This window comes from Miniopterus schreibersii (assembly GCF_964146895.1).
Source record: "Miniopterus schreibersii genome assembly, chromosome: 1".
NCBI lineage: Eukaryota > Metazoa > Chordata > Mammalia > Chiroptera > Miniopteridae > Miniopterus > Miniopterus schreibersii.
In genome coordinates this window covers 133,025,063-133,128,446 of record NC_138101.1, presented here as the reverse complement: position 1 = coordinate 133,128,446, position 103,384 = coordinate 133,025,063, and the positions used below count along the sequence as shown (strand labels likewise).

General features: G+C 43.6%; 5 protein-coding genes and 2 pseudogenes across 7 annotated transcripts; 2 read left to right on the top strand and 5 right to left on the bottom strand.

Annotated features, from left to right (window-relative positions):
• Nucleotides 1-4,108: 4,108 nt before the first annotated feature.
• LOC308559016 (small ribosomal subunit protein eS25 pseudogene) lies at nt 4,109-4,484 on the bottom strand (annotated as a pseudogene). The gene has a single exon. The product of its transcript is annotated as a small ribosomal subunit protein eS25 pseudogene (transcript).
• Nucleotides 4,485-9,643: 5,159 nt separating this feature from the next.
• LOC308548198 (chymase-like) lies at nt 9,644-12,436 on the bottom strand (the record flags this gene model as incomplete). The annotated part of the gene is given in 6 exon segments (XM_081119341.1): nt 9,644-9,781; nt 10,167-10,372; nt 10,375-10,443; nt 10,646-10,773; nt 11,520-11,670; nt 12,358-12,436. Coding segments are annotated over 6 exon segments (771 nt in total).
• Nucleotides 12,437-19,322: 6,886 nt separating this feature from the next.
• Nucleotides 19,323-21,927, top strand: LOC308548177 (mast cell protease 4-like). The gene is made up of 5 exons (XM_081119297.1): nt 19,323-19,409; nt 19,991-20,141; nt 20,585-20,720; nt 20,945-21,199; nt 21,627-21,927. Exons 1-5 carry the CDS (start codon nt 19,334-19,336, stop codon nt 21,768-21,770), a joined length of 762 nt encoding a protein of 253 aa, XP_080975423.1. The 5' UTR covers nt 19,323-19,333; the 3' UTR covers nt 21,771-21,927.
• A 6,327-nt stretch (nt 21,928-28,254) lies between these two features.
• On the top strand, nt 28,255-30,857 carry LOC308548171 (mast cell protease 4-like). The gene is made up of 5 exons (XM_081119285.1): nt 28,255-28,338; nt 28,920-29,070; nt 29,514-29,649; nt 29,874-30,128; nt 30,556-30,857. Exons 1-5 carry the CDS (start codon nt 28,263-28,265, stop codon nt 30,697-30,699), a joined length of 762 nt encoding a protein of 253 aa, XP_080975411.1. The 5' UTR covers nt 28,255-28,262; the 3' UTR covers nt 30,700-30,857.
• Nucleotides 30,858-36,247: 5,390 nt separating this feature from the next.
• On the bottom strand, nt 36,248-72,382 carry LOC308548603 (uncharacterized protein). Its single transcript, XM_081120320.1, has 10 exons — nt 72,299-72,382; nt 71,381-71,528; nt 70,814-70,949; nt 70,406-70,660; nt 69,851-69,988; nt 38,747-38,834; nt 38,015-38,165; nt 37,436-37,571; nt 36,957-37,211; nt 36,248-36,529 (listed from the first exon to the last, which is right to left on the bottom strand). Exons 1-10 carry the CDS (start codon nt 72,351-72,353, stop codon nt 36,386-36,388), a joined length of 1,506 nt encoding a protein of 501 aa, XP_080976446.1. The 5' UTR covers nt 72,354-72,382; the 3' UTR covers nt 36,248-36,385.
• Nucleotides 62,522-63,029, bottom strand: LOC308548226 (large ribosomal subunit protein eL21 pseudogene; annotated as a pseudogene). Its single transcript has one exon. The product of its transcript is annotated as a large ribosomal subunit protein eL21 pseudogene (transcript).
• Nucleotides 72,383-89,511: 17,129 nt separating the features above from the next.
• Nucleotides 89,512-92,441, bottom strand: LOC308548161 (cathepsin G-like). Its single transcript, XM_081119261.1, has 5 exons — nt 92,240-92,441; nt 91,342-91,489; nt 90,555-90,690; nt 90,133-90,387; nt 89,512-89,730 (listed from the first exon to the last, which is right to left on the bottom strand). Exons 1-5 carry the CDS (start codon nt 92,292-92,294, stop codon nt 89,551-89,553), a joined length of 774 nt encoding a protein of 257 aa, XP_080975387.1. The 5' UTR covers nt 92,295-92,441; the 3' UTR covers nt 89,512-89,550.
• Nucleotides 92,442-103,384: the final 10,943 nt, after the last annotated feature.

Genomic DNA, 103,384 nt, shown 5'->3' with positions numbered 1-103,384 from the left:
TGTGTGTGTGTGTGAGAGAGAGAGAGAGAGAGAGAAAGAGAGAGAGAGAGAGAGAGAGAGAGAGAGAGAGAGAGAGACTGATAGGTAGAGGGGTAGAAAGAGAAAGAAGAGGGGGAGAAAGATAAGAGAGATATATTAGTTTTTGGTCAGGCTGAAAGGAAATGTTCAGTATGAGCAGCTCTTATACCACCAGAGGCCTCACTAGCCCAGAAATTCTATTTCCTACCCACTCAAAGGGAAGGCTGCAGGCTACAGACTGTTGCCAATGTTCAGGCTCTGGGCTGTAAAAATGTCCATCAGGAGGCTTTTCCTGGGTTTGTTTTTCCCCTGACCAACCAGTGTAGCAAGTAGAGGCAGGCAGGAAAAGTCAAGCCAATCCAGGTTGTAGAAATGGTTCTCCTATTTCATAGCTGGGTCATGAATTATTAAACAGGGGATCTGAAACCCTTAGTAGCATATGAGCAGCTTATGAGGGCTTATCTGATCAGCAGGGACTTAATGGGAAAATGGTCAATGGGACATAATTCCACAGTAAAAGAAGGATATGGTTAGGCAGATGAAAGTGAAGAGGCCCTCTATGTGGGGAAGACAAATAATCTTAAAGTAAAAAATTATATAATGTTTATGGGAGGAGATCACATTCTCATGTGATTTTCAGAATCACTTTCACATACAATAAGACGTTTGCTGATTTTATGATACCATGTACTCTCGGAAGTTGCTTTAGAAGACAGATCATTGCCCGATACATAAAACCTATTTATTCATTGGCCTTCTAGAACTATTTGACATTTTGGTGGGGGGTGGAATTCTGGAGTGAGAGAAGTGGTGAAAAGCAAAGTAGACTTTTATTACTCAAGGTTGAATGGAAGAAAGAATGAACCATGAATATAAAAAAGTGGAGCACTCTCTCTGGTGGATCACCTGGCCAGTCTGAAGAGTAAAAGGTGAGGTTAGAGAAGTTGTTAATTAATTAATTAATATTTATTTATTTATTTATTTTAAAAATATATCTTTATTGATTTCAGAGAGAGGAAAGGAGGGAGAGAGAGAGAGATAGGAACATCAATGATGAGAGAGTCATTGATCGAGCCCGCAACCCGGGCATGTGTCCTGACCGGGAATCGCACCCCAATCACCTGGATACTAGGTGGACGCTCAACCGCTGAGCCACGCCTGCCCAGGCCAGAAGCTGTTAATTTAATATAAACTGTATTACTTGAGGAAACAAAGGGTGGAAAAGGTCTTATTAGGGTGGAAATTAGAGGTGATGTTTTTACTTAAAATTTGGGATGTGCAAATAGATTGCAACATAAACCAGGCCAGGTGTTAGCTGTAATTCCTTTAGTAATAGTGTTTACACCCAATTAAATCCAACATCCTTGTGGAAGAGTGAGATAACTGAGATAAAATAGGAAAATTAGTTAATGAAAATGGAAAGATAGAGTATTAAAAGGCAACAACCTGTAAGAACTCTGTAAATTAAAAAATAAAATTCCTGGATTAATGTTTACAGGTACTTAAAATAATTCTCCTTAGTGATTAACCAGCATAGTCCAAGAGGCTGGCTGCTGCAGGTAAAAACACACCTTTTAAAAAATATAGTAGTCCGGGAGGTGTGGCTCAGTGGTTGAGCATAGACCTATGAACCAGGAGATTGTTGTTCGATTCTTGGTCAGGGCACATGCCCAGGTTGCAGGCTCGATCTCCAGTTGGGGGCATGCAGGAGGCAGCAGATCAATGACTCTCTCTCTCATCAATGATGTTTTTCTCTCTCTCTCTCTTTCTCCTGTCCTCTCTCTGAAATCAATAAAAATGTATTTTAAAAATATAGTAGAATAGGCTGGATGAGAGAAAAAGAGAAGTCAGTGAATAACAAGATTTAGATGTTAACTAGAAATGAGATAACCAAAAAACTCAAGGGGACTAAAAACTAACTTAACAAAACCCCCAAACTTTGAAGTGCAGTGTAACATTAATGTAACTGAGTTATCAGAGTGACATACTCATGTAAGCAGGATCCCCGTCAGGGACAGAACAGTACCAGCCCTTCAGAAGCCTGCCTCCTATATATATATATATTTAAAATATATCTTTATTGATTTCAGAGAGAGGAAGGGAGAGGGAGAGAGAGATAGAAACATCAATGATGAGAGAGTCATTGATTGGCTGCAGCCCACAACCTGGGCATGTGCCCTGACCAGGAATCGAACCCCAATCTCCTGGATCCTAGGTCAATGCTCAACTGCTGAGCCACACCTGGCTGGGCCTGCCTCCTCTTAATTCCTGCTTTTTCCATCCTCAGCAAAGGTAACTGCTATCTTGACTTTTAACACCACAGATTAGTTTTTTCTGCTTCTGAACGCTATATAAATGGACAGACACAATAGGTCTTCTTTTCAGTCTGGCTTTATTTTCTTCTCTCAACATTGTGCTTGTGAGATTCATCCATGTCGTTATATTTTTATTGAGGTTAATGAGGGTAGTATCCCATGTGGTGTTACTGTACCGAAAACGTCTCTTTTCATTCTGTTCTTGATGGACTTTCTGGTTGTTTCCCAATTTCAGGTTGCTATGAGCATTCTTGTTTGTGCTTTATGATGCAGATACGTCTTTTGGGTGTATTCCCAGGAGCGGAATTGGTATATCATAGGATATGTGTATTTTCAGTTTCTCAAAGTAGTTGAGTTGATTTAGTCTCCCTCTTGCCATGTATGAGAGTTTCTGTCACTTTCTTGCCAATATTTGATATTATTAATCTTTTAAAAACTTTTTAAAAATTGATTTTTAGAGAGAGAGGAAGGGAGAGGGATAGATAGAAACACCCATGAGAGAGAAATGTCATCAATTGGCTGCCTTCTGCACTCCCCCTTTTGGGGATCCAGCCAGCAAACCTGTCATATGCCCTGACAGGGAATCAAATGTGACCTCCTGGTTCCTAGGTTGATGCTCAACCACTGAGCCACAATGCCTGGGCTATCAACCTTTTTAATTAGCCATTCTGGTGAAGGTATAGTGGTATTGTATTGTGGTTTTAATTTGTACTATCCTTATTACTAATGATGTTGGGTAGCTTTCATATGTTTGCTGGACATATGGATATCTTATTTTGTTAATTTCCTTTTCAAATCTCTTTAAGCTTTTATTGGGTTGTCTGATTTTTTCTTATTGATTGATAGGCATTATTTGTAAATCCTGCATATGAACCCTTTGTTGGTATATGTGGTACAAGGATCTTCCCCCACTCTGTGGCTTACCTTTTCACTCTCTTAAAGATGTGTTTTGATGACTAAAAGTCCTTCTTATAGTTCAGTTTAGCAAGTCATTTTTCCTTTAAGACAATTCTCAACTGGGGTGATTTTGCTCCCCAGGTAGGGTTATAAGATAAAACACATGACAACGAGTTAAGATAAACAATGAAAAAAATTTTAATGTAAGTATTTCCCAGGTAATATTTGGGACATACTTAGACTATTTTTTGTTGTTATTTATCTTAGATTTGAAGTCTGTTTTGTCACATTTGGAAATGTCTTGGAGACATTTTTGGTTGTCATACCTAGGGTAGTGGTGGCGATTGGCATCTAGTGGATAGGCCAGGGATGTTGTTAAATATCCTACAATGCCCAGGACAGTCCTCCACAACAGAAGTTTATCTGGTTCAAAATGTCAATAGTGCAAGGTTGAGAAAATTGCTTTACGGTTAGTGATTTTTGTGTGCCTTGAAGAAATCTTTCTAAACCCCAAGCTAATAAAGATAGTCCTCTGTCACATCATCTAGAAGTCTTATTGTTTTACCTTTCACTTGTGGATCACCTGGAATTGATTTTTGTGGGTTTGTGAGATAGGGATCAAATTTCATCTTTCCCCATGGATATTCATTTGGTCCCTGTACTGAAATGATTTCTTTCTCACTGCTCTGTAGTTCCTCTATAAACTGAGTGTCCAGGGATGAATATGTCTGTTTCTAGACTCTATTCTGTTTTATTGCTCTAATTGCTTGCCTTTGCATCAACATCATATTGTACTAATTACAGTAGTTTAATTTTTAATTTTTTTTGATTTAATAAAGTTTTATTTTTCAAAATGTACAGCTGGTGGGACCTGTTGTTTATGCATCTTCTCCAGCAGCTGGAGCATCCTCACCTTTGGTTTTGCTGGTGTAAATTATTTGAGCTCTGTGCTTTGAAACTAGTTTAATAGGTCTTTTACTAAGGAGGTCCTGAGGGGCTGCCCTGGCCAAGGAATGGCGGATTTTCAGCTGCTCAGAGACAACAGCTGGGGTTGTAAACTTATAGATGGAAACTTCCTTAGAGACTTTGTCATATGTTGCTTTGTCAAATAAGACTAGGTTATTGAGCTTGTCCCGAACTTTGCCTTTGGACCATGTCTTTTTTTTTGGTTTTGCCCCCAGATTTGTTTACTGGGTCTTTGTCTTTCTTGGCCAACTTTCTGGCACCTTTCTTTTTTTCGTCCTTGGGCAGCATAGCAAAACTTCAGGAGCAGCTGCTACCACTGCAGCCTTGATAAGTTGTCGAACAAAAAGGCCAGTAGTTTTAAATAAATCCTGATGTTTAGGAGTATCTTAGATTAGGTTCCCCCAGAAACAGATCCTGTTACAATGATTTGAGTGCAAGTAGCTTAATTGTGATGTGACTCCTGTAAGCATCAACAGAGGAGTGAAGTGAAACAGAAGGAAAGAAGGAAAGAAAATACAGGGGTGTTAATGAGCAGATTGCCACTGTGAGCAACTGGAGCTCCATCTTGCTTGGGACTATTGGGGGATGGTGATAGACGAGTCTCAGAGTTGTCGTCCCACCAGAACAGTATTATCAACCAGTTCCCATCCATCATGAATTGAGGCTGCTTTAGGGGCCATTTCTGGTTTGCTGTGGGCACTGGCTGAGCTGCTCCTGCAACCAAAGAAAGCTCTTAGGGAGAGGGTTTTGGATTATTGAAGTAAGAAGCCTTCTGGAGAGGCTCACTTCAGTGAGCGGTGATGGAATGTAGGGCACTAACAGTATCATCCACCCCCCTCCTTCTGAAATGATTTGATCCACTCCAGCCTTACAGTCAGTTTATTTCATCTGGACCTTGAAGAAGGTAGCGATCATTTCAATTATAACAACAGCAACAAAATATGTATATATTAGTAGATACGGCAGGCTGGAAATTCAGGTACGAGTGATGTTGCAGTCTTAAATACGAGTTTCATAGGGCTGCAGGCTGGAAGCTCAGGCAGGGTTTCTATGTTGCAGTCTTGAAGAATTTCTTCTACTTCAGGAAACCTCAGTCTTTGCTCTTAAGGCCTTCAACTGATTGGATGAGTCCCCCCCCCCCCCCCCCCCCCCCGTTATGGAGGTTTACTCAAAGTCTACCAATTTAAATATTAATTACATAAAAAAAAATGCCTTTATAGGGGCAGCTATAGTCCCTATTCTTGCTGTTGGTCCTGGGGTCATTATTAATAGTTATCTTTCTCCTTTAGTACTTTCCTACACCCATCTCCCCACCCTCCACTCCACCCCTTGGCCAGCATGTCTGTTGGTTTAGGTTGCTGCCCTATTAGGTTGCAAAGATATGACATGCAGAACAGTAGTAGCAATTGGGGCTGTAGTTGATGAAGCTTACAGTAGCCCATTGTCATTTGCCATGGAAAATCTAGCTTTCCAGGGCACCATCCCCTGCATGCTTTACATCTTTGAGGGTGCCACTAAACTAAGCCATTTCACCTAGGATGTTGCATTGCCTTCTGAGTTACCATTTTGGCCAGAGGTGGGGAGGCAGCTTCACAGGCTTTTCTACCCAAATGGACATTATTTCATGAATCAGAGAATCATTATGAGAGTCTTTCAGCTTCTAAGTACTGTGTGTACATTCTAAATATGTACTCAGGGGTCAGGGAACTGACCACAGGCTGTGGGTCAAAGACTCAAATGACGCACTCTTAGATGGTTGTAGGTGAGGACTCCATTTGTTACTTGGCATCTACTAAGTCCCAACTCTAGGAAATGGGCCATGATTGCATTTCAGATCCCCAAGTATTAGTATCAGCTCAGGTCATGTATGGAAGAGCCCCCAAAAGTGCTAGATATTTTGTAGGTCCCTTTGGCAAAGGATTGGAAAAATATTTCCTGAAGTTCAGGTCAAGTGTAGTGGGAGGCCCTGAGGTGAGCAAGCCTCTCAGATGCAGACAGGGCAGTGAGGGACTAGAGAAACTGCTTATAAAATGCTGAACAAAGAGGGCAAGACACAAGTCAGAAGAGATGTCAAACACTTTATTCTCTTGAAGCTGTTAGCTGAGTATGATTAGTGTTACCTCACATTCCCCGGCATGGGAGTGGGTTCCCTCTCTGTGATGGAATGGTGGGGGAGTTAGGAGTGAGTTGTTACTGAGTGATCAAAAAAATATTGCTCTGGCTCCTGCAATAGCTCTGACCCCCGTGGTGGCCTCTGTCACCTAGGGCCAAATGTCTCCTTCTTGAGGGGTTTGCCTTAAAAAAATAGCCTTTCTTGCTGCCCATGTAGAAGTGAATCACAACAGTAGCTTTCCTGGGTCAGTTACCACTCCTGCACCAAAAACTACTTTAGTATAGGCTTGAGAATCTAAGCTCAGTGATGTGACATTTCCTTTGTCTCCTGTCCTTGAAGAAGAACAGTTGAGGAGCCTGATGTATAGAGTTGCATGTGGCTTTAGGACTTTCAACCAAGTACATGGGAGGCAGAACAGGCCAAAAGACTCTATGGAAGGTTCCCTGAGGGGTTAGGCATAGGCTGGAAAAGGCCCTACCTCTCCAGATCCACTCTTCATCCTGCTCTGGGGCTCACCTTCTGGGCAGCTTCAACTTTCCCCTTGTCTTCTGGCTTTCAGTGGGGATTGGCCAAAGGAGCACTGGCAGGAGTTGGGGGCCAGGAAAAGAGTGAGACAGTGGAATTTTTTCACACAATCTCTCTGTGCCAGATCACTGGTTGCCTGTGAGTCCTTCTTCTACCATGGCCCTCAGCTCCTGTCCTGCAGCCACATCTAGAGCTAGTAGAGGCAGAGCTTCAACGTTTTTTCTGGGTTCCAGTAACCACTTCTTCCCCAGGTTCCTTCATGCCCAAGAGACAGTGGTGTTTCTCGTTCTTGTGTCACTCTTCCCTATTGGTTTCCTGTTACTCTGCCCCCTTTGCAAACAAATCCACCATTTGTTTGCATTTTCCTAAATTCTCCTGTGTGATTGTGCCATCTGTCATTGCTTGGACCTGACAGACAGACTCTGAAGATAAAGGCCCAAAGGACAGGTTGACCTGATTGTTTCACAGTCCAGAGCTGGGGTTGGCAATGGAAAACTTGCAGTTGGTTATGATACACTTTTCAGAACCAGCAGGCCCAGCAAAGACAAGCTCATGTGCAACGTGAAAATCAGAGAAGATTTTCATCAGGAAAAGTGTCATGAAAACTAGCAAAGATCTTAGCTTCCTGGCTACCCCTGCCCAATGATGCAACTACTAATGAGGAAACCAACCAAAGTAATGCAACCAACTCCTGTTCTGGGAGCCATGGTGTCTGATAACCCCAAAGCCATATTACAAAACCAAAATGAAAAAACTTCAAACACTTCAACTATCCAAATAAGTTCAAAGTACTGAAAGGTTGAGTAAGGACAGAAGCCTTTCATCATTTAACAAAAAACATAGACCCAGTAAATAATGGTCTTAACCACAAATCACATAATCTGGGCAGAGATCTGTCAGCTTTGGCCTAATCCCTCTCTGGCTTGGGGGACTGAGATGGGACCTGCAGTCATGGGATATTTTACAGTGAGAAGAGGAAATGTCCAGGGTCTTCCCAGGAAAAACAATCCTGCCTTAGAGCCTTCATACTGACATAGATCCCTCCCTTTTTGTTACACGCACAGCGCTGTGTCTTGGCATGTAGTCAGTACTCAGACAATGTGTTTTGACTTGAGCAGTTTAGCTGCTTTCTCTTTCCCTTATTTTAGGCTGAATTAAGGCATTGGGCCTTGGGTGGCAGGGCTCAGCAGTGTCCAGTTTGAGGTTCCCTTACAGTTGTTACTGTGAGTGGTTCCCCCAGCCGTGGATCTAGAGGGTCATGGGTCTCTTCTGTATTTTCTGTCTTGAGTCCTCTGTGCTCTGGTTCCACAGCCTTCTGGGAAGGTCTTTCTGGTTTATGAGCTCTCCATTTTCCCCCCATGCATACACAAAATACACATTTACAAAGTTGAGATTCTACTATCAGGAGATTTTTATATAGCTTTTACAAAGCATTACATTATATGGAATTTCCCCACATCATTAAATGTTTTTGAAAATAAATTTTGAATGAATTAAAAATATTCAATTCCATGAATTTACCATCTAAACTTTGTTCCACTCTTCAGATTTCTTTTTCATTTAAAAAAAATTTCTTAAATATGGTTTAATACTCTTCTCCATTTCTGTACATCACAACATCAAGATTTTGTTGCTTAGGATCCCTCTGTAGAGGCTTTAGAGAATGCAAAAACTATGGTTTTTACCCTTTCATAATGATGTGTTTTCAGGATTTCATTTTTTTATTATTAAAAATGCTGAGGTTAAACTCTTTATTTATGACTCTTTGTGTATATCTCTGATTATTTATTAAAGACAAATTCCTAGAAAGAGTTCATGTGATGGAAGGGGTTCACCATACCTTCAGAGAGGAGTGCTATCAGCTGCAGGCTCCTGTGTGTCTGTCCCTTTCCTGCCCTGTTTTCTCTCCTCCAGCCAGTCCCTCAGCTGGCAAGAGTTTGTGCTGTTCGGACTCTAGGATTTTGACTTCCTGCTGGTTTGGGTGTAGCCTTTTGTGGCAGGGTGTTGCTTATGCAGAATTTGTAATGCTGTCTCTCCTCTTATCTGCTCCAGGTATCTGTTTTGCAGCAATGAGTGAGAAGTAATCTACATCTCAGATTAAAGCCCTGCAGATGGTAGATCTTTTCTTACCGAGGTGGATCCTATATGGTACTAACTGCTTTTTCTATATCACATATCTAAACCATGTCCCATCCATCCCCCATCCCCCTGGGGGACATCTAACAATGCCTGGAGGTATTTTTTGTTGTCACTACTTGGTGGTGGAGGGGGTTGTTACGGGCATCAAGTGGGGAGAAGTCAGGGATGCTGTAAACATCGTACAACTTGCTTGCAATTCAAAATGTTGTTAGTGATTCTGAATACTCTTAAACTAAATCTTGGTATAGGGTTGATAATTAAGGCAAAGAAGAATCTGGTGTAATTTCTTGTTTAAGTTGGAAATATGGATCCTCTCAGGGAACCCCTTTCTCTTCTTTCTCTAGTTTTTTCTTCATTATTTTCTCTGACTCTCTTTCACACACCTATACACCCACCTCTTAAAGCTTATACGCTGCCTGGGCTGGGTATCAGGTTGCTCTGTGCAGGGAGAAGAGAGCAGTAGAGGGAGAAGACACACACACATGTCTGGAACTTGAGTCTTTATTGAGGGTGATTGAGAGTTTTGTGACCTAGAGGAACCTTCTTGAGGATTAGGGGTGTGGCAAAACTTTAGCAGGAACCAGAAGCAACACTGTTCGGAGTATGTGGTACAGAAAAACCTGCTCAGGTCTGGTTCAGATTTCCTCTTGGGCTGGCCCAGACTCCAGGGTCAATTCTCCTTCAGGACCTTATTGATCCAGGGCTGGTAATGGGAGATCCAGGTTAAGACAAAAGGGAGCTTCTCTTGTCCATAGGAGACAATGCCCTCGGCCACCCCAGAACACAGAAGAGGGCCACCTGAGTCTCCCTGTAGTGTGGGGTGGAGGGATGGGGAAGAGAGAGAGCAGAAGGTGAGTCAGGGCAGTAATTTGCTGCTGCTGGTGGGTTCCAACTGAGTCACAGTCAGACTTAGGGTTAGACCCAGGAGCCCTGGCTCCTCACGGAGTTATATGTCTTGGTCTGCCGCCCCTTCTTCTTTTCCTTATTGTTATCCTATTTAGCAGACCAAAGGGTGGTTAGAGACTGCACAGGGCCATGGGAGAATGGATCCACGGAGGGACAATTCCAGTTGCCTCAGCACTTTGATCTCAAACCCTATAATTTGTTGACAATCTTTTGACCCCATCTCACTCCAGGGGATACCTGGACCCTGAACAGTGATTTGTGGAAAAGAACCCTAGTCTAGAGATTACCTTAAATGCAGATTTTGTCTTTTTGGGATTGCCCATGCACAGCTGGAGACTGTGGTCAAAAGTTCTGAAGTGTCTGCAGGCCTGGGGATCCATGAGTCTCAGCTTCACCTCTTGCAGAGTGTTGGAGCCTGATTTCTCCACTTCTATTATTCCCCAACCAGCCACTCGGCACATTCTCCCAGGTGGGTCGAAATTGAACTGGACAGAAGGGGGAATGTCCCCACCGCCAGGGTCAGGTTGGCTTTCTCATTCAACTGTGAAGGGAATGAGGGGCTGTCTGTGCTAGAGATGGGTTAGGATGCAGTTGGAAGCAATCAGGGAGGGAGAGAGCAGTTTGCTTCACAACAGAGCCACATCTAGTGTTGAGTTGGAGGGATGTGCAGTCCAGAGGCAGGTTGGGAAAATTTCAGGGCAATAGGGACCTGAAGGAGAAGCCTAAGAGAACAGAAAGTGAAGAAGGGGAAGAAAGATGTTGTCACCTTTAGTAACATGATGAGCAAGACTGTAATCAGATTTTGGATGAGGGAATTGTTTTGTGACCTCAAGCTTCTGCCATGTGTCTTCTTTCTTTGTTATGTTATGGGCTCCAAGGGTAACCATTATACGCCTGTTGTGAGGGAGAAGGAAAGTCAAGGAGAAGAGTGACAGTTTCGGGTTTCTCCTGAGATGTACCCTTTCTAAGATAAGGGGACTGGAGTCTCTCAGTAGGTCACAAGACTCTACCCACTCCCTCTTTCCTGGGCCACTGTGGCATTTAGGGGCTCAGGTTTTACTCAAGGAAGGCTTTTCCCAGGGAACAGAGACAATTTCTAAGACTCTTAGGAATTGCCGGGGACAGAGCAGGCCATGGAGGACCCAGGGGGCAGGGTTAGCACTTCCTAATTCAGGGAGTGCTATATGAGGGCCAGCCCTCTGGAGCAAGAGATATCAGAGAAAAGAAGTGGTGGGGTCTCAGGTGGACTCTGTTTCCTGCTTCCCATGGAAAGGATGGGTTCAGGTCCCTGAGAACTAAGGGCTAGTGTTCTTGGAAAGAACAGAGAGGAAGTGGCCCAGAGAACTGGGTAGGGCCCCAAGAAGTGAGTCGGGCATCTTATGTGCTGGGATTTGGGAAGGGAGAGCTACTTTTAGAGGAGAGATGCTTGGATGAGGTCTCCTATTCCTTAGTAGGTGAACTGAGTGCACAGTGATTGAGGATCAGGGCATCCATGCAATTATGAGAACAATTTCCTTAGTCCAATTCTTGCCTCTCCTTAAAGTGACCCAGACCCAGGAGCCCCTCCTCAGGCATGTCCCTAGTTGCTACCCTGGATGTTTATCTCCCATTTGGAGATAAACAGGACCCTGTTGTCTCACCTTCCTGCACAGTGAGCAGCCGTCAACACAAAGTTCCGTCTTATCAGGAAACCACCACAGTACACCACTTTATTCTGGGGAGTGACAATTTCCAGGTGGGCCATGTAGGAGCAGGAGTGAGGCTTGCATTCTGTGTTCCTGATAATCTCCCCTGGAACAGAGAATCACAGGCCTGAACACAGACATTGGTACTCTCTCCAGAGAATGCACAAGCTGGGTTAAAGCTCAGAGAGGCCTCCCTTGAATCTCATCCTTACCCTGTATTCTGCCCATCTTTCCTCTCAGGTGTCTCTAGTATCCACTTTCCCCAGGCACAACCTCCTACATGAATTCTCATCCCTTCCTTCAGGCACAGTAGCCAACCAGCCTTAGATGCCACTCAGGCATTTTCCACCTCAGATTTCCCCCACTCCCATTCTGCCCCTGTCTCAACCCTCCTCTGTCACCTTGCAGGACAAGCTCTATAGGTTTCTGTCTTGACCTCCTCCACAGCCCATGAGCTGTGTCACAAGAGGGCCAAATTATAAGGTAATGTGTAGCCCCATAGCTCAGAAGGTGAAGAGAACATAGGACTTTATACACATGATCACACATGTTAGAGAAGATACCGCTTTTCCTCCCAACTGCTCTGGAGTATTCCTCAGTCAATAGAGGGTTCCTTGTTCCTGGAACTACCATAGGCTGCAGAGAATGGGTGGGTGCATCCCAAGAGGAAACATCACTCTGGACCCTTGAGAGATCCTGCCCCTCTCCTGTTTAAGAGTCAGCTATATTCAGACAAAACTTTGTTTTAGGAGCTGATCCTGAAACTTCCAGAGGGGAAGACCCTCAGACTCATCAGCTTCAGATCTGGAGCATAGAAGGAAGAACAGCAAGGGGAGAGGAAGATGACCCATTTTCTCAGAGAGGCTGCCCATGGCAGGTGCTGCTTCTCTTTTCCAGTTATGAGCTTTAGAACTTCGAGCAAGAGTAGAAGGGGCAGGGCTGGAAACCACAGGAACTGGTGGTCATGTTTTATTCTCTCATTCTAAGCTGGCTTGCTTTTTGATCAGAAGTTCCCCCAGAGTTGCCCTTTGTTTTGCTAAAGGTGAAGTTGAAGCCAGAACTCTGAAGTCCTGGCTTCCAGGATGAACTCTCCACCATGGTGCCTTATCTGGAGTGGGTTGGGTGGGATCATGTCTTTCCCAGTTAGGGCAGTTTGTTAGAGGCCTTTCAGAAGCATCGGTAAGGGAGATTTATTACACTGAGCATTCAGAAGCATATTTACTTTTATGGCTCTAGCCTGTAGTAGGAAATGCATTTTGCAAAAAGACTCAATGCCATGCATGTTTTGTGTGAGTACATGAGCACAAACATACACACGGGCTCTAGCTGGTTTGGCTCAGTGGTTAGAGTGTCAGTCCACAGACTGAAGAGTCCAAGGTTCGATTCTGGCCAAGGGCGTGTACCTGGGTTGCAGGCTCAATCCCCGACCCCAGTGGGGGCAGGTCAGGGGGCAACCAGTAGATCTGTCTCTCTTACATTGATGTCTCTCTCTTCTCTCTCCCCCTTCCACTCTCTCTGAAAAGCAATGGAGAAAATATCCTTGGGTGAGAATTAAAAAACAAACAACAGACAAACAAACAAAAACATACACATGAGTCAAAAGTTTCAGGAAACAATATTTATTTTTATCATGTACAGTGCTCTCTGTTAGTTTCCATTCCATTCCATTCCATTCCATTCCATTCCATTCCATTCCATTCCATTCCATTCCATTCCATTCCATTCCATCCATCCCATTCCCATTCTATTCCATTCCATGTTAAAATGTGAGCTGTACCCACTTACAGGATTTTTGCCTGTAATTTGAGAAATGATCTGAAGCTCTTGCTTCCTCTGAATCAAATGTTCATTGGCAGAAGAAGAGAGAGGTCCAAGGAGAGTAGATGGGGGAAGGGAACATACCCTGTTTTAGGACTTTACACACATTATCTCAAGAGCAAATGGGATTGGAATTAGCATTTTTTGAGAGCCTATGCATATCATTTATTGTCATTACTCTTTGATATATTTTCATCACAATCCAGTGAAGTAGGTATTACTATTTTAATTTTATGTATCTACTACCCAGGCTTATGGTTCAGAATTAGACTTTCCTGATTCCAAGTTAAGGCCCCTTTCTGCTCTACCATCAAAGGGAAATAGAGAAGTTGAGTCCTGCCAGTGGGGATGTAGATGTAGAAGGATGTTTGCTTTTGGGGGGCTGGGGTTTTCTACTCTTCCATTAGGAATCTAGTTAATTTTTTTGAAAAAGAATACAGATGTCAGTATCTGAGTTTTTTTCTGTAACAACCTTGGGAAATACCATTACTGTCACTTTATAGATGTAGAATTGAGACTCGGACACATACACATGACCAAGATGACACAAGTCATAACTATCATAACTGGGTTTCAATGGGAGGGAATGACCTTCAGGTTGTTTGGTTGTGAGAACTGGCTGTGACTACAGTGAAGGAGCTGTTGTGCCCGGGCCGACCCTACAGAGCAGAACTCACTTTAGCAGGGCCCTGGTGCCTGCAAAATCTGTCCTTTGAATGTGTCATTTGTGGAGATGGTTGGGTAGTGCGCTAGTGTGGTTTGAAGCTGGCCACCAGGTGGCGTTGGTTCTGGGGTTTCTTGGGAGGTGCAGGCCAACGTCAGCTGCTGCCTGCGCCCTGCCTGGGGCCACTTGGTATGAGCTACAAAGTGATTTACATATGGTTGCCACTTGTGCTGGGATTTGATGGAGGTCTCCGGAAGAGGCTAAGCTGTGAACTGAGGCTGGGTCCCTCTAGTGTAGGTCTTGGGGCTGCTTAACAAGAGGTGTGGGTCATGCTGAGGCCAGGTGATGCTTGTTTGGGTTCATGAAACTTTGAGAGATTTTAAGGAAGTCCACAGCATGAGCCAAGACAGGTTGTTTGTATAGAAAAGTCACTGGAAGTGGCTTGGGTGGATCTACAAGTTGAATGGGGCAGGGTCTCAGGGAATCACCAAGGTTGGGAGAACAATGTGGGCTTGGTTGAAGGAGACTCAGGTATGGCGTCTGCCTATGCCTGCCGTGGAAGGAGTCAGCAAAGGAACAATGACCTCTGCCAGCACTTCCGCCAGCACAAAACTGCTCCTCCAGCCCTCACCCTGAAGCCAGACAATTCAGTTCCTTTCTGAGTGTCGCTGGTGCCTTTTGAGCTGCCACCCAGCGCTGGAGCTCAGAGTGAGTGAGTGCATCAGCAAGGAAGTTTGTGCACTGGCTGTTTAAGAGGGACTGTCTGGGCCCTGCTGGGTGTGGCTCAGCGCTTGAGCATCGACCTAGGATCCAGGTGATCAGGGTTCGATTCCTGGTCAGGGCACATGCTCAGGTTGTGGGCTCGATCAATGACTCTCTCATCATTGATGTTTCTATCTCCCTCTCTTCCTCTCCTTTCCTCTCTCTGAAATCAATAAAGATATATTTAAAAAAAAGAAAAGAAAAGAGGGACTGTCTGGGATCTAGCAGCCCTCCCTCTCACTCAGACACCATCTAGCTAAATTTCACAGCCAGGGTTATGGGGACTTTTCTTTCAGGCACTGGAACCCAGGGGCATGGAGCTTGGTGTGGGGCTGGGACTCCTGGCTCCTCAGGGGAGACCTCCACAGTCCAGCTATCCCTCCTGATCTTTAACCACTACACGTGGGTGTGGGGCCAGCTCGTCTGCGTCTCTGCCCCTCCTACCACTCTCAAGGTGGTTTCTTCTTAGTTATGCGTTCTGTTCAGCTAGCCTGCAGGCAGTTCTCAATGACAGTTGTTCTGTAGTTTAGTTGTAATTTTGACGTGGTCATGGGGGGAGGTGAGTACAGTGTTTTCCTACTCTGCCACCTTGACCCGAAGCCCCTGATATTTCTAGTTTCCACTTACTATCCCTGCACTAGGCAGGAAAGTCCTAGAGTGCCCCTTCTCATTAGTTTGGCAAAGCACAGTTTCTCCTGTAGACTCTGCAATGCTACCCGCCCCTCATCACCCTCAGCATCAGTCAGTTGGGCCCACTCCTTGGTTCATCATCTTGTGCACCTCAGAACTAACATTGTAGCCATGAGGGTCTTATCTTTGCAGGGTGGGCTGCAGGAGAGACAACTGTTATTTCCATCTTATATTCTTAGCTGCAAGAAGATTCCTTTGTTTACTGAATGGAAAATGCTGCCCAGCTGCAGATATGATTTTGGTAAGGCTGTTGGGGGAGAGTGAAGAGGCTAATTATGTGAAACTAATGAGATAGGAGGTGTAAAGATTCAAAAGTACAGGGTAGGGCCAACCCTCCAGGTGTAACTTGGGGAGTGTTGTTAATGCTTCTATCTAACCGTATTTGGGGGGAGAAAATAAGCACTACAAGCTAGGTGGCTTAAAACAATAGAAATTTTTCCTCTCTCAGTCTAGAGACTGGAAGTCTCAGATCAAGGTGTCTGCAGAGTTGGTTCTTTCTGCAAGCTATGAAAAAGAATCTGTCCCATACCTCTCCCCTAGCTTCTGGTGGCAGTCCTTGGTGGTCCTTGGCCTGCAGATGCATCATTCAATCTCTGCCTTTGTCATCACATGGCCTTCTCCCTGTGTGCGTCTCTCTCCTTTTCTTATAAGGACACTACCCATACTGGATTAAGGACCCACTGGACTCCAGTTTGACCTCATCTTAATTCTGCAATGACCCCATTTCCAAATAAGGTCACATTCTGGGGCACTGGGACTTAAGACTTCAATATGATTTTTGGAGGGTCACAATACAACCCGCAACAACTCCTTCAGTATATACATGTGCCAAACCACTGCATAGTGCATGACTATATGGGGGTAATAGTTGCCAGGGAAACTGTGGGTGCAGGAGGACAGCCGGCAGGGTAGGATGGGAGGAGGAAATGCTTTCCTGTTGGGCTTTTGGACCTGGGCCCCAACCACCTTGGCCCCAGGAGCTAGTTGTTTAGCATTTATTTCCTGTTTGCCACCCTCAGCTGTCCCGAGGCCCTCTTCCCACGAGTTTGGGCAAAGCCCTCTTATCTGAACCGTTTCTCCTGATGACCCTGTGATGGTGAGACTTTATCACTCTTGCTGTGGGTCAGGCGGGCACACTCTGTGGGCCTACCCTCTGCATGGCAGAACTAACACTGCAGTGACGATGATGTGCTTATCTTTTCTGGGTAACTGCTACCAACTGCTTTTGCCACACCAGGGGACCATGTGATGCTTGTTTGGTCTTCTGTGGTGGCTGTGCTGGAGTCATTAATTTCTTGGGGTCCAATTCAGCCTGTGGGTTCAGGCAAGCTCCCCACAGTCTCCACTGTCCCTGCTACTTCTTGGGGGCCAGGCTGACATGACAGGCTTTTCTATACAAACAACCTGTCTTGGCTCATGCTGTGGACTTCCCTAAAATCTCTCAAAGTTGCATGAACCCAAAAAAGCAGCACCTGGCCTCAGCATGACCCACACCTCTTGCTAAGCAGCCCCAAGACCGACACTAGAGCTGTTCTCCCTTCCCCCTCAGGACTGTGCCCTTTGGGGTATCTGGGGCTTCAGTGAGCTGAACCAGCCCCTTTCCTGTTGGGGGTGGTGCTCTTAGCCTGCAGGAGAGGTAGGCATGCTCTGCCCCTCCTCTCCCAGTTGAGGTTGGCTGATCTGAGAGGATGCTCATTTCAAACTCTCCACAATGCAGACTCAATGCTTTCACTGGCCTGTCTGCCCAATGCAAGCCAGGAAGGTGGACACCTGATCAGCAATCAAAAACAAAAACCCACAAAGCAACACACAGGCAGAGAATCCTCTCTGTGAGGTCCCAGCACCCCCACACCTTGGACCAAGCAGAGGGGGATCACAAAGTCAACCCCACACAGCCCCCTGCACAGCTGATCTCAGTAAAGCTGGAGCAGCTTCTCGCATGCTATCCCGGCTCCCCTCAGAGCAGGTCAAAAATCTCTAATTCACGCCACCAGCAGCTCCAGCAGCTGGAGCCCCTATCCTCCCCACTGGAAGCTCTGGTCCCTCTCCAGGGGCAGAAAACCTGCTCTGCCCCACTGGTGGCTCTGGTCCTCTGCCAGCGGGAGGGCTCTCTTTACCTTCCACACACCACACAGTTCAAATGCTTTCTGGCGGTCTACACAATGCCTTACAGGAAGGCAGAGGGTCCCTGTAGGTGGCTGCTCAGTGCAGCCCTCTGGTCCTTTTCTATTCAGAAGCCACACACTGTGGGACAGCCTTTACTGTGGTCAGCACCGGAGGTGAAAGACTCCTGTCTCAGCTGCCACCAGTAGGTGCATTGTTTCACTGGGAGGCATGGTCCCCTCCTCTCAGAGACACTGTGCCCCTGGGTCCCTCTGCCCTCCACGCACGGGCTCTCCTCCCCTTCTCTTCCTCTCCGGCTTTGGGATCCCAGCTTTTGGATGCTAGTCCACACTCCCAAGGGGAGAAAGCTTTGCAGCCTCTAACCCTCAGGCCTCAGAGCCGAGTGCTGGTTTCAGGGAGAACTCCCACTTTCTATGACCCCCGTACCACTCTGTGATGCTTCTTCAGTGCTCCTTACTCAAAATGTGTCCACTCAAGTGTATTTCTCTGTTTTTTCCAAGCTAGTTACGCAGCATTTTAGCAGTATCCAGTCCATGGCTGGAAGCAAGGGTGCTCTGCTTCATGTCAGAGTGCTGCCATCTTTCCTCCCACCCTGTATTATGCTATTGATTGTCATATTCAGTGATTCCAAGGTGCACAATATTTCACATTTTAACCTCTCTACAACAAGAATGAATCCTGTAATCAACGGCATGTTACTGTCTAGTTGAGGACACTTTGTTCCTTTCTTGGTGTACATAAAATAATAACCCAGAGTAGCATCTCAAATAATGACAAGTGAAGATATCATTGCATTATCAAACCAGGTGTGACTCTCAGTGCACAAGTGGAAAGCCTCAACACCCCTAGAGAACACAAGTGTTCTCCTTTTACATTCCAATCCTTTCTCCATTCAGTGTACAAACGCTGCATTCTGTACCCCTTATTATTCAGATTAGTGGAATGGAAAAATATGAGTTTTAGAATCTGGCATATTACATTTGCAGTCTTAACCCTTATATGACATTCTGAGCATCAGTTGAGTGCTCTATAATTGTATGTAACAATACCCAAAAGGATGTTGAAAAGATTAAATGAGCGGATGCACGTAAAGCCCTATCAGTGCCAAACATATTGTGCATATTCAATATCTGATCTTCTGCTGATTATTTGCCTTGAAGGAAGGGCTGCTCTTCTAGATGGGGAAGTGGGGCAAATTCTGGCCCTCAGGTCAAATCTGCCCACCACCGGTTTTTGTAAATAAAGTTTTATTGGAACACAGTCACACCCACTTGTTTACATCTTGTCTATGTCGTTTTTTGTGCTATGACAGCAGAGCTGAACAGCCGGGACAGAGGCAGTATGCCTCGCAAAGCTGAAAATATTTACCATCTTGCTATTTACAGAAAAAGTTTGCTGATCCCTGTTCTAGATTCCTGTAGCATCTAAAAATACTCCTCTCTCCAATTTATGATTCTATGATGCCTCTAGAGACTGCATTTAGATGAGAAAGGTGCATTCCTTATCCTGGAAACTGGGGCTCTGACCACAGTTTCAACACCAGCAGAACAGAGAGGAGAGCTGTGAGAATTTCTGATGAGGAAGATAACCCAGGCCAGAGTGAAAGTCAAAAATGTGGTTTCTGTGGTTTCCAGCCTCTCCCCCCTCCCCACTTCTACTACTGGATTATAAAAGCAGGGGCAAGAGGGAAGAGTGACAGAAGCAGCTTACCATGGGCAGCATTGCTGGGAAAATGCAGGCTCTACTCCTTTGGCTGGTCTTTCTCTTGCCTCCTGAAGCTGGAGCTGGTGAGTATAGGGCATAAGTCCCTATCCTCTGGGTCCTCAACTGCTATTGCAAACCTACTGACCTGAGTCAAAGAAGACCCTAAAATGAGAATGCAAGATCCCATTGCAAGTGTTCCAGGAGAAATCTCTACCTGGAAGAGTCACATTCTTTGCCAGCAGTCAATAACAGTTTCCTAGGGAAAAGAAGTCTTGGGTGGAGATATAATCATAAAACTGGCTTTTGAAGTAGCTCTTAAGATGCTTTCCTCAAAATATCCACAACTCTGATTCATAGTCCTTTGCTCCTCTGTTCTTGCTCTCATGTGAAGGAGGTCGGGATCAGGACATGAAGTAATGTTTAAATAACAACTCACCATCAAGACCTGCCAATGTGTTCTGAAAAGGGAGATAGAGTTTCACAGGGTGGGCTAGGATAAGGAAAGCCAGTAACAAGAATACATGGCAGGGCTGAGCTACATTAGAGGTAAGGGTAAGGCTGGGGATGAGGGGTTGCCTCAGCTTTCAACACATTTTCCTCACCCAGTGCTCTATCTGAAGTCTCAGCTAGCTTATGTCTGGGAACCTGGGGTTTTCTGTTTCAGGGGAGATTATCGAAGGCACTGAGTCCAAGCCACACTCCCGCCCCTACATGGCCTACCTGGAAATTGTCACTGACAATAATTATGTTTTTGGCTGTGGTGGGTTTCTCATAAGTCAAGAATTTGTGGTGACAGCTGCTCATTGTAAAGGAAGGTAAGAAAACATGGACTTACTCTCTTTCTGTGTGAGGAGTTGTAGGAACCACAGTTAACACAACTTTAAAGTGGCCTAAGGAGAGGCTTTTGTGCCCCACTCATCTTGAGATGGTCAGTAATGTATATTGGGAGGAACTGGGCCACTGTGATTAGTAATCTCCACCCTGAGAAGCCAGGCCTTTAGTATGGGCAGCCCAGATCAAGACAGGCCAGTACTGCCCCTCTCAACCTGGGGCCAGGAGAACTCCCTGTCTCATGTCTGCCAGGGCCTGGCCCTTCCTGAAACAGCTGTGATCCCCAGGAAGAACATCTGTCCTCAGTAAGATCTGAGTTCCTCAGTTGGCTCCACACTGATGAAGAAGGCCTGGTGTCACTTTGCTCAGAATAGGCCCTTCTCAGGAGACCAGAACCTTTTCCAGACTCTCTCTTCCCTCTCAACAGAAAAATTACTGTCACTCTCGGAGCTCATGACATAAAACAAGAAGAACCCACGTGGCAGAAGCTAGAAGTCAAAGAACAATTTGTTCATCCAAACTACAACTTTTTCACCCAACTCAATGACATCATGTTACTGAAGGTGCCATTCTCTTTCTTGGACTTCTCAGTTCCCCCTTCTTAACCCTCCTCCTGCTTTGTACCTTTCCCATTTTCTTCCAGCTCACTTCCTCTGGGACAACTCCCACTCCATGTCATCACCACCTTATTGGGGAAAAACTCAAGGTCCTGCCCAGGGAGCTTCTACCACACCATACCCCCCACTTTCCCTGAGACTGGCAACCATCTACTCTTTCTCCCTCACAGCTACAAACGAGAGCCAAGCTGAATCACGCCGTGGGGACAGTCCCCCTGCCCACCCAGTCTACCTTTATTAAACCTGGAATCGAATGCTGGGCAACTGGGTGGGGGAGAACAGGAGTGGATAAGCCATCGTCAGATACTCTGAGAGAGGTGAAATTGAGACTCATGGAGGCCATGGCCTGCAGCAACTTTCCCTTTTACAATCCTAACTTGCAAATCTGTGTGGGCAACCCCAGGAAGAAAGGATCAACATACAAGGTACCATATACTTCCACTTCCTCTTCACAATCAGTCCCTGGAAGTCAGGGTCCTTCTGAGAATGGGTTGGTCAGGAGGTCCCCTAGCACAGTGACTGGTGTCTTCCCTCGCGGGTTTCTAGGGCTATCCTCCCACCCTAGTGTCCTGCCTCTAATCCTCCCATCTGGTCTTTGTCCGGGGCTCCAGGAGAGAAAAAGTAAGATGTTGGGGGTGGAAGGGTCAGGATCTAGAGTTGTGGTTCTACTCCAGAGAGAGAATGAAGACATTGAATTTATGACTTCTGACTTATAACTCCAAGAGGAGTCAGGATTCCTGGCCTCGCTCTGGGTATCTTGGGGCTAGCCGGGGTGCTGATAGAACCATGATGAGGTAACAGTAAGGAGAGAAGAATGACCCCTGCTCATGATCTGCTTTCTCTAACCCACAGGGAGACTCAGGGGGCCCCCTTCTGTGTGCTGGGGTGGCCCAGGGTATTGTGTCATACGGACATCTAAATGCAAAGCCTCCTATTGTCTTTACTCGACTCTCCTCATATGTGCCTTGGATTAATGAAATCTTAAAGAACAAGTAGCCACAGAAGCCTGGCCAGCCACAGGGAAAATCTCCCTGGGTAACTCCCAGGTTCCACAGGAGCCTGGACCCAGCCCAAGACCAGTAAGGCTCCCAGAGACACCCAGAATCCCCACTGACTGTATCCCCAGCAAAATTCAATAAACGTACAGCCTCTGACACATGTGTGTGAGACTCTTTCTTCCCAAGAGCTCCCCCAGAGCTGGTCTGCTCTGCAGGGAAGAGTGCAGATCCTCCCTAGTTTGAATGAAGAATTGCACTGGGATCCTTTCTTGACAGATTAATAATCAAGCCTATCAATTTCCATGTACATAGTGTGGTGCTATGGATTATTAAAGAAAATATTTTAATCTGCATAATAGGATTTAACATCCAGAGTAATACTGGCACTGAGTGACCTTCTTTCCCCTCTGCGCCCTCTTCCTCTCCCTCTTCCTACTCCCCACCCCATCCCTTCTCTTCTCACTTCTCTTCTTCTTCTTCTTCTTCTCTCAAACCCCGAGCCTCAGCGACTGAATTCAGGGCACAGATACAACATAGCAAATTCTCCATGACTCTTTCCAAAGATGGTCCCAGGCCTGGGCTGTTAATATCTTATGTCCTTATACCAGCCTCTGCCTCAATATTGTGTCTACGGCCACAGAAGCATCTGCCAAGTGGGAAAGAAGAAAATTTCCCAAGCACAAGAGCTCAGGATACTGAGGTGAGGAAGAGATGACCCTTGGAAGTCCTCAGGATGTTCCTGTCTGGTGCAGCAGTAACAATGGGGCTGTATACCAGTCAGGGCCATTCTAACCCAGGACAGGGATCCCCAAGAGCATCAGAGTGAGCCTCATCCCTAAACTACCTCAGAGCCACCCGAATTCAACTGTCATCTTCCTTCAGCTATGAGACAGTGCCTCCAGGTCTTCCAGAAAAATAATACCTGAGTTAGGCAAAGTCTTAAAAATTTCCTCCTTCAAATGACTTGCCTTGCTCTGAATCCTGTACTCACCAGCATCTGAGCTGGATGAGTACACTCACAGCTATACAAACCAAATACAAGGGAGACAGGGCATAACCTCCAGCTACCTCTTGGGAGCCTGCAGTTAAAGGGCCTCTTACAGGTCCCCCAACGGTCCCTAAGAGGCCTAAGAAGATAGGCCTGGCCCCATGCAAGAAAGAGCTCTTACTGTTGGTACCAGGTCAGGAACCCACAACCTCCACTTTCCCCACGCCAGCATATAGGTCTGAGCTTCCAGCTTTACCAATGACCAATATATGTAAAGCAAAAAAAAAAAAAAAATATGTACAGGACTGATGATAAACTCTGACTCAAAAACAAGCATATGTGGGGAAAAAAACAAACTAGGAAGCTGTCAAAAATAATAGAACATATTCTGGAATGTTAATATAAGAATTTTTTTCATTTTTTTTTCATTTTATCCTAACTCATGTTTTATATTTGTATAATTAAACAAAAAGTTTAAATGTGAGATACAAGAGGCAGAGGCATTATGTGTAATGTTTGCTTAGGAGAGCAGAGAACACACTGAGTTGCAGCTAAAGCCCCATCCACTCTTGACCCTCAGACCCTAAGGCAGCACAGCTACAAGACAGCCCTTGTTCCCTGGAAGCTGGGCAATGGAGATGTGGGGAGAGTAGTCTACAAGGTGGATCTACAAGTTGAATGGGGCAGGGTCTCAGGGAATCACCAAGGTTGGGAGAACAATGTGGGCTTGGTTGAAGGAGACTCAGGTATGGCGTCTGCCTATGCCTGCCGTGGAAGGAGTCAGCAAAGGAACAATGACCTCTGCCAGCACTTCCGCCAGCACAAAACTGCTCCTCCAGCCCTCACCCTGAAGCCAGACAATTCAGTTCCTTTCTGAGTGTCGCTGGTGCCTTTTGAGCTGCCACCCAGCGCTGGAGCTCAGAGTGAGTGAGTGCATCAGCAAGGAAGTTTGTGCACTGGCTGTTTAAGAGGGACTGTCTGGGCCCTGCTGGGTGTGGCTCAGCGCTTGAGCATCGACCTAGGATCCAGGTGATCGGGGTTCGATTCCTGGTCAGGGCACATGCTCAGGTTGTGGGCTCGATCAATGACTCTCTCATCATTGATGTTTCTATCTCCCTCTCTTCCTCTCCTTTCCTCTCTCTGAAATCAATAAAGATATATTTAAAAAAAAGAAAAGAAAAGAGGGACTGTCTGGGATCTAGCAGCCCTCCCTCTCACTCAGACACCATCTAGCTAAATTTCACAGCCAGGGTTATGGGGACTTTTCTTTCAGGCACTGGAACCCAGGGGCATGGAGCTTGGTGTGGGGCTGGGACTCCTGGCTCCTCAGGGGAGACCTCCACAGTCCAGCTATCCCTCCTGATCTTTAACCACTACACGTGGGTGTGGGGCCAGCTCGTCTGCGTCTCTGCCCCTCCTACCACTCTCAAGGTGGTTTCTTCTTAGTTATGCGTTCTGTTCAGCTAGCCTGCAGGCAGTTCTCAATGACAGTTGTTCTGTAGTTTAGTTGTAATTTTGACGTGGTCATGGGGGGAGGTGAGTACAGTGTTTTCCTACTCTGCCACCTTGACCCGAAGCCCCTGATATTTCTAGTTTCCACTTACTATCCCTGCACTAGGCAGGAAAGTCCTAGAGTGCCCCTTCTCATTAGTTTGGCAAAGCACAGTTTCTCCTGTAGACTCTGCAATGCTACCCGCCCCTCATCACCCTCAGCATCAGTCAGTTGGGCCCACTCCTTGGTTCATCATCTTGTGCACCTCAGAACTAACATTGTAGCCATGAGGGTCTTATCTTTGCAGGGTGGGCTGCAGGAGAGACAACTGTTATTTCCATCTTATATTCTTAGCTGCAAGAAGATTCCTTTGTTTACTGAATGGAAAATGCTGCCCAGCTGCAGATATGATTTTGGTAAGGCTGTTGGGGGAGAGTGAAGAGGCTAATTATGTGAAACTAATGAGATAGGAGGTGTAAAGATTCAAAAGTACAGGGTAGGGCCAACCCTCCAGGTGTAACTTGGGGAGTGTTGTTAATGCTTCTATCTAACCGTATTTGGGGGGAGAAAATAAGCACTACAAGCTAGGTGGCTTAAAACAATAGAAATTTTTCCTCTCTCAGTCTAGAGACTGGAAGTCTCAGATCAAGGTGTCTGCAGAGTTGGTTCTTTCTGCAAGCTATGAAAAAGAATCTGTCCCATACCTCTCCCCTAGCTTCTGGTGGCAGTCCTTGGTGGTCCTTGGCCTGCAGATGCATCATTCAATCTCTGCCTTTGTCATCACATGGCCTTCTCCCTGTGTGCGTCTCTCTCCTTTTCTTATAAGGACACTACCCATACTGGATTAAGGACCCACTGGACTCCAGTTTGACCTCATCTTAATTCTGCAATGACCCCATTTCCAAATAAGGTCACATTCTGGGGCACTGGGACTTAAGACTTCAATATGATTTTTGGAGGGTCACAATACAACCCGCAACAACTCCTTCAGTATATACATGTGCCAAACCACTGCATAGTGCATGACTATATGGGGGTAATAGTTGCCAGGGAAACTGTGGGTGCAGGAGGACAGCCGGCAGGGTAGGATGGGAGGAGGAAATGCTTTCCTGTTGGGCTTTTGGACCTGGGCCCCAACCACCTTGGCCCCAGGAGCTAGTTGTTTAGCATTTATTTCCTGTTTGCCACCCTCAGCTGTCCCGAGGCCCTCTTCCCACGAGTTTGGGCAAAGCCCTCTTATCTGAACCGTTTCTCCTGATGACCCTGTGATGGTGAGACTTTATCACTCTTGCTGTGGGTCAGGCGGGCACACTCTGTGGGCCTACCCTCTGCATGGCAGAACTAACACTGCAGTGACGATGATGTGCTTATCTTTTCTGGGTAACTGCTACCAACTGCTTTTGCCACACCAGGGGACCATGTGATGCTTGTTTGGTCTTCTGTGGTGGCTGTGCTGGAGTCATTAATTTCTTGGGGTCCAATTCAGCCTGTGGGTTCAGGCAAGCTCCCCACAGTCTCCACTGTCCCTGCTACTTCTTGGGGGCCAGGCTGACATGACAGGCTTTTCTATACAAACAACCTGTCTTGGCTCATGCTGTGGACTTCCCTAAAATCTCTCAAAGTTGCATGAACCCAAAAAAGCAGCACCTGGCCTCAGCATGACCCACACCTCTTGCTAAGCAGCCCCAAGACCGACACTAGAGCTGTTCTCCCTTCCCCCTCAGGACTGTGCCCTTTGGGGTATCTGGGGCTTCAGTGAGCTGAACCAGCCCCTTTCCTGTTGGGGGTGGTGCTCTTAGCCTGCAGGAGAGGTAGGCATGCTCTGCCCCTCCTCTCCCAGTTGAGGTTGGCTGATCTGAGAGGATGCTCATTTCAAACTCTCCACAATGCAGACTCAATGCTTTCACTGGCCTGTCTGCCCAATGCAAGCCAGGAAGGTGGACACCTGATCAGCAATCAAAAACAAAAACCCACAAAGCAACACACAGGCAGAGAATCCTCTCTGTGAGGTCCCAGCACCCCCACACCTTGGACCAAGCAGAGGGGGATCACAAAGTCAACCCCACACAGCCCCCTGCACAGCTGATCTCAGTAAAGCTGGAGCAGCTTCTCGCATGCTATCCCGGCTCCCCTCAGAGCAGGTCAAAAATCTCTAATTCACGCCACCAGCAGCTCCAGCAGCTGGAGCCCCTATCCTCCCCACTGGAAGCTCTGGTCCCTCTCCAGGGGCAGAAAACCTGCTCTGCCCCACTGGTGGCTCTGGTCCTCTGCCAGCGGGAGGGCTCTCTTTACCTTCCACACACCACACAGTTCAAATGCTTTCTGGCGGTCTACACAATGCCTTACAGGAAGGCAGAGGGTCCCTGTAGGTGGCTGCTCAGTGCAGCCCTCTGGTCCTTTTCTATTCAGAAGCCACACACTGTGGGACAGCCTTTACTGTGGTCAGCACCGGAGGTGAAAGACTCCTGTCTCAGCTGCCACCAGTAGGTGCATTGTTTCACTGGGAGGCATGGTCCCCTCCTCTCAGAGACACTGTGCCCCTGGGTCCCTCTGCCCTCCACGCACGGGCTCTCCTCCCCTTCTCTTCCTCTCCGGCTTTGGGATCCCAGCTTTTGGATGCTAGTCCACACTCCCAAGGGGAGAAAGCTTTGCAGCCTCTAACCCTCAGGCCTCAGAGCCGAGTGCTGGTTTCAGGGAGAACTCCCACTTTCTATGACCCCCGTACCACTCTGTGATGCTTCTTCAGTGCTCCTTACTCAAAATGTGTCCACTCAAGTGTATTTCTCTGTTTTTTCCAAGCTAGTTACGCAGCATTTTAGCAGTATCCAGTCCATGGCTGGAAGCAAGGGTGCTCTGCTTCATGTCAGAGTGCTGCCATCTTTCCTCCCACCCTGTATTATGCTATTGATTGTCATATTCAGTGATTCCAAGGTGCACAATATTTCACATTTTAACCTCTCTACAACAAGAATGAATCCTGTAATCAACGGCATGTTACTGTCTAGTTGAGGACACTTTGTTCCTTTCTTGGTGTACATAAAATAATAACCCAGAGTAGCATCTCAAATAATGACAAGTGAAGATATCATTGCATTATCAAACCAGGTGTGACTCTCAGTGCACAAGTGGAAAGCCTCAACACCCCTAGAGAACACAAGTGTTCTCCTTTTACATTCCAATCCTTTCTCCATTCAGTGTACAAACGCTGCATTCTGTACCCCTTATTATTCAGATTAGTGGAATGGAAAAATATGAGTTTTAGAATCTGGCATATTACATTTGCAGTCTTAACCCTTATATGACATTCTGAGCATCAGTTGAGTGCTCTATAATTGTATGTAACAATACCCAAAAGGATGTTGAAAAGATTAAATGAGCGGATGCACGTAAAGCCCTATCAGTGCCAAACATATTGTGCATATTCAATATCTGATCTTCTGCTGATTATTTGCCTTGAAGGAAGGGCTGCTCTTCTAGATGGGGAAGTGGGGCAAATTCTGGCCCTCAGGTCAAATCTGCCCACCACCGGTTTTTGTAAATAAAGTTTTATTGGAACACAGTCACACCCACTTGTTTACATCTTGTCTATGTCGTTTTTTGTGCTATGACAGCAGAGCTGAACAGCCGGGACAGAGGCAGTATGCCTCGCAAAGCTGAAAATATTTACCATCTTGCTATTTACAGAAAAAGTTTGCTGATCCCTGTTCTAGATTCCTGTAGCATCTAAAAATACTCCTCTCTCCAATTTATGATTCTATGATGCCTCTAGAGACTGCATTTAGATGAGAAAGGTGCATTCCTTATCCTGGAAACTGGGGCTCTGACCACAGTTTCAACACCAGCAGAACAGAGAGGAGAGCTGTGAGAATTTCTGATGAGGAAGATAACCCAGGCCAGAGTGAAAGACAAAAATGTGGTTTCTGTGGTTTCCAGCCTCTCCCCCCTCCCCACTTCTACTACTGGATTATAAAAGCAGGGGCAAGAGGGAAGAGTGACAGAAGCAGCTTACCATGGGCAGCATTGCTGGGAAAATGCAGGCTCTACTCCTTTGGCTGGTCTTTCTCTTGCCTCCTGAAGCTGGAGCTGGTGAGTATAGGGCATAAGTCCCTATCCTCTGGGTCCTCAACTGCTATTGCAAACCTACTGACCTGAGTCAAAGAAGACCCTAAAATGAGAATGCAAGATCCCATTGCAAGTGTTCCAGGAGAAATCTCTACCTGGAAGAGTCACATTCTTTGCCAGCAGTCAATAACAGTTTCCTAGGGAAAAGAAGTCTTGGGTGGAGATATAATCATAAAACTGGCTTTTGAAGTAGCTCTTAAGATGCTTTCCTCAAAATATCCACAACTCTGATTCATAGTCCTTTGCTCCTCTGTTCTTGCTCTCATGTGAAGGAGGTCGGGATCAGGACATGAAGTAATGTTTAAATAACAACTCACCATCAAGACCTGCCAATGTGTTCTGAAAAGGGAGATAGAGTTTCACAGGGTGGGCTAGGATAAGGAAAGCCAGTAACAAGAATACATGGCAGGGCTGAGCTACATTAGAGGTAAGGGTAAGGCTGGGGATGAGGGGTTGCCTCAGCTTTCAACACATTTTCCTCACCCAGTGCTCTATCTGAAGTCTCAGCTAGCTTATGTCTGGGAACCTGGGGTTTTCTGTTTCAGGGGAGATTATCGAAGGCACTGAGTCCAAGCCACACTCCCGCCCCTACATGGCCTACCTGGAAATTGTCACTGACAATAATTATGTTTTTGGCTGTGGTGGGTTTCTCATAAGTCAAGAATTTGTGGTGACAGCTGCTCATTGTAAAGGAAGGTAAGAAAACATGGACTTACTCTCTTTCTGTGTGAGGAGTTGTAGGAACCACAGTTAACACAACTTTAAAGTGGCCTAAGGAGAGGCTTTTGTGCCCCACTCATCTTGAGATGGTCAGTAATGTATATTGGGAGGAACTGGGCCACTGTGATTAGTAATCTCCACCCTGAGAAGCCAGGCCTTTAGTATGGGCAGCCCAGATCAAGACAGGCCAGTACTGCCCCTCTCAACCTGGGGCCAGGAGAACTCCCTGTCTCATGTCTGCCAGGGCCTGGCCCTTCCTGAAACAGCTGTGATCCCCAGGAAGAACATCTGTCCTCAGTAAGATCTGAGTTCCTCAGTTGGCTCCACACTGATGAAGAAGGCCTGGTGTCACTTTGCTCAGAATAGGCCCTTCTCAGGAGACCAGAACCTTTTCCAGACTCTCTCTTCCCTCTCAACAGAAAAATTACTGTCACTCTCGGAGCTCATGACATAAAACAAGAAGAACCCACGTGGCAGAAGCTAGAAGTCAAAGAACAATTTGTTCATCCAAACTACAACTTTTTCACCCAACTCAATGACATCATGTTACTGAAGGTGCCATTCTCTTTCTTGGACTTCTCAGTTCCCCCTTCTTAACCCTCCTCCTGCTTTGTACCTTTCCCATTTTCTTCCAGCTCACTTCCTCTGGGACAACTCCCACTCCATGTCATCACCACCTTATTGGGGAAAAACTCAAGGTCCTGCCCAGGGAGCTTCTACCACACCATACCCCCCACTTTCCCTGAGACTGGCAACCATCTACTCTTTCTCCCTCACAGCTACAAACGAGAGCCAAGCTGAATCACGCCGTGGGGACAGTCCCCCTGCCCACCCAGTCTACCTTTATTAAACCTGGAATCGAATGCTGGGCAACTGGGTGGGGGAGAACAGGAGTGGATAAGCCATCGTCAGATACTCTGAGAGAGGTGAAATTGAGACTCATGGAGGCCATGGCCTGCAGCAACTTTCCCTTTTACAATCCTAACTTGCAAATCTGTGTGGGCAACCCCAGGAAGAAAGGATCAACATACAAGGTACCATATACTTCCACTTCCTCTTCACAATCAGTCCCTGGAAGTCAGGGTCCTTCTGAGAATGGGTTGGTCAGGAGGTCCCCTAGCACAGTGACTGGTGTCTTCCCTCGCGGGTTTCTAGGGCTATCCTCCCACCCTAGTGTCCTGCCTCTAATCCTCCCATCTGGTCTTTGTCCGGGGCTCCAGGAGAGAAAAAGTAAGATGTTGGGGGTGGAAGGGTCAGGATCTAGAGTTGTGGTTCTACTCCAGAGAGAGAATGAAGACATTGAATTTATGACTTCTGACTTATAACTCCAAGAGGAGTCAGGATTCCTGGCCTCGCTCTGGGTATCTTGGGGCTAGCCGGGGTGCTGATAGAACCATGATGAGGTAACAGTAAGGAGAGAAGAATGACCCCTGCTCATGATCTGCTTTCTCTAACCCACAGGGAGACTCAGGGGGCCCCCTTCTGTGTGCTGGGGTGGCCCAGGGTATTGTGTCATACGGACATCTAAATGCAAAGCCTCCTATTGTCTTTACTCGACTCTCCTCATATGTGCCTTGGATTAATGAAATCTTAAAGAACAAGTAGCCACAGAAGCCTGGCCAGCCACAGGGAAAATCTCCCTGGGTAACTCCCAGGTTCCACAGGAGCCTGGACCCAGCCCAAGACCAGTAAGGCTCCCAGAGACACCCAGAACCCCCACTGATTGTATCCCCAGCAAAATTCAATAAACGTACAGCCTCTGACACATGTGTGTGAGACTCTTTCTTCCCAAGAGCTCCCCCAGAGCTGGTCTGCTCTGCAGGGAAGAGTGCAGATCCTCCCTAGTTTGAATGAAGAATTGCACTGGGATCCTTTCTTGACAGATTAATAATCAAGCCTATCAATTTCCATGTACATAGTGTGGTGCTATGGATTATTAAAGAAAATATTTTAATCTGCATAATAGGATTTAACATCCAGAGTAATACTGGCACTGAGTGACCTTCTTTCCCCTCTGCGCCCTCTTCCTCTCCCTCTTCCTACTCCCCACCCCATCCCTTCTCTTCTCACTTCTCTTCTTCTTCTTCTTCTTCTCTCAAACCCCGAGCCTCAGCGACTGAATTCAGGGCACAGATACAACATAGCAAATTCTCCATGACTCTTTCCAAAGATGGTCCCAGGCCTGGGCTGTTAATATCTTATGTCCTTATACCAGCCTCTGCCTCAATATTGTGTCTACGGCCACAGAAGCATCTGCCAAGTGGGAAAGAAGAAAATTTCCCAAGCACAAGAGCTCAGGATACTGAGGTGAGGAAGAGATGACCCTTGGAAGTCCTCAGGATGTTCCTGTCTGGTGCAGCAGTAACAATGGGGCTGTATACCAGTCAGGGCCATTCTAACCCAGGACAGGGATCCCCAAGAGCATCAGAGTGAGCCTCATCCCTAAACTACCTCAGAGCCACCCGAATTCAACTGTCATCTTCCTTCAGCTATGAGACAGTGCCTCCAGGTCTTCCAGAAAAATAATACCTGAGTTAGGCAAAGTCTTAAAAATTTCCTCCTTCAAATGACTTGCCTTGCTCTGAATCCTGTACTCACCAGCATCTGAGCTGGATGAGTACACTCACAGCTATACAAACCAAATACAAGGGAGACAGGGCATAACCTCCAGCTACCTCTTGGGAGCCTGCAGTTAAAGGGCCTCTTACAGGTCCCCCAACGGTCCCTAAGAGGCCTAAGAAGATAGGCCTGGCCCCATGCAAGAAAGAGCTCTTACTGTTGGTACCAGGTCAGGAACCCACAACCTCCACTTTCCCCACGCCAGCATATAGGTCTGAGCTTCCAGCTTTGCCAATGACCAATATATGTAAAGCAAAAAAAAAAAAAAAATATGTACAGGACTGATGATAAACTCTGACTCAAAAACAAGCATATGTGGGGAAAAAAACAAACTAGGAAGCTGTCAAAAATAATAGAACATATTCTGGAATGTTAATATAAGAATTTTTTTCATTTTTTTTTCATTTTATCCTAACTCATGTTTTATATTTGTATAATTAAAAAGTTTAAATGTGAGATACAAGAGGCAGAGGCATTATGTGTAATGTTTGCTTAGGAGAGCAGAGAACACACTGAGTTGCAGCTAAAGCCCCATCCACTCTTGATCCTCAGACCCTAAGGCAGCACAGCTACAAGACAGCCCTTGTTCCCTGGAAGCTGGGCAATGGAGATGTGGGGAGAGTAGTCAGCCTGTCCTGTCAGTCTGGCCCCCAAGAGGTAGCAGGGACAGTGGAGACTGTGGGGAGCTTGCCTGAACCCACAGGCTGAGTTGGACCCCAAGAAATTAATGACTCCAGCACAGCCACCACAGAAGACCAAACAAGCATCACATGGTCCCCTGGTGTGGCAAAAGCAGTTGGTAGCAGTTACCCAGAAAAGATAAGCACATCATCGTCACTGCAGTGTTAGTTCTGCCATGCAGAGGGTAGGCCCACAGAGTGTGCCCGCCTGACCCACAGCAAGAGTGATAAAGTCTCACCATCACAGGGTCATCAGGAGAAACGGTTCAGATAAGAGGGCTTTGCCCAAACTCGTGGGAAGAGGGCCTCGGGACAGCTGAGGGTGGCAAACAGGAAATAAATGCTAAACAACTAGCTCCTGGGGCCAAGGTGGTTGGGGCCCAGGTCCAAAAGCCCAACAGGAAAGCATTTCCTCCTCCCATCCTACCCTGCCGGCTGTCCTCCTGCACCCACAGTTTCCCTGGCAACTATTACCCCCATATAGTCATGCACTATGCAGTGGTTTGGCACATGTATATACTGAAGGAGTTGTTGCGGGTTGTATTGTGACCCTCCAAAAATCATATTGAAGTCTTAAGTCCCAGTGCCCCAGAATGTGACCTTATTTGGAAATGGGGTCATTGCAGAATTAAGATGAGGTCAAACTGGAGTCCAGTGGGTCCTTAATCCAGTATGGGTAGTGTCCTTATAAGAAAAGGAGAGAGACGCACACAGGGAGAAGGCCATGTGATGACAAAGGCAGAGATTGAATGATGCATCTGCAGGCCAAGGACCACCAAGGACTGCCACCAGAAGCTAGGGGAGAGGTATGGGACAGATTCTTTTTCATAGCTTGCAGAAAGAACCAACTCTGCAGACACCTTGATCTGAGACTTCCAGTCTCTAGACTGAGAGAGGAAAAATTTCTATTGTTTTAAGCCACCTAGCTTGTAGTGCTTATTTTCTCCCCCCAAATACGGTTAGATAGAAGCATTAACAACACTCCCCAAGTTACACCTGGAGGGTTGGCCCTACCCTGTACTTTTGAATCTTTACACCTCCTATCTCATTAGTTTCACATAATTAGCCTCTTCACTCTCCCCCAACAGCCTTACCAAAATCATATCTGCAGCTGGGCAGCATTTTCCATTCAGTAAACAAAGGAATCTTCTTGCAGCTAAGAATATAAGATGGAAATAACAGTTGTCTCTCCTGCAGCCCACCCTGCAAAGATAAGACCCTCATGGCTACAATGTTAGTTCTGAGGTGCACAAGATGATGAACCAAGGAGTGGGCCCAACTGACTGATGCTGAGGGTGATGAGGGGCGGGTAGCATTGCAGAGTCTACAGGAGAAACTGTGCTTTGCCAAACTAATGAGAAGGGGCACTCTAGGACTTTCCTGCCTAGTGCAGGGATAGTAAGTGGAAACTAGAAATATCAGGGGCTTCGGGTCAAGGTGGCAGAGTAGGAAAACACTGTACTCACCTCCCCCCATGACCACGTCAAAATTACAACTAAACTACAGAACAACTGTCATTGAGAACTGCCTGCAGGCTAGCTGAACAGAACGCATAACTAAGAAGAAACCACCTTGAGAGTGGTAGGAGGGGCAGAGACGCAGACGAGCTGGCCCCACACCCACGTGTAGTGGTTAAAGATCAGGAGGGATAGCTGGACTGTGGAGGTCTCCCCTGAGGAGCCAGGAGTCCCAGCCCCACACCAAGCTCCATGCCCCTGGGTTCCAGTGCCTGAAAGAAAAGTCCCCATAACCCTGGCTGTGAAATTTAGCTAGATGGTGTCTGAGTGAGAGGGAGGGCTGCTAGATCCCAGACAGTCCCTCTTTTCTTTTCTTTTTTTTAAATATATCTTTATTGATTTCAGAGAGAGGAAAGGAGAGGAAGAGAGGGAGATAGAAACATCAATGATGAGAGAGTCATTGATCGAGCCCACAACCTGAGCATGTGCCCTGACCAGGAATCGAACCCCGATCACCTGGATCCTAGGTCGATGCTCAAGCGCTGAGCCACACCCAGCAGGGCCCAGACAGTCCCTCTTAAACAGCCAGTGCACAAACTTCCTTGCTGATGCACTCACTCACTCTGAGCTCCAGCGCTGGGTGGCAGCTCAAAAGGCACCAGCGACACTCAGAAAGGAACTGAATTGTCTGGCTTCAGGGTGAGGGCTGGAGGAGCAGTTTTGTGCTGGCGGAAGTGCTGGCAGAGGTCATTGTTCCTTTGCTGACTCCTTCCACGGCAGGCATAGGCAGACGCCATACCTGAGTCTCCTTCAACCAAGCCCACATTGTTCTCCCAACCTTGGTGATTCCCTGAGACCCTGCCCCATTCAACTTGTAGATCCACCTTGTAGACTACTCTCCCCACATCTCCATTGCCCAGCTTCCAGGGAACAAGGGCTGTCTTGTAGCTGTGCTGCCTTAGGGTCTGAGGGTCAAGAGTGGATGGGGCTTTAGCTGCAACTCAGTGTGTTCTCTGCTCTCCTAAGCAAACATTACACATAATGCCTCTGCCTCTTGTATCTCACATTTAAACTTTTTGTTTAATTATACAAATATAAAACATGAGTTAGGATAAAATGAAAAAAAAATGAAAAAAATTCTTATATTAACATTCCAGAATATGTTCTATTATTTTTGACAGCTTCCTAGTTTGTTTTTTTCCCCACATATGCTTGTTTTTGAGTCAGAGTTTATCATCAGTCCTGTACATATTTTTTTTTTTTTTTTGCTTTACATATATTGGTCATTGGTAAAGCTGGAAGCTCAGACCTATATGCTGGCGTGGGGAAAGTGGAGGTTGTGGGTTCCTGACCTGGTACCAACAGTAAGAGCTCTTTCTTGCATGGGGCCAGGCCTATCTTCTTAGGCCTCTTAGGGACCGTTGGGGGACCTGTAAGAGGCCCTTTAACTGCAGGCTCCCAAGAGGTAGCTGGAGGTTATGCCCTGTCTCCCTTGTATTTGGTTTGTATAGCTGTGAGTGTACTCATCCAGCTCAGATGCTGGTGAGTACAGGATTCAGAGCAAGGCAAGTCATTTGAAGGAGGAAATTTTTAAGACTTTGCCTAACTCAGGTATTATTTTTCTGGAAGACCTGGAGGCACTGTCTCATAGCTGAAGGAAGATGACAGTTGAATTCGGGTGGCTCTGAGGTAGTTTAGGGATGAGGCTCACTCTGATGCTCTTGGGGATCCCTGTCCTGGGTTAGAATGGCCCTGACCGGTATACAGCCCCATTGTTACTGCTGCACCAGACAGGAACATCCTGAGGACTTCCAAGGGTCATCTCTTCCTCACCTCAGTATCCTGAGCTCTTGTGCTTGGGAAATTTTCTTCTTTCCCACTTGGCAGATGCTTCTGTGGCCGTAGACACAATATTGAGGCAGAGGCTGGTATAAGGACATAAGATATTAACAGCCCAGGCCTGGGACCATCTTTGGAAAGAGTCATGGAGAATTTGCTATGTTGTATCTGTGCCCTGAATTCAGTCGCTGAGGCTCGGGGTTTGAGAGAAGAAGAAGAAGAAGAAGAGAAGTGAGAAGAGAAGGGATGGGGTGGGGAGTAGGAAGAGGGAGAGGAAGAGGGCGCAGAGGGGAAAGAAGGTCACTCAGTGCCAGTATTACTCTGGATGTTAAATCCTATTATGCAGATTAAAATATTTTCTTTAATAATCCATAGCACCACACTATGTACATGGAAATTGATAGGCTTGATTATTAATCTGTCAAGAAAGGATCCCAGTGCAATTCTTCATTCAAACTAGGGAGGATCTGCACTCTTCCCTGCAGAGCAGACCAGCTCTGGGGGAGCTCTTGGGAAGAAAGAGTCTCACACACATGTGTCAGAGGCTGTACGTTTATTGAATTTTGCTGGGGATACAATCAGTGGGGGTTCTGGGTGTCTCTGGGAGCCTTACTGGTCTTGGGCTGGGTCCAGGCTCCTGTGGAACCTGGGAGTTACCCAGGGAGATTTTCCCTGTGGCTGGCCAGGCTTCTGTGGCTACTTGCTCTTTAAGATTTTCTTAATCCAAGGCACATATGAGGAGATTCGAGTAAAGACAGTAGGAGGCTTTGCATATGGATGTCCGTATGACACAATACCCTGGGCCACCCTAGCACACAGAAGGGGGCCCCCTGAGTCTCCCTGTGGGTTAGAGAAAGCAGATCATGAGCAGGGGTCATTCTTCTCTCCTTACTGTTACCTCATCATGGTTCTATCAGCACCCCGGCTAGCCCCAAGATACCCAGAGCGAGGCCAGGAATCCTGACTCCTCTTGGAGTTACAAGTCAGAAGTCATGAATTCAATGTCTTCATTCTCTCTCTGGAGTAGAACCACAACTCTAGATCCTGACCCTTCCACCCCCAACATCTTACTTTTTCTCTCCTGGAGCCCCGGACAGAGACCAGATGGGAGGATTAGAGGCAGAACGCGTGGGTGGGAGGATAGCCCTAGAAACCCGCGAGGGAAGACACCAGTCACTGCGCTAGGGGACCTCCTGACCAACCCATTCTCAGAAGGACCCTGACTTCCAGGGACTGATTGTGAAGAGGAAGTGGAAGTATATGGTACCTTGTATGCTGATCCTTTCTTCCTGGGGTTGCCTACACAGATTTGCAAGTTAGGATTGTAAAAGGGAAAGTTGCTGCAGGCCGTGGCCTCCATGAGTCTCAATTTCACCTCTCTCAGAGTATCTGACGATGGCTTATCCACTCCTGTGCTCCCCCACCCAGTTGCCCAGCATTTTCTTCCAGGTTTAATAAAGGTAGACCGGGTGGGCAGGGATACTGTCCCCACGGCGTGATTCAGCTTGGCTCTCGTTTGTAGCTGTGAGGGAGAAAGAGTAGATGGTTGCCAGTCTCAGGGAAAGTGGGGGGTATGGTGTGGTAGAAGCTCCCTGGGCAGGACCTTGAGTTTTTCCCCAATAAGGTGGTGATGACATGGAGTGGGAGTTGTCCCAGAGGAAGTGAGCTGGAAGAAAATGGGAAAGGTACAAAGCAGGAGGAGGGTTAAGAAGGGGGAACTGAGAAGTCCAAGAAAGAGAATGGCACCTTCAGTAACATGATGTCATTGAGTTGGGTGAAAAAGTTGTAGTTTGGATGAACAAATTGTTCTTTGACTTCTAGCTTCTGCCACGTGGGTTCTTCTTGTTTTATGTCATGAGCTCCGAGAGTGACAGTAATTTTTCTGTTGAGAGGGAAGACAGAGTCCGGAAAAGGTTCTGGTCTCCTGAGAAGGGCCTATTCTGAGCAAAGTGACACCAGGCCCTCTTCATCAGTGTGGAGCCAACTGTGGAACTCAGATCTTACTGAGGACAGATGTTCTTCCTGGGGATCACAGCTGTTTCAGGAAGGGCCAGGCCCTGGCAGACATGAGACAGGGAGTTCTCCTGGCCCCAGGTTGAGAGGGGCAGTACTGGCCTGTCTTGATCTGGGCTGCCCATACTAAAGGCCTGGCTTCTCAGGGTGGAGATTACTAATCACAGTGGCCCAGTTCCTCCCAATATACATTACTGACCATCTCAAGATGAGTGGGGCACAAAAGCCTCTCCTTAGGCCACTTTAAAGTTGTGTTAACTGTGGTTCCTACAACTCCTCACACAGAAAGAGAGTAAGTCCATGCTTTCTTACCTTCCTTTACAATGAGCAGCTGTCACCACAAATTCTTTACTTATGAGAAACCCACCACAGCCAAAAACATAATTATTGTCAGTGACAATTTCCAGGTAGGCCATGTAGGGGCGGGAGTGTGGCTTGGACTCAGTGCCTCCGATAATCTCCCCTGAAACAGAAAACCCCAGGTTCCCAGACATAAGCTAGCTGAGACTTCAGATAGAGCACTGGGTGAGGAAAATGTGTTGAAAGCTGAGGCAACCCCTCATCCCCAGCCTTACCCTTACCTCTAATGTAGCTCAGCCCTGCCATGTATTCTTGTTACTGGCTTTCCTTATCCTAGCCCACCCTGTGAAACTCTATCTCCCTTTTCAGAACACATTGGCAGGTCTTGATGGTGAGTTGTTATTTAAACATTACTTCATGTCCTGATCCCGACCTCCTTCACATGAGAGCAAGAACAGAGGAGCAAAGGACTATGAATCAGAGTTGTGGATATTTTGAGGAAAGCATCTTAAGAGCTACTTCAAAAGCCAGTTTTATGATTATATCTCCACCCAAGGCTTCTTTTCCCTAGGAAACTGTTATTGACTGCTGGCAAAGAATGTGACTCTTCCAGGTAGAGATTTCTCCTGGAACACTTGCAATGGGATTTTGCATTCTCATTTTAAGGTCATCTTTGACTCAGGTCAGTAAGTTTGCAATAGCAACTGAGGACCTAGAGGATAGGGACTTATGCCCTATACTCACCAGCTCCAGCTTCAGGAGGCAAGAGAAAGACCAGCCAAAGGAGTAGAGCCTGCATTTTCCCAGCAATGCTGCCCATGGTAAGCTGCTTCTGTCACTCTTCCCTCTTGCCCCTGCTTTTATAATCCAGTAGTAGAAGTGGGGAGGGGGGAGAGGCTGGAAACCACAGAAACCACATTTTTGTCTTTCACTCTGGCCTGGGTTATCTTCCTCATCAGAAATTCTCACAGCTCTCCTCTCTGTTCTGCTGGTGTTGAAACTGTGGTCAGAACCCCAGTTTCCAGGATAAGGAATGCACCTTTCTCATCTAAATGCAGTCTCTAGAGGCATCATAGAATCATAAATTGGAGAGAGGAGTATTTTTAGATGCTACAGGAATCTAGAACAGGGATCAGCAAACTTTTTCTGTAAATAGCAAGATGGTAAATATTTTCAGCTTTGCGAGGCATACTGCCTCTGTCCCGGCTGTTCAGCTCTGCTGTCATAGCACAAAAAACGACATAGACAAGATGTAAACAAGTGGGTGTGACTGTGTTCCAATAAAACTTTATTTACAAAAACCGGTGGTGGGCAGATTTGACCTGAGGGCCAGAATTTGCCCCACTTCCCCATCTAGAAGAGCAGCCCTTCCTTCAAGGCAAATAATCAGCAGAAGATCAGATATTGAATATGCACAATATGTTTGGCACTGATAGGGCTTTACGTGCATCCGCTCATTTAATCTTTTCAACATCCTTTTGGGTATTGTTACATACAATTATAGAGCACTCAACTGATGCTCAGAATGTCATATAAGGGTTAAGACTGCAAATGTAATATGCCAGATTCTAAAACTCATATTTTTCCATTCCACTAATCTGAATAATAAGGGGTACAGAATGCAGCGTTTGTACACTGAATGGAGAAAGGATTGGAATGTAAAAGGAGAACACTTGTGTTCTCTAGGGGTGTTGAGGCTTTCCACTTGTGCACTGAGAGTCACACCTGGTTTGATAATGCAATGATATCTTCACTTGTCATTATTTGAGATGCTACTCTGGGTTATTATTTTATGTACACCAAGAAAGGAACAAAGTGTCCTCAACTAGACAGTAACATGCCGTTGATTACAGGATTCATTCTTGTTGTAGAGAGGTTAAAATGTGAAATATTGTGCACCTTGGAATCACTGAATATGACAATCAATAGCATAATACAGGGTGGGAGGAAAGATGGCAGCACTCTGACATGAAGCAGAGCACCCTTGCTTCCAGCCATGGACTGGATGCTGCTAAAATGCTGCGTAACTAGCTTGGAAAAAACAGAGAAATACACTTGAGTGGACACATTTTGAGTAAGGAGCACTGAAGAAGCATCACAGAGTGGTACGGGGGTCATAGAAAGTGGGAGTTCTCCCTGAAACCAGCACTCGGCTCTGAGGCCTGAGGGTTAAAGGCTGCAAAGCTTTCTCCCCTTGGGAGTGTGGACTAGCATCCAAAAGCTGGGATCCCAAAGCCGGAGAGGAAGAGAAGGGGAGGAGAGCCCGTGCGTGGAGGGCAGAGGGACCCAGGGGCACAGTGTCTCTGAGAGGAGGGGACCATGCCTCCCAGTGAAACAATGCACCTACTGGTGACAGCTGAGACAGGAGTCTTTCACTTCTGGTGTTGACCACAGTAAAGGCTGTCCCACAGTGTGTGGCTTCTGAATAGAAAAGGACCAGAGGGCTGCACTGAGCAGCCACCTACAGGGACCCTCTGCCTTCCTGTAAGGCATTGTGTAGACCGCCAGAAAGCATTTGAGCTGTGTGGTGTGTGGAAGGTAAAGAAAGCCCTCCCGCTGGCAGAGGACCAGAGCCACCAGTGGGGCAGAGCAGGTTTTCTGCCACTGGAGAGGGACCAGAGCTGCCAGTGGGGAGGGGAGGGGCTCCAGCTGCTGGAGCTGCTGGTGGCGTGAATTAGAGATTTTTGACCTGCTCTGAGGGGAGCCGGGATAGCATGCGAGAAGCTGCTCCAGCTTTACTGAGATCAGCTGTGCAGGGGGCTGTGTGGGGTTGACTTTGTGATCCCCCTCTGCTTGGTCCAAGGTGTGGGGGTGCTGGGACCTCACAGGGAGGATTCTCTGCCTGTGTGTTGCTTTGTGGGTTTTTGTTTTTGATTGCTGATCAGGTGTCCACCTTCCTGGCTTGCATTGGGCAGACAGGCCAGTGAAAGCATTGAGTCTGCATTGTGGAGAGTTTGAAATGAGCATCCTCTCAGATCAGCCAACCTCATCTGGGATTGGAGGGGCAGAGCATGCCTACCTCTCCTGCAGGCTAAGAGCACCACCCCCAACAGGAAAGGGGCTGGTTCAGCTCACTGAAGCCCCAGATACCCCAAAGGGCACAGTCCTGAGGGGAAACGGAGAACAGCTCATAGGATGACAATACAAGAATGAGACTCTCAGGGACTATTGTTTGGGAACTGGAAGAAAAGCTTAAAACCCCTTCTGGGGGCTGGGCGGACAGTGTGCTCACCAGAATCTTTTCTTAATCGAACCCACTGAGCCCAGGCTGCTGAAACTGCCCATACAGAAAAGACAATAGACTAAAGCCAATCTGAAACTGCAGCAGGTCATTGTATGGGGAACTGGAATCGGAGGATATGATAGACACTGAAGAGTTGGCTTTGAAGCAGACACTAACTTCCTCACACTGAGTGCCTGACAGTGAAACCTCTAAGTAAGGTGAGCAATATCCCAAGCTACACTAGCCGGCCGGCACCCTAAAGACTCTTTGGAAGGCTCTGGAGTAAGACCAGGCAACCACAAGGGGGAGACTAAATAACTGACATGTGGAGGTGGTCCACAGAGAGTCTCAGAGCAGCCAGCTACCTAAGGACACCAGAGCCAAACCTAGACAGTTCCTGACATTGGCTGATACACAAGTACCTCTTGGGAGAACCAAAATCAGCATGCAAAACAGTGAGCTTCAGACAACATCTGCTGCCCAGATGAAACTCACCTGACTGCCTTTTTTTTTTTTTTTTTGTAGAGAAAAGGAAAAAAAATTCTTAAAAAAATTTTAAATTGTTTTTAATTTTTAAATTAATTTTTTAAAAATTTCTTTTGCTTTGCGTGTTTTCTTTTTTTTGCTTTGTTTTGTGTTCTATTATCAAGATTATCTTGATAGTCTCTGCTTTATTGCTGGGATATTATCATTATAACCAATAAGTTTACTGCCTTTCTCTATTGTTTCCCTTATATCTCTTATTGGACTCCTTCCCTGCCCTTGCTTTACATCTCTCTCTCTTTTGTTCCATTGGCATAAATTTCTTTTCTTTTTCTCCCCTTTTATTCTCTGTCTTCCTGTCTTTTTGTTTGTTTGTGTTTGTCTCTTTATTTTATTTTTATTTCTTCTTTGTCAACCATTTTCCTATTCCTACATTCTACCCTTAATTTTTTGCTCACCATTCTTTCCTTTTAGAATCTTTTCTCTGCCCCCTTTATCTCCCAACAGCTTCTCTATTTTTTACTTTTTATTTTATTTTGTTATTATTATTTCTAAGTTTTCTTTACTGTTAACAATAATAGCCTTCTCTCTCTCTCTCTCTCTTTTTTTTCTTTAACATCTGTCTTTTCACTTTGCTCTCCCAATTTTACTTTCTCTTGGGATGTTTTCATTGTGATTGTCAGGATATTTGGTAAGTTACTGTTTGTTTCCTGGCAGTTTGGCTGTGTTTTGTTTTGCCTTGCCAGCACCTGTACAACAGCACACACGACATGGTTGGGACTGAGCCACACCTGATAGGACTGTCCTCCCAAGAATGGGTCAACAACAATCTAGACCCAATCACAACAGGAAAGCCCAAAGAACCCACAAAAAGGACACCCACAAAAGGGAAATGCCTAGAGCAAATAGCTCAGAAATATAAGGAAAACACACCTGTGGGTTCCACTGGACATACACTACAAAATCCCACCCCACAAGACTGGGAGACAGAAAATATATCTAATATACAGATATAAACACTCAGAGTCACTAAAATGGGGAGACAAAGAAACAACTCCCAAACTAAGAAAAGGAAAAATCACCAGGAAAAGACCTTGATGACATGGAGTTAAGAAAGTTATCAGCAATAGAGTTCAGAGTAATGGTTATAAAGATGCTCAAGGAAATTTATGGGAACAACAAGACACTTAATGGGAAGGTCCAAGAATGTAGCAAAACCATGAAAAAAGAACTAGATATGATAAACAATAACCAGGCAGAAATGAATAATACTATATCTGATATCAAGAATACACTGGAAGGAATTAAAAGCAGGCTCAATGAAGCAGAGGGAAGAATAAATGAATTAGAAGATAACGTAGAAAAACCCCCCTCAATTAAAGCAGCAAAATGAAAAAACACTTAAAAAGCATGAGGACAGTTTAAGGGAGCTTTGGGGTATCATGAGGCAAAACAACATTCGCATCATAGGGATACCAGAGGGGGAGGACAGTGAGCAAAGGGTAGAGAACTTGGTGGAGGAAATAATGACAGAAAACTTCCCTAAGCTGGTGAAGGAGAAAGTCACACAAGTTTAGGAAGCAGAGAGAGTTTCAAACAAGAGGGACCCAAAGAGACCCACTCCAAGACACATTATAATTAAAATGGCAAATGCCAAGGACAAAGAGAGAATATTAAAGGCTGCAAGAGAGAGACAAGCAGCGACCTACAAGGGAGCCCCCATAAGGCTGACAGCAGATCTCTCAACAGAAACACTTCAGGCCAGAAGAGATTGGCATGAAGTTCTGAAAGTAATGAAAAGGAAGAACATGCCACCAAGATTGCTTTGTCCAGCAAGGCTATCATTTAAAATTGAAGGTGAAATAAAGAGCTTCTTAGACAAAAAAAGGCTAAAGGACTTCAGTACCACCAAACCAGCATTGCAAGAAATGCTAAAAGGACTGCTTTTAGAAGAAGAAATATTGAGAGAAAAGTACATTAGCATAAAGGGGAAAAATGACATTAAATAAATATATATCAATAGAAACCTTAAATGTAAGTGGAATAAATGTTCCCATCAAAAGACATAGGGTAGCTGAAAGGATAAGAAAACATGACCCATATATATGCTGTCTACAAGAGACCCACCTGAGAGCAAAAGATTCACACAGGCTGAATGTGAAGGAATGGAAAAAAAATTCCGTGCAAGTGGAAATGAAAAAAAAAAAAAAAGCTGGAGTAGCAATACTTATTTTTGACAAAATAGACTTCAAAATAAAGACCGTAAGAAGAGACCAAGATGGTCACTACATAATACTAAAGGGATCAATCCAACAAGAGGAAATAACCCTTATAACCATATATGCACCCAATCTAGGAGCACCTAAATATATAAAAAATTTCTTGGTGGACTTTAACGGGGAGATCAACAGCAATACAATCATAGTGGGGGACTTGAACACCCCACTGTCATCATTGGACAGACCATCAAGACAAAAAGTTAGCAGGGAAACAGAGACCTTAAATGACACACTATAGCTAATGGATTTAATAGACATTTACAGAGCATTTTATCCCAAAGCAGCAGAATACGCATTCTTCTCAAGTGCACATGGAACATTCTCAAAAATAGACCACATGTTAAGGCACAAAGTAAGTCTCTATAAGTTCAAAAAGATTGAAATCATATCAAGCACCTTCTCGGATCACAATGGCATGAAACTAGAAATCAAGCAGTATAAAAAGAACTCAAAAATATTCAAACACATGGAAACTAAATAGCATGCTATGAAACAATGAATGGGTTACCAATGAGATCAAGGAAGAAATCAAACACTTGCTGGAAAAAAATGAAAATGAACAGACAACAACCCCAAATCTATGGGACACAATGAAAGCAGTCCTGAGAGAAAAGTTCATAGTAGTACAGACGTATCTCAAGAAACAAGAAAAAGCTCTACTAAAACATCAAACACAACAACTAAAAGAATTAGAAAAAGAACAGCAAGAAAGGCCCCGAAGAAGGAGAAGGAAAGTAATAAAGATCAGAGCAGAAATGAATGACATAGAGACTAAAAAAAAAAAAAAACAAACACAAAAAAAATCAATGAAATCAAGAGCTGGTTCTTTGAAAAGATAAATAAGATTGATGAACCTTTAGCTAAACTCACCAAGAAACCAAGGGAGAGGACTCAAATAAATGAAATCAGAAATGAAAGAGGCAATATAACTGACCCAACAGAAATACAAAGGATCATAAGAAGATACTATGCCAACTATATGTCAACAAACTGGACAACATAGCTGAAATGGACAAATTCCAAGAAGCATACAATCTTCCAAATCTGAATCAGGAAGATCAGAAAACCAGAATAGGCCGATAACAACTAATGAAACTGAAGCTCAATCAAAATACTCCCAGCAGACAAGAGCCCGGGACCAGATGGATTTACAGACGAATTTTACCAAACGTTCAAAGAATTAACACCTATTCTCCTCAAACTATTGCAGAAAATTCAAAATTCAAGAGGAGGGAAAACTCCCAAGCTCTTTATATGAGCCAGCATTATCCTAATCCCAAAACCAGATAAAGACACTACAAAGAAATAAAATTACAAGCCAATATCCCTGATGAACATAGATGTTAAAATCCTCACTAAAATACTAGCAAAGCAGATCCAGCAATACATTAAGAAGATCATACATCACAACCAAGTCGGATTTATTCAGGGGTGCAAAGCTGGTATAATATTTGCAAATCAATAAATGTGATACATCACATAAACCAAATGAAGGACAAAAATCATATGATCATATCAATAGATGCAGAAATAGCATTCGACAAAATCCAGCACCCATTTCTGATAAAAACTCTCAGCAAAGTGGGAATAGAGGGATCATACCTCAACATAATAAAGGCCATATGTGACAAACCTACAGCCAACATCATACTCAATGGGCAAAAACTAAAACCATTTCCCTTAAAAACAGGAACAAGACAAGGTTGTCCACTTTCACCACTCTTATTCAACATAGTACCAGAAGTCCTTGCCATAGCCATCAGACAGGAAAAAAAACATAAAAGGTATTCAAATTTGAAAGGAGGAAGTAAAACTGTCATTATTTGAAGATGACATGATATTGTACATGGAAAACCTGAAATACTCCACCAAAGTACTATTAGATTTGTTAAATGAATTCAGCAAAGTAGCTGGATACAAAATTAACATCCGAAAATCAATGGCATTTTTATACAACAGCAATGAGCTCTCAGAAAGAGAAACTGAAAAAACAATCCCATTTATCATTGCAACAACAACAAAAAAAGATACCTAGGAATAAACTTAACCAAGGATGTAAAAGACCTGTACTTGGAAAACTATAGGACACTGAAAAAAGAAATAGAGGAAGATATAAACAAGTGGAAGAATATACCATGCTCATGGATTAGAAGAATTAATATCATTAAAATGTCCATACTATCCAAAGCAATTTATATATTCAATGCAATGCCTATTAAAATACCAACAGCATACTTCACAGAGGTAGAACAAATATTTCAAAAATTTATATGAAACCAAAAAAGACCCTGAAGAGCCGCATCTTGAGAAAGAATCTCTTTACTGGATATCAAACTGTCCTACAAAGCCATTGTAATTGAAACAGCTTGGTATTGGTAAAACAACAAACATATCGATCAGTGGAACAGAACAGAGACCCCAGAAGTAGACCTATGCCATTATAGTCAGTTAATATTTGAGAAAGGAGGCAAGAGCATACAATGGAATAAAGACAGTCTCTTCAATAAATGGCACTGGGAAAATTGGACAGTTACATGCAAAAAAAGGAAACTAGATCACCAACTTACTCAATACATAAGAACAAATTCAAAATGGATAAAAGACTTAAATGTAAGTAGCGCAACCATAAAAATCCTGGAAGAAAACATAGGCAGTAAAGTCACAGGCACCTGATGTAGTGGAATTTTCACTGGTACATCTCCTAGGGCAAGAGAAACTAAAGAAAAAATAAACAAATGGGACTGCATCAAACTAAAAAGTTTCTGCACAGCAAAAAAAAACCAGCCCTAAAATACAAAGGAACCCCATGGTTGGGAGAACGTATTTGCCAAGGATGTATCTGATAAGGGGCTAATTTCCAAAGTGTACAAAGAACTCATACAACTCAACAAGAGGAAGACAAATAGTTCAATTAAAAAATGGGCAAAGACCTGAATAGACACTTTTCCAAAGAGGACACACAGATGGCCAAGAGACATATGAAAAAATGCTCAACATTGCTAATCATCAAGAGATACTAATTAAAAACAATGAGGTATCACTTCACACTTGTCAGAATGGCTGCCATCAACAAATCACCAAATGACACATGCTGGCAAGGATGTGGAGAAAGGGGAACCTTGGTACACTGGTGGTGGGAATGCAGACTGGTGCAGCCACTATGGAAAACTGTATGGAGGTTCCTCACAAAATTAAAAATGGTACTGCCTTTTGACCCATTGGTCCCACTTCTAGGAATATATCCTAAGAATCCTGAAACACCAGTCAGAAACAATTTGTGCACCTCTGTGTTCATAGCAGCACAGTTTACAATAGCTAAGATCTGGAAACAGCCCAAGTGCCCATCAGTAGATGAGTGGATAAAAAAGCTGTGGGACATTTACACCATGGAATACTATGCATCTGTAAAGAAGATCTCCTACCCTCTTGGATAGCATGGAGGGACCTGGAGAATATTGTGCTAAGCTAAATAAACCTGGCAGAGAAAGACAAACATCACATGATCTCACTTATATGTGGAATCTAAAGAACTTAATAAACTGATGAACAAGATACATTCAGTGACATGGAAGCATGCATCAGACTGACGAATCTCAGAGGGAAGGTGGGGGTGGGTGGGTAGGGAGAAATTAACCAAAGAATTTATATGCATATATGCATAACCCATAGACACAGACAATAGTGTGGGGAGGGGAGTGGGTAATGGGTGGAAGGGGTCAATGGGGAGAAAAGGGGACTTCTGTAATATTTTGAACAATAAAACAAAATAAGTAAAAAGAAACAACAGCAACAAAAGCATAATACAGGTACATGCTTTATCTTACTCACCCTCACCTCAACTCTGAGAGATGCTGTTGTTTCCATTTTACAGATGAGGAAACTGAGACTCAGAGAATTTGAGTCACTTGACAAGATTTCATAGCTAATGCATATCAGAACTAGGTGTCAAATACATATCTCTTTGACTGTAACCATATGATCTTTCCATATGTCACCCTGCTTTCTTGGAAGGTAAAAACAAAACAAAATAAAAACAAAAAAAGAAAACAAGAAGAAGGATGTAGAGAGGATTTCTTCACCAGTTCCCACAATTTTATAAGATACAACCCTCATAATAATTCCCTTACTTAACATCACTCAGAGTGGCTCTGCTTTCCCATTTGAACTCTAAATAATAGAGATATTGGCATTGGAAATCCAGGAGAACATAAACTTTGATTCTATAAATTGGCCTGTGTTATCCCCTATTGGTTCTCTAATCTGAATATATTTAAAGGTATTACTTATCCTATTGTAAGTCATAAAGGATAATAGTTGTAAGTTGTACGTGATTATTTATGGCACATAGTAGTATACCTGTTACATAAATTATTACCTGTAGATATCTGTAATCTCCGGCAAGACTTTAGGTGACCAAGTATTTGCTGGCATAGAACATATTAGTGGAAATAAGGAGTTCAATGGGGTTGATTGCTTCTAATTACACGAAAGAACTTAGGAAAAGAAAACGATGAGCTTTGGGCTTTAAATTATGGTCTAGGTAAGGGCCCAGAAATCTATGATTGCCATAAAAGAAACTTATCTCATGTAACCTCATGTCTGAGATTTCTAAATTTAAACCTATGTATAATCCTGTGGGTGGCTTGCAACACATTTTGAATTCCCAGCCTGGCAGGGTCTTTTATATAAAATTAAGTATTAACTGGGTATCTGAAAATTGAGATGGGTACATATTTAGGGGAGATTCTGATAAAACTGGGACCTTGAACCCCTAAATTTCTCCAACCCTCCTTTGCCATAGTAGCAGTCCATCTTCTCCAGTCTGAGGAGGTGGTCTTCCCTGGCCTGAACAATCTATAATAGGAACCCCTGAGGTAGTTACTTTGCAGGGGACTGCTGACACCCTCTCCCCCCCCTTCTTTTATTGTTTCTAGATCTAGAACCAGATTCAAGTCCCAGTAGGTCTTAGAGGTGACCCATGAGGAACTGCAGTATATACCAAAATAATTGAAAGAGTTTTGCTAATTTATATAAACAGAAACATGAATGGGAATGAATTTAAGGGTGTTGGTATAGGGTGGAAAGAGGGTAGTAACATTGGGCCAGAGTGACTTTGTTGATGGGATGAACTAAGTAGAGATTCTAATGTCTGCATATTAGATCAAGCATATTGAATGAAGTGGCTCTAACTATTTGCCTAGTTGGTTGAATTGAATTATAGACCCACAGGTGGCCTTAACTAAGTGAAGTGGGATCCTAGACCCTCTTTGGTATACTGTGAAAGAAGGTATCTAAAGTTTAGGGAAATCAGAAGGTAGACTGGTTTACTCACCCCCTAAGTGTGTCTTAGGAGAGTGCAGAGAACCCTCCTTTCACCAAAGCTGTGAAAAATACATTAGGGAGGGGATCACTGGCATCTTTGTAGAGGCTATAGTGGCTTTTGCTGCACACCTGGAATGACTGTGGGAATTGTTGCTATTGAACTGGGATTCCTGAGTTCCCAGGTGCTGCTGGGATCCTAGGGTGGACGAAGCTACCAGAGATAGGGTGGGGTTGGTTATTATAATGGGTACCAAAGTTGAAGCAGAAGTCAAGATAGTTTGACAAATAGAGGTATTTGACTTTGGCTAATTGATCATGGTGTCCCTAGCACCGAAATAGATAGGCCACCTACTACAGTCATAGTTGATTTGTATAAGTGGAAGCATTCTAGGTCTGGTGAACAGAGGTCTTGGGTATCATGAGGCATTGCAACTAATTCTTAGACTTAAGCTCACTGACCCAGAGCTCCTTGAATGTAGCGGATTAAGTGCCCTTGTGGAAGGTACTTGCTGCATTGTCAAAAATTTGTACTGTCCATCTTCCTTCATGCCTTCACCAAAGCTACTTGTGGCCATCTCTAAGCATGACTACGAATTAGAGAAAAAAAAAATCTGAGAAATAACCACGCCTTTTTGTTTCGTTACTGTACATTGGCTCTGAATTGATACTAATTTCTAAAGACTCAAATGGCCTTTGTAAACCACCAGTTAGAGGACGGCTATGGAAGTGATCAGCAAGGTTTTGGCATGGATCCATCTCAGAGTGTATATGCTTGCGTGTGTGTGTTCATGTGTGGTATTTAGTTCTATGTAATTTTATCACATGTGTGGGTTCATGCACCCACCACAATAGTCAAGGTGTATAACAGTTCCATTATCACAAGGATTCCCTTTTATAGCCACACTCACCTGTTCCCCACTGTGGTCCTTCACCCCATCCCTAACCCCTTGCAGCCATTACTCTAGTCTATAATGTTGTCATTTCAAGAATGTTATATAAATGGATACATATTTCATATGTAACCTTTTGTAAACATAACATAAATGTTTTAAAATTTAATGCCTGATTTAATTTGTATATAAAATACAACAGAATTTTATATGTTGATCTAATGTGCAAACCTGCTAAACTCACATTACTTTTAGTAGCTTTTTTGTAGATTCCTTAGGGTTTTCTATAGATGAGCACATCACCAGCAAACTAAGACAGTTTTCTTTTTTACTTTTTAAATTGTATACTGTTCATTTCTTCTACCTGTTTATTGCTCTTACTAGGTCCTGCAGTGCAATGCTGAATAAGAGTGGTGAGAATAACATTGTTGCTTCATTTAAGAAAAAAGTATTCAGTTTTTCACCATTATGTATGAAGTTAGATAGATGCTCTTTATCAGGTTGAAGAAGTTCCTTCTATTCCTTATTGCTGAATTTAAAAAAAATCATAAATGGATGTTGGATTTAAAAAATATATATATCTTTATTGATTTCAGAGAGAGGAAGGGAGAAGGAGAGAGAGAGATAGAAACATCAATGGTGAGAGAGTCATTGATCGGCTGCAGTCCCCAACCTGGGCATGTGCCCTGACAGGGAATCGAACCCTGATCGCCTGGATCCTAGGTGGACGCTCAACCACTAAGCCACGCCCGGCCAGGCTGGATGTTGGATTTTATTAAAGATTTTTTCTGCATGGATTGAGATGATCATAGAATTTTCCATTTGTAGTTTGTTAATATGGTGAATTACAGGAATTAATTTTTGAATGTTCAATTTGAGAATCCTAGAATAAACCCCAAGAGACCATGATGTATTATTCTTCTCTATGTTGTTATATTTGATTTCCTAAAATCTTTAAAAGAATATTTGCATCATTTATTGCAGCAAAGAGCCTCTAAGACCGTCCTCTGTGATCCCTGCCTCCTGGTACTTACGCTGTTGTGTAATCTCCTTCCCTTGAGCGTGGACTAGACTGACGGAGTCACTTCTACTTAACAGAATATTGTAGAAGTGATAGAAAGCCACTTTCATGATTAGGTTGCTAAAACAATGTAGCTTCTATTTGGGCCTCTTTCCCTCCCTCTCTCCCTCCCTCCCTCCCCCCCTCCCTCCCTCCTTCCCTTCCTCCCTTCCTCCCTTCCTTCCTTCTTCTTTCTTTTTTAAAAAAATGTTTTTATTGATTTCTAGAGAGAAAGGAAGAGAGAGAGAGAGAGAGAGAGACAGAGAGACAGACAGAGAGAGAGAGAGAGAGAGAGATAGAGCAAAACACTGATCGGCTGCCTCCTGCATGCTCCCCACTGAGGATAGGGACCACAACCCGGGCATGTGCCCTGACTGGAACTCAAACCAGCAACCCTTTGGTGCATGGGACGATGCCCAACCAGCTGAGCCACAGTGGCCAGGGCTCTTTCTTTTTTTCTTTCAAAGTGCTTGTCTTTTGCATTGGGAGAAGCAAGCTGGCATATTGGAAATAACTCTATGGTGTGACCCACATGGTGTGTGATGAACTGAGGCCCTTGAGGAACTGAGGCCCCAGTCTGTGTGGAACTGAAGCCTGCACACAACCACATGAGTGAGCTTCAAGGTGAATCCTGTAGCCCCAGTTAAGTCTTCAGATGAGACCACAGCCTCAGTCAACAACTTGACTAAGCCTCATGGGAGAAATTGAACCAGGAACACTTAGCTAAGTGACACTTGGATTCCTGACTCACAGAAATTGTGGGTGTTAAGCCAGGTTTTTAGGTAATTTGTTTTGCAGCAATAATTAATATAATGTTCATGAAGGACATTTGTCTGTTTCCCTTTGTTGCAATATGTTTGTCTGCTTTTGGTATCAGAGTAATACTGACCTTAATTAACGTGTTGGGAAATGAGCCCTCCTCTTCTATTTTTAAAGATTTGGTAGAATTGATATTACTCTTTTCCTTCAATGTTTGGTAGAATTCACCAGTGAAGCTTTCTGGGTCTGAAGCTTTGTTCGAAGGAAGATGTGTAACTACATGAGTGGTACTCTAAAGACCACATTTATTATTGAGTTTGATGGTTTGTGTCTTTTTAAAAAAATATGTCTTTATTGATTTCAGAAAGAGGAAAGGAGAGGGAGAGATACAGATAGAAATATCAATGATGAGAGAGTCATTGATTGGCCACCTCCTGCATGCCCTTCTACCGGGGACCAAGCCCAAAACCGGCCATGTGCTCTGACCGGGAATTGAACCATGATCTCTTAGACATTTGTCTGTTTCCCTTTGTTGTAATATGTTTATCTGCTGAGCCATGCTGGTTGGGTGATAGTTTGTGTCTTTTAAGGAATTTGTCCATTTCACCCAATTTGTCAAATTTACAGCATAAAGTTATTCATAATATTACCATATTATCCCTTTTAATAGCTATAGAATCTTTAGTGATGTTGCTTCTCTCATTGCTGATACTGGTGATTTGGGTTGTTTCTTTCTTTTTTCCTGATCAGGTTGCCTAGAAGTTTATCAGTTGTATTGATCTTGTCAAATAAGAGGCTTTGGCTTCATTGATTTTTCTCTATTGTTTTTCCTAATTTTTTATTCTTGGTTTTTGTTCTTATTATTTTCTTTCTTCTGCTTACTTTAGGTTTAATTTTTCTCTTGATAGTTTCTTAAGGTGGGTTCTTAGATCATTGGTTTGAGACTTCTTTTCTAATTTTTGATATATATGTCATATAAAAATATATATATATATTGAATTACTGATTTTTATAAAGGCATATTTAGAATTGTGTTTTCCTAGTGATTTCTGACTTTTATCTTTATATGTGGAAAATATCCCATATATTATTTTTTAAAAAAACAAATACTCTGGTTTTAATATAACCTCAACAGCTTTATTTTGGTGTCTACCAGGTATATCCTTTTTTTATCCCTTTATTTCCAATCTTTTAACATTCTTTTAAAAAAAATCCTTACCCAAGGATATTTTTTCCATCGCTTTCAGAGAGAGTGGAAGGGAGAGTGGGGAGAGAGAGAGAGAAACCTCGATGTGAGAGAGACACTTCGATTGGCTGCCTCCCAAACATGCCACGACCAGGGCCAACGATTGAGTCTGCAACCAAGGTACGTGCCCCTGACTGGAAATGTACCTGTGATCCTTAGGTCTGAGGGCCAATGTTTAAGCCCTGAGCCAAGCTGGCCAGGTAATGTTCTTAAGAGTAAGTAAACATTTAACTGAATGTGTTCTCCAAATCTGATGATATTTATCTTTTAAGTTAAGTGTTGAATTAATTTACAATTTCTTTAATTGCTGTTATATTTTGAATTATTTATACTAACTTATTTTATAGTATGCATTTTTCTTCTTTTCCTGTCTGCTTTTGTAAGTGATTGAGTTTTTAAATATTTTCCTTCTTTTTCTTTTTTTAGAGAGAGTGGAAGGGAGGGGGAAAGAGAGAGAGAGAAAGAGAAACCTCAGTGTAAGAGGGACTCATCGATTGGTTGCCTCCTGCTTATGCCCCAACTGGGGCCAGGGATCAAGCCTGCAATTGAGGTATGTGCCCTTGACCAGAATCAAACCCACAACACCTCAGTTCACTGGCTGACACTCTAACCACTGAGCCAAATCGGCTAGGGCTCCCTTTCTTTTTTAACTAGAGTAGAAACAATACATTGTGTGTGTGTGTGTGTGTGTGTGTGTGTGTGTGTGTGTGTGTGTGTAGTGGTTTTAACCCCACCCCCTGAATTTTATTTTGGCGCTTAGCTGAATACCAGACACCTTGTATCATGTATAGAGAGGGCTTCCCAAGGAGACTGTATAGGATAGGGACTGGGTAATTTGTTTCTTCTGTTCTTTAGCTAGAGTCCATTTGTAGTTCTCTGATAGCTTTATTCGAAAGTTTTGCCTACTTGATGTTCATTGTACTTTAGTCTTTAGTTATAGGATTTCTGAGCTCTCTTCCATATGCCTAAGGACATCTTGGTCTTTTATTTGTTTGTTTGCTTGAATTGTGCTCATGCTTGAAGGTGGTAGTGAATAAAGTAGCCAGGAAAGTAAAACGTGGAAGAGAGGTGGATTCCAATTTCTCAGGGTGAGAGGTGGCAGGGGACAGCTTCTTGTTTTGTTTTCTGGCTTCTGTTTTAGGCTCATTGCAGATCTGACAACAGTTAGCCTTGTGTTGTTCCCCGTTAGGCAGTCCTCAAGCCATTCTTTTCCCATGGGTTTGGGTAAAGTCCCTTAAATCTGTGCTGCTTCTCTCATATACTTTGTGATGCAGCCAGTCTCTCTGCCAGCAGAAAGCATGGGCAAGCTGCAACAGATAGTTCTATGCATCTTAGAATAAAATCTGTCGATGGCAATCCTCTCATATCTGGTAAGCTATTGGAGGAGGCCTGTGTGGCATCAACTGCCCTTTTCATGTGCTTACATGAAACTTATTTGATTTGTGGTTGCTGCCAGGAATGGAGTCCAGCAGCTGCTCTGAGTTAGCATGGCAAGAGTCAGAGTGGCCAGCTCCAAGATATCTTTTATGCTCTTCCATCTGTGGTTTTAATTAATTTTAGGTGGAGGGTTGTTACTCAAGACTTTTCATTTAGACTCCAGGTTTTGAAATTAATGTTTTCTTAGGCAATGATTTTCCCTTTTAGTTGCTCCTTATTTCTGCATTTCCTTACATCTTTTTTTTTTTTAATATATCTTTATTGATTTCAGAGAGAGGAAGGGAGAGGAAGAGACAGAGATAGAAACATCAATGGTGAGAGAGTCATTGATTGGCTGCAACCTGCAACCCGGGCATGTGCCCTGACCGGGAATCGAACCCCGATCTCCTGGATCCTAGGTCCATGCTCAATCGCTGAGCCACGGTTGGCTGGGCAATGTATTTCCTTACATCTTAACACAATCATCGAGGAACAACTTTTGTCTTCTAGATGCTATCTATATAAGATTGATACAATCTGGGGGAATTCCAAGATGGCACTGGATTGAGTGGAAGCTACACTGACACTCTCCCAGGACCAAACTGCAATTACAACTAAAATATAGAAAAAGCATCCTGAATAATCAACTGCAAGTGAAGATGAGCTGGAGACTACCCTCATAACCAAGAAGGAAAAGTGGAGACTGCATAGAGACTGGTAGGAAGTGCAGAGGCACAAAAGAGCTGGCTGGGCTCCCAAAGGAAGCAGCTGAAGGCCTGGAGGGATATTTCAGCTGTGGGTGGTTCCTACTGAGGACTCTGGGGTCTAAACCCCAAGTTGGGCTTCCCAGCCAAGAGCACCAGAACTGAAAAAGGTGCCCACATAACATCTGGCTGTGAAAAGCAGCCAGGTTTCTGTCTACTAGGGAGAGACAGCTGGAAATGCAGGCACCCTCTTAAAGGGCCAACCACAAAGTTTCTTGTGCAGCCACTCACCTTGGGCTCCAGCAGAGGGAGGGCAGAGTGGACTAGAGCTGTGTGAGGAGAGTCTGGGAATTACTGGCTTGGAGGAGTAGAGCTCAGAGGGCAGCCATCTGGATTCCTGTGCTGAGTCATTCCCCTATACTGCAGAAGACATCTTTCTCAAGCAAACATTTACCTTCCCAGCAGCTTTTGCCTGGGGGTGGGCAGCAATTACCCCACCCTGCTGGAAAATCTCTCTCCATACCTTATAGAGTTTCTACAGCTCGAGGCTCCTTAAGAACAGAATAACAGCCTCTGAATGCTTTGAGTCTTTGTCTGATTTGCTTCTGGACCCAGGGCTTGGAAAAGCAGACCTTGGTGTGCATCTTGGTCCTGTCCAAACACACCCACCCTCAGGAGAGGGAACCAGAAGCTTGGAGTGCAGAAAACTTCAAACAGGATACTCAAGGCCAGTCACAAACAGGGTCTAACAGTGGCCTGCACCAGAGACCATCCAAAAGACTGGGAGTCCTAGCAGATCTACCTAACTCATAGAAACAAATCCAAACAGGCAGCCAAAATGGGGAGATAAAAAAGCAAGCTCCAAATGAAAGAAAAAAATAATTCTCCGGAAGAAAAGCTAAGTGAAATGGAGATAAGCAATCTATCAGATATAGAGTTTAGAAAACTGATCATAAGGATACTCAACAGCATAAGAAAAGAAATGGAAACTATGAAGGAAATTAAGAATGACATAGTAGGCCCGGCCAGCTGTGGCTCAGTGGTTGAGCATTGGCATAGGACCCAGGAGATCTCAGTTTGATTCCTGGTCAGGGCACATGCCAAGGTTTCAGGCTCGATCCCCAGTTGGGGGCATGCAAGAGGTGGCTGATCAATGATGACCCTCTCATCATTGATGTCTCTCCTCTCTCTCTTCCTCTCTCTGAAATCAATAAAGATATATTTTTTAAAAAAGAATGACATAGTAGAAATAAAAATAAATTGGAAGAAATGAGGAGCAGATTAGGGGAAGCAGAGGATCGGATCAGCTAATTAGAAGACAGGATAGAAAAAAAATCAGTCAGAAAACTAAAAAGAATAAACAATTAAAAAACAGGAGGACAGCCTAAGGGAACTGTGGGACAATATGAAAAGTAACAATATTCGCATCATAGGGGTGCCAGAGGAGGTGAAAAGTAAGCAAGGCTTTGAGAACATGTTTGAAGAAATAATGGTAGAAAACTTCCTGCACCAGGTAGTTGAGAGTTCTGGATCAGATTGTTGGGATTCTGGTGCCATTCCTTATTAGCTTTGTAATTTTGGGCACGGTTCTTCATCTCTCTTAGCCCTCTCCCCATTCATCTGTAAAATGGGCATAAGAATGGTGAGGATTAAATAAGGAATTGTTTTTGTAGAGTACCAGACATAGTAAGTATTTAAAGTCAATTAGTATTAGCATTATTAGCCACCAAGTTTGCTTACTTCTTCCAAGAGTTTGTGAACCAGAATTGTCTTCCTTTAGGACAATTCTAAATAGCCAAAGGAAATAAAGAGCACCTTCCAGAATTTTGAACAGTCTCCTATCTGCCCCAATAATGTTACAGTATCTGAGGGATTCTGGAGCCCTCCATTCTGCTTCCAGAGGAGGGGTGAATCTGAGCCCTGGGGTTTCTGAGCCTTATTGAATGTTATCCTGCCCTTTGTGTTATGCTCAGGAATCTGAGGGTTGGGGTGGTTAATTGCATCTTCATTTTGTGTCCTGGGACCTCATGGGCTATTATTTCTGTGTGTTCTTCCAGTTGCTCAACTCCTCCCTGATTTCATGACCTCCCCCCCCCGTCCCCCCTTTTCATGTAGTCTGAATTCTTGATAGTGACATGAAACATGAATGGCACCCTCTCTCCCAGTCTCAAGCTTCCATTCATTTTCTCCTACCATCATATGGGTTCTTTCAATGACAATGCTTGTGTCAGCCTGGTTATCAAAATTCTTCATTCCTTTCAGCCTCTGGGTTTCTGGATAAAATGCCACTCACTCACTCACTCACTCACTCACTCATCAGTCAAAAAATAGTTTGATGGGCACTTACTTGATGCCAGACCCTTGTGATAAAAAGGCAATCACGGCCTGCAAGCTCATAATTATAGCACAAATAGAAAAGTGCCACGATGGAGAGATGTAAGTGCTGTGGGATGGCAGGAGGAGCTCTCAGATTTGTCCTGGGAAGGCAGTGACAGTGTCAACTGAGCAGAGATCTCAAGGAGAGTTTACCTCCCGTCAATGGACAAACTGAGACGGGGCTTTCTGGGTAGCGGTAGTAACATATACAAAAAGGGCAAGAGAAAGGATGGTTGTTCAGAAAACTGCAAGTCATTCAGTATTATTGAAGCATAGAGTGAAGGGAAAAAGGCAGGAATGCTGGAAGATGAGGCTAGACAGAAGTCAGTTTAGAAAGGGATTGTTTGCCATAAAAGTGTGGATTTTGTCCTATGGGTCAGTGAGGGTTTTTTTCTATTTTAACTTTTGGTAAAAAACACACAACATAAAACCTACCATCTTAAGCATCTTTAAATGTACAGCACAGCAGTGTTATCTATGTGCACTTTATTGTGCAACAGTCTCTAGAACTTTTTCATCTTGTAAAACTGAAATTATATCCATTGAACAACTTCCTGTTTTCCCCTTCCTTCAGCCCCTGGTGACCACCATTCTACTTTCTGTTTCTAAGAGTGTGACTACTTTAGATTCTTCACATAAGTTGAATCATACAGTATTTGTCTTTTTGTAACTGGCTTATTTCACTTAGCCTAATGTCTTCAAGATTCATTCATGTAGTATTTGATAGGATTTACATTTTAGGGCTAAATAATATTCCATTGTATGTATATATCATACTTTCTTCATTTATCTCTCAGTTAACATTTTGGTTGCTTTCATCTCTTGGCTTTTAAAAAAACCGTGAAGCCTGAGGCGACTTGGCTCAGTGGTCGAGGACCAGCCCACAGACTGAAGGGCCCGGGGTTCAATTCTGGCCAAGAGCACGTACCTCGGCTGCAGGCTCCATCCCTGGCCCTGGTTGGAGTGTGTGTGGGAGGCAACCAATTGATGTGTCTCTCTCACATCGATGTTTCTCTCTCTTTCTCCCTTCCACTCTCTCTGAAAAGCAATGGAAAAAATATCCTGGGATGAAGATTAAAAAAAAAATTGTGAAGTAGAACACTTATATAGGGATGGCTTATAACTTATATGTACAGCTTAATGAACAATTATAGATGAGATGCTCATGTAACTATCTCCCAGGTTAAGAAGTAGAACGTAGCCAGGAGGACCCAGAAGATCCATGTGCTTCCTGATCACAACCTCTACCCCCACTAGAGGTAACCACTGTCTGAATTATAACCTGACTTATGTGACAACCATTCCCTTATTTTTCTGCCTGTATTTTATTTCTGAGTTTGAATAAGAGTAAATATATTTTTATTACCTATCAATTTATCTTAGGACAATATAATTTAGTTTGGCCTATTTTTGAATTTTATATAAATGGGATATGTATATATTCTTTTGTAAGTTGTTCTCTTATTGAAAATTATGTTTGTGGGATTTACTCCTGTCATTGTGTATCAATGAAGGTCACTGTTTCTATTGCATGAATGTACCACAACTTACTGTGCATTTGTGTTTGTTTTTTTCCTAGCTCTTTTTTTTTAGTTCTCACCCGAGGATGTTTTTTTCATTGTTTTTCAGAGAGACAGAGAGAGTGGAAGAGAGAGAGAGAGAGAGAGAGGGAGAGGAGGAGAGAGAAACATTGATGTGAGAGAGACACATTGATTAGTTGCCTCCCACTCGTGCCCTGACCAAGGCCAGGGATTGAGCCTGCAACCGAGGGATGCGCCCTTGGCCAGAATCAAACCCTGTACCCTTCAGTCCTTAGGCTGATGCTCTAACCACTGAGCAAGCCCAGCTAGGACCCTAGTTCTTGATTATTACAGATAATGCCAGTAAAAGCATTCTCTAACAGCATCCTGGTGGACATTTGCATGAATTTCTTTATTTCCTGTAACCAAGAATGCAATCATTGGGTCAAAGCATGTGCATAGTTTCAACTTTAATGGGATGTGCCAAACTGTTTTCAGAATCTTTGGACCAGTTTATACTCTCACCAGCAGCTTTCAAGAGTTCTTTTTGCTCCACATTTACACTAACAGGTAGTATTTTCAGACATTTTTAAAGTAAAGTTTTATTTATTTATTTATTATTATTTATTTATTTATTTTCTTTTTACAGATGTCCCCCCTTTTCCCCCCATTGGTCCCCTCCACCCCGCATTCACCCCACCCCCATGCCTTCCCCATACCAATATCTGTGTATAAGTTATTTGATTAATCTCTCCTCATCCACTCCCCCATCCCCACCTTCCCTCTGAGATCCCTCAGTCTGTTCCATGCTTCTATGTCTCTGGATCTATTTTGTTAATCAGTTTATTTTGTTTATTACATTCCACATATGAGTGAGATCATGTGACATTTGTCTTTCTCTGACTGGCTTATTTTGCTTAGCATAATACTCTCTAGTTCCCTCCATGCTGTCCCAAAGGATGAGATCCTTCTTTTTTATAGCTGCATAGTATTTCATGGTGTAAATGTCTCACGGCCCTTTTTATCCACTCATCTACTGATGGGCACTTGGGCTGTTTCCAGATCTTAGCTATTGTAAATTGCACTGCTATGAACATAGAGCTGCACAAGTTCTTTCTGATTGGTGTTTCAGGTTTCTTTGGATATATTCCTAAAAGTGGGATCACTGGGTCAAAAGGCAGTTCTGTTTTTAGTGTTGTGAGGAACCTCCATACTGTTTTCCATAGTGGTTGCACCAGTCTGCACTCCCACCAGCAATGTACTAGGGTTCCCTTTTCTCCATACCCTCGCCAGCACTTGTTCAGTTAGTTGATTTCTTGATGGTAGCCATTCTGACAGGTGTGAAGTGATACTTCATTGTGACTTTAATTTGCATCTCTCTGATAATTAGTGGTAAAGTAAAGTTTTTATTGAAGAATGACACAAATGTACCAAAATATACAAATCTTGTACTGGAAGTCTTAGCTAGAGCAATTAGGCAAAACAAAGAAATAAAAAGACATCCAAATCAGAGGAAGAAATAAAATTGATGTTATTTGCAGATGATATGCACTTGTATAGAGAAAGCCATAGAGATTCATCCAAATATTGTTGGAACCAATCAACAAATTCAGTAAATTTGTAGAACATAAAATCGATGTGCAGAAATTTCTATACACTAATAATGAAATATCTGAAAAAGAAATAAAGAAAACTACCTCTTCTCAATAGCATGAAAAAAATAAGATACATAGGAATAAATTTAACCAGGGTAGTGAAATATTCTTACAATGAAAACAAGACTTCAATGAAAGAAACTGAAGAAGACAAACAAATGGAATGTTATCCCATGTTTATAGATTTGAAGGTTTAATAATGTTAAAATGACCATACTACCCAAAGCCTTCTATAGATTCAATGCAATTCCTTCAAAATTCCAATTATATTTTTCACAGAAATAGAATAAACAATCCTAAAATTTGTATGGAACCACAAAACATCCAAAATAGCCAAAGAAATTATGAGAAAGAACAAAGTTGGAGGCATCACAATTCTTGATCTTAAACTATATTACAAAGCTATAGTGATCAAAACAATATGGTACTGGCATAAAAATTGACTTTTGCCAGCACCTCAGAAACTCCTTTGTGACCTTCCCAGGGACTACCTTTCTTTTCCCTAAATGTAACCTCTGTCTTGACTTCCATTATCTTAGATTAATTTTGCCCATTTATTTAACACTTTATATTAAAAAGATCAATAAATATGTACCATTTAGTGTCTGACTTCTTTTATTCAAGGTATGTTTTTAAAGACTCATCCATGTGGTTGTGTGGAATGGTGTTCCTTCATTCTTATTGATGATTAGTGTTCCATTGTGATTATTCTACAATTTATATGTGCATTCTGCTGGATATTAGAATTTGTGTTATTTCCAGTTTTTGCTATTGGGAATAGATCTGCTATGAACTTTCGTATTCATACCTTTGGTACACATATGTATGCATTTCTATTGAATGTATATTTAAAATGGCATTGCTGTGCTCAATAAACATGCTGAGCAAAACATTTTCCCCCCAAAATGATTGTATCACAGCCATCAGTAGTGTATGAAAGTTTTGGTATTGATGATATATCTTGTTAACACTTGGTAATGCCAGAATTTTTCATTTTAGCCACTCTGGTGGCTGTGTAGTGGTATCTTATAGCACTTTTAATTTGTATTTCCCTGAAATAATACTGTTGAAAAATGTATTACTTGCTTATTGGCTATTTAATATCCTGGTTTGCAAAGAGTGTGTTTAAGATTTTGCTCATTTAAAAAATTAGATTCCTTGTATTTATCTTATTAGTTTGTAGAAATTCTTTATATATTCTGGATATGAGTCCTTTGTCAAATATATGCATTGCAAGTATTTTATCCTACTTTGTGGTCTGTCTTTTCACTCTCTTGCCTTTTGATAACAAACATTCTTAATTTTAAGATATTTTTTCTTTATAATTCAAGTTTTTTTGGTGTGTCTTATTTAAGAAAATTCTTGCACACTGAGGTCATGAAGATAGTGTTCTATATTAGCTTCTGGAGTTATATTTCTAGAAGATTTTAAATGGCAGGTTTTATCTCTTAACAAATATCAGGCTACTCATATTTTCAAATTTTGGTGAACTATGCTTTTTTTTTTTGACATAAAGTTTTCATTATTTTTTGGGGGAGAAGGGATACCACACTTCTACCCAATTAAGAGAAACATTTTTATCAGTACAGAGGTCTTTTTTTTTTTTAAACATTTATGCCATGAATTTATAGGGAATGGGTTCCAGCAGCTCAGGCTCCTTTCCATTGGTTCTCACAAAGTGTGCCTCCCTGGGTGGAGCAGGCTGACACTTCAGTTGAACCCAGGTACCTTTCTCTTTGGCTTCCTTCTTTTCCTGATCATTTTCTTTCACACGTTTCAGGAAGCTATCTCAGCTGTTAGAGTGCTTAATATGCTCAATATGTACGTTAATTCTCTTGGCAAGAATCTTGCCCTTAACTTGTTTTTCACAACAATGTCCACCACATGCTGGGTGACATTGTAGACTCTTCCAGTTTTGCCATGGTAACATTTGTGGGGCATTCCTTTTAGAACAGTGTCCATTCCCTTGATGTCTACAATATCACCTTTTTTGTAGATGCTCATGTATGTGGCCAAAGGAACAACTCTATGTTTTCTAAAAGATCTGGAGAACATATAGCGGGTGCCTCTCCTCTTTCCCTTTGTGTTGGTCATTTTGGCGAATTACTGGAAGATGGCGATTCCAGCCAAAAGCTTGAGTTATGCTTTTGAAAGAATTAATCAATTCTCTAATTTAGGATTTAAAATTAATTACCAAAAAGGTGTTTAAAATAGCATAAAGACTTTTTTGATGTTTGTAAAACGTGTAGTGATGTTCCTTTTTCCATTTTTGATTTTGGTAATGTTTTTCTTTTCTCTTTTTCTTAATCATTTTAAGGATTGTCAAAATATAAGATTTCTAGTTAAATTTGAATTTCAGATAAACAATGAATAATTTTAAAGCATAAATAGGTCCAGCTATTTCATGGTGCACACTTATACTAAACTTTATTTTATTTTATTTGTACTTCAAATTTGACTGGGAGTTCTATATTTTTATTTATTAAACTTGGCATCTCTATCAGTCTTGCTACAGGTTTATAAGTTTTATTAGTCATTTAAAATAACTAAATTTTAGGTTTGTTGATGCATTTTTTTTCTATTTTAATAAACTTTGCTCTTGCCTTTACTATTTCAGTCTTTCTGCTTTGGTTTACATTCTGTACTATTTCTAACATCTTGGATTAGAGGTCATGAGATCATACTGACTTTTCAGCTTTTCTTCTTTTATAATAAATGAAATTTAAGAATGTAAATTCCCTCTGCAGCTCTGTTTTATTTTCAGATCATATATATATATCTCATATATAGAATTAAAAATATATATTAAAAAAATTGATTTTAGAGAGAGGGGGAGGGAGAGAGAGAAATGTAGATGTGAGAGAGAAACATTGATTGGTTGCCTCTTGTACATGCCCCAGCTGGGGATCAATGGAGCAACCTAGGCATGTCCCTTGACTGGAAATCGAATCTGCAACCTTTTGATGTAGGGGATGATGCTCCAACCAACCGAGCCACCCAGCCAAGACTGATATATTTATTATTATAATTAATTTAAAATTTTTTTCTCAACTTGTATTGATTTGTTTTCTTTGATCCAAGGATTATTCAGAGTTTGTTTTCAAAATATTGGTTAAGTTTTAGTTATACTTTTATTTTTATTCTTAACATCCATTGTGGGCAGAGCAATACTGTATGAATTCAATACTTTAAAATGTATTGCAACTTATTTTTTGGCTTAACAGCTATTCAATACTGATCAATGTTCCACATACACTTGAAAGGAATGTAGATTCTGCAGTGTTTGGCTATGATGTTTTGTATAGTATTAGCTAATTCTTCCATTCTTGACCTAGATGATAGCTCCTAAGATATATAACCACTTAGTTTTAGAGAACAGAAAGTATCTCCATTTTCAGCATTCCCCATCACCCAGAGTCATGTGTCATCCTAATAAGTCATACTGGTAACAGGTGACTGGACTCACTATTGTCCTTTGGGAGAAGTTTTAATTTCTGTCCTTTCAATGAATTGTTTTCAACAATAGAGCTGGGGTTTAGCAATTTCCTGGATAGGACTGAGGCAAGGATGGATCATAGAGATAGCCTGGGTAGGCTTCTCTGGAAGTGCTGAGGGTGTTCCAAGCACTGTATTCTTAGGCAGTTGCTTAGTCAGCAGGAGGAAACCCTGGGCTCTAAGAAGGAATGAATGGGGCTTTGGGGACTTTGACTTGAGCCAGAAGTGGTGTTCTCTAACTTGGTTGAATTTTGGGTAGTCAAAGAACTTGAATATCATGCCACATTGCCTTGTATTTGTGATTAGCACCCACCTACTTCCTAAAAATATCAACACCTGACCAAATCCTTTCCCTTTTAGTCTTTCACTGTTTGACAACCCAAGCACTTTTTTGTATTCATGCAAAAGTGTCAAGCACTGGTTTCACCCGAAACAGGCTAGCTAAGAGCCCAGTCATCCAACTTCTTGGTAGTTTCAGCCACCTGCAGAATCCTGGGGATGCAGGTGCAACATGGAGATTGGGGAAGAAGTGGACATGAGATGTTAAAGAGAGTAACAGGAAGATAAGGAGAAGCCAGAAGAATAGTTCTCAGAGGAGGAGTCACAGACAAATGTGCTGGAGTTCACTGTGTGGTCTCAAGACTCCCTGATAAAGCCAGTTTTATTATCAATATCATGATGTTTGGAAGGAAGTCACAGTTTCCAGTGCCAGTGTATTTGGAACAAGTAAGTAGAACTATAAAGAGGTGAAAACAGACTTTGTCACTAATCCTCCCTGTCTCTGATCTCTCCTATCTCATGGACCCAGGTCATGGGGCCCCATTGAAGACTGTTATGTGGACAGAATTTCTGCAGCTCATCACTCCCCATTCTTGGTTGAGAGTGTCTAATTTAATTTCCATGGAAAGAAGAAACAGACCCAGTTATGGGAGAATGGTCTAGCCTGGGTATTGTTTTCTGCCTTTCTTCCCACTCAATGTCCTGACCAACACTCAATGTCCGGAGAGGAATGGTGGGTGTAGTGGAAATACTGGCCACATTCTCTCCTGAAAACACATTCTTAGGCCTTAGCCTCAATGGAGCAGCTCCCTAGGGTGGAGGATGGGGTCTTCTTTAAATTGGCCAGTTTCCTTCATCACTTGAGAGGTTAGTTGAGAGATAATCTGGCCATTAGAGATCCCACATTTATCCTCTGAGGAGAATTTCCACAAGAGAGGATCCTGGGAGTTGAATGGGTTTTCACTTCCTTAGGAGGAGGATGGATAAGGAACTGGAGGTGTTTAGCTTGGAAGAGGGTATAAGCATAGTTGGGCTAAGAGAATGGTATGCACGATCCCTGTCCTAAATTAAGAACTGTCAGGTGGGCCTGGGTGAGATTTTCTCCTTGAGGTTCCAGAACTAGGTGGTTAAATAACCTGGTGAATCACACTAATAGAGGGAGTTGAGAAGATACTCAGGTAACTTGGATTCTACCTCTTAATTGAGACATTAAGTCCTGAGGGGTTGATTTGAGCTTATACACAGGAGATGGGATGTATCTCATGGCCCCACAGGGGGCATCCTCTCCGGTAGGTGTCAGAACATCTTGTATGGCCGTGTGGCCACAGTTTTGGAGAGAAGAGAGTGTGAGGAGTAAAATTTCCTGACTTGTTCCTGTGCACCTCTTGCCGAATGGCTATGCTGGTCTCTCTGACCCTGGGTCATTAGGCATTTGTCATTCTCACCATTGTATCTCCAGGGCCCTGCACCATGCCTAATGGTTGACTGATCCTCACTCACCATTTATGTATTGATGGATAGCAGGAGCAGAGCCAGACTGCCAGCTGTACCAGAAGTGCCAGGCTAAAATGTGTTGTGGCTGCTGAGTGATCAATCCTGATGTTGGGGCAAGTGCTGCCACCTTGTCCTCCAGCACCCTGACCAGAGCTGCCAAGAGTTTTGGCATCACAAAAAGGAATCCAATTGTTACCCACAGGGTATGCAACAGTCAGCTGTAGGAACGTGGGCCAAGGATATGTGAATAATTTTCTATGGAAAGGGATCAGAGTGGGATGAGTTGTCTCCTGGGCCCTCAGGTGTCTCTTAGCCCAGCTCCCTGCCCCTGTTCAGGTGTCTTCCTCACTCTGCTCTCCTGGCTTTTCAGGTGCATTCCCCTCGGAGGAAGATTTTCTTTGCATCTGAGACTTACTCATGTAGTAATAGTCTTCCCAGGTGCTGCTAGGGCTCTTTTGACCTCTGGGTCACTGCTGGCAGACATGTGTCACCTATCCTTTGCAGCAGCCTTCTTCTTTGGCTTTCCCACATGCAAAGTTCCACATACAACTGGTTGGAGCCATAGTAGTAATGATGCTCTGTGCTCCTGCTGCACCTCCATTTCCACTTCCTGGGGTGTGTCTGGATAGTTGCCACAATCCACATATCCCCAGCCCACCTCCCTGCACTTCCTCCCCTGTATCACTTAGTTCCAACTCTGGTGCAAGAATAAGGACCTCAAAGCAGAAGTTTTTTGGCCTTGCGCTCAGATGGCTGGAAGAGGCAAGAGATTATCTGTTGCTTTTTGTTGGGACCGAAAGCCAAGAAGGAGCTGTTTATTGAGCCCTCCTGCAGAGTCTGTACCAGCCCCTGAGTGACCTGGGACCCAGCAGATAAGTCAGGCTGGAAGAGAGGGTAGAGCTGGGGCCTGATCAGCTGCTGAGCCAGAAACTTAGGCATGGGGCACTTAAGTTGTATTCAGTCCCTGTTTCTTGTCTCCATCAAGATTGGGATGGCTCCACCCACAGAGATTTGTGGCTGGGTGATGTTGTGAGCACCATGGGTAACATCTGTTTGTGGTAGAAAATGTAAAGCGGGTGCAGTTTATCCTGATGTTCCAGTCTTGCTGGTCTCCTTTGAGCTGGGAATTTGGGCTCTCAGTGACAACTGTCTACCACCAAAACCTTCACTCGCCAGTGTGAATACCAGGAAGCAGGGGTCATTCAAGCCATATTAGAGGCTGGCTACCTCTGAAACCTGTTCCAATTATCAAAGACGTAACAGCTCCTAAAGCAAACACTTTAAAATTTGTGGATGGTCGAAATGGTTTAATTATGTGCTATGTAGTGGATCACAATGTAGCTCTGGAAAACTGTACTTCTGAAAATCCAGTGGAAAGGTGAAAAAGCAATCTTGGTAGGGTATTAGGCTAATAGAGTTCTTGATTGTTCTGGGTTATGCTGTCTAAAATCTTGAAATAATCTATAATTTATTTAACAGTTTTCATGCACTTCTGATAGTTTTTTCACATTTCTGTCATAGAGATGTTTTCTATGAGCTATGGGGACTGGCCTGTGCTGCCCCCTGTTGTCCTACTCAAGGTTCAGATGGTTTCCTCCTGGGGCACCCACTTTTTTTTACCCCAAACTCAGACACCCTTATCAAGGTCACCACCAATTACCTCTGTGATTCTGCTACAGTTGTGATGAATAGCCAGTGTCTAGTTTCTCCTAACCTTGATGCTCTGTTCAGGGGCAGAAGCAGTAGCCTCTGTAGACCAGAAGTTTGCCTTGGCTATTGGGTTTGGAGAGAGGTTCCTTGTGAGATTGCTGCACATGAGCTTGTTATGGTTTTATGACTTTCCAGTCTAGTCAGTAAGGCCTCTAATGCACAAAGCCTGCACCTGGAGAAAGAAAGTGGGAGGAATTGTGTCCTTTTGCATTAGTTTGAATGTGCCTTAAAAACACTTTTTTGCCAAAGCTCTGTTGCTGAGTTTTATTTAGTGGAGAGGAGTGCAGAGCTGTGGGAAGTGATGTGGCTGGCTCTGGGATGGTCATGAAAGGAATTGTCTTCTGGAGGTGAGCACCGTGAGGTCCATAGGAACCTTTCCATCAGAGCAGCTGGAGGCAGAGAGCTGCTGTGGAAGTGCTGAGTGTCAGGGAAAGCCGTGGAAGTGAGATGGCTCTGCCCTGGGTGTTTCCTGGGGACTGATTCCTGAGACCAAGTCGTGTTCTGGGACTCTCAGTAGATGTCACAGAGAGTAAGGACCTGATGGGGGCTCTTCCACCCTTTCTTATCCCAGCCCCATCATCAAGTATTCTTTCCATTTGCCAATGCAAACATTTAATAATGAGACTGTTATTCCCCAGGACATGCAAGTGATGGAATTCGTGTGGTAGTAAATATAGAGGGAATGACTATATTGTCAAAGATGCAATGTTGATTAAAATTTTGTTGATAAATAGCTTATACTGAATATTAAGCAAATGACTTTCTGATAAGAAATTCCTATAAAATAATGGTCAAATTTATGAAAGCATTTCTGTATATAGCCAGTTGGATTTTACAGATGGTCAGTGATAATTCCATTTAATTAAACTGCAAGGTTCAGATGGTAAACGCCACACTACAGGAATAACTGACGTTTTGATGGACGTAGAAGAACCTCCCAGCTGATTCTGTACAGTCACCTTAAGAATGTGTTTAAAGCGAGATTTTGTTATGTAACTTCAATCATCTTTTATTTGAATATAATATTGATATAGACAGTCTTGGGCTAATCTTTAGAACAGAAATAATGTTATTTTAGTCAACATTGGGTTGAGTTTGGTATAACTTTAGAGTATGAAAACAGGAAGCAGACCCCTGTCATATTGAAAATGAAGACATTGGTCTACAGTGCAGTGGGGGTTGGTTGGCATGGGGGTTTGGGAGAAGGACTCTGGCTCTCAGTGGACACTTGGGTTGCTTCCATCTATTGGCCATGGGAATAGTATTGCTGTGAACATGGGTGTTCACTGGCTATTTCTAAGCAAGCAGATCTTTTCCTTTCTCTAGGGCTTTTATGGTTAACTTTTTTACACTTAGATCTCTGATCCATTTGAGAGTTATTTTGGATTATGGTGTGAGGAGTGGATCCTATTTTATTACTCCCCCCCGACTCCCTGCCCCCAACTATCTAGTTGTTTTAACGCCATGTATTGAAAGTTCATTCTTTCCTTTGGTTGGCCTATGCTACACACACCAGTGACACAGAGTTCTAGAGTATACTTTAATATCTGGTGGGGAAGTCTCTGGTAGGGTGGGGTAGAGTGCCTTGCCCTGGGAGACTATGGCCTTCCATAAATCCCCAAATTATGTGAGGAGAGGAGATGGGGAATGGATGGCTTGGAGTAGGGAAGTAGCTCATCATATCTTCCAGGATGGGCTGTGGGAGGTTCATTTGTCTTGGAGAAAAGACCCCATTTTCCTGGAAGAGCTCAGACTCAGTCATGGGTACATTTGTTTTGTACAGAATGAAGTTTAATAACATGAGAAATTGGTTATTTCCATTCTAGACATAGACATTTATTAAGGGTTTGACAACCCCACTGAAGCTGGGTTACATCCCAGAGAACAGTCAATCATAGTGAGGAGGAGAGGTCTCAGGGTATCCTCTTTCTGTTAAATTGGTTCATTGTTCTATTTATCCAGGGCAGGAAGCGAGCAATCCTGGTGAAGACTGTTGGTGGAGCAGCGAATCTTCTTCCATAGGAGACAATGCCCTGTGCCACATTGTTGCACACAAGGGGCCCTCCGGTGTCCCCCTGTGGGTGATGAGAGGAAGGGACACTAAGCCAGTCCTCCACACTTCACACCTCCCTATTCTTTGTTCCCTAAGGTAAGGGCAGAGGAGGAAAAGTGGTGGGGTTGCAGAAGTCAACCTCCTTGATCTTTCATTGGTTGAGCTTCAACCCTGGCTGTGGTTGTTGTCTCTGGCTCAACCCAAGTCAAGATACCTTTTCCTTTCCCATGAAAACACTGAATATGTGTGTGTTGTGTGTTGGTCTCCTCCCCTTACCTCAGAGACTGGATTGAGTGGAAAAGCCCCTACTTTACCTTGACCTGGTCCCCAGACTGAGGTCATGGGGATGTAGTCTGTTCACACTGCCTAATTATACCCAGACCCTTCTGTCTTGCCCTGGGAGACATATGGTCATTTAGGCAGATGCCTGTGGGCTTACCAGGAAGGTGGCCTTCCCCTCGATTGGGTCTCCTGCACAAATCTGTCTTTGGCCATTGTAGGTATCAAAGCAATTGCTGCATTCCTGATCCCTCTGCACGCTCAGCTGCACATCCTGAAGTGTGTCTGTTCTCCTGGTCTGGCTGATCAGGCCCCAGCCAGCCACAGTGCACAAGGACCCAGGATGCAGCCGGGCCTGGGACTGAGGCAGAGCCACAGCCCTCACAAATCGATTCCACTGGGCTCTATTTTCCAGCTGGCAGGAAGAAAGCAGGCACTCAGGGAATGTCTGTGCAGCACTCACCCCACTACCCCTGCCTCCTCCAACAAGGTCCCAGGACAAGGTGAAGCCCCCATGCTGGGACAGAGCCAGCTCAAATGGAGAACCAGAGGGTCAGGCAGGTGGTACCTGCAGTAACATGATGTCATTCAGGCGGTTCTGTTCATTGTATCTCGGGTGGCGGATTGCTCTGAGCACCAGTATACTCTGCTGTGTTCTTTCATGCCTCCTGATGTTGTGAGCTCCCAAGATGACGCAAATATGACTGCAAAGGAATGGCGGGCTAGAGGTAGGCCCTATGAACTCAAGTGCACCAGCTTTGCAGGACAGATGAGAGCCCAGGGCAGCAAAACTGCAACTGGGGGAAGTGAGGGGACAGGAAGGCTCTGGGGCTGAGATCTCTGTGTCCTCTGCTTCTCCAAAGCCCTGTGCTGGGGATGGTAGGGACACAGCAAACTTAAGTTTTGCTTCCCCTAGAATAAATTGAGAAAGAGCTTGAATTTATATTTCGAGCCCTAATGAATGCCTTCCACCTCTTCCTTTTGTTTTCATTTACACTAGCCTGTTCCGTGCCCCCCAGGGCTTATCCAGTCTCTCTTCACCCCTTCATTGCTAGTACTTGGCTTTCAGCCTCATGCACTTATGAACCCTTCTGAACCTGCTCTACTGGCCACTAGAAGACCCTTAATTTCTTACCTTCCCCAGCAGTGAGCTGCTGTCATCACAAAGTCTTCTCGCACCAGGAAGCCCCCACAAGTGCTCAGACCCCTTGATGTTCGGGTGAGAAGATATGCCATGTAGGGGTGGGAATGGGGCCTGGCCTCTTGGCCTCCGATGATCTCCCCTGGAAGAAAGTATTCAGCATTTATCTCTGCACTCACTGAACCTGGAGTGAGGGCACTAGCTTGGTGGCTCCAGAAAAGCTAGAAGATGGGGAAGCTACAGAGATGGGAAAGGAGGGTTTGGTGGTGAGAATTGGGGTCTGCAGGGTACTGCATCATGGGAGAGGGCTCCAGCGTTCTGCAGCTTCTGGCTCTCCACCCCAGATCTTAGCTTCTTCCCACATCTCCCAAAGGAGAACAATCCTTGCTCCAGGCAAGGCCAGCGTAGGCCTCTCACAATGTGGAGAGATCTCTGCTGTTGAGATCCAGAGCCCTGTGGAGTAGCTTCTGCCTAAAGTTCCCTGGTACTTTCTTTTTCAAAGAGCTTCCCTGATCCCTCTGAGTCCAGCTCATGGACTCAGCAGGGACTTTCTCAGCAGCAAGGACTGTTTTCTAGGAATCTAGATGTGAGCTGATGGGGCTGTTATTGCTGTATCCTTGTCTCCTACGATTTGACAGATGGGCTGCAGAAAAATGAATAGAGCACAGTTACAGAGCATGTTTACATGCCAGGGGCCATGCTAAGAGGTTCATGGACACTCAGTAATGTAACTGTCATAGCAGCTCTATGAGGTAGGTATTGCTATTATTCCTACTTATAGATGAAGGACCTGGGAATGTGAACTCAAATAGTGTGCTATCCAATGACACAGAGCTAGGACGTGCCTAGGCAGTCTGGGTCCAGAGGCTATGGGATGGGATTGAGCCTCTGAGGGTTTGGATGGTCACTTACCTGCCCCAGCCTTGGGGGGTAAGAGAAAGGCCACCAGGAGCAGGAGTAGCTTCATCTTTTCAGGAATGTTGCTCAGCCAGTTGCTGTTGGTGCTTCCTCCTGCCACAGTTTTAGCCCCTGAGAGAGGAAGGAAGGGCAGGGTGGGGACTGGAGGGTTCCCATTCCCATTCTTCTACTGGGGTGATAGGTTTCATCACCGCTGGCTGGCCAGGAAGTTTGTCCACCAAAACTGCCAGCGACCTGGGGGAAGAGAGAGTAAAATCAACCAACAAAGGATCTCCCACAGCTGCTGAGTCATGTTTTCAGCAGAAATGTGAAGCAGGACCAAGGAGGCAGGCTTTGGGCATGGTGTCCCAGAAGCCTAAGCCCACCCAATTCAATACAATCCCAGCAAGGCACAAAAGCTGCTACCTGCCTACTACCTCCATTTTCTACCCCTCTGGGATTGAAGCCTATCTGTTCTTACCCTTTGGTCCCTGGCCACCTGCTGAAACCCTGGCTGCTCCCACCTCTCTCTAGAAGCTATCAAGGAAAATTGAGTAGCTCTCTCTCCTGAGTGGGCAGAGGCCGCTGGCAGAGAAGGAAAATGAAATAACAAGGCTGTGCCACTGATGGCAACTTTCTTAGGTCTCTTGGACCTGGAGAAACTCTCAGAAAAACTTATGACACAGTTGAAGTCTTCTATTTGCCTCCTTCCTACTCAAGGTGAAAACCTTTGTGCCTCAGAAGGTTCTCTGTCTGCAGGAAAGGCTTAGTGAGTTGATTTTGTTGACAGCTGTCAGAGCCTGGCTTGAGAACATATAAGATCATATTTCATCCAGGATCCAAATCCCCATTCTCTGCCCAGGACTGGAGCTATTAAGAAGGAAGTATATCTTTGCTGTGCTACCTATGATACATAAATCCAAAGAACTGAAACTATTCCTTCAACATTGAGAATGAGACCAGATGGAATATTGCAGAGTAACTCAGTGGGTGTGAGGCCCTTAAAACGATGTAAAAGATTCTGAGCATGCTCAGAAAAACATTACAACCCTGTAGAGTTAGGTAGCAATTTTTCTGTGGGCATTTGCCGAACCCACAAGATTTGAGCTTCTTGTTTGATGACCATATAGATTTAGAGGGGAAGAAAGCAAAGACCAAATTCACCCAACTAGGTCCAATCAAAAGTCCTCCTCACAGGAAGCCAGGAGCTGAAAAGTCTGTACCCTCAAAGTAACAAAGAAGAGTAAGGGGATAGTCCTTGCAAGCACTTCATGAAAGATTGGAATTACTTGAACTTTTCATGGAATCTAAGACCTTAAAGGTGCATTTTCATAGTTATAGATGTGTGCCAAATTAACTGGCAGAATCAGATGCAAATCTAGAGGAAGTTCACTTAATTCCAGATTTGAATCACACCTAAAAATTATTTTTCAATTATAATGACAAGCATATTGTCAAATGTAAATAAGATCAAGAAACAAACAGAGAAAGAAGAGACTACGACTAAAAAACCATGGGATAATATTATAGGAATAATCTGATACAGATAACAAAACAAGTATGTTGATGTAAAAGAAGCCTTAAATGAGCTGTGGGGACATGGAATTTGAGAAGAGACATACCATTTGAGAAAGAACTAAATACAGCTTCTAAAAGAGAAAAATGTAGTAAGCAAAATTAAAGTCATAGTGGATCAAGTAATAAGAGGTTAGACAAAGATGAAAAGAGAACTTGTGATGTGTAGTAGCTCAGAAAAAGGTGTCAAGAATAAAGCATAGAGAGGCACAATGAGAGAAATATAGAAAATAGTCTAATTAGAAGGTTGAACATATGTGTAATTGGAGTTCTGGAAGGAAAATGAAAGAATAGGGAAAGGGGTAATGAGGTGGTCGTTGAGGTTTTTTTCAAGAGTGATGAAAAACATCCAATTAGATATTCAAAAAGGTAAATAAAACTCAAGTGGAATAATAACAAGAAATGCATGCTTAGAAATTAATGTCATAAAGAAATGGCAGAAATCTTAAGAAAGAAAGATTGCTAGAGAAAGAAAGGGGACTTTCAACTGCATGGTGAGTAAAGGCAGAATTGTCAATAGTAACAATGAGTAAAGGCTACACAGGCAGAAACAACTTCATTGTTTTTTGGGAAGTTTTTTTAGACACATTTAAAAAATTGATTATTGATGATATTGAAGTTATGTATAGCTGATGAAAAAGTGATATGAAACCTTTCCCAACAAATGAAGATTATATATTTTACAAGCACATATAGAATATTTACAAAATATTAACCATTATTTGATCATAGATTAGGGTTTTTTTTTAACTTTTTTTTTTTTTTAATATATCTTTATTGATTTCAGAGAGAGGAAAGGAGAGGGGGAGAGAGAGAAACATCAATGATGAGAGAGCCATTGATCAAGCCTGCAACCAGGCATGTGCCCTGACTGGGAATCGAACCCCGATCACCTGGATTCTAGGTCGACTCTCAACCGCTGAGCCACGCCTGGCGGGGCTAGATTAGGTTTTAAAAAGTGTTCAAAGAATAAAATTATACATCATTTGTTGTAGGGTACAATGAATTTAAACTAGAAATGCAGAACAAAATATAAGCAATTCTGGTGAGTAGAGGTGGTGCTGGTAGAGCTAGTGGTGGTGGGGACGGTCCTCCACTTGCCTGTGGATGCGGTGGAGGAGGCCTTGGATTTATGAGCAACCAACAAGTCTATGCTCATTGGTTTGATGTCACTGGAATTCTGTTCCAAGGTCTTTGCCATTTTTTTCTTCCTGTTTTTGCAGCTGATCTGAGCTTATGGTCTGTTTCTGAATTCTTCATTTTTCTGTAATGATCATCACTAACAGAAGATTAGTATTTAATCTTCATCTATGTTTAGACTCTGAGTCCACCACACTGCAGCACTACATGAGCTTTGGATCATGCTGTTTGATTTTCTTGCAAAACTGCGTCCTGGTTGAGTCCCAGCTGGAGGGAAAGACCCAGTTTGCTCCCTTCTATTTGTAAAACTAAAGAAATAGACTATTAAATATATCATGAGTCAAAGCAAAAATAATAATGGAAATAAAAAGTGAGGTCAAAGTGATTAATAATGATAAAAATAATTTATAGTAAAATGTGTTGGTCATGTATAAAGATGAAACCCTATTATTTAACATTATTCCTCCATTTAATTAATTTAAAGGGAAAAATTTAAAAGATAAGTTAGGAGAATTTCTTTGTAAAGGTAAGGTAGGAAAAAAAATTTTAAAACGAGACATACAAAAACACCATTTATAATTATAAAGGAAAAATGGGTAAACTGATCTACGTAAAAATTCAGAAATTCTTATTATCAAAGACTCTATTAACATAGTGAAAAGAGCCCGGCCAGGAGTGTCTCAGTGGTTGAGAATAGACCAATGATCAAGGAGTTCATGGTTCGATTCCCGGCCAGGGCACATGCCCGGGTTGGGGGCTCGATCTCCAGTTGGGGGGTGCAGGAGGCAGCCGATCAATGACTCTCTCATCATTGATGTCTCTCTCTCTCTTTCTTCCTCTCTCTGAAATTAATAAAGATATATTAAAAAAAAAAAAAAGATAGTGAAAAGTAAAGCCACAGAGGGGCCGAAGGTATTTGCAACAACTGAAAAAGGGTTTGTACCTGGGAAATATATGGATATATGTTTTATATATAAACTTTATCTATGCTGTCTTATAAGTATTAGAAAGCCAATAATTTTGAAAGGTGACATGAAATGGATAAATTGCTAGAACATATAACTGATGAAACATATTCCAGAACTTTGAATTTTCTCATAAAGATGAAATCAATTAATTCAGTTATCAAAAATATTTCACCAAGGACAGCCAGAAGCTCATATGGCTTCACTGGAAGTCTCTACAAAATATTCAAAGAATGCTATAGAATTTTTTCTGGACAGTAGATGTTACCCATCTCCTTTATGAGACTAGCAAAACCTCTATGCTGAGCCCAATGAAGACAATATGGGAAGGAAACATTACAGGCCACTATTATTTGAATATTGGTGCAAACCAAATCAGTTAATTAGCAAGAAGATATTATGTCATGACAAATGTGGGTTCACTCTAGGTTTAGGTGACCTTTCATTTCACACTCAGTTGCTATAACACATCACATTGACTGAGGAAAGAAGAAACACCATGTGATTATTTAATTGAAGCAAAACAAAAAAGCAGTTGCTAAAATTCACCTTTATTCTTTTAAAAATAATCTAGAAAGAATGTCTTTAATATGGTAAAGATTATCCACAAAAGTGCCACAGCAATGATTATTCTTAATGGTGAAATGTTTAATACTTTTTGTTTGAGAGTGAAATGACACAATGACACCTGGGTAGCCATAATCATCATTTCTCCTCAGTATTATGCTATAGATTTTAGTGAGTGCATTTAGGCAGGAAGTGGAAGCGAGAGGTACAAGGACAGGAATTGATACATGATATGTACGTAGAGAATGACGAGGAATCCACAGATAAATTATTATAATTAAAAGATCGTTTAGCAAATTTGCTAGAGACAAAATGAATTTAAAAGTTAATCACATTTCTACAAATACATCAATACTGCTAGAAAATGAAATTTTGATAAAGTTAATATAAATGGCATGAAAATGATCAAAAAATAAATTTAAGGAGACAGATGTGCAGGACTTCTTTGATGAAAATTATAAACTTGTATTAGGAGACACTTAAAAAGATCTAAATATAAAGATATTCCATATGTGTGGATTGCAAGTCAAATTTTGTTGTTAATCCTCAACTGAGGATACTTTTTCCACTACTTTTCAGAGAGAGTGGAAGGGAGGGAGAGAGGGGAAAAGAGAGAGAGAAGGAGAGAGAGACACTGATGTGACTGGTTGCCTTCTGCACCCACTCGGACTAGGGGTAGAGAGCGAGCCCACAGCCCAGGCATGTGCCCTTGAGCAGGAATTGACCAACTCTCTAACCATGGAGTCACCCCTGTCAGGGCAAGACAAAATATTTTTAAAATGTGAATTCTCCAAACAGTGATGTATAGATTTATTGCACCAAAGATGGATTTTATAGAACTTAATTGATTCCTAATATATGTGGAGAAAGAAATGGCCAACAATAGCCAAGATACTCTTGAGGAATGAGAATAAGATAGGAGGACTTGGTTTAGCAAATAAAGCCATAGTAGTGAGATAGAGTGGTACTGATGGGGACATAGGGACAGAGACTAATGGGCCAGCAATAGAGATTCCACACCCATTTGGACAGATACAAACATATATGGTCCCTTGAATTATGGTGGAGGTTTCATGACAGAGGGGAAAGACTTTTTCTCCCCCCAATTAATGGTGCCAGGACAATAGGTATCTTTATGGTGTCCTCTAGGGACACATTTTCTATGTGGAAAAGAAAAACTTGACCTTTGTCTCACACCATATCCAATAATCCAATTTTGGTGTGAATAAAGGTTTGAAATATAATAGTGTCTTCCTGATAGGTAAAAGCCTTAAATACTATATAAAGCATAGTTTACAGTTGTATATCTAAATCAATAATACAATAATAAATAATAATACAAGAATAAACGCTGTGTTTCATGTACTGAACAACTGTAAAACTACTTTTGCTCACGCCTGTACATAAAGGTACTAATCATACAAACAGGATTGATGAATTTGATCTACTAAAATTAAGAGAAATAAAAGATAATTTGTAGAGGGGAGAAGATGCTTGTGACACACAGATGAAAAAGATAATCAAGTCAATGGGCAAAAGACTTGAACAGCCTCAGTGCCAAAGAGAAAATCCAAGTGGTCAATTACATGTGAAAGGTGTTACTCTCAGTACTTAGAACCACCCCTTAAATCACAGTCAGATACCAGTTATAGTCACCAGATTGGTCCTTTCCCCATTCGGAGGTATATACCCTAGAGAGACACGTTCAAATTTCCATCAGACACATGTCCAAGAAGGTCATAGCAGCATTATTCATGATAGCCCCAAACTGGGGGCACTTGGAAGGCCCATCACCAGCAGCACAGATCATCAAACTGTGGCATTTCATATAATGGGATATTGCACAGCTATGAAAATGAATGGCTATTGCACATACAGCTACACAAATGAAACTCACAAACATGATGTTGAGATAAAGAACCCAAGAAGACTGCCTTCAGTGTGATTCTCTTTATATAAAGTTGAACACTAGCAAAAATGAAACTTCATTGGATAGAAATGCATACATAGGTGGACAATTAGGATGAAAAGTAAGGAAGTAGTTATCACAAAAGTCATGATGGTAGTTAACTCTGTGGTTGGAGAGCAGAGAGGGCATTTTGATCAGGTGGAGACATACAGGGGGTTTCTGGAATGTTGCCCACGGTCTATTTGATATAAATTGCAGGGCTTGCCTTATAATTATTCTATAAACTGTACATTTATGTTTTGTGCACTTTTCATGTCTGTATATTTTGCAATAAAACATTTTTAAAGTCTATTTGCCAGAGGGTGGGGAGCAGAGAGAACATTAAGAGAAAGAGGGGGAATATAAGAGTAGATGGGACAAGCAAGTTTTTATTTTCTATTTTAATAAAAATTAATATTTGTACTAGTAATACAGCTCTATGTTTCACAATATCCATAACTATTTACATCTGCTTTGGGCTGCTTCATTACATTTCCGTCAGTTACAATTTTTTTTCTCCTCTGGGATGTTGGGACATTAACCTAGGCCGTTTCCCACCTCCTCCCTGGGGCCAAATGCCACCAACAATGCAGCTCTTCTGGGAAAGCAGTTGCCAGCTGATGCTGGGTCACTTCCCCTTTGCTGCTGCTCTCTCTAGTCAGTCACCAATGTAGCTGCTCTTGGCTCCGTGGCAGGCCATGGACTACTGAGGGAGCCCTGACATCCTCAGGGCTGCCTAATATCACTCTTTGAGGGATGTTTTGGAAGCTCCATGAGAAGTCTCTACCGATAAACTTGTGATTACTTCATGGAGTGTCAGTACCGGGGGAAGGTTGTGCCAGCGCCACTGAGACACCTTCTTACCAAGACCTGGCCTGTGCTGCTGTCCCTGTGGGGAAGAGCAGGTGACAAAGGAAGTTTAGTGGGACCTGCATAAAATCTTCCTATCAGAGCAGTTGGCAGGAAAGAGGAAACTGCAAACCCAGGATGTGTTGGAGAAAGGTTTGACCAAAGGTTCAAGGTCCTCAGTGTTCCTGGCAAAAAAGTTCACTTCTGAGCCTGAGCAGCTGACCCTGGGGCCCTGGGTGAATGCGAGAAAGAGGTGGAGGTGGACTTATTCTCCGAGACCCTCTTCCAAAAAGGCTCAAACTATCCAAGCGTTCAACAATAGGAGATGGTAATATAAATCATTATATGTTCATGGGAAGAAATGCTATCCAGCTATTAAAAAGCTCAAGGTTTTGGAGACTGCTCCATGGCATGGAGCAGTTTGTGTCATCTAATATTAAGTGGAAAAAGCTGAATGTAAAACAATGTGTACAAGTTGATACTAATTCTGTTAAAGAGGGGCAACAACAGAACATCTATTTTATGTGAATCTTTCCCCCCACCTTTATATTACAGAATTTTTTCTATAATGGAAGTGTTAGTTTTACGAGCAGAAAAATATTTACGGTTCTTGATCCTTATAGACAGCAAACACTATTAAGCACTGTGGTAAAGCAGAGGTAACAGTTTGTGAAAACAATTTCCTTTTCTTCTAGGGGACATAGGTGAACTGTGTTATCCAGCGTCCCTTAAAGCCAAGTGTGGCTGTGGGACTGTCGTAGCAACGGGATATGAGAGGATAGGATGTGGACACCTCCTAGTCCTGCCCATAACATACTCTCGTGCCTGACCATCTAGGTTTTTCCCCTTGGTTTTTGATGTAGGTGAACCTGGGGAACTTGGAAGCTATTTTAGGGGAATGAGCCTGGGTCCCTTTGCATGGACTGACCATGTAATTTATTGTCCAAACTGGGACACTTGAAGTAAGCAGGGACACTGCTCACCAGGAAGACTCATTTTAGACTTGGTTAAGAAATAGACCTTTGCTGTGTAAGTCATGGAAATGCTAAAGTTTATGTGTTAGAATCATTAGGATTATCTTAACTATTCCATGTACCAACTTATTTAAAGTCTACCTTTTTCTGACATGGAATATATTTATAAATAAAATTATTTTAATAATTATAAAATTTAGAGTATTGAATAAATTAAAATGTAGATGAAAATGTCATCCTTAATTCCACTACCCAACTGACCACTGTTAACAGATGTATTCCATGTTGATTTTTTTCTGTGTATGTTTTTATATAGATGTGTTTACCATACATTTAGCTTTGAATCCTATATTTTAAATCATTCAACATAAACCTTTGCCTCAATTTATTAAAATCTATTTGTGAATATCATTTTAGAATCTCATTCATATTTAAAAAACAGGCTTTTAAATTCTGTAAATAATGCATGAATGTTGTAGAAAAACTAGGAAAATGGATATGTAGGAAAAATAAAAAAGCCTAAAAGGAAAATATGGGTGTAACAAAAATTTGATTGCTGTTTATAATCATGAGACCCCATTTTGCTCAACAATAGACAGCGTATACGATGGCGGTCCCATAAGATTATAATGGAGTTGAAAAATTCCTGCTGCCTAGTGACATCATAACTATCCTTGCTCAAGGCATTACTCACATGTTTGTGGCGATGTTGGTGTAAACCTCGTGCACTGCCAGTTGTATAAAAGTACAGCACATACAGTTCACAGCACATAATACCTGGTAATGATAATAAACAACCACGTTACTGGTTTATGTATTTACTATCCTATACCTTCATTTTTACTTGCGTGTGTACTACTTATACTGTAAAACAAGACGCGTGTTATGCAGGCAGCGGCCTCAGACATCTCGTGTTTACTCAGTCCCTTGATTGCATCGCTTTCCCTTGGGCTCGATTTAACTTGTGTTGTTTTGTACAGTAACCTGCTATGCAGGTTTGGAGTCTGTGAGTAACAGGCTACACCCTATAGTCCAGGGGTGCAGTAGGCTATGCCACCTCGGGTTGTGTAAGTGCGTTCTCTGATGTTCGCACAACTCATACTAATACTCATCACCTACCAACACATTTCTCAGAATGTATCCCTGCTGTGAAGCGGTGCATCACTGCACACTGCTCTCTAACCTGCTTTTGACCTACTAACTGGGGCACGTTCTTCCATGTGGCAATCTGTAATTCTATGCCATAGCTTTAACGGTTCCATAGCGCTCAATCACTTTAAAAGCTACCCCCCAAATTTGTGCTAGACATTGTTATTGTTTCTAAGATTTGACTTGTGCAACAAATCTATAAAAAATAATTTTGTCCAAATTTCTTGGTGTGGTTGATGGTTGGGTAAAAGAATATTTATTTATTTATTTATTTATTTATTTATTTATTTATTCATTCATTCATTCATTCATTCATTCATTCATTCATTTTTTTAGGGCCTTTGTGTCCAAGGTGTGAAAATATCATTATCTCAGTGGCTATAATTAATCTGAGTATTTTAAAAAAATAAATCCTTCCTAATCAGATAAGCAAAAAATTATTGCTATACTAAATTGCATTAATTGGTAAGCTCTGAACTTTTTCCAAATGCTAATTTTTCTTATAACTTGTCTATTAATATTTTTAGTCTAGTTTCCTTTCTTTCTTCCATTTCCTTAGCTTAGGTGTCTAGAGCAGTGGATAATATAGGCATGAAGTTTTGCATAATAAATACATAGTGGGATATGCCATATTTTACCATTTCCTTATTTTGGACATTAATATGATCCCAATTTGGAGTCTATTTTTTTTTTAAAATATATCTTTATTGATTTTAGAGAGAGGAAAGGAGAGGGAGAGAGAGAGATAGAAACATCAATGATGAGAGAGTCATTGATTGGCTGCAGCCCACAACCCCGGCATGTGCCCTGACCAGGAATCGAACCCTGATCGCCTGGATCCTAGGTCAATGCTTAACCTCTGAGCCACACCCGGCTGGGCTGGAGTCTATTACTAAATAAGAGTGTGATGAACATTTTTATGAATAAGGGCCCCCCCCCCCCGCCAACTTCACACACACTTCAGACCTCACATAAGATAAAAGCCCTAGAAATAAAAATCACTAGATCCAAAGAGGGAGAAATTCATGTAAACATACTTAGGAATCATTTTAAGGAAACATGTACCATCAAGAGCAGCCTTGTTCTCATGACGTTCAGTCATTACAATAATTATTCTTCCTAAGGTACATCATCCCCTGTCAAGTGTTCCTATCAGGTGTCGGGGGAAGACCGACCCAACAGGCACTGTCCTTCCAGGACACACACCCTTGCCCTTGGTGGAGGATACCTTTGACCTCTCTGCTGCTGGCTCTGGCTTACACCCTGGGGGTCTATGGAGCTCCTCATGGCCGACCATCTGAGGTCTCTATTTCTGTTGTGTGATGATTTCTCCTAAGAGTCGTGCTTTACTGCTGGGACCTGAAGTTGCCCCTTGGCTTGTGCCCATTCTACTGTTCACCTGCTCATCTCACACAAGCATTCAGCTCTTCTCTCACCTGTGCTTCTGCCAGGGCTGTGAGCCCCAGGGAACACTTGGCCCATGGATGTAGGGATGGTTTAGTGTGAAAAATAAGCCCTTATTTACTTTTCAACTTATGTATAAATGTGCTGGATTTTTGCTTCTCCTGGCTTTGTGATTTATTTGCTATTCTTTTTAAGGAAGTTTTTTTCTTTTCCATGTGTGTCCCACATGATTCATTGTGTCCAGCTGTTGTGAATTCGTTGTGTTTTATCACATCCAGCCACTGGTGGTGCTGTCTGAAGGATACAGGACTCTAAAATGAGGTCATCTGGGTCACAATGAACTGACTTGCACATAAAATGTGGTGTTTTGTGGGTTTGTGGACTGAGGGTAATGCCTTCTGCATGAAATATGAGTAAAGATAAGGCTGCCCTGGTTGCTCTTCTGTGCTCCCTCACTTCTGGACATGGACTCCACTGAGTGGATTGGAAACCATAGGACTTCAGATCTCCACGTCTCTTTCAATTTCACTGTGCTGTGGGTGACTGATCCTAAGCATCAAAGGAAATCACTAAAGACTATATTCTTGGACCCAGGCTGAGGCATGAAGATATGGTCACTCACATTCCCTAAAGCTCCCCAAGTTCCTCTCTCTTGGGACGTGTCTAGGTAAACACTGGAAACCTGACCTGACCTTGAAGCTGGTCTTCATCTTCCTTGTGTCTCATACACAAATCTGTAGTAGCTGGGGAAGCAGGATTTGCACTCAGGTCTCCCACTCGGTCAGCTCCACCTCCTGTCGAGTGTCTGAAGTGCCTACTGTGACCCACCACCAGCTGGCCATACTCCTGCCTTGGCCTCACTGGGATCTTGCCCCTGGGCAGGCAGAGGGGCATCATGGCTTTGGTCTGTGTGGCCTTTCTCAACTGCTAATGGGGAAGATGAAAGAGAGCCCAGGTCTGCCAGTGGCCTCGGGGCCTGGCCACCAAAATGGGGCTGCACTGTCTTCCCTTCCCCCTGAATTACTGGGACTGGTCATGTGACCAGGATGGGTAGGAGGGAAGGGACAGGTCTCAGCAGGAAGAGAAATGAAAACTCAGGAGAGCCAGAGCGGCACGAGGTTTCCTTATGTGTTGGAGAAGTTCTCTGGTCTTGTGCAAGTGCACCTGACGCAGCAAGACGGTACCTTCAGTAGTAGGATGTTGCTGCACTTGGAGTTTAACTCTTGTGAGGGAAGGCTTTGAGCACAGCTGACCTGCTGGCTGCTTTTCTTTTTTAATATTGTGAGTGACACTTATTTTGCTGGTGCAGTGTCCAGAGAGCCCTGTCCCTGATGTCCCTGGGCATAGCAGTTATATACATTTGCAGACAGGTTATCCCAACACTCCCAGCAGTGTGATGGCACAAGAAAGAGTAATGGACAGGGAGGCGCGATGAGTTCTAAACAGCCCAGTCCCACTCCTGCTCAAGGAACGACATCCTATGAATACACAGTGAGAGAGTGGGGCAAAAACGCTTAAGCATCAGTGACCGTCATCTCTGGGTGGTGAAATTCTCGGTAACTTTTTTTTTTTTTTTTAGGGGAGAGCGCGAACCCAGTCCCCCACTACCACAAATTATGCAGTGGAGTTTCCCACATTTGGGGAAATCGCAGGGGTCAGCACATCTGGAGTGCAATGGATTAGCCTCGCCCTGGGAAAACCACCTTCGTGATCATGGTATCTCCCCTGCCAGGTAAGTATCGGTAACTTTTATTTTATTACTTACGTGTCCTGTGTTTAACCACCTCTCTATGATGAATGTGTGTTACTTTTAAATCCAAAATGTACTTTCACATAGTCTGAGCATACTCATCAATGGCAGACTTTCAGCAAACCACTCCTTTTCAGCGTAGCCTTCTCCATGGTGGGTGTTTTAGAAATGAGGTTACTTTCCTGCATCCATTCTTACAAAATAGACTTAGAGACTGTTGAAAAACTGAAGAAAAATTCACTCAATAAGTATAGGCCATTTTGATGAACAAAGAAGGAACCAGTGATTCCCACTCTAGGAATGGAGTTTACTAAGTGTCTGGCGAACCCTGCCCCTCCCCCCCAACGTCGTTCTGGCCTCTGCCCCAGACTGATGATGGATGGGTCAATCCTGGGGGTGCCTCAGTTGGTCTCTGCAGTTTGAAAATTTTTTCCCTTTTATTCAGTGCAGAAAGCTTGAGATCTTAATGTAGACATGTGGAGGTTTCCCATGCTTGCTGTAAAGGAGAGGTGGATAGGATAAATCAAGGCAGCTTCAACTCAGACTCTGAAAGTCAGGTTGAAGTTCCAGCCTAAGGCAGAGTGGCAGTGAGTAGGACTGGGAGAAGGGAAAAGAGGGCAGTGTGGCCCTATTTGCTTTGCAGTGGTGACCCAGACCTAGTTCTTCAGCAGTTTGTCTTGCCACCCAGGCCTCTCTCCACATGCTCCACCCCTGTATCCACACTCTCTTTGCCCTGGCCCAAACAGATCAAATGGCTCCTCTGACTAGTCATCAGCTCTATGTATTGAAAGACCCTCCTGATTTACAGGCCCTTGGATGGTACTCAGGGTCCCCAGGAAGACAAGGATTCTTGGTGCTCCTCACCTTCCTTTGTAGTGAGCCGTGGTCAGCATGAAGTCGTCTCCTATCAGGAAACCCCCAGATCTGCTCCAGCCTTATTTGTCTTGATAGAAACATGCAGATACTTTGTAGGAGTGGAGTGCAGGCTGGCCTTTCTGGCCCATTTAATCTCCCCTGAAAGAGAAAGTTGCCCTGGATCTCTGTGCTCATAGGCACTGTCTGGTGGCGTGAAACAATCGGGGGATCAGAGGTGGGGGTGGTCTGTAGTAGACTTCAGGGACCCAACACAATGAGGGAGCTGAGGGTTCTGTGGGCAGCAAGGCAGGCTTGCAGCATTACTTATTTTTTTGCTTAGCCTCAGTTTCTTCCTGTAGAGAGGAGGAGCTCCGCCATTGTTCTGAATCAAACACACTTCCAGTACACGTTCAGGGGAAAGGATCTGTCTTTAGGATAGACCATCCTGGAAGACCTGGAAATTACGCTCTGTGACCTACCCAGGTTGCTTCTTTGTTCCCAAGCTTCTCAGACTCCCTGTGTCCTGCTTACTCCCAGGATGGGTCTGATCTAAGGTGTGAAGGATCTGAGTTCAGGAAGCAGAGCACCCTGGCTTCTTTCCCCCCCACCCTGAGTCAGGCATGTAGTAAATTGCCCACAAATGCTTGTTGAAGACATGAATGAGAAGTCCTCAAATTTGCTTTGGCTATCAGCTGAGGAGGAGCCGGCGTAATGCATTCAGAACCATGGCACCCATGGATTTATTATCCTACAGGCATTTACCATCAGGATAAAGAGGAAAGAGTAGAAAGGACTAGAAATCAGAGTGAGATAGGGAAATGGACTAGAGGAAAGCTGGGTGGGAGCCAGTCTCCAGTACGGCCATGGGAACAGTGGTGAGGCAACATTTTAATGGCTTGGTTAGGTTGTGGGTACCTGCCCTGGTGGAGCTGAGAGGCTGGTGAGAGTGGGGACAGGGCGAAGGTGACGTCTGGGAAACGAGCTCTTTCATTCTTGGTTCAGACCATAGCAACTGGGGTGGATAACCACTCTTAGCTTGGAGAATGGTAAGTTACAGCCCTCATTTCAGCTTTCTCCCTTCACCGGGATTCTGTGGCATCCCAATAGGACACATTCCAGATGTCAGGGATGTGAGCTGTGAAAGGGAGAGGGCCCCACAGGTCTCCCAGGAAGTAATTTTCTTTCCTGTGATTTCTGCACACTACAGGGTATTGTATGGAAAACAATACAATAATTAATACATGATAATTCTTGTGACAATACAAGAATAAACTGTGTTTCACTTACTTACAATTATAAACCTATTTTTGCCCTGCCCAATATATATCCAGTGACAAATCTGCAGTTTAGCAAGTTTCTGGTTACAGACTGAGGCAAGAAAGGATCATAGTGATAACCTCACTGGGGCACTGTGGTAGTGCCACTGATGGGATAAGCCAGGCCATTTACCTCCTTCAGCCACGGAGGGTAGAAGCTGGCCAATGAGAGCAGGAGCAGCAGCGTCTTCTCTGAAAGACTGATCAGGCCTGGAGAGGTAGGTGTGTGCTTTCTCCCCCAGGCTTTTCAATCCTAGAGGTGAAGTAAGGAGGAGCAGGCTTGTTGACCACCAGTTTCCTCCTGGGTCTCTTGATTCTCAAGATCTGAGCTTTTGCCATATCTCTCTTCCTGTCACAGAGGTCTGTGTGTTGCAAGAACCACATTCTTATGCCGTTGAGAGTCAGCACGACGAATTCACCAAGAGGGAAACATGGACCCTGTGAATGGAGGAACTGGCTTTGGGGGGTGGGGCATGGCATTAGCCAGAAAAGGTTGTCCCCTTCTCCTAAGTCAGATTTTCCAAGAGTGTGAATATGACCTCACCATGCCTTGAATCTGTAATTAGGTAATTATTTATAGTTATCCAATATTACTCTTTGTAGAACTTCATTTTTTTGATAGCCCTCATTCTGGGGGTAGGGGGTGGGGGGTTATAAGAGCAAAAGTGCCAAGCACCGATCTCTCCTAAAACACACTAGCCAAGAGCCCAGTCACCCATCAGCTTCTTGGTGGTTTCAGGCAACTGCAAACTGTTGGAGATGGGGGTGAGGATCAGAGATTGGGGATGAAGTGAGTGGGCATGTTGATGAGAGTACTAGAAAGATGACATGACAGAACAAGGTCTTGAGGGGAGGAGTTTGACAGACAAATGTACTTGAGTTCACTGTGTGGTCCCTGGTTATCTTCATAAAGCCAATGTTATTCTCAAGTTGCTGATATTGTAAAGGTTTAAAAGGCCCCACTATTAAAGTAGCTGAGGGGCATGCAGGTAGAGACTGAAAGCAGGAAAACAATGCTTTGTCCCTCACTTTGAGTTTCCCAGGTCACACTTGTCCCCCTGGCCCACGCAATCTGGTTCCCAGTGATGACTATGCTGCAGGCAAAGCTTCTGCCTCCCAAGGCTCCCTACCGCTGGTGAGGAACTGGGTGAAGTTGCTCACAATTTCCCTCCCAGAGGTAGTTGAGGGCTGTCAGCTTTTGGAGGGTAAGGTTTCAAGGACTGATTCTACTTAGAATACAAACAATCAAAGTGAGAGTTTGGATGACTTCTCTTTTTTCATTTATGATTGAATATGGATATGACTTCTGAAATCATGTCTCCAACTGGACATAATCCTTCTGCTGTTTCTGCATCTGTTGCACAGTCATTCCCCAGAGGTGGGACATGTAGAGTGTCTTCTCGTTTTCATTGTTTATCCCAGGCATGACAGTTCCTTATAGGGTCTGTCATTGCCCTCTCACCTTTGATGATTTATGCCTCTTCCCCACCCTCAGTTTGGAAACCACAAGTATGTTCTGCAGTGTTGTAGTGATTTATTAAATAAACATGGGTTAACACATTGGGTTATTAAGTACCTATGAAATAATACTTGTGAAGTTTTGGAAGCATAGAAATTCAAAGATGAGAGAATATAACTTTGGCCCAAAGCCAATGTGTATTTGAGCACATCTTGTCACATGGAACCATGAGTTCTCACATGTTCCAGAGCTAATTTCTCTTACATTTGCCCATGCGATCACATTTTTCTGATAGATCATTTCCTCTGAGCTATTGGGATGCTTCCTTGGGCTACACTTCCACTCCACATACAGCTTAGGCCTCGATTCTCCCAGGGTTCCTCATGGATCCAGATAACATTGTCAGACAGTTGCCTCTCTGCTCTCCTTCCTCTCCACTTTACCCCTATCTCACCTGACCCAACTCCTGGCTCATCACCACTCTGCTTCTCTGACCAAGGGCTGGAGGCATCTGTGCCTCAGCTTAGCCATTGTGTTGGGAGAGAAGCTTGGTCGCTCTTATGAGGTCATTTTTAATGAGTTTGTAATTTGTTATTGTTCTTAGCGTCATGTTCACAGGAGGGAAATGCTGGGGTGGAGCTGTTTCTGGGGCCTGTGATGTTAGCCAGATGTGATGCCTCTTTTCCTTGACTCAGAAACCTGAGAGCTCAGAAGGGAAAAGTAGCTCCAACAATGCTGGACATGGGCAGAAGTGGTTGTGCCCACTTTTTTCAAAGAAGTCTACTATCATTAGAGATTTGTTCCTTTTGTATCACAAGAGAAGTTTAAAATTTTACTTTTAAAATTGTGGTAAAATATATATGACAACAATGTACCTATTAACCATTTTTTAGATGTAGAGTTCAGTGGCATTATATATACTCCCACTGTTTTGCAACCATCACCAATATCCCTTATATTTCCACTGCATCCACCATCTTCTCAGGACAATGAGTTTTGTAGAAAAGGGAGAGGAGGAAATGTCCCAGCCTCTCTACCCCATCTGAACACATTCCCCAGAGCTGTGTGGGGAGGGGAAATGGAGAATGGATGGCTTGGAGGAGGGAAGTAGCTCATCCCACCCCTCAGGAGAGACTGTGGGAGGTTCGTTTGTCCTGGGGAAAAGACTCCATTTTCCTTAGGAGCTCAAACTCAGTCCTGGATACATTTGTTTTGTACAGAATGATGTTTAATAACACGAGAAATAAGTTATTTTCACTCTAGACATGGCCATTTATTAAGGTTCTGAGAACCCCACCTGCACCAGAGAAGAAGTGTCAGTCCCAAAAGGTCTCAGTGTGATTCCCCTGCTGTTCGAAGCGTCTCATTGTTCTTTTTATCCAGGGCAAGAAGCTGGAAACCTTGGTGAAGACTCCGGGAGGAGTTGGGTTACTCCTTCCATAGGAGACAATGCCCTGGACCACGTTGTTACACACAAGTGGGCCTCCGGAGTCCCCCTGTGTGTGGTGAGAGGAAGGGTCACTAAGCCAGGCCTCCATACTCTATACCTCTCCATGCTTGGTGCCCTAAGATTGGACCCTCAGAGGAAGAAGGATGGTGGGAGTGCAGAAGCCAAGCTCCTGGATCCTTCATTGGTTGGGCTTCAACCCTGGCTGTGGTTACTGTCTCTGGCTCAAGCCAAGTCAAGGTACCTTTCCCTTTCCCATGAAAATACTGCATGTGTATGTGTTGTGTGTCCAGTACTCCTCCCCTTCTCTCAGAGACTAGATTGATGGGGAAAAGACCCCTCTTTACTCTGGCTCTGAGACTGAGGATGTGGGATGCAGTGTGTTCCCATTGCCCAATTCTGCCCAGACCCTTCTGTGTCAGTTTGAGCAGGCAGATGCCTGTGGCCTTACCAGGAAGGTAGTCTTCCTTTCCCTTCGGTTGCCTACACAAATTTCCGTTTGGCCATTGTAGACACCAAAGATATTGCTGCACTCCTGATCCCTCTGCACTCTCAGCTGCACATCTTGAAGTGTGTCTGTTCTCCTGGTCTGGCTGACCCGGCCCCAGCCAGCCACAGTGCACAAGGCCCCAGGACGCAGCTTGGCCTGGGACTGAGGCAGAGCCACTGGCCTCACAAATCGATTCCGTCTGGCTCTGTTTTCCAGCTGGCAGGAAGAGTGCAGGCACTCAGGGAATGTCTGTGAAGCTCTCACCCACCACCCCCTGGGACTCTGCCCCTGCCTCCTCCAACAGGGTCCCAGGACAAGGTGAAGCCCCCATGCTGGGACAGAGCCAGCTCAAGTGGAGAACCAGAGGGTCAGGCTGGTGGTACCTGCAGTAACATGATGTCATTCAGGAGGTTCTGCTCGCTATATCCAGGGTGGCGGATAGCTCTGCGCACAGATATGCGCTGTTGGGTCCTTTCCTGCATCCTGATGTTGTGGGCCCCCAAGATGACATTTATAGTGCTGCAAAGGAATGGTGGCTTAGAGGTAGGTATGAGTTGCATGAGCTAAAATCTGCCAGCTCTGCAGGGCAGGTGAGAGCCCAGGGCAGCAAAACTGCAGCTGAGGGAAATGAGGGGGCAGGAAGGCTCTGGGCTGAGATCTCTGTGCCCTCTCTTTCTCTCTCTCTCTTTTGTTTTTTTAAAAAACATATCTTTATTGATTTTAGGGAGAGGAAAGTAAGGGGAGAGAGAGAGATAGAAACATCAATGAGGAGAGAGTCATTGATCGAGTCCACAACCAGGGCATGTGCCCTGACCGGAAATCGAACCCCGATTGCCTGGATCCTAGGTTGACGCTCAACCGCTGAGCTACGCCTGGCCAGGTAGCCCTCTCTTTCTCCAAAGCCTTGAGCTCGGATGGTGGGGGACACAGTGAACTTAAGGATAAAGAGATAAATAGGATAAATTAATAACTCAAATTTGTAGTTTGAGTTTTAATGCACGTTTTTTATCTCCTTCTCCTCAAGGATTTACACTATTTTGTTCCCTGCCAGCCAGGGCATACCCAGTCTCTTTTCACCCCCCCAATGTTAGAACCCCGCTTTCAGCCTCATGTTCTCATGAAACCACTGGGCCTGTCTACTGGTTACTGGAAACCTCCTTAGTTGCTCACCTTCCCCAGCAGTGAGCTGCTGTCATCACAAAATCTTCTCGCACCAGGAACCCCCCACAAGCGCCCTGTCCATCTGAAGTTTGTATTAGAAGAAATGCCATGTAGGGGTGGGAATGGGGCCTGGCCTCTTGGCCTCCGATGATCTCCCCTGGAAGAAAGTATTCAGCATTTATCTCTGCACTCACCGAACCTGGGGTGAGGGCACTAGCTTGGTGACTCTTGAAAGGCTAGAGGATGGGGAAGCTACAGAGATGATGCAGGGAAAGGAGGGTTTAGTGGTGAGAATTGGGGTCTGCAGGGTACCACATTATGGGAGAGGGCTCCAGGGTTCAGCAGGAAACACTGCTGTATCCTGATCCCAGAAGTCAGGCCCCCTCCTCTCCAAAATAAAAACAACCCTGGCCCAGTTAGGCCTCTCAAGTGGGGGAGAGCTCTATTGTCCTGTTGGAAATTCCAGAGCCCTCTGGAGTGGCTTTTCCTTGAAGTTCCTGGTACGTTCTCTTCCTGATCCCTCTAAGACCACCTCATGACCAGCTCATGAGCAGTATGGAGTGTTTTTCAAGAATCTACATATGAGGTGATGGGACTGTTATTGCTCTATCCTTGTCTCCTAGGCTTTGACACATGGACTGAAGAAAAGTGAATAGAGCAGAGTTACAGAATGTGTTTATATGCCAGGGGCCATGCCAAGAGGTTCATGGACACTCAGTAATGTAACTGTCATAGCAGCTCTATGAGGTAGGTATTGCTATTATTCCTACTTATAGATGAAGGACCTGGGAATGTGAACTCAAATAGTGTGCTATCCAATAACACAGAGCTAGGACATGCGTAGGCAGTCTGGGTCCAGAGGCTGTGGGATGGGATTGAGCCTCTGAGGGTTTGGATGGTCACTTACCTGCCCCAGCCTTGGAGGGTAGGAGAAAGGCCACCAGGAGCAGGAGTAGCTTCATCTTTCCAGGAAGGTTGCTCAGCCAGTTGCTGTTGGTGCTTCCTCCTGCCACAGTTTTAGCCCCTTAGAGAGGAAGGAAGGGCAGGGTGGGGACTTGAGAGTTCCCATTCCCATTCTTCTACTGGGGTGATAGGTTTCGTCACCCCTGGCTGGCCAGGAGGTTTGTCCACCAAAACTGCCAGCGACCTGGGGGAAGAGAGAATAAAATCAACCAACAAAGGATCTCCCACAGCTGCTGAGTCATGTTGTCAACAGAAATGTGAAGCAGGACCAAGGAGGCAGGATTTGGGCATGGTGTCCCAGAAGCCTAAGCCCACCCAATTCAGTACGATCCCAGCAAGGCACAAAAGCTGCTACCTGCCTACTACCTCCATTTCCTACCCCTCTGGGATTCAAGCCTGTCTGTTCTCACTCTTTGGGCCCTGGCCACCTGCTGAAACCCTGGCTGCTCCCACCTCTCTCTAGAAGCTATCAAGGAAGATTGAGTAGCTCTCTCTCCTGAGTGGGCAGAGGCTGCTGGCAGAGAAGGAAAATGAAATAACAAGGCTGTGCCACTGATGGCAACTTTCTTAGGTCTCTTGGACCTGGAGAAACTCTCAGAAAAACTTATGACACAGTTGAAGTCTTCTATTTGCCTGCTTCCTACTCATGGTGAAAACCTTTGTGCTTCAGAAGGTTCTCTGTCTGCAGGAAAGGCCTAGTGAGTTGATTTTGTTGACAGCTGTCAGAGCCTGGCTTGAGAACATATAAGATCATATTTCATCCAGGATCCAAATCCCCATTCTCTGCCCAGAACTGGAGCTATTAAGAAAGAAGTACATCCTTGCGGTGCTACTTATAATACATAAATTTAAAGAACTGAAACTATTCCTTCAACATTAGAATGAGACCAGGTGGAATATTGCAGAATAACCCAGTGGGCTGTGAGGCCCTTAAAACAATGTAGAAGATTCTGAGCATGCTCAGAAAAACATTACAACCTTGTAGAGTTAGGTAGCAGTTTTTCTGTGGGCATTTGCTGAACCCACAAGATTTGAGCTTCTGGTTTGATGACCATATAGATTTAGAGGGGAAGAAAGCAAAGACCAAATTCACCCAACTAGGTCCAATCAGAGGTCCTCCTCACAGGAAGCCAGGAGCTGAAAAGTCAGTACCCTCAAAGTAACAAAGAAGAGTAAGGGGCTAGTCCTTGCAAGTAATTGATGAAAAATTGGAATTACTTGAATTTTTCATGGAATCTAAGACTTAAAACGTGCAGAAAATCTCTATATTTTTAAAAGTTAAGAAATATACTGTTAAATAAATCAAGAGTCAAAGTTAAAATCATAATGGAAATACAAAATAAGTTCAAAAGAGTTAATAATGATGAAAAGAATTTATAGCAAAATTTGTTGTGTATATTTGGATAAAGATGAAACTGACTGTTTAACAGTGTACCTCCAATTAATGTAATGGTAAAAATAAAAAATTTCAAGATAAGATAGGAGAATTTCTTTATAAACATAAGGTAGGGAAATTTTTTTTTAAAGAAGACATACAAAACACTAAGGACTTATAACTTTTATTTATTCTTCTTATTATTTTTTTAATTCTCACTGGATGACATTTTTTCATTCTTTCTTCGGGGAGAGTGAAAGGGAGAGAGAGAAACATCGATGTGACAGAGACTCACACTGCCTCCTGCATGAGCCCTGACTGGGCCCGGGGATTGAACCTGCAACCAAGGTATGTGCCCTTGACTGGAATTGAACCAGGGACCCTTTAGTTTATGGGCTGATGCTCTAACCACTGAGCAAAAACAGCCAAGACAATATAATTTTAAAAGAAAAAATTAATAAATTGACCTACTTAAAAATTCAGAAATTCTGATTATCAAAGATAGTATTAAGATAGTGAAAAGTAAAGCTATGTGTGGGTGAAGATATTTGCAACAACTGAGAAATGGTTTGTATTTGGGAGATATATGTATGTATATATATATATATATATATATAATTCTTATCTATGCTACCTTATAAATCACTAGAAAGCCAATAATTTTGAAAGTCAACATAAAATTGACAAATTCCTAGAAAATATAACTGATGAAACATGCTCAAGAAGTTTGAGTTTTCCTATAAAGATTAAATCGATTCAGTTATCCAAAATATTTCTTCTTTTTTTTTTTTTTAATATATATCTTTATTGATTTCAGAGAGAGGAAAGGCGAGGGAGAGAGAGAGAGGTAGAAACATCAATGATGAGAGAGTCATTGATCGAGCCCGCAACCCGGGCATGTGCCCTGACCAGGAATCGAACCCCGATCGCCTGGATCCTAGGTTGACTCTCAACCACTGAGCCATGCCCGGCCGGGCTATCCAAAATATTTCACCAAGGACAGCCAGAAGCTCATATGGCTTCACTGGAAGTCTCTACAAACTATTCAAAGAATACTATAGAATTTCTTCTGGAGAGTAGATGTTACCCATCTCCTTTATGAGACTAGCAAAATTTCTATGCCAAATCTAATGAAGACAATATGGGGAAGAAACTTTATAGGCCACTATCACTTGAATATTGATGCAAACCAATCAGTTAATTAGCAAGAAGATACTATGTCATGACTAATATGGGTTCACCTTAGGTATGGGTGACCTTCATTCTACACTCAGTTGCTATAGCACATCACATTGATGGATGAAAGAAGAAACACCATGTGATTATTTAATTGAAGCAAAACAAAAAAAACACTTGCTAAAATTCACCCTCATTCATTAAAAAAAATTCTTAGCTGACTAAGACTAGAAAAGGATGTCATTAATAGGATAAAAGGAATCCACAAAAATGTCACAGCTATCATACTTAGTGGCGAAATGTTGAATGCTTTTTATTTGAGAGTGAAACAACACAAGTACACCTGGATGGGTAGCCATAGTCATGATTTCTCTTGAACATTGTGCTAGAGATTTTGGCTATTGCAGTTAGGCAGGAAGTAGAAGTAGTGAAAGAATAAGGAACAGAATTGATATATAATATGTACACAGAGAATGCCAAGGAATCCACAGGTAAATTATTATAATTAATAAGATTAACAAATTTGAGACAAAATGAATTTAAAATTTAATCATATTTCTATATGAATTTTGAGAGATATTTAAATGGTAGAAAAATTATGAAATAACTAAACATAAAGCTAAAAGGAGATGTGCAAGACCTCTTTGGTGAAAATTATAAAATTTTATTGAGACACTTAAGAAGACCTAAATATAAAGATATTCTGCTTCCCCCCAGGCTGATGCTGCATGGAGGGGAGAAAAGGGAACCGTTGTAGACTGTTGGTGGGAATGTAGATTGGTGCAGCCGCTGTGGAAAACAGTATGGAGTTGACTCAAAAAATTAAAAATGGAGCTGCCTTTTTACCCAGTAATTTCACTTCTGGGAATTTATCCAAAGAAACCCAAAACACTAATTTGAAAGAATATATGCACCCTTATGTTCACTGCAGCATTATTTTCAATAGCCCACACTTGGAAGCAGCCAAAGTGTAGATGAGTGGGTAAAACAGCTATGGTACATTTACATAATGGAATACTACTTGGCCATAAAGAGGAATGAAATCTTACCCTTTGAGACAGCATGGATGAGCCTGGAGAGCATTATGCTAAGTGGAGTAAATCACTCAGAGAAAGACAAATACCATATGATCTCATTCATATGTGGAATTTAATGAACAAACTGAACTACCCAGTAAAATAGATACAGACTCATAGGTGGAGAACAGGAAGACAGCTCTGGTAGTTGTGGGAGTTTTGAGGGTGGAAGGTGGAGGGATTGAGCAAAAAAGAAGAAAAAAGAGAAAAGAATGAATGGATACAGACAACAGTGTCGTGATTGTGGGGGGTGGAAGGGGTGGGTGGAGGTGGAAGAGGGTATAGGGTAGATAAATGGCGATGGGAAGAAAAAGATATTCAGTTTGTGGATTGGAAGACAAAACATTTAAAAAATGTCAGTTCTTCAAAAAGCAATGTATAAATTCATTGCACCCACGAGATATTTAATAGAACTTAACCGATTCTAAATATATGTAGAAAAACAAAGGCCAACAATAGCCAAGGGACTCTTGAAGAATGTGAATAAAATGGGTTCTTGCTATAGCAACTAAAGACATAATAATGAGACAGTGTGGTACTGATGGGGGCATAGAGGCATAGGCAAATGAACCAGGAATAGAGATTCCACTGCCATTCAGACACACATGCATGGGTATATATATTTGGTAATTAAATAGAGTTTATTGAGGGCAACTTACACACAGGGTGTCTTGGGCAGCTGCAAGATGAAGCGGATCCCCACACTGCTTGGTAGATGCCAAAGAATTATATAAGGTAAATGGGAGGGGGAGTGGGAAATAGTTATGGGAACTAGTACCTGAATGCTGCTAGGTATGGAAAATCACTTTCCATGTGTGATCAGGTCGGAACAACCACCTGGGCCAGGAACCATCACACAGCAGGAGGCAAGGGAGGGCTGCTGATTTATGTTAGGATGAAAATCAATTAAGATCAGACAGCCTCTCTGTGGGGAGGGTATGGTTGCAAAAAGCAACCTCTGTTCTGGTCTGGAGGGCCCTTGATTTTGATGGAGTTTCATGGCAGAGAGAGGAGAAAAGGCTATTTTCTTATTTGTCCCCAATTTAGGACAATAGTCATCTTTATGGTGGCCTACAGGAACACACATTTTCTATGTGGAAAAAAACACACAAACTTGGCCTTTATCTCACATCCTATTCAACAACCGTTTTAGGCAGGTTATGAATCCGAGTGTGGATGTAGATTGGAAAATATAATGTAAGAATATCTTCATGATAGGTAGAGATGTTAAATACTATACATAAAAGTAATAATCATAAGGAAAAGAACGGATGAATTTGACCCCTTAAAAATCAAGATAAACAAAAGCTAATTGTAGAGGAGGCAAAGATGCTTGTAATACACATAACTAATGAAAAACTTATATTCAAATTATGAAAAAGATAATCAAGTCAATAGAATAATGGTCAAAAGGCTTGAACAGCCTCAGTGCCAAAGAGAAAATCCAAGTGGTCAATTACATGTGAAAGGTGTTACTCTCAGTACTTAGAACCACCCCTTAAATCACAGTCAGATACCAGTTATAGTCACCAGATTGGTCCTTTCCCCATTCGGAGGTATATACCCTAGAGAGACACGTTCAAATTTCCATCAGACACATGTCCAAGAAGGTCATAGCAGCATTATTCATGATAGCCCCAAACTGGGGGCACTTGGAAGGCCCATCACCAGCAGCACAGATCATCAAACTGTGGCATTTCATATAATGGGATATTGCACAGCTATGAAAATGAATGGCTATTGCACATACAGCTACACAAATGAAACTCACAAACATGATGTTGAGATAAAGAACCCAAGAAGACTGCCTTCAGTATGATTGCCTTATATAAACTTGAAGAGTAGCAAACATCACTGGATAGAAATGCATACATAGGTGGACAATTAGGATGAAAAGTAAGGAAGTAGTTATCACAAAAGTCATGATGGTAGTTAACTCTGTGGTTGGAGAGCAGAGAGGGCATTTTGACCAGGAGGAGACATACAGGGGGTTTCTGAAATGTTGCCCATGATCTATTTGACATAAATTGTAGTACTTGCCTTATAATTATCCTATAAACTGTACTTTTATGTTTTGTGCACTTTTCATATCTGTATATTTTGCAATAAAATGTATTTTAAAAATCTATTTCTCAAAGGGTAGAGATAGAGAAAATATTTGGGTGGAGAAGGGAATATTACAAGAGTAGATGGGGCATGAAAGTTTTTAATGTTTTTAGTTTTTATTTTAATAAAATTGTAATATTTGTGCTAATAAGATCATGTTTCACAATACCCATAGCTGGTTACATCTACTTTGGGCTGCTTTATTACATTTCCGTCAGTTAAACATTTTTTCTCCTCTGGGATGTTGGGACATTAACGTAGGCCGTTTCCCACCTCCTCCCTGGGGCCAAATGCCACCAACAATGCAGCTCTTCTGGGAAAGCAGTTGCCAGCTGATGCTGGGTCACTTCCCCTTTGCTGCTGCTCTCTCTATGGGAGGCCATGGACTGCTGAGGGAGCCCGGACATCCTCAGGGCTGCCTTAAGGATGTTTGGGAAGCTCCTTGGAAAGTCGTTATTTTAGAGTGTGCTTTTTCTACCTATTAAAAAAAAAGTTTGCTATAAAACAGTGTGAGTGTTAGGCCCGCAGCCTTATACATCTCACATTTGCCTCTTGATTGAATCCTTCTCGTATGCTTGATTAAATCTTGTGTTTTGTGAGGTGTGTAGTAAGCTATACTATCTAGGTTTGTGTAAGTGCACCTATGATGTTGACAAAATCATGTAACGACACATTTCTGAGAGAGTATCCCGGTTGTTAAGCGGTGCACAATTGTATGCTGCTCTCTATCCTGCGTTTGACTTAAATATACATTCTTCTGTGTGGCAAAATGTAATTAATGTCATAACTTTTTTTGAAAAAAATGTATCTTTATTGATTTCAGAGAGAGGAAAGGAGAGGGAGAGAGAGATAGAAACATCAATGATGAGAGAGCGAGCCTGCAACCCGGGCATGTGCCCTGACTGGGAATCGAACCCCGATCGCCTGGATCCTAGGTCGATGCTCTACCGCTGAGCCATGCCTGGCTGGGCCATGTCATAACTTTATAGGTTCCGTAGTGTTCAATTATATGTAACTTTTTAAGTTAATCCCCAAATTAGTGCTAGAACAGTGGCATTGTTTCTAATATTTGATTTTTTAAGATACGTTTTTTTTAATTGATTTCAGAGAGAGGAAGGGAGAGGGAGAGCTAGAAACATCAATGATGAAAGAATCATTGATTGGCTGCCTCTTGCATGCCCCCTACTGGGGATCGAGCCTGCAACCCTGGGCATGTGCCCGACTGGGAATTGATCCTCAATCTCCTTGCTCATGGGTTGACTCTCAACCACTGAGCCACACCGGTGGGCTCTAAGATTTGACTTTTTTACAAATTTATAAAAAATAAGCTTTTCCAAATTTCCTGGTGTGGTTGATGGGTAGGTAAAAGACTCCTTTTATACTTTTTTAAAGATTTATGTACAAGTTGTGAAAATGCCATTTTCTCAATGTCCAACTGAATTTGAGTGTCATTATTTTTGTAAATTCTTCCTAACCAAAAAGTAAACAACTATTACTATTTTAATTTGCTTTGATTAGTTCATGAGCTTTGACTTTTTCCAAATGTTTATTTAGTTTGTTATAAGTTGCCTGCTAATGTTCTTCACCTAGTTTTCTTTCTTTTTAAAATTTCCTTAGCCTAGTTCTCTAGAGCAGTGGATAATATAGGTGTGAATGCCTTGCATAATACATCTATAATGTGATGTGGCATATTTTACCATTTTCTTATATTAGATTCCAATTTGGAGTCTATTATTAAATAAGGGTGTGATAAGTACCTTATGAATAATCCCGCCCCCTTACACAAACATACTTTAAACCTTACATAAGATAAAGGTCCTAGAAATAAAAATCACTAGATCAAAAGAGGGAGCAATAAATGTAAACATATTAGAAATCATTTTAAGGAAACATGTACCATCAAGAGCAGCACTGTCCTCATGATGCTCAGCCATATAATAATTATTCTTAAGGCACGTCATCCCGTGTCAAGTGCTGCTATCGGGTGTCAGGGAAAGTCTGACGCTTCTGGTGCTGTCCTTCTAAGCCACACACCCTTACCCTTGGTAGCAGATACTCTTGGCTTCTCTGCTGCTGGCTCTGGCTTACACCCTGGGGCTCCGTGAAGCTCCTCATGGCCGACCATCTGAGGTCTCTATTTCTGTTGTGTGATGGATTCTCCTAAGGGTAGTGTTTTACTGCTGGGACCTGAAGTTGCCCCTTGGCTTGTGCCCATTCTACTGTTCACCTGCTCATCTCACACAAGCATTCAGCTCTTCTCTCACCTGTGCTTCTGCCAGGGCTGTGAGCCCCAGGGAACACGTGGCCCATGGATATAGGAACGGTCTAGTGTGAAAAATACACTTTCATTTGCTTTTCGTCTTATGTTTAAATGTGCTGGATTTTGCTTCTCCTATCCCTGTGATTTATTTGCTTTGTTGCTGTTGTTTGTTTTTCAAAGGAGTTGCTTCTCTTTTCTATGTATGTCCCACTGGGTTCATTGTTTGTCCAGCTGTTGTGAATTCGTTGTGTTCTATCACATCCAGCCACTGTTGGTGCTGTCTGAAGGATACAGGATTCTGAAATAAGGAAATCTTGGTTACAATGAACTGTCTTGTACATAAAACATAGCATTTTGTAAGTTTGTGGACTGAAGATAATGCCTTCTATATGTAATATGAGTAAAGATAAGGCTGCCCTGGCTGCCTCGTCCCTGCCCCCACACCTCTGGACACCAACTCCACTGAGTGGATTGAAAAACTCAGTACATGTGGGTGTCAATTTCACACTGCCATTATGGAATCAAACACAATCATACGTGTGAAACTGCAATGTGCAATAAAGACTAAATACTAAGAATTTAATTATTTTCCACACAAGATTTCTTGTAAATTCCAAATACAGATCTATCTGTGCTAAACTTATCTGCCTGGTGGAAGGAGAGGAACCAGAAAAATTTGGAGAAAATTTTTCCTCATGGTAAATTTCCCAATGGTAGGATCAGAGCCTGTTATGTGCCTGACACAAAGATAGAACAACATTTGATATATTGATGGATGGCAAAATGGTATGCCCCAGCCCTGCAGCTTGTAGCCCTCTGGCTGACAAAGATGCCACAACCCAGGTTGCCAGCAGGGGGGAGCCAGAACCTGCAGCCAGGCCAGGCTAAAAGGGGCTGAGGTAGCTGAGTGGCTGAGGTCCTGGGGGATGCGGGGCTGGAAGGGACTGAGCTGGCCTTGCCCAGGTGGGAGGTGGATTCTGCTCTTCTGATAGGCATCAGGTGGGCTGGCAGTTCAGGTCTGGTGAGCAAGCAACAGGAGAATTCATAATGGACATTGGACTCTGTTAGGTAGGTGAGAGAGAGAGGCTGGCTCAAAACAGGATGGGCTAGGAGGGAAGAAACGGGGGTCAGGGCACTTGGATGGAAAGCAGGGGCTGGTGTGCGAAAGGCAGCCAGGGAGAAAGGAGACTGACTGAGCTCAGTGCTGGCCCAGGCAGGACATGGCAGGGAACTGGGACCTGAGTGAGGCTGAGGGCCATCAGAGGAGCATCTCAGCCTTCTAAGCAGACAGTCCATGCTGGAGAGGGAGACCTTGGAAACCGGAAATGGTGCCCATGGTATGACCCCCTGACCTCTGGGACCCTGGAGTTATTCTCCTTCCATTGACCTACTCCTCCCTCTGCCAAATTGTTGGGGGGTTGGTGATGGTATTTGGCTTAGAGAAGGTAAGGAATTTCTGAGGCCCAGTTAGGACCATTTCTAGGGAGACAAACTATTTATTATTATTATTTTATTTTTCAAAATATTACAGATGTTCCCTTTTTTCCCCATTGAGCCCTTCCACCCCGAACCCACTCCCCTCCCCAGGCCTTCACCACACTATTGTCTGTGTTCATGGGTTATAAATTCTTTGGTTAATCTCTCCCTGCCCACCCACCTACCCACCTCCACCTTCTCTCTAGTGGGGTTTAGACTCAGGCCTTCCAGAGGGCTAAACATCAAAGAAGTGTGCTTGCAAAATGGATGAGAACCTGTACTGCATGGGTTTAGAGAGGGTGGAGGCTGGGGGGGAAAGGAGGAAGCAAATCCAGTGCTGCCAGCAGGGGCACCGGGAGCAGTGCTGTTGCCTGTTGAAAGGGGTTTACTGAATAAGACTTCAGGGGTATTGGCTCTAGAGAAGTAGTTATTATGTCCCTGGACTCTCCACTGCTCTCCCCCATGGAATTCTTGCCTCTGCTCCCAGAAGGATGGTCAGGCCAAGAGGAAGGTCTGCCTCATGTTAGAGGAACTTCATTGTCCTAACTATCCAGGGGAGGAAGTATGAGATGTTCATGAAAACTGGAGGTTTCTTTTCTCCATAGGAGAAAAGACCCTGGGCCATGTTGTTACACATGAGGGGCCTTGGAGTCTCCCTGTGAGTAGGAAGGGGAAAGACTGAACTGGACTCCTTTTGGTCTTGTCCTCCTGGCCACCCAGGGGTGGGTGGTCTGTGTTTGGGGCTGTGTGTGTGTGTGTGTGGTGCAGGATGGGGGGCAGGGGTGGGGGGTCAGGGCCAGGGCAGGCCTTGTGTCCTCCTTCCAGGCCTTTCTCTCCAATTCCCGGGGACACTCTGGTGATAACTGCTGTGGGATGACTGATCCTTCCTCACCCTCTACCCCTTATCCACCCAGGGGAAAACACTGAAGACTGGGTTTGAGTACCAGGCTGTCCAAACTCTTAGGCTGTGGCATGAAGAGATGGGCATGCCCATACCCCAGAGCTCCCCAAGTTCTATTTCCTGGGACCTGTCAAGGTAAATGCTGGAAACCTGACCTGGAAGCTGGCCTTCCTCTTCTCTGCTGCAGCATCTGGGTATGCGAAATTTGCATTCTTGGTTTTTCTGAGAGGTCAGCTCCCCCTCCTGCAGAGTGGTTGCTAAAGTGCCCATCTCCATGGGCTTTTGGCCAGCCACAGTGCCCTTCTGTCCAGCCTCACCAGCCCTCTCCCCTGGGCAGGCAGAGGGGCTTCAGAGCTTTAGACAATTTATGTTTCTCTCCAGCTGATGGGGAAGAAGCAAGAGAGCCCAGGTCAGCCCGTGGCCTCTGGGCCTGGGCACTGAGATGAGGCTGCAGTGTCTTCTGTCACCCCTGAACCACTGGGACAAGTCAGACTGACAGGATGGAAAGAAACGAAGAAACAGGTCACAGTGAGAGGAGAAACAATAAAACCCAGAACTCCAAAAGCAGCAGGAGGTTTCCTACCTGCAATAACATGATGTCACTGGAGAAGTTCCTAGGATTATAGTCTCGGTGGGAGTTGGCTCTTCTGCTCCTTGATGTTGTGGGCCCTCAAGTGACACTGCTTGACCTGTATAGAGAGCAGAGCGGGTGAGCGGGT

What these genes read in the sequence shown, in the direction of transcription:
- LOC308548177 (XM_081119297.1), top strand. Translation starts at nt 19,334, where the DNA reads ATGGGCAGCATTGCTGGGAAAATGCAGGCTCTACTCCTTTGGCTGGTC. An exon ending in GCTGCTCATTGTAAAGGAAG is followed by an intron (nt 20,142 to 20,584) that starts GTAAGAAAACAT and finishes CCCTCTCAACAG; the next exon opens with AAAAATTACTGTCACTCTCG. An exon ending in AGAAAGGATCAACATACAAG is followed by an intron (nt 21,200 to 21,626) that starts GTACCATATACT and finishes TCTAACCCACAG; the next exon opens with GGAGACTCAGGGGGCCCCCT.
- LOC308548171 (XM_081119285.1), top strand. Translation starts at nt 28,263, where the DNA reads ATGGGCAGCATTGCTGGGAAAATGCAGGCTCTACTCCTTTGGCTGGTC. An exon ending in GCCTCCTGAAGCTGGAGCTG is followed by an intron (nt 28,339 to 28,919) that starts GTGAGTATAGGG and finishes TTTCTGTTTCAG; the next exon opens with GGGAGATTATCGAAGGCACT. An exon ending in GCTGCTCATTGTAAAGGAAG is followed by an intron (nt 29,071 to 29,513) that starts GTAAGAAAACAT and finishes CCCTCTCAACAG; the next exon opens with AAAAATTACTGTCACTCTCG.
- LOC308548603 (XM_081120320.1), bottom strand. Translation starts at nt 72,353, where the DNA reads ATGAAGCTACTCCTGCTCCTGGTGGCCTTTCTCTTACCCCCCAAGGCT. An exon ending in AGGGGAAGGCCACCTTCCTG is followed by an intron (nt 69,989 to 70,405) that starts GTAAGCCCACAG and finishes CATCACCCACAG; the next exon opens with GGGGACACCGGAGGGCCCCT. An exon ending in GCCTCCTGAAGCTGGAGCTG is followed by an intron (nt 38,166 to 38,746) that starts GTGAGTATAGGG and finishes TTTCTGTTTCAG; the next exon opens with GGGAGATTATCGGAGGCACT.
- LOC308548161 (XM_081119261.1), bottom strand. Translation starts at nt 92,294, where the DNA reads ATGAAGCTACTCCTGCTCCTGGTGGCCTTTCTCCTACCCTCCAAGGCT. An exon ending in ATGACATCATGTTACTGCAG is followed by an intron (nt 90,388 to 90,554) that starts GTACCACCAGCC and finishes TCTTCCTGCCAG; the next exon opens with CTGGAAAACAGAGCCAGACG. An exon ending in AAAGGAAGACTACCTTCCTG is followed by an intron (nt 89,731 to 90,132) that starts GTAAGGCCACAG and finishes CACCACACACAG; the next exon opens with GGGGACTCCGGAGGCCCACT.